The 142,868-nt window shown below is 42.3% G+C and overlaps 1 protein-coding gene and 1 gene segment (V, D, J or C); both read left to right on the top strand.

Moving 5' to 3' along the window:
• Window positions 1–56,000: 56,000 nt before the first annotated feature.
• LOC142429449 (uncharacterized) lies at window positions 56,001–110,408 on the top strand. Of its 5 annotated transcripts, XM_075534546.1 has the most exons (8): window positions 56,072–56,276; window positions 57,710–57,790; window positions 64,902–64,984; window positions 66,159–66,285; window positions 72,093–72,188; window positions 73,108–73,190; window positions 73,963–75,133; window positions 105,569–110,408. In XM_075534546.1, the coding sequence occupies exons 3-8, from the start codon at window positions 64,973–64,975 to the stop codon at window positions 106,516–106,518; spliced, it is 2,439 nt and encodes an 812-aa protein (XP_075390661.1). In that variant the 5' UTR covers window positions 56,072–56,276; window positions 57,710–57,790; window positions 64,902–64,972; the 3' UTR covers window positions 106,519–110,408. The 5 variants fall into 5 exon arrangements, with proteins under 5 accessions (XP_075390658.1, XP_075390657.1, XP_075390661.1 ...); XM_075534543.1 differs by lacking the exons at window positions 56,072–56,276; window positions 105,569–110,408 and adding an exon at window positions 56,001–56,057 and having other exon boundaries at window positions 73,966–77,846; XM_075534542.1 differs by lacking the exons at window positions 56,072–56,276; window positions 105,569–110,408 and adding an exon at window positions 56,001–56,057 and having other exon boundaries at window positions 73,963–77,844.
• Window positions 110,409–116,785: 6,377 nt separating this feature from the next.
• Window positions 116,786–117,284, top strand: LOC142428543 (immunoglobulin lambda variable 6-57-like). The segment is given in 2 exon segments: window positions 116,786–116,831; window positions 116,947–117,284. Coding segments are annotated over 2 exon segments (384 nt in total).
• Window positions 117,285–142,868: the final 25,584 nt, after the last annotated feature.

Below are 142,868 nucleotides of genomic sequence, written 5' to 3'. Positions count from 1 at the left end.
AACAAATGGAGCCAAGTGAAAGAAACAAAGGGGCTCAGAAATCAATTAGGAAGGAACTGAAGGTGATGATTCTTCATAGAAAAGATGTAGCTGGAGGCACAGGGAATCCAGGGTGGACGATACCTTCAGGACCAGGGGTGTGAGGGACGATGCTGGGAGAGTGGAGGGTGAGTGGGTTGAAAAGGGGGAACTGATTACAAGGATGCACATGTGACCTCCTCCCTGGGAGATGGACGGCAGAGAAGGGGGGGAAGGGAGACTCCGGATAGGGCAAGATATGACAAAATAACAATCTGTGAATTATCAAGGGCTCATGAGGGAGGAGGGAGTGGAGAGGGAGGGGGATAAAAAGAGGACCTGATGCAAAGGGCTTAAGTGGAGAGCAAATGCTTTGAAAATGATTAGGGCAAAGAATGTACGGATGAGCTTTATACAATTGATATATGTACATGTATGGATTGTGATAAGAGTTGTATAAGCCCCTAATAAAAATGTTAAAAAAAAAAGAGAGAAAATGATTAGGGCAAAGAATGGATTGCGATAAGAGTTGTATGAGCCCCTAATAAAATGTTTAAAAAAAAGAAAAGAAAAGATGAGATTCCTGAATGAGAAGCTATATCCCTTTGAAAATGAACTTAATTATGTATTTCCTGGATTTAAGGGACCAATAGTTTTCTGGAAAGGACAACCTAAAACGGACGATGGTGAGCTAAAGAGGGAAAGGAAATGACTATACCAGGACAGCCCAGCCCATGGGGTGTCTCTGTGTCTGAATGATACCCTATTGATAAACGAATGTTACCAGTGTCCCTATCCTGAATCCTGAGAGTAGGCCTAACCTAATCCCTAACCACATTACACATAAAACACGAGTCTTATCCATAACCCTAACTATAAAGAAAAGCATAATCCTCACTAACTCCAACCCTACCTCCACCCCTACCCCTAACCATAATTTTAAACCAACTCTAAAGGTAGTCCTAACCCTAAACTTATTCTATCCCTAATACAAACTTAACCCCAATTCTAACTATAATCCTACAGATATTAACCCTAACCTTAACACTATACCTCAAACTAACCATATCCTTATGGCTAACTTTAACAATCATGATATCCTTCAACTTTTACCTAACACTAATCATAACCCTATCCCTAACCATAACATTATCCTGACAGCTAAACATAACACTACCCTAATCGTCACCCTAACCCTAAACCTACACATACAACTAATTCTAATCCAAACGGTAATCATCATCATAACACAAGCTCCAATGCATAACTTAACCCATTCTAAGGCTAACCCTAAACCCTAACCTTCACCCTAACTATAACAATAATTATTAGTTTACTCATGTCACAAACACTACCTCTAACATGAACCCGAACCATAACTCTAACCCATCCTAATCACATCTCTGTCTCTAACTCGAACATTGTATGTATTCCTATCCTCAAACTAGTCCTAAACCTAATCCTAACCATAACTCTAATCCTGTCCTTGACCCTAACCCTAATTCTATCCTTAACCCTAACCATAAACCTAAACTTAATATCATATTGAACAAAAAATTTAAACCAAATACTATTCCAAATCTGAACCTTAACTTTAACCTTAACCTTAAACCCGACCATGGTGACTGAATGTAGGAGAGGAGCCTTCCAGGCCTTCATTTGCTGATGGGACACATTCAAGGTAAGAAGAGATTGCTGCAAAATCTACTAATAATCAGATAAGGAAACTCTGGTACACAGAGAGAATGGAATACTATGCATCCCCGAAAACAGTGATGAAACACTTCATGACATGGACGGACCTAGAAACCATTGTGCCAATAAAGTCTATCAATCACAAATGGACGAATATTATGAGTCCACTAGTATAAGAATAAACACCAAGACAAAGGCAGGCTTCTAACTCTCAAGTCACATAAACTTCTAATCCAGTTTCCCAAACATAGAGGCAGAGAGCCAATCTAGCTCCCATGAACCATACCCCACCCCTCTTATATGAACATCTTTTAAAAATAATTTGTATCCATCATTTTCAATGATAGAAGACCAACTATAATTCTAATTAGTGGTTCTAATTCTTTTTCCCAATAGTTTTATTGAGATATGATTATATACCATACACTTCCATATTTCAGTCATATTTTAAAGAATTATATATACACCTGCACAATCTGTTCTAGTGCATCCTCCCTCCTCCTATATTCATTATTCGCTCTCCAATCCCCCCTCAACCTTCCCCATATCCCCTATAGGCGATTTCATCAATTGTTGTCTCAAAACATCTGCTCTGACTGTGCTTCAGAAACAGGAAAGCATGCAAAGTTGACAACAGTCTATATAAATGCAGGAAATGACTACCAGCAATATTAAAATAAGCCAGAAAGAAAAATCCGTTTGGAAACAAGCCAAAAGTATTTAACCCTAGAATAAATCCAGAATGGGTCAGTAGGGAGATCAAATGACCAGGTATCATATTATGCCATAGTTCCATCCACCATAATCAAGTTCACCATAATCTCTGTCTCATAGCAAGGGTATTCACATCTCCCACCTGTGTTTGTGGGAGTATTGCCAGAACCCTAGTCCTCATTGGTACTTTGTAGATCTTCTGCAAATTGGGTGTTTAAGCTCTGATATCTTTCCCTCCATCTTATTTGGATTTTATTATTTATAATCCTTGGATCACACGGGTGACTGTGCTTCTTCCATGTGGATTTAGTTGATGCCTCACTTAGATGGTTGCTTATTCGAATACACGCCTTTAAGACCCCATACACTATTCTTTTTGATAGCACCCATATCTTCAGTGATACCTTAATGAAGGCCAGTATCTAGCAAGGCCATGTTATAAGGACTAAATGTTCTTGGATTAGTGCTAGATTCAAAGGGAGCCCAGAATCCATTCACTTGTCTACAGATTATGTACTATTGTGATTCACTTTAGAGTCTCGTCATTTTATGATAACCTTTTCAATCATACGCCCCCCCCCCCCCCCGGAGTATAAGACAATTCCATTGATAGGGTCATTAATTTATCCAGTGGCATAGACTTGAACATCCTACTGAGAAAAGGAGGAAAAGTAAGACTTTCGATCTACAGGTTGTTGATTTGTGCAGATTGAATTATTAAATGATTGTGCTCCATTTACCTTGACCATGGGGGTTGGTGCTCAGGAAAGAATTCAAGTAGCATTCATTTAGAAGGGCAGATCCTTGCCTATCAGATTAATTAATGCATGTGACATGAAAGCAAAGAGGGTATTAAAATAGTAACTATATGGTGGTTCCGAGCCACCTTTCATTGGGTGCCCACTAAGCCCGGGATGCTAACCAAGGTCCAAGCACTTCCAAATCCACGATCGCTGTATTTATCTCTTCGGGGCTACAGGTAATTTTGAGGGAGAACCCAGTTCACTTGGTAGAATTCCCATGACGAGTTCTTCTGGTGTGACGATGAGGGATGCTGGTTCCTTGGAAAATGAGAGTCGAAAGTCACCGTAGTACAGAGCACAGGGTGTGGCTCTCTGAGGGTTGGGTAGAAACCAATTCAAAGTGTTGAGCCAGGAACATATTACCAGGTTTGTACTCCCTTTTGGCTCTCTGTAATTGTTGAGCGTCCTTTCCTGATGTGAGGTTGCCCTTTACCATTTACCCACCAACAAAAATAAATGCCTCCTCTGAAATCTAGATGCGCCCCTTCCCTGATATCGACTTGACTTTTAAGTAAGGTTCTCAATCCTGTGGAGTGTCTATTGACCTTATCTCAATGTTGTATGGCTTTACGTGGATGGTCTTCTCCTTCTTCCCCCTTCTTGAAGGAGTGACCCCAGCAGATGTGAGGTCTCCTCTTCCCAGGTGGTTCTTCACATATGCATATTAGGGAGATGATGTTCATGGACAGTAGTCAGGCTCTTTACCCATTTATTTGCAAATTGGTCTCTAAGATTTCTTTAATTGATGTTTTACCTTGTAATAGTGGGCTGTACAGTGTTTGTCCTTTTGTGATTAACTGCACTCAGCATAATGGTTTCCAGGTCCCTCCATGTCATGCAGTATTTTGTGCTTCGTGGCTGCTTTTTTAGGGTCATATAGTATTCCATTGGTTGTATGTACCATAGTTCCTTTATCCATTTATTACTGGGCATTTGGGCTGCTTCCAGTTTCTTGCTAGTGTGAACTGTGCTGCAACAGACATGGAAGAGCATACCGTACATCCACTTAGGTTTTGTCGCGTGTCTTTGGGGAATATGCCCAATAGTGGTATTGCTGGATCATAGGGAATTCCCATTCTCATTTGTTTTAGGCAGAGCTGCATCCCAGTATTCCAGAGTGGTTGTATGTATTTACAAGTCCACAAACAATGTACACAAGTTCCATTCTCTCCTCATTCTCTCCAGCATTTGTTGTTTTCTGTTTGTTTTTAATTTGGTTAATATCGCAGGTGTAAGGTATCATCTCATTGTGGTTTTAACTTGCATTTTCCTGAAGGCTAGTTATCCTGAGCATTTTTTTGTTAGCCATTTGTGTGTCAATTTTAGTGAACTTTCTGTTCAGTTCTTTCCCATTTCTTAATGGGATTTTTTGCTTTCTTAAATTTGTTACTTTCTTATTGAGCTGTTGTAGAGTTTTGAAAATTTTGATAATTAGATCTTTGTCCATTGTGTCATTGGTAAAAAATTTTCTCAATCTGTGGGTTCTCATTTTACTCTCTTGATAAAGCCTTCTGATATGCATTAGTGAAGTATTTTCAACATGCCCCAGTCATCTATTTTGTCTTCTGTGTGTGCCTCCTCTATGATACTTGGTAGTCTGTGTGTGCTCTGCAATAGGGCCCTTAAGCTTGTTCCAATTTTCTCATCGGTGATCCTGATAGTTCTGCGGTTTGCATTTAGATCTTTAATCTATCTTGAGTTCATTTTTGTGCATGGGGAGAGATATGGGTCTTGTTTCATTCTTCTGCATATGGAGATCCAATTTAACCAACATCATTTGTTGAAGAGACTGTCCTTAGAAATAATTTGATCCTTTGTTGAAGATTAGTTGCCTGTATGTAGGCTGATGCATTTACTTCTGGGCTTTCTATTCTCTTCCGTTGGTTCATGGATCTCTTGTTGTACCAGCACCAGGCTGTTTTTACTAATATGGCTATGTAGTAGGTTTTCTAGGTCAGGTAGTGCAAGACCTCCTACTTGGCTCTTCTTTTCAAGAAGTCCTTTGCTCTTGCTGGGTCTTTTGCCTTTCCATATGAGGTTGGACATTCGTTTTTCTAGTTCTTTAAAGTATGTATTTGGGATTTGGATTGGAATTGCATTGTATCTATAAATTGCAATGACATTTGCACATTATTAGGTCTACTTATCCATGAACACGGGATATTCTCTCGTTCACGTAGGTCTTTTGTGGTTTCTTGTAGAAGTGTTCTACAGTTTTCTCTGTATAGGCCTTTTTTTTCGCTGGTTAGGTTTATGCCTAAGTATTTCATCTTATGTGTGGTGCTTATGCCTAAGTATTTCATCTTATGTGTGGTGCTTGTGATTGGTAGTGTTTTCTTAATGTCTTTTTCATAGATCTCTTTGCTGATATACAGAAATTCAATTGAGTTCTAGTTAATTTTCGATCCTACTACTTTGCAAAACCACTCAATTGTTTCCAGCAGGCTTTTTGTGGAGACGTTTGAGTTTTCTATACATAGAGTCATACCATCTGCAAAAAATAGAGGTTCCTTTCTTCTTGGTCTAATTCCCTTGATTTCTTTTGGGTGTCTGGAGGTTCTAGATAAGACTTCCAGTATGATGTTGAATAAGAGTGGTAATAGGGGGCATCCTTGTCTGGCCCTCTTTTTCAGGGAAAATGTTTCCAGGTTTTCCTCATTGCGCATGATCTTCACTGTTGGTTTTTTCATATATGGCTTTTATTATGTTGAGAAATTTTCCTTATGTTCCTATTTTGTTGAATATCTTTATCAGGAATGGGTGTTCAATGTTGTCAAATGCCTTTTCTGTAGCTATTGGATATGATCGTGTAGTTTTTGTTTCTTGTCTCATGTATGTGGTGGGTTACATTGATTTTTTAAAAAAATGTTGGCCTATCCCTGCATCCTAGAATGAATCTCACTTGGTCATGGTGATTTTTTTTTTCTTAATAGATGTTGCTGGGTTACATTAGCCAGAGCTTTGTTGGATATTTTTTGCGTCTATGTTCCTGAGGGATATTAGTCTATAATTTCCTATCTTTATTTGGTCTTTGCCTGGTTTGGGTATCAGGGTTTTTCTTGTTTCATAGAGTAAGTTTGAGAGTTTGTTAACTTTTTCTGTATTCTGGAATAGTCTGTGTAGCATTGGTGACAGGTCTTCTTTGGCTACTTAGTAGAATTCCCCTGTAATGGAATTTTCTTGCTTGGAGGTTTTTTAATGACCTGCTTTATTTCATCATTTGTTATGAGTATTTGAATTTTTCCACATCTGTCAGCATTAATTTGAGTGGATTATGTGTTTCTAGGTATCTGTTCATTTTTTCTAGATTGTCAAGTTTGTTGGATTAGTTTTTCATAATGGTGCATTATTCTTTTTATTTCATTTGGATCTGTTATAATTTCAATGTTTTCATGTTTTATTCTAGGTAACTGCATCTTTTGTTTTTTTTTCCCCTTTGTTAAGTTTGCCAGAGGCCTATTTTGTTAATTCTTTTTTTGGTTGGTAATCCCTTCAATGAACTAACTTCTTGTCTTGTTAATTCCACCCCACCCCTTTTTATGTTGTTTTGTTTTCCAGATTTTTTTCCTGCTCTGATAATTACGATTAATTTTCTTCTTTTATTGGAGGGTTGGTTATTTTTCTTGTAAAATTTTGAAAGGTGTGTGTTAGGGTATTGATTTTGGATTTTTCTTTTTATTTCCTATGTGTACTGATTGCTATAAATTGGCCTCTGATTGCTGCTTTGCTATGCCACAAAGGTTTTGATATGTGTGTTATCATTCTCCTATGTCGCAAGGAATTTTTAAAAAGTTCCTCCTCTATTTACTTTATTATCCAATCATTTTCTTAATATTGTGTGATTCAATCTTCATATACTTGTCTTTATGGTTCTGTTTATTTTATTATTGATTTCTAGTTTGTGGTCTAAGAAAATAGATTGTGGAATATAATTTTAAAAATTTTGTTAAGGCATGCTTGAGATCCACTATGTGTTCTATTCTTGAAAATGTCTCATGTACCTTGGAAAGAAGAATATATACTGTGTTTTTGTTACATGGAGCATTCTATATATGCCTTTGAGGTTGAGTTTCTTGGTTGTGGTGTTGAGCTCTTTTGTGTCTTTATTGATCTTCTTTCTTGATGGTCGGTCTTTCCTTGAGAGTGGTATGACGTCTCGTGTTATTATTGTGAAAGTGTATATATCCTTTTCCAGGACTTGATTTCCTTTTCCAGGTCTTGATTGGTATATTGTGAGGGTCTTTCACTGGGTGCATATATATGTTTATTATTATGTCTTCTTGGGTTATTGTTCCCTTGAACATTATGTAGTGACCTTTCTTGTCTCTTATTACATTATTTACCTTGAAGTCTATTTTCTCCGGGATTAATATTGCTATATCTACACTCTTTTGGTTGCCATTTTCTTGGTATGCTTTTGTCCAGCCTCTGATTTTTACACTATTTATGTCTGTTTCTGAGATATGTGTCTGTAGGCAGGATACTTATAGATTTGGTTTTCTTATCCATTCTGCGACTTTCTGTCTTTTTTGTGGTTCATTTAGCCCATTAACTTTTAGTGAGATTATTGACATGTTTGGATTTGTTGGTGTCATTTTGCTTTGTATTTGTGTGTGGTGCATGAGTGTGTGATTAGTCTATTTGTTCTTACTGTATTTCCTTTTTGTTTTGGATGTTACTCTGTATGTGATGGGTTTTGTGAGGAATTATCTTGTACGAGGGGGTATCAAAATATACCTGGAATTTTTTTCAAGCTATGTATTAAAAAATTTAACCAAACAACCATATCATCTTCAAAATACAGTTAATATGTTTTTCAAATCTGCAATTCCCTTCTTGGAAACATTTTTTCAAACTCATGTTTGGATGGCTGACAGCAGATCCATTTTTTTCTTCACCTCTTCTATGTCGTCAAATCTCTGCCCTTTCATGTTCGTCTGTATTAGCGGATACTAAAAGAAGTCTCACAGAGAAAGGTCATGTAAATAAGGTGTGTGGAGCAAGAGAGGCATGCTAATTTTTGCCAAAAACTGGTGCAAGATAGCTGCATGACCAGTTGCATTGTCGTGGTGGCAAAACCAATCCCCTGTCTGCCAAGGATCAGGCCTTTTTTGTCATACACTCTTTGTGCAATCTTCTCAGAACCTCTAAATAGCAAACTCAATTAACAGTCTGAGTTGGTGGAACAAACTCCAAATGCACGAGAAGTTGACATTTTTGTCTGTTTGGGAAGTTGACGGATGTTCAGAATGAGGTCTGCCATCAACTGACATTTCACCTTTTTTGAAAAAAGAAAACCACTCATACACTAGAGTTTTTCTCATAGCGCTGTCCTTGTAAGCTTTGTTCAACGTCACAACAATTTCTGCAGCATTTTTCCAGAGCAGGAAACAAAATTTCACAGATACATGCTGTTCTCTTAAATTGGCCATCACCAAAAATGAGATTTGAGCAAAGCTGCTTTTACAAAAAAAAATTCACTGTGACCAGAAAGAACCTTCTTAGGCAATGCTAGTGGGTGCACTAACTCAGAGCGAGTTGTTCAATGCTCCCGTAACAAAAGCGTACTACAAAAGCTCCACTCTGCCCTGCACAATTCTGTTTTGTTGTTGTATGTGTGAGAGGTACCTCCTCATATCTTGGTTTTAGGTTTCTGTACTGTTGTTGTTGATTTTTTGGCCATAGTACTTTATTGAGTATTTTTTGTAGTGGTGGTCTTGTTTTGTGAATTCCTTTAGTTTCTCCTTGTCTTGGAATGCTCTTATTTCTCCAACATATTTGAGTGATAATTTTGCTGGCTAAAGTCTCTTCTTCTCTGGCTGCGTTTAGAATTTGTTGTTGTTGATGGTAGACATCGTGACTACAATATGCCATGGAGTTTTCCTTTTGTGATCTATCCTGGTTGAGGTTCTTTCAACTTCCTGGATGGTCATCTTTTCATCTTTAAGCAATGAGGAATGTTTTCTTGTAGGAGTCTTGCACTATACGCTCTGTGGATTTTGTTTGTTTGTTTGTTTCTTCCTTTTCTGGAATCCTAATAAGATGTAGATTGTCCTTTTTGATTGTGTCCCACACTGTTTTCAAGCCTTTTACAATCGCTTTTGCATTTTTTTGTTGTCCTTTCTTCTCTTAGATTGGAATATAAAGCCTTTTCTTAAAGCCCATTAAGCAGAGCTTCTATTTCTTTAGTTATATTTTTCTGTTCTTTTATTGTGTTATATAACTCGGTTATTGTCATGTTCGAGTTTTGTGTTTCCAGTTGGGGTTTTACTGTGAGGTGTGTAGTGAGGTTTCTAGCCTTTGTATTCTTTTATATTTTCTCTCAGACGCTTTCTTCATCTGGTATATGAGGATATGTTCTTTTGAGTTCTCTTTCTGGCAATTCCATAGCTAGCTCACATTCAGGTTTTTTTTTAGTTTTTTTTTTTTAGGTCTGGGTATTGTTTAGTTGTATCTGTCTCTTTTTCCCCATCCCCTCCCCTCTCGTGTGAAGTTAGCAAGATAATAGAACATGTTTTATTATAGGGAAATTTTTCAATGATCCAAAATATTTTGTGGCCTTTGTTTGTGGGGCGGGGTATGAGGAAGGGCTTGCTAATGGGTAAAGAGGAGAAAGCTTTGTTTTCATATTTTTTTCTTCTCATGGAGTTTGTGCATGTGTGTGTGTGTGTATACGAATATTTTCTGTTATTTCCTTGACATCTTGGTGTGGCTATTAGGGGTTTTAGGGGCTAGTTAACTATTGGGTGCTGCAGTGTGGTAGATACTTTATTTAAATATTTTAAAACAGTTTATTGGGTGTCCTTACAATCCACAGTTTCATTAGATTCAGCATAGTTGTACAATTGCTTCCCTCATACATTTTCTTTTCTTCTTGAAATCCATGAGAGCAGCTCCTTTTGTCCCCTCCCTCACCCTACCACCCCCCCATATCCTAGGTATATTATACATCAATAATAATATTATTATTTTGCCTCAACTTACACCATCCTATGTATCCATTCTCCTTAAATGTTGATGTTTGTTCCCTCTGAATGGGGTTATACAGTCGACAAAGCTATCTGGTCCCCCTTCCCCCTTTCCATCCCCTCTCTTCCCATATTCTCAGGAAGTCAATCCTCCCCTTACTGTTTCTGAGGAGATAGATCAAGTATTGGGGGGAATGTATTAGGAAAAGTGTTTGGGGAGATCAAAGTGTGGAGGGAAAGTGTTAGAGTAAGGAGAGAGAAAAGATAAAGGAAACAAAAAGGGGGGATCAAGTAGTGTTAATTCATGGGTTATGAGAAAGGATATTGGACAAAAAATTCCTTATTTTTCCATGATGGTTGAAAGGCTAATAATAATTTAGGGTGGGACAAGAAAAAGGTGTGAGTGTAATATCAGCTTTTTGGCTTTATAAGGATGAGAAGGAAAGAGTAGGATTGATGAGAAGGAAGAAAAAGATAAAGAAAACTATGAAAGAAAAGTTTAGATATTACAATGAAAGGAAGAAAGAGCAAGAGATAAAAACAGAAAAAAAAAAACCAATAGTAGCGTAAGAAGAGGAAGCGCTGTTAATGTATGTTTGCTTGAGCTCTAAGCTTTGCCCATGAGCTTTGTCTCTGATATGAGAAAGCGATTTGTGTTTCCTGAAGACTGGGTGACTTCTAGGCCAGTGCTTGTAGCAAAATTTATGAAGACCTGCTGAGCAATTGTGTTCATTGTTTATGAGTGGGTGCCTGGAATATTTTTTATAGTCTTTGGTGTCCTGAAGATGAAGGAGTAAGGTAGAATGTCAGAATATGGAGAATTTACTCTGGGTGGTCTTTGGTGGAAAGTTTGTGAATGGGATGAGGCTCACACTATCCCAGGAGCAGAGGTTTCAAATAAGGATTAGAGGGTGTATCAGGGGTGTGCAGTTGGTCTTAGTGATGGTCTGGGAAGAGAAAGTGAGTGCTGAGTGGTCCCAGGGGTCAGGCTGTACCTCTGAAACACCTGAGGTGATCTCGCACGATCTAAATGAGATGTTAATTGAGAGATGGGTATTGTAGATTTATGATGTGTTGAGGGACTAAGGGGAAAAATATATTGACCCGTGGGACAGCTCCCAGTTGAAAGCTCAGTCCTTCTGGTCCCTTCTCTAGCCACACATCCATGCAGGTTATTCTTGTGCATCTTCAAATATGTCAGTTAGGACTACACACATTATCCTGCTGCACCCAGAGTCACAGCTATGAGAGCCTGGAGTCAAATTATTTCACAATAGGTTTTGTCTCCAGGAAAAATATCTTTTTATTTGCATCCTGGTAGATGTTTCCAGTCAGCATCTTCTGCACTTAGGGCAGAAAGTTAGGTTGTGTTCATGCTCTCTGATTGGTTGGACATTTCTTGGTGCTAAACAAGTGTACAACCAACAGAATCCCAGGAGAGTGGGTTGGAGTGAGGGACAATGAGCTCAGTGGTTAGCCATTCACGGAAAAGGAAGTTGCAGAGGATCTTTCCATTGCACTCACGTTGAAGACCTGTTTTTTCCTGTAGATCTCTGGAAATTAGAAACTCAGAGATTAATCACATTCCATGAAAATCTCAATTTTAAGAGTTTCCAGGCTCCCAGATTTTCAGATAATTTAAGTTGCTCCACATTTTGACTTGGCTTAATCACTTGCTCATATATATGATAACATCTTGCATTCACTAATTGGATTAGAATCTGGTTTGCATTTTATTTTTTCCTTTTGTTTGTTGTTTGTAATCTCAAGGGCCATGTATTCACCTCTATTGAATTAACCTGAAATCTTCGTATGTCTATGTAGCCAGTGACTCACCATCTTTGCTCTGTCACTTAAGGAAATAATATGTTTTGGTCAAATTCTTCTCAATAACGCCGTGCAACTTTGAGCATGGCAATGAGATTCTGGTTGCTGGAGATGGAGATTGTGTGCCAACCACTGAAGTATGTGAATGATCAGCTGTCATGACTCGCATGCACCATGTCACATGTGTACAATGAAACCAGGCAGCTCAAGAAGTGTAAGCTATGCGGTTTTTGGACACTTGGAATCCCTCCAGAGAGTAGTCAGTTCTTCTGGTCTCTTCTCTAGCTACCCTTCTCATGTCCTGCCTCTTATTCTGCTTCTTTTGTCAATTTGGGCTAAACCCATTACTGTGCTGCTCTCAAAGTCCCACCTATCAGAGTCTGGATGTCAATTTCTTCCAATTAAGTTATATATCCAGGTTTTGGTTCTTCTCATTTACCTGATATCATATACCACTTAACTTAGGTTCTTATAGCAGAAAACCATAATACTTTTACAAAGACCTTCCTAAAAGGTAGTGTTCGGTGTGTAATACTATGCATTCTTTAACGTCACCTTCCCTGGGCAAAGCTCCCAGCTGGGATGGCATTGGCTGGACTTACTCACCTGCCCATTGGACCCCACCTTGGCTGGCTTGCAGAGCCAAGCCTATCTGCTGCTTTGGCTCTGTCCAAGTAGAGCTATGGTCCCAAAGAGTAGGCTGTAGTACCAGAGAAGCAAGCATTGCCCAAATCCTGTGGGCAAAGGGCCTGGATAGACAAGTCAAACTGTTGTCCTCTGAGGTACCTGTGCACCCTGTAATCAGAGCCCCTGGGGATCACATGCCTGATTCATAGTGTTCCGGCAGCTATCCCAAACTCTACTCAGCTACCTGAGACACAGGCCTTTCAGCAGGGTGCTGCTCCGACACTGTGGCCAGGATGCAGGGGGCCAATGAGGAGGCCACCTGGTGGCAGGGTAGAGTGGGCAGCTAGGAGTGCTCTCGGTCAGGAAGCAGGGTGTTGTGGGAAGTGGAAAAGGAGCTGGCAGCTCCTTAGAGAACAGAGTGTGGGCCCCGTGACTGGAAGACAGGGGCCCCAGCCCAGCCAATCAAAGTGGTGGTGGTGGTGGTTGGGTGGGGCTCCCTCTCCAGCCATCCCAGGAACAAAGTGACCATGGAGGTGCCTGGAGACAGATCCCCTCCCAATCTCACCTGGAGGACGGAGGGGTCATCTTTTCCATTGTGCCCACTGTGATCCGTATCACAGTCCAGCAGCCCCAACTTCCATCCTCTTTTCTTCCTTCTGCCCAGCAGGGCTTCTACCCCAGCACCTAAGGGTTCACTCAATATGCAGGAAAGACAACGAGGTCACATTGCTACTATTGGTTGCTATGGAGTCCATCGTGACCTAGCAGCCTGAGTATCACCCTGGAGCTGCTCCATATGGGCTCCCAGGCTGTGACCATTTGGACACTGATTTCCAGAGTGGTATTGGAGGCATCACTGGGTGGGTCTGAATTTTCAACCATTAGACTACTAGCCAGGTGCTTGACCAAATGCACCATGCAGGTACTCCAGTCCCAATGAGCTATTACCAGGTACTACATGAAATGAGTCAGCAAAATAAAACAGCCAATGTCCAAGGCTCATAGGAATGTAGAATGAATGGTATAAGCCCTGATCATTTGGCAGGGTTTTTTTTTTGTTTTTGTTTTAGCAAAGTTAAAGGGAGGCTTCATACCACAGTCCCACTCATGGGTGTTCATGTAAGAAATAAACACACAGGGCCACACAAATGTCCGTAGATAAGCGCCCATGGGCTCCTTATTTATAATTGTCCTAAACAGGAAACAAACCTAACGTCCTTCCACAGCATGAGCAAAGAAGCCCAGTGAGCAATGGAATGGAAAGAACTGATACAGCATAGGACACACCATCGAGGTCTCAGCAGCTTGGTGACAAGCAACAGCAGCCAGCTGAAAATGCTCCCGTTGCAGGCTAGTTTGACGACATTGACTAACATTACTATAAAACCACAGTGATGCGCACTACACAAAAATGTCCAAATATGAAGCTATTGTTTCTCAAGCTATATATCCTCTGGGTCTGTCCACTTCTGAAGGTGGTGCTCTCCTCTTTCCATCCCTGAAGAGCCCTGGCTGTTCTCGTCAATATACAGCAAGACAAAAACAGCAATTTTGGCACTGTCAATGAACGCAAATCCAGTTCCTCTGAAATGTTCATTGATCTTTGGGAGCAAAAAGAAGTCTGAAGGGGCAATATCAGGGCAGTAGGGTCGGTTCTGTAAAGCTTTTCTTTTAAAAAATGTAATTTTATTGGGGCTTTTATCATAATCCATACATACATCAATTGTGTCAAGCATCTTTGTACATAAATTGCCATCATCATTTTCAAAACATTTTCTTTTGCCTTGAGCCTTGGTGTCAGCTCATTCCCCCCCTCCTTTCCTCTCTCCCACATCACCCCTTGATAATTTATAAATGATTATTTCTTTCATGTCTTACACAGACCACTGTCTCCCTTCACCAACTTTTCTGTTGTTTGTCCCCTGGGGTACTGGTGGTTACATATTGATCATTGCGATCTGTTTATCCTATCTTCCCCCACCTTCCCCCTACGCTTCTAGTACCACCACTCTCATTATTGGTCCTGAGGGTTCTATCTGTCCTGGATTCCCTGTGTTTCCTGCTCTTATCTGTACCAGTGTACATCCTCTGGTCTAGCCAGATTTGTACGTTAGAATTGGAATCATGATAGTGGGGGAGGAAGCATTAAAGAACTAGAGGAAAGTCATAAGTTTTGCTGGTGCTGTACTGCACCCTGACTGACACGTCTCTTCCTTGTGACCCTTTTGTAAGGGGATGCCCAGTTGCCTACAGATGGACTTTGGGTTTCCACTCCACACTCCACCTCATTCACATAGATAATGACTTTTTGTTCTGTAAGGCTTTTCAATGAAATTCTCTGTGCTACTCTCAGAGAACAATCAGGTGCATTCCCCAGGGAACAAAGTCCCCAGCACAACGTTCAGATTTTTTTCTCACCAATGACGGTTTCATTTTCTTAAAGCTTTTTTCAAAACAAGCCTCTCCGATTGTCCTGAATCCTTTAAGTGACTAAAAGAACTGTCACTGTGGCTTTCTGGACGGACTCTGGCTTCAGTTGACCTGGCTGAACAGATTCCCTCAGAAGCCCCTGTGTTATCGGACCTTTTGTTTGTGGTTTGGGTTTTGTGAAGACACCCTTTCCAAGACCAAAACAAGCGTGTTGCTGAGAAATAGTGTCCGTGTCACATACTGAACGTAGAGGCATGGTTGACCATGTTTTGTTTGGAATGCACCCACAGGTGCAGGAACTGAGGACCAAGTAGCAGTCCTGGTCATGAGACCCAAATCTTAGCAGTGGGTATCAGGGTCACTGACCACAAGGGGTCGCAGAGGAACTCTGCAGAGTGAGAAACAACAACATTGACAGCCATGCATGCAGGCGTGGTCACAGAACTGGCCACACCGATGTGAGTGGGCATCTGAATGTTTTATGGCATGTAGATTGACAAAGCACCTGTGTTCACGACAGCACCTGGCTCAAGCCCAGGGACCAATTGACTGCTGTCACTGCTGGTTGGTGGGGACAGGAACAGTAATAGCAGGTGCATGTCTGACGCGTGAATCGGAATGATGGCCATAGTGAGTCTGTAGGCAGCCTCTTCAGTGAGCAAAGGGCAGCAGGGTGGCTGGGTCACTACAGAGCCTGTGTCGCCAGCCCAGCCTGCCCTCAGCTGTCAGAGGAAGGTCTCAATTGACCCGTATGATCTCTAGAATCTCAACCTAGAACAGATGCTGTGGAGGGAAGTTTCAGGTCCCCTACTCACCCCTGTTTGCTAGATTTGGCTGCCTTTCTGTCTTTCAAATATGAATAGTAGCTACTGAGGTGGAGATGGGCTCTCTTGACTTATTAAGTAAAGGTTCCCAGACCCCACACCCCATAGCTTCTTCCAAGGCTTTTGAAAGATTTAAGTGGGCTGTTTCTTTTCAAGGTGAGCGCTGTGCTACAGAGAGATGATGCTGTGGGGCCGCTGACAGTCTATGTGTCATTTAGGCTGTGGCTAGTGTGTTGGGGTGTGGGTCTTACTCTTCTTGCCATGAATTTCAAATTGACAGCAGCCATGTTGGAAGGGATTTGAATCAGCTGTGGAAATGATGTGTTAGTCTGGGTATTTTAGAGAAACTCATGTATAAGAGAGAGTTTTCTATAAAGGGTAAATGCACATCAAGAAAACATCCCAACCCAGTGCTGCCCAAGCCCACAAGTCCAATATTAACCCATATGTATAACACCAATCCACAAAGTCATCCTCCGTCTCACAAAACACACGCAATGATGCCTATTGCAGGAGGAAAGCCAAATCAGTGAACCTGTAAGCATCTCAGCATTGGCAGGGGTCTCCACATGGCTCCTCCAGCACCCAGGGCAGCATTGGGGTAGGTCCATGTGGCTTTACCTCAGGGATGCCTTGCAGGACATGAGTCTTGCCAGCTGAAGCAGGAACTGGCTAAGGCAGTTTTGTGACCATCACAAAGCAAGAGACCTGAGAACTCGAAAGGCGAAGCTCATTGAGCCATTTATTCCTCTGCCCCTCAATTAACCCCACATGTGTTTATGTGCCAGGTTGGCATAATAAACGTTAACTACCTCAAATGATATTTCGGACTTCTTGGCCGTGTAGTGGGTTATACCTTGGGCGACAAACTGCAATTTCGGCAGCCACTCTGCATGAGAAAGAGGAGGCTTTCTACCCCTGCGGAGTGGAGTGCCTGCTCAGCACCGTTGCCTACAGGGAAGCCGTGTGGCTTTTCTTGACAAGGAGTAACAGTTGGGCCACAGCTGGGCCTGTTGAAAATCACAGGTGACTGTGGTGATTGAATCACCCTGCATGCCTGATAAAGACCACAAGCGTTTGCTGCACCCTGGTGGCCAAGTGGCTTACTCAGTCAGCTACAAATTGCAAAGACGGCGATTCAAATCCACTAGCTGACCGTGTCATGGTTATGAGTTGGGCAGCCACCCCAAAGGTCTGCAATTCAAAGGACAAGCTATTCTGAGGGAGAGAGGTGGGGCTTACCAGTCCCCTAAACAGCGGCAGTCTCAGAAACTCACGGGACATTTCTAGTCTGTTCTATGGGGTCACCAAGGGTTTTAGGAACTCGGGGAGCAGTCCTAGTCTGCTCTGTGGGGTTGCTAGTAGTCAGAATTCCCTGGATGATGGTTCAGGTGATGTCAGCTTGTTTGGCCTTCTGAGAAATTTAAGCATGACACGCAGCTGGGTCACTGCAGTCTGAGAGTCCAGGGGACGTGATTCTTTTCTGAAGAAGCAGGAACATCAGGAACAGACTGGCTGTAAAACAGAGAAGATACTGAGCCCGCTCATCCAGAAATGGTCCATCTGACAAAACAAGGATTATGATTCTGGAAGACAAATTCAAATAAATTAAATGGACTGCCATCAGGTGGACGCCGACTTATCGTGACCCTAGAGGACAGGGTAGCACTATCCCCTGTGATTTTTTGAGACTCACTCTTTATGGGTGAAGAAAGCTCAGTCTTTTGCCTGCTGAGCAGCTGATGGGTTCAAACTGCTGACCTTGCAGCGATCAACCAGGTGTAACCATTACACTTCCAGGATCAGCCTTCTGTTCTCTGCTCTGCAGCTCAGTGTCAGCACCATGCATTGGGGTCCTGCAAAAGGAAACTAGTAGAGAACACTTGTGTCTCCCCCCAAATTATCTACTAATATTTCCGTGGGTTTCCTTCCTATTTGTCAGTTAATAGGAGTCACGCTCTGCTTTTGCAATTGAACCGTGGTGCTAATGAAGAATATTGACGGCACTGTGACCAAAATAACAGCCCGATCTGTCTTTGAAGGAGTGCACCCAGAATGCTCCTTAAAAGCATGGATGGGGAGACTTCATCTCATGTGATGAGGCATGTGATCAGGAGAACCTGGTCTCTAGAAAAGGAAGTCCAGGAACAGTGAAGAGAGGAAGACCCTCAACAAGATAGATGGCCATAGTGCCTGCATGGATGGGCTCAAGCATAATAATTGTGAGGGTGGCGCAGCCCTGGGACGCGCTTCCTTCTACTCTACACAGGGTCACTCAGCAGCTGGAACTGATTCAATAGTAGCAAACAAGGAGAACAAGTCTCCCCTTGAAGGTGATGAGTCACTCACTGCCACCAGGTCGACCCTGACTCAAAGCAACTCTCTGTGGGTTTTTGAGACTGTAGCTGTTTACAGGAGTAGAAAGCCCAGTTGCTCTTCTCTGGAGCTGCTGGTATTTTTGAACTGTAAACCCCTGGGATTGAATCCCAGCACTTAACCACTGCGTGGTGCATACAGGTTAGACAGGTAACTGCAGGTCAGCAGTTCAATCCCACCAGAAACCAGATGAGGCTATCTGTTTGGGGGAAATATGTGCAGCTTCAGGAATCCAATACAGGATTGATATGTTAGAAGTGACTGAGGGGCAGCAGGTTTGAGCCACTTGAACATGTGGAGAACAAGGAAATACACAAACACCCCAAATCCCATTAAGAAGGAAATCTACACTCCCCAGAAACCAGAGAAACAACCAAAAAACTAAGAAAACAAAGGTATCTCAAAGGCAGAGTTTTGTGGAATGGCCAGAGAGAGAGGAGCAGACACCACTGCCTTCTTTCCTGTTCACCGCTGGCCAGTGACCTGAGTTACTTCTGTGCCTTCCCTTCCCCTGCACACTAGCACCTCTACAGCCTCTAGTGGCCCTGTGCACATAGAAGACCACGCTGGCTGCTTGGTGCAGAAGCCCTCACTGCCCAGCCTGAACCTCCACTACAAGCAGCACTTTCTCCATTTTTTTTACTTCTGTTTTCTTCTTTATTCCATATACCCTCACCCATGTGAACACATAAAGCATGTTCCCCCACTGAGCAAATATGCATGCACACTGGCAGACACAAAAATTCACATCACCTCCCAAGCCACCCTCAATATGTCCACCACCCTCAATGACACAGACCTCATATGCACCTTGCTCTAGCAACAGAATTTAGCTTCCCCACAAAAGCCAGCCTCCTGATTTTCTTCTTTTTCTTTTCTGTTCCTTTTTCTTTCTGTCTTCTCTTTATGTGTGTTAGTCTGGGTAGATGAGAGAAACAAATCCAAGGACACACTCATATGTGTATAAGAAAGAGCTTTACAGCTGGGGGTTTTCCCCTTTAAGTAGCTGGGGGAACTCCAGTCTAAACCCCAAGGCTCTACAAGTGACTGGGGGAAGCATCTGCCCAACCTCCAAGGTGATCTCTCTGACTAGATAATTCTGCCTGCCATCTACGGTGCTCTGCACCAAGGAGGGTATACTGACACACCCTCAGTGGCACTTCAGTTGCAGAGGGAAACACCACATGACACCCGAGGTGCTCCAAGCACCATGAGACAAACCACTATGGCTTACTTAGAGATCAGCCAGTGAAATGCCACCCTCGTGGGCCCACAACCACCCAATCAGCATCCATGAGGGGACTACCCAAATCACATTCCAAATAATGGATTATTGATCAGCTAAGGCAAGAATGAAACCACAGGAAGTGAGATAGTAAAAATTTATTGTGCCAACCTGGCACATAAACACATGTGGGGTTAATTGAAGGGCAGAGAAATAAATGGCTCAGTGAGCCTCGCCTTACGAGTTCTCGGGTCTCTTGCTTTCTGATGGTCAGACCAGGGTGCAGCTGCCTTAGCCAGTTCCCTGCTTCAGCTGGTAAGGCTCACGTCCTGCAAGAGATCCCCTCGGAGAAGCCACATGGACCTACCCCGATGCAGCCCTGGGTGCTGGAGCAGCCATGTGGAGACCCCTGCCAGTGCTGAGATGCTTACATGTTTGCTGACTCAGCTTTCCTCCTGAAGTCAGCATCATTGCATGTGTTTTATGAGACAGAGGAGGACTTTATAGATTGGTGTCGGACATATGGGCTAATGTTGGACTTGTGGGTTTGGGCAGCACTGGGTTGGGATGTTTTCTTGATGTGCATTTACCCTTTATATAAAACTCTCTCTTATACATATGAGTTTCTGTGGGTTTGTTTCTCTAATGTACCTAGACTAACATAGGAAGATAGAGTGGTAACCTGAACCACCAGTGCAGCTACCTGCAGGTAGTTCGTAGAAGCACTTATACGAGTTCCCCAAGAGAGAGCCAGTGCTCTTTAACTCTGGAAGATGGCTCCAGGCTCCTCTAAAACAACACATAAACAGCAACGAGCCCCAACAGTCTCAAGGAAAAAGCAGGAGAAACAGAAGACAATGCCAAAGAAGTCATAAACCTAACGATGCACATAGAAGAAGCAGATATTGACCTGCCACAGAAAGAAAATTTCAGAATGGTGCTTGGAGTCATACAGGATATGAGGGAAGTAATACAGAAAAAGGATTAAAAGACAGAGGAGATAAGGGCAACACACCAAAGGAAAATACACGACTTAAGGGATGAAATAACAAAATCCAGTGGCAAATTGACAGACTGCCAACAGAATTGATGAGGCAGAAAATCACACCAGTGACCTAGAGGATACACAAGCAGACCTCAAAAAAATGGGAAAAGCAGTCAAATAAGACAATCAGAGAAGCTAAAGAAAACCCGAGAGTCGTGTCTGATGCTATGAAGAGGAACAATATTAGAATAATTGGACTATCAGAACAAGAAACAACAAAGAAGTCAACAGTGAAAATAGCGAGGGACTTCTTAGAGGATAACTTCCCCAGTTTAATAAACGAAAATCACAACCATTCAGGAGGCTGAAAGAACACCAGCCAGACTGAATCCCAAGAAGATATCACCAAGACACATAATAGTTATATCATCCAACTATGAGGAAAAGGAGAAGGTCATAAGAACAGCTAGGGAAAAGCAAATAATCCGGTATAAAGGTACCCAAATAAATGTATGTCCAGACCTATCATCAGAAAAAATAAAGAAAAGGAGGGAATGGAGTAACATTCCCAAAAATTGAAGAAAAACAACGCAAACCCAAGAATACTATACTTGGCCAAATTATTTATTAAGATAGATGGAGAGGTAAGAATCTTCCTGGACTAGCAAAAAAATCAAAGAATACATGAAAAGAAACCCAGACTTATTAAAAAAAATCCTTGCTTATCTAGTATAGGTGGAAGATCAACATTCATCAAGTGCAAATCAGAGATCATCACAGAGAACAACTCCACCCATGGGCAACAAAGAGAAAACAGCCCCCAAGATAGCATTGACTCAATAGTGGAAAGAAGGCAAGAATGAATCACACACACACACACACACACACACACACACCACAAATGGATAAGATAGGTAGGTAGGAAAGCACTCAACACAAAAGGTACAAGATGACATCCCAGAGTCCACAGATGGATGTAGTAACACTGAATATCAACAGCATGAACGCAGACATTAAAAGACAGAGGTTAAAAGACTGGCTCAGAAAACGTAACCCATTGATCTGCTGCCTACAGGAGACACATCTCAAGCTTGCAGAAAAAAACAAGTTGAAAATTAAAGGCTGGAAAAAATATATTAAGCAAATGGCAATGCAAAAAAACACACCAAAAAACAAACAAACAGCAGTAGCAATCTTAATATCTGACAAAATTGATCTTAAGATCCAGACCATAACAAGAGACAAGGAGGGGCACTATATAATGCTCAAGTGGACAGTAGACCAAGATCCAGTGAGCATAATAAATATATACATACCCAAAGAGATACCTGAGAAATTCGTAAATAAAACATTCCAAAAGATGAAAAAAGAAACCACAGGCTCAACAATTATAGTAGGTGACTTTAATACATCACTCTCCGAGAAAGACACATCATTGGGAAAGAAACTCAACAAGTAGGCTGCAGATCTAAGCAAGTCAATTGGACAACTTGATCTGATAGATAATTTCAGAGCTTTCCATCCAAATGCAAAAAAAATTCACATTCTTTTCAAGCTTACATGGCGTGTAACTCGAAGATGGACCACATGCTGGGACACAAGTCGAACCTGAGTAAATTCAAGCACACAGAGATTATATAGACGTCTCTCTCAATAAACAGTGCTGGAAAAAATGGATACCTACCTGCAGAAAAATGAAGCAAGATCATCACCTCACTCTATGCACAAGAACAAACTCAAGGTGGATCACAGACCTTGAGGTAAAACTCCAAATGACTAGGGCCATTAATGACGGAATTGGGACGAACCTGAGAACCTTGGCACAGGGAATACATAGGCTATCGGAAATAGGGAAGGATACAAATACAGAGGAGTCACAAATAGACAAGCGGGATACACTGAAAGTAAACCACATGCGTACATCAAAATAATTCACCAAGAGAGTAATAAAAGAGCCCACCAACTGGGAAAACATCTTTAGCAATTACACATCAGACAAAGGCCTTATTTCTAAAATCTGCAATACTTTGCAAGCTAACAATAAGAGAAAAAACTAATTGCCCACTGAGGAGGTGGGCAAAGGACCTAAGTTTCACAAGGGCAGAAATCCAAATGGCCAATAAGCATATGAGAAAGCGTTCCTGATCATTCGCCATAAGAGAAATGCAAATGAAAACAACTATGAGATACCACCTAACACCCTCAAAGATAGCCCAATTTAAAAAATCAGGAAGCAACACGTGTTGGAGGGGCTGTGGTGAGATAGGAACATTCATCCACTGCTGGTTGACCTGTAGGTGTGTATAGCCACTACGGAAATCGATTTGGCAATATCCAGAACAGGTAGAAATTGAGCTACCGTATGATGCAGCAATTCCCCCTACTGGGCATATACCCAGAAAAGGCAAGAAACAAACTATGGCCAGACATCTGTGCTCTAATGTTCATTGCGACACAGTTCATGATTGCAAGGAGTTGGAAACTACCTAAATTTCCATCAACAGACGAATGGATTACTACATAGAATGAAGTACTAAGCATCGTTGAAAAGCAGTGATGAATGCATGAAGCATATCGCCGCATGGGCAGAACTGGAGCAAATTATGCTAAGTGAAGTAAGCACAAAAGGACAAGTGCAACATGAGTCCGCTGAGGTAAGCTTTAAAAAAATGCAAAAGGGGCATAGGGAAAAAGCTACTATATACAAACATTTCTGAGTGAGATCTAGGTAATATCGCAGGGGCCAGACCAAATCCAGGGGGCACATATGGTAGCCAACTAAAAAGGAGTGGGGGGGGGGGAGGAAAAAAAGAAATGTGTAGTCGGGGAACAGGGCACTAACCTACCCAATGGGAGAGCATTGTTTATATCTCCACAGGGAAACAGGGCCAGACTTCAACCCGGTGTTCTGTGATGTGAATGCAGCATGCCTGCATGGAACGGGAGCCAGTGAAGGGGTCTGAAGGCCTGACCCCAATCCCAATTACGTGGACAGCTGTCCTTCCCCCAGAAGAATTTACTTTAGAGGACACCACTGAAGCTGCAGCTCAGGGACAGAGACATGTCTGATCAGAGTACACGAGAGCAAATGAAGGGGGAGGAAGAGAGTGGAGCACATCCTGGCCCACTAAGCATTGAGGATGATATCCCCACTTAGAAGAGCCAATGCCCCACTGTGAGACATGATGTCCGTCACTGACCCATGGCCCTATGGGGAACAACACTGGAGACACAGTGTAGGAATTACACCTGGTCTGACCCCACCACACCGAGGCAAAATACTAAGGGCATGCGGCTGAGCAGCAGAGGGAGCAGAGCAGGGAGGTCCTGAGGGAGTGCCTAGGATAGACTTTGGGGCCAGGGCGTGGCACCCCATCGGACTCGACCGGAGGACACTCCTAGAGGTTAAAAAACAGACCTTGAACTATTTACAGGTCTTTAAAATTTTTTTAAATTATTGTCATTGTGTTTTGTTGTCGTTTTGTTTTCTTTTGTCACTTTGTTTAGCTATGTCTTGTTTTTTATATGTATACTACTATCTCTGCAGGTCTATAGAGATAAGATAGACTGGGTGAACAGTCTGGAGGAGAAAACAACGGGACTGATGGTTCTGGGGGAATGGGAGAGGAGGAGGTGGGGGAAAGGAGGTGGTATTGACCAACCCAGGGACAAGGGAACAAGAAGTGATCCAAAATCAGTGGCAAGGAGGGTGTAAGAGGCCTGGTAGGGACTGATCAAGGGCAATGTAACTAAGAGGCATTACTGAAACCTAAATAAAGGCTGAACATGATAGTGGGACAAGAGGAAAGAACTGGGAGGCAAAGGGCATTTATAGAGGTCTAAATACAAGCATGTACATATGTAAATATATTTATATAGGATGATGGGGAAATACATCTACGTGCATTTATTTTTAGGTTTAGTATTAAGGTAGTATATGGACATTGGACCTCCACTCTCAATGCAAGACACTTTGTCTATCAAATTGGTATTCCATGATGCTCCTCTTACTGACACGATTGCTAAAGACAAATATGTGCATAAGCAAATGTAGTGAAGAAAGCTGATGGTGCCTGGCTATCAAAAGATATAGTGAAAGTGGGTGAAGGGAGACATCGGACATAGTAAGATATTGCATAATAATGATTTATAAATTATCAAGGGTCATGAAGTGGGGAACAGGGAGGAAGGAGAAAAAGGAGGAGCTGATCCCAAGGGTTCAAGTAGAAAGCAAATATTTTGAGAATGATGAGGGCAACAAATGTACAAATGTGCTTGACATACAATGGATAGATGTATGGATTGTGATGAGTTGTATGAGCCCCCAATAAAATGATTTTTTTAAAAAAGAGCTTTATATCAAAGAGTAATTGTACATTAAGAAAACATCCCAGCTCTGTCCGGAGCCATGAGGCCCGGCCATTGCTTGGAATTTATTAGGACCTGCTTGGAGTCATGAGGCCTGGCCATTACTTGGAATTTATTAGCCTGAGCTCTGGGCATTCTTCTACCCCAGCCTGCCTCTGTTCTGTTATGACAGAGCACTGCAGTTGTAAAGCTTGAACAAACAAGGGGTGATGCTCTTTAGATAAGCACCCGTGCCCTGCATCCCCTTGATTGGACAAAAGATCGTCTTCCCCTATGCTTGATTTGTGTGTACATGCCACTCCTCTGTGTACCTAATTGAAGACTGTAAGCCCTTACTGACTCATGAGCAGGGCGCGCTCCCCTGAACTCCCTGATTGGCCCGTTGCCAAGGTAGCCTAATTTGCATGTGTGACTGAGGCTCCCCCCCCCTTTGCTGGCCGTTATAAACTGTGAATCTTTGTTCATTAAAACAGGACTTGATCAGGATACTGTCTTGTCCTCATTCTCCATGTCTCTTGTACCCCACCCCCTCAATTCCCTCTCTCCCCTCCAGGATCCACGTTGAATGTCCCGCGGAACGGGACACAGCCCAGTACAGATCAAGACCATAAGTCTGATATTACCCCATATGTCAATACTAGACCATAAATTCCTCTTTAGATACATGCAGCCATGAAATGATGCTGAATGCAGGAAGATCACCAGCCATTGGGTGGAAAGTCTTGTGGATCCAGTGGTGGTGGAAGCATCTCAGCATTGGTGTGAGTCTCCACCTGGCTCCTCCAGCTCCAGGCCTCTGGTTGCATCAGTGTAGTTCCATCAGGCTCGTAGTCAGTATTGTCTCGCAGGGAGTGAGCCTGTGTCCCACCTCCAGCAAGCTATTTATCTCCTTAGCACCTCCAAATGAGGTCATCAACCTGCGACCCGATTGACAGACTAAGTGTCCTCCCCCATTCACTCTTCAGTCTCAAATTGACAATAGGTTATGTAACTACCACATTATGTGTTTAAGTTTCAAAGAATAATTGAACAGAAAAACATCTTAGAGCAATGGTTCACACATGGATTATTTTAACTTCCTAGGATGCCAGAGACTGAGCAGATACACTAATATCAGGCTAAATGTTTGGAAAGAGAGCAATAAGTACCACAAGGTATATGTCTATATTCAAATACTAATAGCAGTTGTCTTCCGTAAAGCTTCCGCATGTGTATGAACAGGAATGTAGCCGGAAATTGTATTGTTATTCTATTTCACAACCTGTAGCTCTAACTTTATCAGTTCCCCCAACCATTATTTTATGAATTTATTAAATCTTCTAGTAAAGCTTTCAACCTGAAAGTTGTGATATTTTAAACCTACAAGTTAAACAATCAGAGAGAAGTGAGAAAAATAGTTACATACAGAGGATACCTTTAAAATGCCTACAATATTTCCACATATAGAATTTATAGAAACAGTCAGTCTGGCTAGTAGTTTATTTTTGTTCTTGGCAAATTTTGGATCAGGTATAGCTCACAATCCCTTCATCTTCCATAATTCTATGAAACTTGACTTAAGACTTGTGGGCTTCAACTCAGAATATGAGTCCCTTTAATAAGGTTAAGATAGTCTACTTCTCTACCAGGAATTTTGGAAAACTGGATCCACAAATCAAAAGTTTATCTCTAAGTGACAAAGCTTGTCACGGCCATGCCTAAGTCACAGTAAAAAAATACACACACACACACACACAAAGACATATATATATAAAGACATACATGGGTGGGTGGGGGAATCCAAAAACTAATGTGTACAAAACAAAGTCCATTAATAAATGGAAACATCTCAAAATACCACATTAAAAACTTCAGATCTAACCAAACTTCAGTTACCGACCTTTTCTGTCATTGTTTCTCAGTTGTATGATTATGACATTGTTGGAATGATCTATTTGTAATCTTTTCTCAACTTTACTTCTGCTGGCCAAACCCTCTTATTAGGATAATTTGCATTTACTATTAGAATGCATTTTCACCCATGTGATATTTCACGGTGACTCACAGCCTTTCTTTATTCTAAGAGTAATTTTTTTTAGTTCTTCCAAGAATAATTTAACTAAATACCACACACTGCTAACATCTATTTCTTGCCTCTTGTTCTCTACATCTCAGCAAAGTTTGCTATCACTCACTTTCTTCAATTTACCACACACCCTCGGGGCAGCTTTTTCTATCGTTCACATCCTAGCACAACCAGACATTCTGTTTTAAGATGAGACTACTTTCTTTTTCCTTCTCAAAACAAATAAAAACTTACCATCAGTTATTCTGTCTTCTCTCCAGCTCCTCAGCCCAGGTTATGTGTTCCCTCAGGGGGTTTATCACCTTAAAAGTCACACTTTACTAATTGAATGTGACACACCTATTTCAAACCAAGGAAGACAAACTCACCCGAAAACGAAAACGCACTGTGTTAAAAGGCAATCTCGGGGATCTATGTTTAACCTCCTCTCTGGGGGATGGGCAATGGGAAGGTGGTTGAGGGGAGACACCAGGCAGTGTAAGATAAGATAAAATAATAATTTATAAACTATTAAGGGTTCATGGGGGAGCGAGGAGGGAGGGAGAAGGAAAAAAAAGGAAAATGAGCTGATTCTAGGAACCCAAGTGGAAGGCAAATTTTGAGAATGACGAGGACAACGGATGTATAAGGGTGCCTGACTCAATTGATGTATGTATGGATTGTGATAGGAGTTGTATGAGCCCCAATAAAATGATTTATTAATTTTAAAAAAGGCAACTCCCAATCAAACCTATAGGCAAGCAGATCGGTCCAAAAGAAACAAGCCAACTATTAAAACCACACCTCATTATAGGAAACTCATAAGCTATGCTTATTACAGCATCCGGACAAAACAGCATGCCCAACATTCATAATGTTTTAACAGTTCTCCTGTACAACCCAATGACTCCATGGGTGGAATAGTCTAAAGTGGTCTTCCGGGCCAGACATTGGAAATGCTGGAGCATCAGCTCTTTCTGGGACTATGTGGTCTGGCAAATCGAATCCACCCTCCGCCTGGAAGCCAGATCATGCAAAGGATAAATTAGATTGCTAAATAATCATTATAAACATTTTCTTTATGTCCTAAAACTTAATTCTTTGTTAATGCTATCAATTAAACTTTCAGTCAGACAGGTAAAGTTTTAGTTACATTGAGCAATGCGTTCTTTGGCCATTGTTCCTGTATGCCCCTTTTAATAACTTTTTATAGTTAGAAAAAATGAGCACACTGTTTAGCAGATGTCTGCATGTATAACTGGATATTTATTCACCATATATTCGTAATTTGTTAAGGATTCTTTTGAAAGGTGAAATTTGCCAGCTATACTCATTAATAGAAGAAGCTATGTGGTGAGAATTAATAGAGCTGCTATTAGATAATCAAAGAAAAAGATTTTATATTTATACTTGTATCAAAGGATTGATTAAGTTAAAATAAGTTGATTAAACTAATTAATAAACTGTACATTATAATATTGATTCGTATATTATTTTTAGATAATCATGTTAGAGGAAGAAGTATATTGTAAAAACTATATAATTTTTAACATTGTAAAATATTTGTTTTGTACCTTATCTAAGCCATACATGTTAGATACTATTACTAGGAGAGAGGCCTAATGTAGCTTTGCATGCAGCAAAAAAAAGGGTAATATTGTAAGTAATGTAAAGTGTAAGTTTAGAGCTAGACTATTCTCAGAATGAATAGTGATTATAATACACATTCAAGACATGAAAGAGTTGTTAATAAGTATGAAAGGTAGATTCAAAGGCCTAATAATGATATAATGAGAGCTAAAAAGGTATTGATATAAGTGGGAGATGTGTTGGTAATGATGATTTATTCATAATCTAATAAAACAAAATCATTTATGTGATTAAACAAATTACTATATTAAACTAATTAACATCTGTTGTTGTTACATGCCATCAAGTCGTCTGCAACCCTATGCACAACAGAACAAAACACAACTAGTTTCTGCACCATCCTCATGATTGAGATCACTGAAGCAGCCACTGTGTCAATCCATCTCATTGAGGGGCTTTTTCACTGCCCCTCTACTTTACCAAGCCTGATGGCCTTCTCCAGGGACTGGTCTCTCCTAACAGAATGTCCAAATTATGTAAGATGAAATCTTACCATCCTTGCCACTAAGGGGCGCTCTGGCCGTATTACTTCCAAGACAGACTTGTCTTTGGGGCAGTCAATGGTATTTTCACTATTCCTCTTAGCACCACAATCAAATCATTATAACATAGCTTCTAGGCAGTGGCTTCAAAACCAAAAGGGGTTTTAGAAGTAAAATGATATATTAGTTGACATACAAGGCAAGTAATTAAAAAGATTGAGCCAATAATCACATGAAGACCATAAAATCCAGAAGTTTGAACCATACATTCTATCAGAGCTTGTGATGGCATTTCAAAGTATTAAGAGGCTTAGAGAAGTGTGAAGGCCCTAGTAAAATGTTCATGACTAGTGCTTGAATTATTTATGTGAGTACAGTCTTATGTAAGACTGCAGTGAGCTCAAGTAATTGTTATTCCTGAGACTAAAAGGACAGAAGCTTTTATTAGCTACTTCTAGGATTTTTAGCAGGCTAGTACTTTTTGGAGGTCAGCAGTTACCTAGTTGAGGGGTAGGTTCTAAGTTAGAGTGATAAAATACTCAGGAAAAGTCTGCAAAAATATTCCTGAAATATTAAATAAGATTATGCCATCACTTTAATATTTGGGGGTAAGATGTGGGAAACTGAAAACCTGGAAGGAAATGTATGTGGCCACATTCTCTATGCTCACAATCATGGGATCTGATAAGCCGACTCGGGTGTCAACTTGTGAAGGGGTGGAGTCTAGCTTATCAATCAGGCGCAGCTTGATGACCTCATTTGGAGGTGCCACAGAGAAAAATAGCTCTCTGGAAGCCAGATACAGTCATTCCCTACAAGATATTCCTGATGACAAGACACACGGAGCTACGCTCGAGCCCTGGAACAGGAGGAGCCACCCATAGAGATCCTAGAGGAAAGAATGGAGCTGCCCCTGTGAGTTCCTGAAATTGTAACTTTGCAGGAGCAGAAAGCCTCGTCTTTCTCCTGTGGAGCAGCCAGTGGCTTGGAACTACTGACCTTACAGTTAAGTAGCCCACCGCATAATAATTACATCACCAGGGCTCCTCCCGGCTAAATGCTGTATGTTGAAATAAAAGGCTAATAGTTTCAATAACAATTAGTATTTGCTTTAAGAGGATAGAGGTTCCTTTTGTGGAAGGAAATGGTCAGTGAAACTTTAGTGTGACAGAAGCCTAATATCCCTGTACCTGCTCCTCGTGGGATTGGTGTGGCTGGGTTTAATGGCAGTTGAAGAGGAGTGAATATGTGGGGTTAGGGTAATAAGTATGAGGGACCTTGTTCGACCTTTAAAGCTGTGTGTAGATATCATTTGCTTTACTCTGTTGTAAGGAGATATCAGGAGAAAGGAGGGGTTTCCTACTTTCACGGAGTTACAATCTAGGAAACTCACAAGGGCAGTTCTACCATGTGCTATAGGGTCACAATGAGTCAGCAATCAGTTGACAGCAGTAAGTTTGTTTGTTTGTTTGGGGTTGTTTGTTTCCCGTAAAGAGATGACCTTATTCTTTATGAATTGATTTGAAGAAGGGTGTACAATGCTTGGGAAAGCAATAAGAAGAATAGGCAATCCTATGAAGTTTGAAGTGGTAAATGGGGTAAATACATTTTCTGTCATTTTATTTCTCAAGGAGTGGTACGCTCAGATATCTTTTGGCTTCTAAGGAAAAATAATTGCGGTAGAATAATTTAAAATAAAAGTGTAACAATTATGAAAATAATGGTAATACATCATGGTACAATATCTCGGTGTGGCATGCTAATGAGGAGATATTTAAACTCTTTCTTTTTGTTTCTTCTTTAAATTTGTTTCATTGTCACAGAATCCACATGTCATACAATTCAATAGTTCAAAAATATAAAATGCCTAAATTATTGTACAATAGTCACAAATGATAGTGCACATTTCTCTCACTGAAGGCTGCCTTTGTCTCTCCTCAGTCTTTCATTAAACTTTCATTCTTTAACTTTAAAGGTTAATGCTAGTCTAGCTTCTCGGTGATTGAAAGAGGCTGATAAATTTTCAAAATATTGTAGTGGTCCTATTTGTAATACAATGGGTACAGAGTTAAGAAAAAAACCAATAGCCCACTTGAAAGGTGGGCAAAGGACTTGAACAGAAATTTTACAGGGACAGAAATCCGAATGGCCAACAAACATATGAGAAAATGTTCCCGATCTTTAGCTATAAGAGAAATGCAAATTAAAACAACAATGAGGTACCACCTGACACCCTCAAAGGTAGGCCAATTCAAAAAATCAGAAAGCAACAAGTGTTGGAGGGGCTGTGGGGAGACAGGAACTCTCATCCACTGCTGGTGGGACTGTAAGTATGTACAGCCACTATGGAAATCAATCTGGCGATACCTAAAACAGATGGAAATAGAGTTACCATATGACCCAGCAATCCCCCTACTGGGCATATACCCAGAAGAGGCAAGAAACAAACCAAGACCAGACATCTGTGCTCCAATGTTCATTGCGGCACAGTTAACAATTGCAAGGAGTTGGAAGCAACCCAAATTTCCATCAACTGACGATTGGATTAAAAAACTGTGGTATATACATACAATGGAGTACTACGCATCACTAAAAAGCAGTGATGAACGTATGAGGCACATAGCGGCATGGGAAGAACTGGAGGAAATCATGCTAAGCGAGCTAAGTCAGGCACAAAAGGACAAGTACAACATGAGCCCGCTGAGGTAAGAATTAAAAAAATTTTTAAAAAGCGAAAGTGGCATAGGGGAAAAAGCTACTGGATACAAACATTTTAGGGGTGAAGACGGTGTAGTATGGAAGAGACCAGACCAAAACCAGGGATGTACATGGTAGACAATGGTGGAGGAGGGGGGGGAAAGGAAAACAAAAGGATGAATATAAGGAAGAAAAGGGGAGTGGGGGCATGGGGCACTAACCCACCCAAGGGGAGGGTATTGTTTATATCTCCACAGGGAAAGTGGGACCAGACTTCAACCCAGTGCCGCAAGGTGTGAATGCAATATCCCGGCTTGGAGTAAGGAACCAGTGGAGAGGTCTGGGAGGCTGGCCCCAGCACCATAGATTAAGTGGATTCCTGCCCCTTCCCCGAAAAGAATTTGTTCTAAAGGACGACATTGACTCTGCAGCTCCGGGAGATGGACATATCTTATCAGGGAACACGGGAGCAGATGAAGGGGCAGGAGGAGAGAGTGGAACACAGCCTGGCCCACCAAGCCATGAGGATGATGTTCCTGAGTAGAGCAGCCTGTCCACAGAGGGAGCAACATGGCTGGCCCCACTATGAGAAATGATGCCAATCAGTGACTAAGGGCGATACAAGGGACAGCACCGGAGACACAGTGTGGGAATTGCACCTGATCTGATCCCACCACACCGAGGCAAATCACTGGGGGAGTGCAGTGGAACAGCAAGGGAATGGAGTGGCAAGGTCCCCAGGGAATGCTGAAAGTGGACTTTGGGGCCAGGGCATGGTGCCCCAACAGACTGGACTGGAAAACACTCCTAAGGGCCAGCAAACGATCCCTGAACTAACTACAAGCTTTTCTCTTGTGAACTGTTTTGTACTGTTCTTTGTCAGTGGTTTGTTTTTGTTGTTTTGTTGTCTGGTTGTATACTGTTGCTTTGTTTTCCTCTGTCTTGTTTTCGTGCATGTTAGTGTCTCCACAGGTCTGTCTGAATAGGACAGACTGGATGAACTATCTGGATGAAAAACAACGGGACTGACAGTTCCGGGGGGACTTGGGGTGGGGGGTAGGGTGGGTAAGGAAGTGGTGTTAACAAACACAGGGACAAGGGAAAAACATGGGACCCCAAATGGTAGAGAGGGGGGAGTGGCAGGCCTGGTGGGAAATGATCAAGGGTAAGGGTGCTTAGAGAAGAGGTATACTCTAGCCCAGGTGGCGACGAAGCATGGTAGTAGGGCAGGAGGAAAGTCAAGGGAGATGGAGGAAAGGGCTAGGAGTCAAAGGGCATTTATGGAGGTCTAGACAAAGACATGTACATGCAAATATATATAGGAGGATGGGGAAATAGATCTATGTGTCTATATTTATTAAGTATTAAGGTGGCAGAAGGACCTTGGGCCTCTACTCAAACACTCCCTCAATGCATGAATACTTTCTTTTATTAAATTGGAACTCTATGATGCTCACTCTCCTGACACAACTGCTGAAGCCAAAGTGGGTGAACAAGTAAATGTGGTGAAGAAAGCTGATGGTGCCCGGCTATCAAGAGAGATAGTGTCTGGGGTCTTAAAGGCTTGAAGGTGAACAAGCAGCCATCTAGCTCAGAAGCAAAAAAGCCCACATGGAAGAAGCACATTGGCCAGTGCGATCACGAGGTGCCAAGGGACCAGGTATAAGGCATCATGCAAAAAAGAGATATGTGTGTATGTATGTATGCATATGTGTGTATGTATGTGTATATGTATATATATATATATATATATATATATATATATATATATATATATATATATATATATATATATATACCATATTAAATGAAGGGGGAAGTGCAGAGTGGAGACCCAAGGCCCAAGTGTCGGCCACTGGAGATCCCCTCATAGAGGGGGGTTTAGGAGAAGAGATGGGTTAATTAGGGTGCAAGGTAGTACCGATGAAGAACACAGCTTTCCCCTAGATCCTGGATGCTTCCTCCCCCCAACTACCATGATCCGAATTCTACCTTGCAGGGCTGGATAGGGAAGAGGCTGTACACTGGTACATATGAGGGCTGGAGGCACAGGGAATCCAGGGTGGATGATACCTTCAGGACCAAGGGTGTGAGGGGCGATGCTGGGAGAGTGGAGGGTGAGTGGCTTGGAAAGGGGGAACTGGTTACAAGGATCTACATGTGACCTCCTCCCTGGGAGAGGGACAGCAGAGAAGGGGGGGGGGGAAGGGAGACTCCGGATAGGGCAAGATATGACAAAATAACGATGTATAAATTACAAAGGGCACAAGAGGGAGGGGGGAGCGGGGAGGGAGGGGGAAAAAAAAGAGGACCTGATGCAAAGGGCTTAAGTGGAGAGCAAATGCTTTGAGAATGATTGGGGCAGGGAATGTATGGATGTGCTTTATACAATTGATGTATGTATATGTATGGATTGTGATGAGTTGTATGAGTCCCTAATAAAATGTAAAAAAAGAAAAGAGGAGAAAAAAATGATTAGGGCAAAGAATGTACAGATATGCTTTGTACAATTGATGTATGTATATGTATGGATTGTGATAAGAGTTGTATGAGCCCCTAATAAAATGTTTAAAAAATTAAAAAAAAAACAATGGGTACAGAGTTATGATTAATCGGCAACTGTCAGAGCACTGGTCATAAAAGAAGCCTGGTCATGTGAATGTATGAGTTGCTTCATTTAGACAACCAGGAGTATCATGTGTGTGATAGGTTTATTGTGCCAACTAGGCCAATAGGCACATGTGGGCCGAGTGTAATCAGTTTGCAGCTTGACTCGAGGGTGACAGAGATAAAGATGGCCAGTCAGTGTCCCATCATCCTCCTCTTTCCTGGTGCTAGGACCCCATGCTGCTGCTTAAACTCGTGTGCTCCACTACCTGTAGGCCAAGCCACGTGGATCATGTCACTAGAGCTTGAGGCTCCGAGACCTGCTTTGCCACCCTGCTGGTGTGTACAACGCTTAAGGCTGGTGGATTCTGTCATTGTGCATTGCCTGAGTTCAAGATCGCATCGGGCCTGCTTTGCTAAGCTCTGTTCTACTGACTGTTGCTGATCCACTCTACTGCCTGCTTCCTTGACCTTGGACCTGGCAGCCCATGTGAACTGAAGGACTTCCAGTGTATTAACTGTTTCATGTGGTGTGGACTAATTAGCTAATATATTCCTTCTTGCTGGTTAAATCTATCCTCATATATATATAAAATCATAAGTGTCCTGGTTTTGTTTTTCTGAAGAACCCTGCCTAACACAATCTGTTTTTAATCCTAGTGATGGGATTGCTCATGAATACACCTTTTGATGAAATTAATATAGGAACAGGTAACTCTTTGGGAGTACAACTTCTAAGAGATGAAGTTCTCCAGGCTTTAGAAAGTCCGATGGAAAGATATAAGAATCAAAACTCAAATCAGTATAATTAGTACACTCAGTGTTCTTCTAGGGCCAGGGGCCAGGGGCAAGAACCAGGGTCAAGGCCAGGGTAAGTGCAAGGGCATGCATGGGTGTAGGGCCTAGGACCAGGTCAGGTATAGTGCTTTGGGAGGGGCCAGTGGCTAGGGCCAAAGCTAGGGCATATGTGGATCTACAGAAAGGGGCAGTCGCCAGGTCTAGGCCAAGACAAGTATGGGTATAGGGCCATGGAACAAGAGCCAGGGTCAGGGTCTAGGGTCAGTACCAGGGCAGGTGTGGGTCTAGGGCAGCGGTTCTCAACCTGTGGGCCGAGCCCCCTTTGGGGGTTGAACGACCCTTTCACAGGGGTCGCCTGATTCATAATAGCAAAATAACAGTTATGAAGTAGCAACAAAAATAATTTTATGGTTGAGGGCGTCACGACAACATGAACTGTATTAAAGGATCATGGCATTAGGAAGTTTGAGAACCACTGGCCTAGGAACAGTGACAAGGGGTCAGGGTCTGGGTCAAGACCAATGTAGGTGTGTGTCTAAAGCCAGGGGCCAGGGTCGGGACCAGATTCAAACCCAAGGAAAATACACGTCTAGGGCCAGGGTCCAGGGGATAGGAGCAGGATTGGTGTGTGTATAGGGCCAGGAGAAAATGTGCAGGCCATGGCCCAGGGCCAGGGTCAGGGTAAGGGTGGGTCTAAGACCAGGGATCTGTGGCTAGGGCCAAGTCCAGGGCCAGGGCAGCTGTGGTCAAGGAGAAGGCACTAGGGACATGGACAGGACAGGGGTGGGACTAAGGCCAGGGTATGTGTGGGTCTAGGGCCAGGGCAGGCGTGGGTTTAGGGCCAGGTGGCAGGGGCCAAAGCCATGGCATGGATAGGTTTAGGGAAAGGACCAGGGCCAGGGCATATGTTGGGGTGGGGGGGGATTTTAGAAAAACAATGAAAACACAAAGAAAAAAATCACATTACATTCCTATATATGAATCTAAATATGCATTTTCATATATTTCCCTCTTTGCATATTTCCCTGAGCTAGGGAATTTGTAGCATGTGCCACAACAGTCCTCAAAATCTACAATTTTAATTTTTTGATCCTGCTTGAATCTTCAGACATTGTTGTTTGTCTTCTTCTCTATTGAGTTCCACCAAGTGTTTAATTCAAGGTTCCCCTTTGAAATAAGTTTTTGAAAAGTAGTTTAACAAAGTTTTGTTTTCCTTTTTAATTACGTATTCTCCAGTGGTATTGCCTGGTAAAATAATTTTTCAGAATGTGATTCTCTACGCGAGTCTAAAGCCAGTCTTTCTCCAGATCTAGGTATTATGAAAACATAAGGTGCCGTATGTGGTACCCAGGGTGGAGATGGGTGAGCAACATCACTGTCAAGCTCCCTGCCAGCCTGTCCCTTCTAGAAGCCATCCAGGCACCCAGGGAGGATAGCCACTGTCCCCTCCCCTCACCCCAGCACAGCACAGACACAAGTCAAAGCCATTTCAGGAGTCAAAGGACATGTATTGAGGAACAGGAGACAAACTGGGTGGGAGCATGTGGTTATCATATAGGGTATGGGCTGCCATGACAACAGGAAAAGACTTGAGAAGAAATTCCTGAGTGATGTGGGCACAGGATTGGGGGATGGTAAAATGCTGAATGGTAAGGGCAGCCTGCAGCACCCCACATCCTTGACCCATGCTGGCAATGCCTGGCTGGGCACACAGGTCCCCTGAAAGGCAGTGCCCAATTAATGGCATTGAATCCCCACATAGTGCAGGGGGTTCTGCCTTCCTTGTTCCCCCTCAGGTCCTCAGGGGTGATATGGTGACAGCAGACAGAGTAGCACCTTTCACTCCTGTGCTCAAGGGAACAGGGAGTCATATATTTAGATGAACTCTCCCCAGCTGGATCCTGGTATTTCTGGCTTTTGTTCTTTTCTTCATTCAACTTTGCAGCATAAAGCTCTTGCAAACTCCGGTCAATAGCCAACATAATTGTCTTCATCTCAGAACTTTCTGTGTATTTGATGGAGCCAGGGCTCTGGGCAGAGGCTGAAGCAGGCTTTCCTTTCTGTGTCGGGTCATGTTGCCCTTTGTCTCTTTTATTCGAGCAAATTCTTTGGAAAAAACTCCTCATTTTCTTTCTAAAGGGGCCCTCGGAAAGAGCATTTCCCTTCTCCGTGGGAGTACGTGCCTTCACTATTGGGAGATGTTTGGGGGACTTGATACCTTGGGTCTTTGCTGATCCCTTCTCTTGGGCACGTTCACGCATCCCACGGGCTGGGGAAGAATCCAATCCTGCCAACTCTTCTTGAGTCTCTTTGACCCTGGAGCTCTGCTTACAATCTTTCTTCCTATCAGCAGGGGCAGGAACCTCCACCTGATTCCTATGAGGGTCATGAAGGATTGGACTCTTGGGGTCCTGCTGCTTGACATGGCTCTCTCCAGCCCCCATCACGTCACTTAGGAAATCCCAAACTGGCATGTGTTCATCGGACACACACTTGGGATGAGATTGGGAGGTCCGAGAAGCTAAGCCATCTGAGAAGCTAAGCACGCCAGAGGCACCGGCTTGAGGGAGCGCACTAGGATAGCCTTGAGACGGTCTTGCTGTCCCTACCTCCGTTTTCAATTCCCTCTCGCCAAACATCTGTGGGTCTAGTTTTGTATTTTCTAGATCTTGAGGATGCGTTCTAGGAGGTTCGGGGTTTTTCCATGGAGTCTCCAAGCCCCTGAGATTCGAACAACTCACACTGCCCCTCCTTGGTCCCTTCCACTTCGTCGGTGGACTTGCAGTTAGTTCAAGGCTGTCACTGTCAACTCCCTGGGCATTCCTGCTCTCTGAGGTTCTGCTAAGAACGTTGGCTGTGAGGGGCTGCCTGCCCTCCTGCCCACCCCGAGGGACCTCTGATAGCTTGGCGTCGTTATTGGGTAAGGTCAGGTTCAGGGACGCCTTGGCATCCTCACCAGAAGATAAGGGGCCACCTGCCGGATTCTTCTGGATGGGGATTGAAGTGTCTGGTGTCGCCTTTTTGCTACAATCTTCCTGGAACTTGGCAGCCTCTCGTGACCCAGCCCCAGATTCGTGCTGTGAAAGGGGCGGTGATTGAGTCTCCCTCGAATTGAAATGTGTAGGCTCTTCTCCCTGGCCTGGTAGATTCCAATTATGCCTCACACGAAATCTTATCATATGTGCTTCCAGTGTCTGCCGCATACCTGAATCAAGGAATGTAAACTTCTGGATGGTGTTTACATGGGGTCCCTGCCCCTCAGAGGACAACAGATTCCCACTTTCTCTCTTGTGATCAGACTTGGGCAAAGTGAGATTGGCAATAAGCCAGGAGCGACGGACACATATAGGAATCTGGCCCTCTACAATATTCCTGAACTTCCTGTCCAAATGGGCTGCCAGGGTGTTTCCTGGTGGTTCTTTACGGTTTCTTAAATCTCTTACAACCGTTTTCTCAGGGCCCTGGGATGCAGTTTGTTTGGGGACCTTTTCCAGACCATGGTCACAACCCTTGCCCAGATTCTTCATGATCCCAGTGCTGCTTTGGCTTGTAGAGACAGGCTGTGGCGGTCCAGGCTGGGCTTTTGTCTTGTCCACCCCCGGTAATTTCTCGGGAGGCTTTGTCAGTTTGAGAGATGTTTGGATCCTGCTGGGCGGATCCTTTCGTTCGTTTTGAGTAAGCCTTTTTTGAAGGAGTTGCTCCAAATGTTTTCGGATCTCCATTTTACTAACTCCATCCTTAGGAAGTGTGGCGTCCCCAGGAAGATTAGAAGCTAGCTTTGGGGGTTCACTGGCTGTCTTGTCCTGAGGAAGGCTGGGATGCTCAGAACTAATTTCCTCCTGAGACCTTTGGGCCTCCAAAGATTGGGTCTCATTTGCGACTTTGGGGCAAGATGTTCCATGGGCCTCCATCCGTGCTGTGGAATGGGGTGGTGGGATTCCAAAAGAGGACTGGAGATGGGGCTCGGTGAGGACTGGGGCCTGATGTGGTGGCGTGAATGCGACAGGAGGCTGGGTTGGGATCTCTGAGGCGGGCGAGGGCTGGGGCTCGGAAAGTGGTGTGGATTCTTGAACTGAGCGGGCATTAGGATTTCTGTTGACGGGAACAGAGGGCGGCTGTAGTGGGGAAGAGCTCCAGGAGACCCCGGCCTTAGCCACCAGGAACTCACGGTGCAGGGAAGCTTCAGAAGAGCTGGTGGAATTTCTGGTGTCGACATCCAGAAACTTCGGGCTGCCGGTGCTAAAGAAAGAGTGACACTCTGTTTCTGTGGAAAAGCTTGAGCCATCGCTGTCTGTGACTATGGTGACAGATGGAGTCAAATAATAGGAGCTCCCGGAAGAAGAACCCTCTGAGGTGGTCTTCCAGGAAGATGAGCTATCGATCTTCCAGTGAGAAAGGTCTTCCAGAGGTTTGTATAAAGCAGCGAAGGTCAGATGTTGAGGGGGCTGGGTCAGAGGAGCTGAGACAGTGGAAGGGGTCTCCCCACCTTGCGCCATTCCTAGCGGATGATTGACTTCAGCAGGTGATCTTTCCAACTCAGGATCAGAGGGTTCGCTATACTTCAACAGATGAACGTGACCTTTGTCAGGGGGCTCTCCCAGTTGGCTGCAGGAGACAGGACCGGAGGGAGTTATAGTCTCTGAAAAGAGCTTAAGAGCAAGTCCAGCAGGGGTGGGGCTGGGGGGGGGCACGTGCAGTGCATGGCCTCACCTCTGCCTTCACCTTGAGCTATACCCGCCTCTCCTAACATCCTGTCATTAACCCCTTTCTCCTACCCATACACCACCCATCCATTTCCCACAACCTGGGGTACCCAACCCCTCTCCACACTCTGACATCACAATACCCCTCTCAGACCCCAATTACCTTCCCCCCAACTCTTAAAGCCCTGCCATTAACCACTCCCCTGAGACTCTGACATGACCCATTGTTTCCCACAACCTGATTTACCCTGTTCCATACCCCAATCCTTGGCATCACGGAGCTCATGCCCCACCCCCTGCCCCCAAGACTCCCATCCCATTCCTTACCTGAGGGTGACCTCCAAGTCATCCCTAGCTGCCCTGTGGCCCTGGAGTCACTCCTTAGTAAAAGGATGGACACAGAAGAGAAGGGAAAGGTTACTCACGTTTGCAGAAACCCACACTGGCGCCCCTCCTCATCCTGTCCATGCTGGCCACTTCCTAAAGCTGGAAATCAAGACAGAAGGTTGAGGCGATGACAAGGGGCCTTAGGACCCTTGAGCCAGGAGACTGGTTGGCTCCCCCTGACGAATTCTGTTGGAACTTGAGACTGAGAGCTCCGCCTTTTCTTCGAAGGTCACATGTTCACTGGCCTTCGTAGCCAGTCAAATGTGTATGAGGCGCTTAGCCTCTGTGCCCTGTCAATGAGGAAGCCATGCCTTGGAGAAGTTCAACAGCCTGTTCTATTTGACCTTGGATGCTCCCCCTAAAGCTCCAGGTAGCCAATCTTATAACCCCACACATGCTCCTACTCCACGGAAGGCATCTCAGAGGATGTCAGAGGTACCTGGGCTCTAGCCCCTCCTTGGAGCTGTTTTCCCTCCAAGAATGTGCTACGACAACTAACATCCTTGGAAACCCAGTATCAATCCTAGTTCACGGGAAGGATGCTTGGGTTCATGCTTGGGATCCCCATTGAAAAGCACAGCTTTACCTTGCACCAGGTTGTGTTTATTCCGCTTTCTGCTCCTCCGTGTGTCCACTTGAGGCTGAGGTACAAGAAAAGAACGAGGGCCTGGATCCTAAACCCAAACTACATAGTTGAACAAGCTGCATACATTTAATATTTATAACTATCGTAACTTTCTACATTTGTTTCATGGCATCTGTTTTCCTTGTTGTAACCATTTTACTCTTACTCTCACAGATCAGTGGGTTGATTTCAACTCACGGTGACCCTCTAGGACAGAGTGGAGATAGCTGTTTCCAGGACTATAATGATTTATGTGACAAGAAAGCCTCATCTTTCTCTCATGGTGCAGCTAGTGGCTTTGATCTGTTCACCTACAGGTTAGCAGCCTAACACATAACCACTGCACAACCAGGGCTGCTTCTTATTCATTTTTCAGTGGATTCAATCATGTTGCTCTCCTTTGAAGAACTCATTGAGGGTTTTTAAAAAATCATTTTATTGGGGGCTTGTACAACTCTTATCACAATCCATACATCAATACATTGTGTCAAGCACATTTGTACATTTGTTGCCGTCATCATTCTCAAAACATTTTCTTTCTACTTGAGCCCTTGGTATCAGCTCCTCATTTTTCCCTTCCCTCCCCAGCCCCCTTACCTCATGAACCCTTGATAATTTATAAATTATTATTATTTTTTCATGTCTTACACTGTCCGATGTCTTCCTTCACCCACTTTTCTGTTGTCCATCCCTCAGGGAGGGGGTTATATGTAGATCATTGCGATCAGTTCCCCCCTTTCTCCCCCACCTTCCCCTTCCCCTCCTGGTATCACTACTCTCATTATTTGTCCTGAGGGGTCTATCTGTCCTGGATTCCCTGTGTTTCCAGTTCTTATCTGTACCAGTGTACATCCTCTGGTCTAGCCTGATTTGTATGGTAGAATTGAAATCATGATAGTGGTGGGGAGGAAGCATTAAAGAACTAGAGGTAAGTTGTTTCATCGGTGCTACACTGCACCCCATTGAAGGGTTTTTCACATGAGATCTAGCCTGGTTTCCTTCAGCTCACGAGTGAAATAGCCTCTTGGACCTCCAGATGCCTCTATGCACTGTGTGGTAGGATTTGGATTCTGGAAGGCAGAGTTAGGCTCCAACTTTTGACTGGGCTCTCAGGTATTCAGCATCACTCTTCTGATGAGTCTAACACAACAGGAGGACTTTACACGGAGATGTCTGCCTCAGGAAGGCTAAGGGTGAACCAGTGTGAGGTTTCTGTCTTCTCACAGGGATTCCAAACTCCCAGTCATCCAGGTCTTAGCCACCGAGTCACTTTATTTGGGATCCTTCCCCCCTTAAAATTCTTCCACACCCAGGCAGATGCTCTGAGATCTTCAAAGAGAAATCCTGATACCCATCTCCCATCTTGCCCTGTCCCACCTACCTCTAGAAGTCTGCTGCTCTATTCTTTCCTGAGATTTCCCATCTCAGAGCTTTCTAAACTTGATTTCGAAATGGGACCAGAAAAAGAGAATCCATTTCTGATGTGGTTGGGCCAAAGGGTACTTACTGTCCTGATCTTTCGTGGTTTCTTAGTTGATCCTGAGGGTGGAATAACAGGACAGTCGGAGAAGAGCAGGAAGGAGAGCCACACTCCACATCCAATGGCCAAGATGATTTCAGCGGTCCAGTACACGCAGCTGGAGTTCAGCAATGTAGCAGTGACGCTTTTCAAAGCACAAAGGTAGCTCTCCATGATGTGAAACGTACCGTGGCTCTCAGGACACTGAGCACTTGGAGCACAGCTGGCCTGTACATCGATGCCTGCATCACAGGGCTGTGATCTCATCACAAAGGGCTCCTGAGGGCGGGGGAGGGGACATCAAGAGGAGGCTGACCTACAGCCCTTCCCCCCCCACCGTCCAGTATATCCCTTCATGCTTTTTGGCCTTTTGCATCAGCCTACCTATATTTGGGCAGCTCCACCTTCTATTCCTATCATAGTACGCCATCAGTGCAATCTTCCACCCACTTTCCCTTTCTCCCACATGCAAGGGAGCTTCAAGTTCACAGAAAAATGGGATGAAAGCGAACGGACTTGTAAATATGGTGCATTCTTCTATTGATGTGTGTCTCTTCTGTAGGAACGTTTCACAGTTTCATTTGTACAAGACTTTGTTTCTCACGTTGATTTATTTCTATTTTAGGTAGCTTTTTGGTAGTTACATAATTTGTGTCAATTTTGGACTTGAGAGGATTCAGAGTGAAGGGGTGGAGTCTACTCTGTCAATCGGGCCATAGCCAATGAAGCCTCTGTGTGGTCATTTCTTTCCCCAAAGGATTCTGGGAATTCCGGTATTTCCTCCGTGGAAGTGGAAGACACTTTCTCTCTCAGATGACTCCCTGCGAGGCATCCCTGAGGAGAAGCCACATGGACCTACCCTGATGCAGCCCTGGGTGCTAGAGAAGCCACGTGGAGACACCTGCCAGCACTGAGATGCTCACAACGCTACTGTATCCAAAGATTTTCCACCCACTGGCCTGTGGTCATCCTGCATTCAGTGTCTTTGCATATGTTTCATGAGTCTGATGAGGACTTTATAGACTGGTATCGGACATATGGGCTAATATTGGACTTATGGGCTTGGACTGGGCTGGGTTGGAATGCTTCCTTAATGTACAATTACCCTTTATATAAAACTCTCTCTTATACACATATGCATTCCTATGGAGTTGTTTCTCTAGTCTACCTGGACTAACACAGTCTTGTAAATGCTAGTATTTTTCCCCAAAAGCATTTTATTGAGAGCTAATACAGATATATCATTCCATAGTTCTATCACATCAAGCAGTATTGTACAATTGCTACCACAATACATCAAAACATTCTATTCCCTCTTGAACCCTTGGTATCAGCTCCCTTTTACACACCCACACCCACAACACCCCCCCAGGAACCCTTATTCTATTTGCTGTCTCTATAGGGTCACCCATTCTGGGGTTCACTTACTGAAAAAACACAACAAAATTCAAGAGGGTTACCCCCAGTGACAAAATACATCTGAGAAAAATCCCAATATGAACATAAAACAAAACACAGAAAATGTTGAAAACAAGATCGAGCCCAACATACAGCAGAGGGGGAAATCAACTGACAAGGTTTTAGTCATTCAAGTTTATCATTTTGATCACCTAGAGCCATCCCTCCCATGCACTCTCTTTGGTAACCAGTTTCTTCCCATCCCTCTGCTGATTTCTTGATTTCCCTTTCAGAGTTGTCTTTCTTAGTATATAGGAATTCAACTTATTTTTAAAATTGTTTTATTGGTAGCTCTTACAGCTTTTATCACAATTCATCCATCCATCCATTGTGTCAAGCACTTTTGTACATATGTTGCCAACATCATCTTCAAAATGTTTTATTTCTACTTGAGCCCTCGATATCAGCTCATTTCCCCTTCTTCCCTCATGAACCCTTGATAAATTATAAATTATTTCACATCTTACATTGTCTACTGTCTCCCTTCACCACTTTTCTGTAGTTTGTCCCTCTGGGAAGAGGGTTATATGTTGATCATTGTGATGGGTTCCCTTTTCTCCCCCCACCTTCATGCAACCCTCCTGGTATCGCCACTCTCATTATTGGTCCTGAGGGGTTTATCTGTCCTGGATTCCCTGTGTTGCAAGCTCTAATCTTTACCCGTGAACATCCTCTGGTCTAGCCAGATTTGTAAGGTAGAATTGGGGTCATGATAGTGCAGAGGAGGAAGCATTAAAGAACTAGAGGAAAGTTGTATGTTTTGTTGGTGCTATACTGCACCCTGTTTGATTCATCTCTCCTTGTTACCTCTCTCTATGGGGATGTCCAATCGTCTACAGATGGGCTTGGAGTTTCCACTCTGCCCCCCCACCAATTCACATAGATAAGATTTTTTGTTCTGGATCTTTGATGCCTGATACCTGAACCCATTGAGACCTCATGATCACACAGGTTCTTGTTCTTCTTCCATGTGGGTTTTGTTGCTTCTCAACTAGCTGGCCACTTGTTTAACTTTAAGCCTTTAAAACCCCAGACACTATATGTTTTAATAGCTGGCACCATCTGCCATCTTCATCACATTTACTTATGACCCGTTTTGTCTTCAGTGATTGTGCTGGGAGGGTGAGCATCTCAGAATGCCAATTTGTTAGAACAAAGTGTTCTTGTATTGAGGGAGGGTATGAGCAGAGGCCTGAAGTCTGTCTACTACCACAGTGTATTGCCATAAAAATATATGTACATAGGCTAATACCTCTATTTTTGTGGGCTAATGCATTTACATCTGTACACACCCATGCTTATACCTCTATCCATTGCTTTGCTTCCTAGGTCATTCCTCTGTTTCCTTTTACCTTCCTCCTGCCCCCACCATCACTTTTCCCCTATTTCCACCTCATAGTACTTTCTCTTAGCTAGTATGCTGATGCTCTGGCACCCCCAGGATCTCTATCTTCTCCTTGTTGCTGACTCTAATTACCTAGTTGTTCCCCTGTCTATAGCCCTGCCTGCTCACCATGCCCTCCCCTGCCACCCTCACCTCCCAAGTCCCCCGGGACCATTGGTCCTGCTGCTTTCTCCTCAGGCTTGCTTCCCACGCCTGTCTTATATAAGTAGGCAAACTGACTCTGACATAGACCAAACAAAAAGAAAACAAAAGATTAGAAAGAAGAAAAGGAGAGAAAAATATACCTAATTCCACGTCTGTTTTTTGACCTTCATGACTATCTCCCCACTAGTCATGGGGGAACTCTGGGAGCTATCCCTCCAAGCATGAAGTCTATTTTGGGGGCTCTTCAAGGGCTTCTTAGCTTTGCTCCAGTTACTGATCTGTTATGTTCCCTTCTGTGTGGGGTTCAGATCATATGCCCCTCTCCAGGGGGAAGAACAACAGAAAACACGGGGGAAGGGACACAGCGGTTGGCATAAGATGAAAATAATAGTAATTTATAATATATCGAGGGGTTATGGGGGGAGGAGTTGATGCCAAGGGCTCCATAGAAAGTAAATGTCTATAAAAGAATGATGGCAGGGTTTAGGAGAGGAGATGGGTTAATTAGGGTGCGAGGTAGTACCGATGAAGAACACAGCTTTCCCCCAGATCCTGGATGCTTCCTCCCCCCAACTACCATGATCCGAATTCTACCTTGCAGGGCTGGATAGGACAGAGGTTGTACACTGGTACATATGAGGGCTGGAGGTACAGGGAATCCAGGGTGGATGATACCTTCAGGACCAAGGGTGTGAGGGACGATGCTGGGAGAGTGGAGGGTGAGTGGGTTGGAAAGGGGGAACTGATTACAAGGATCCACATGTGACCTCTTCCCTGGGAGAGGGACAGCAGAGAAGGGGGGAAGGGAGACTCCGGATAGGGCAAGATATGACAAAATAACGATGTATAAATTACCAAGGGCACATGAGGGAGGGGGGAAAGAGGAGGGAGGGGAAAAAAAAGAGGACCTGATGCAAGGGGCTTAAGTGGAGAGCAAATGCCTTGAGAATGATTGGGGCAGGGAATGTATGGATATGCTTTATACAACTGATGTATGTGTATGTATGGATGGTGATAAGAGTTGTATGAGTCCCTAATAAAATGTAAAAAAAGAAAAGAGGAGAAAAAAATGATTAGGGCAAAGACTGTACAGATGTGTTTTATACAATTGATGTATGTATATGTATGAACTGTGATAAGAATTGTATGAGCCCCAATAAATTGTTTTAAAAAAATAATTTTTTTTAAAAAAAGGAAAAAAAAGAATGATGGCAACATATGTACAAATATGCCTCATACAATCGATGTATGGATTGTAACAAGAGTTGTAAGAGTCCCCAATAAAATAATCTTTTAATTAAAAAAATAAGAATGGGAGACAAAGAGAGATACATTTAGAGATAAGCATCCTTTTAACAGTGTGTGTGAGAAGCCAAGCGTCTGTGGGACATAACTTATCCTTTTATAGAGAGTAAATGTGGAGAACCTGTTTCCTGGAGAAATATGTGCATCTGGTGCTTATTGATCTTCTGAAGACCAGTGGAAATCTTCCTCTCAACACTAGTGCTGGTTGTCCAAGCACTGTAGTCTGGAGAGTAGAGAACAAACCATTTACATCTTCTTCCAGATCCTCAGTGTCCCCACACTAGGGCATCCTTCTCTGGTGTCTCTCCACAGAGGGAATGCTTTGAGCGCCTCTCCATTGAGTAAGATGTAGGCCATTGTCTTTGCATATGTCCTCTTTATTATTTTGAGGAATTTCCCTTCTATTTTCTTGAGTGTGTTTTCTCAGGAGTAAATGGTTATATTTTGTCAAATGCTTCTTGAGCTTCCATTGATGTGATCTTATGATTCTTTTTCTTCAGTTTATTTATATGCTGGGTGTTTTTTCTAATGGTGAACCATCCTTGTTTACCTGGTGTGAATCCTACTTGCTCATGATGTATTATTTTATTTGTTTGTTGTTGAATTGTATTGGTTAGAATACACATTCAGAGTGTTAAAAATAAAGGGAAAAATCTGCAAGTGGGGGCGGCTCTGTGGCTTTTTAAATTTTGAGCAAGCAGTTTGGCTTTGTATGCATATAGGCTGAAAAAGTCTGTATCCATCAAAGAACACCCCCCACCCCCTTTCTGGTCTGTAAGTTAAAGGGATCCTGTGAGCAGCCTGGTATGTTTCTTGAAATGACTACCTGGCTTCATCTGTGTGGAAATGAAGGGAAAACACTAACGAAGAGAGTGTGTGTGGTGATGTTCCATTGTACCTGTTGATCTAACCCACAAAGACTAGAGATGAGTGAGGAGGAGGGAAAGGCTGGCTGGTGTGAAGTGCAGGCACGTGTGCATGAACCCATTTGACCTAGTTTGGCTAGGGATGAGTTGACCAAAATCCAACTCAAAGAAGACAAATATGCTGACCTTGTGAGCTGGTGTACATTACTGCAGTGTAATAGATGGCCTGCTCTAGGCTGGACTTTGCTTATGGGTAAAGATGTTCAAAATCCCAAATGAAACAGAAATTCTTCAGATCACAGAATATACTCTTCGGAGTATGATGGATATAAATGGCCAACTTAGAAATTGGATATACAAAATTGGGGTTAGGTAAGTGCATGAAGTGGCTGACTTACAAACATTCCTGGGTACCTTCAGTGCCAAATATTGCAACAAGGGAGGATCCCCGCTGAACAGTGTCCTCTTTTCCTGATGGGTTTTGGAAATAGAGGTTGGGTGAAAATGTTGATCCAATCATAAGAATCAGATGTGCTTGTCAGCAGAGTTTCTGGTGATTGCAGAAATGGTCAGTGTAGAAAGTGTAACTCAAAGAGAAGGGGGATTATTTCCTCAAGTAGGGATTAGTTAATGACTAGAAGAACCAGGGATGGCCTGAGATATAATCAATCAAGATGACCCTTCTAGCCATAATCCCTTTTGAGATTTACTGTAAAGTATAGCCTCTATCTCTGTGATTATAATCCCATTTTGGAGAGAATTCTCTTCTCTGCTAATGGCCAGAATTAAGGTGGAATGTATCAGGTCAAGATCAAATTCACCAGAGGCTTCAGTGAAGATAGAGCAAAGGAGCAGGCTGAGGCAAGAAGACCATGAAACAGAACAAAGAAGTAGAGCCAAGACTATGAGACTGTGATGCAGTAGTGAGCTGGCTTCCTGGCCCACAGGGGCATAGGCTAAGGAACTGCAACCTAAGAACTAAAGAGAAACATGGCTTCTGTTTAAAGAGAGCTGTTGCTGTGGACCAATGATTATATCCTTGTTTTCTGATCCTGGCTGTGGTAACCTGTTAACTTCCCTAATAAGCACCACCCCCCTTCCTTATTTTTAAGTATTGGCTGCGAGTTCTATGTAGCCATTACAATGCATTATTGAACCCATCTTAGAAGTAGAGAGTCATGGGGGGAATGATTGATATCAGAATAGGTCAAGAAGGGTGGAAGGTGAAAGGCATGCCTGACCTCTGCCACATGACAATACAGAAACCACAGGAGGTATACGATGGCCTTCTCAGAGTTTTATACACACAGACTTACACAGGCAGAGAGACACACAAACTTATGCACACAGATAAAGGCACAGACAGAAATACAGGCACACACAGAGATGTACACACACATACACAGACTTACACAGATACACAGAGACACACAAAGCAATACCTGTAGGCACACACAGACGCAGAGGCTTACATAGACACAGAAGCACACACAAAGATACACATTGGCACACTCTATAATACACACAGGTACATAAGGACACAACAAGATACACAGGCATATTGTGGTACAGACAGACATAGGCACACACTATAATACACACAAGCATAAAGGACACACAGACACATGCATGGACAATTCAGGCATACACATAGGCACATATGATGATACTCATAGGCACACCAGGATACACACAGATGTTGGCAGCTCCCTGTCAGTGTTCTGCTGTAACCATTTTGGGATGATCTTCAGCCAAATTTTACTTACATGTGATATCAATGATATTGTTCTATAATTTGTGTATTCTGTTGGGTCAGCTTTCTTTGAAATGAGTCCAAATGTAGATCTCTTACAGTCAGTTGGACAGGTAGCTGTCTTCCAAAAATCTTGGCATAGATGAATAAATGCTTTCAGTGCTTCATCAGCTTGTCAAAACATTTCAATTGGTATTCTGTCAATGCCTGGAGCCTTTTGTTAGCTAATGGCTTCAGTGCAGCTTGAATTTCTTCCTTCAGTACCATTAGCTTTTGATTGTATACTACCTCTTGAAATGGTTGAATGTCAACCAGCTCTTTTTGGTACAGTGACTCTGTGTTTTCTTCCCATCTTCTTCTGATGCTTCCTGCATCATTCAGTCTTTCAATCTTGCAACTCGAGGCTTGAATATTTTCTTCCGTTCGTTCAGTTTAAGATAATGCTGTGTGTTCTTCTTTTTGGCTTTTCTAATTCTTAGTCTTTGTGTATTTCATTATAATATTTTGCTTTGTCTTCTGGAGCTGCCTTTGGGGCTCTTTTGTTCAGTTCTTTGACATCATCATTTCTTCCATTTGCCTTAGGCACTGTAAGATGAAGAGCAAGTGTCAGTATTTTCTGACATCAACTGCGGTAGTTACACAATCTGGTGTCAATTTGGGACTTGAGAGGATTAAGAGTGAAGGCGTGGAGTCTAGTCTGTAAATTGGATCATAGCCAATGAGGCCTCGGTGTGGCCATGACCTTCTGAGAATTCTGGAAATTACTGAATTTCCTCCTTGGAGGAAGGAGACAGACTCTCTCTCAGCTTACTTCCTTGGAGATTCTCTTTGCTCACTCCCTGCGAGACATCCCTGAGGAGAAACCACATGGACCTACCCTGATGCACCCAGAACCCTGGACCTGGAGAAGCTAGTGCTGAGATGCTTACAATGCCACTAGATCAACAAGACTTCACACACACTGACCTGTGATCTTCCTGCATTTGGCATAATTGCATGTGTTTTGTGAGTCTGAAAAGGACTTTATGGATTGGTGTCAGACATATGGGCTAATGTCGGATTTAAGGACTTGAGCTGGTGTGGGATGGGATGTTTTCTCAATATTCAACTGCTCTTGTATATAAAACTCTTTCTTATACACATGAGTTTGTCTATGAATTTGTTTCTCTAATCTATCCAAACTAACACATCTACCTTGAGCTTTTCTTTCTTTCTTGTTTTTTCAAATAATGTTTTGCTTTCTTCGTGAATGACATCCTTGATGTCGTCCCAGAGCTCATCAGGCCGTCTGTCACTGGTGTTCAACACAGCGACTCTCTTCTTTAGATGTTCTAGAAATTCAGGTGGAATAAACTCAAAGTCATATCTTGGTTCTTGTGGACTTGTTTCCAGTTTCTTCAGCTTCAAGTTGAACTTACATGTGAGCTATTGGTGTTACATTCCAAAGTCAGCTCTTGGCCTAGTTTTAGCTGCTGATATTGAGTTCCTTCATTGCCTCTCCCCACGGATGTAGATAATTTGATTTCTGTGTATTCCACTGGGGAAGTCCACATGTATAGTCGCAATTAGTGTTGCTGAAAAGGTTTATGCCATGAACAAGTCAATGGTCTTGGAAAATTCCATCACATGATCTCTGGATTTTTTTTCTATCACTAAGATCATATTTTCCCACTATAGTTCTTTACTCTTTGTTTCCAATTTTTGCATTCCAATCACAGATAATTACCGATGTATCCTGACTACTTTATGATCAATTTCAATCTGACGACTGGTAGAATTCTTCAACTTTCTTCATCACTAGTTTTAGTGGTTGGTGCATACATTTAAATAATGTAGTTGTGTTGATTGGTTTTCCTTGAAGGCAGATGAATATAATCCTATAACAGACAGCATTGTAAATCAAGATAGATCTTGACATGAGGATGCCATTCCTCTTACTATATCACACACAACATAGTAGAGCATATGATTTTCTAATTCAAAATCACCAATACCAGTCCATTTCAGCTCACAGTTAGGATATGAATCTTTATGTATTCTATTTCATTTCTGACAACTTTTAATTTCCTAGAGAGATACTTTGTACATTCCAAATTCTGAATATTAGATTTTTTTGACACCTGAAATTTTTATCCAACGATATTTGGAATCTTAAAGGCTTGTAAAAAACAACCGGGCATCAATAATCCTAATGAAATTCTTAAGGAAGAAAATTTACTTCTTTGTGAGTTATCAGGATTCAGTAAGATGGATCTGAAAACCAAGTCTCCATAAAAAGCAAGGTAAAGATAAAATTCATGCAGGTGAGAAGTATGCTTTAATGCTATCACTGAATTCCCAAAGGAATTATTGATCAAATGGGTGGGGGTAATGACAAAGGGCATTTCAAAAATTTTAGGGACATGACAAGACTGGGGTTCCTGACTGGGCTATAAGACATATTTCAAAGTACGCCAACATTCTTTTTTCTTACTCTGAGATTTACTTTTTCTTCATCTGTGACAGGATGAAAAAATTTACCAACATGCGGTCAGGAAGGGCACTGGGCTAAATTTTTTTTACCAAAACATTATACAGGTTAGGATGTTTAATTGCAGGGGCAGCGAATTGTTTAATGTGGCTGTAAATTATCTGTAACTCCCATCAAACCACCTTTTCCTGCATGAGTCTCGGTAAGAAGGTGGGGAAAAGGCACTAATAGAATTCTCCTGGGAGAAACAGGGGTTTAACAGGGATCATTGTGATTGCCATCCTGTTGGCTACAAAATGATTCCTCTGAGAAGCAGGAATCAGGTGAGATATCACTACCAGCAGGAGCCTGGAATGGCATGCATCCTCTGGACCCTGGGATTCCTGTGCAGGGAAGCTCCTGCATACAGAAGACAACCGTGACATCAGAGAAGCAGCAACAGAACCAGGAGATGGAACATGAATCCGAGAGATGGCCTTCCCAACCCATAGAGCAAGTAAAGCTGAGAACTTTCAGGCCGGAGGCTGACGTGGAATAGCGTGCACCTGGCCACTTAATTGGGGAAGCTGGGCTTGCTGATCCAAGGAGTTTGACCTGAATACCTCCAGGTTGAGGCTCAAAGCACAGTGGCATGCCCTTTGGGCATTTATTAACAGCCTTGAGGAAACTCTGTAATATGTCCCTACTGAACAACTCTATCTGAAGCATTTCTCACCTGCATTGTAACCTGTTAACTTCCTTAATAAACTATTGAATCATGAATATTGTCTGTGAATTCTTGTGATCATGGAAATAAACTACAGAACCTAACCACAAGGTCAGCAGTTTGAAAACGCCAGTCACTCCTCAGAAGAAAAATGAGGCTTTCTGTAACAGTCTTGGAAACTCATAGGGGGCAGTTGTACCTTATAAGGTTGCTATGTGTCAAAATCGACTCCATAGCAGGGATTTTGTTTTTTTGTGGAGAGAAAAAAATAGATAATGTTGAGACAGAGGACATAAATGTGAACAATGTGATTTTTGTCACATGCCCAGTATGTACAGGTGTTAAACATGACTTATTTGTCATCCATTCTCTGTACATATCTCCTTTGCACCATCTTGTAGAAAAAAACACATTTTTTCCCTAACCTGTTCATGGGTCCTAACAAAACCCTGTATGTAATTTTCAATAACCTTGTTCTACTTTCACCACTACCCCCCCCAAGTTCTGTTAATGTCAATCAAAAAATGTTTTAGAAGTGCCCTTCTGGGGGAAGGCATTCCCAGGTTTGCCTGGCATGACCTCATTCCTTCTTGCAAAATGATCTTTCTGCCATTAATAACATTTTTAAAAAAATAAGAGTTGATGTCTATGGTAAGGACTTATCCATAATGGTTCAAGTTGAGTTTTCAACCCCCTTTCCCTCCAGTTCTTTCAAAGGACCCAGCTTCCCGGTCCAATGGCTGGACCCAATAGGGCAATGCTTATTGACCTCTTCCTAGGTCAATTACATGTTGCAAAAAGTCACCCGTTTCAGGGAGAGCTGTACTTATTTGGACTTAAAAGCGGGTCTCATACATAAATAGCAAAGGGACGAAGTCTTGTGCCCTTTTTAGGTGCTGCCCCTTTCGCTCATGACTGCGACTGGAAGGTTTTGTAGCCAGTCAGTTTGGATTTCTGACTTAACTTAGCTAAAGTCCAGTTTGAGGATTGCTTTGCTCTTTCTACCTTCCTCGATGCTTGAGGCCTCCAAGAGGTATATAAATGATAGCGATTTCCAAAGCAGCAGCTAAACCTTGTTGTGACCGTGGCGGTGAAAGCTGGACCATTATCACTTTGGATGCTCATGGGAAGCCCTAATTGGGAATGGTTTCTCTCAAGAATACCTTGTATATTTCCAATGCCTTCTCAGTACGAGTCAGGTAGGCCTCTGCCTAGCCTGAAAAGGTGTCCACTATTACTGGTAGATACTTGTAGCTTCTGCATCTATTCATTAGAGTGATATTTACTTGCCAGTCTTTGCCTGGAAATATTCCTATATGTCAAATTGGGGTCAAAAGGGGTGAAGGTGTAAGTCTCCTTTGGGGGCTATTCAGAGCACAGATGGTACAAGCTCTGGTCACTTGAATGACTCTCTTGTTCATGTCTTTGATGATAGCTGCTGCTTCTAATAACAAAATGGAAGCATGTTCTAGAATGGAAAGACTGGTGGAAGCTGGAGCTGAACTTCCAACTAGTGCTTTAGGAGTGTACATGTTCTCATTTGCTTCCCCCCATTCAATAGGGTTCAAAGGGTACCCATGTGACCAAACCCATTCTTCCTCTCTTTGAGTATAAGGAGGTTTCTCCTCTGTGCTAAAGTCTAATTTTGTCACTCGGGCTGATTCTGAGCCTGGGATTTCTATAGGAGAAATTCCAGCTCATACTACTCGTTAGGCATCTGAGCCAGTCATGTTATTACTGTCAGCTACCTGCCCCCCCCCCCCATTCCCCTTTCCCTTTGGTGCTATCTAGTGTATAACAGACATTTCCACAGGCCCAACAGGACTACTTCAAGTAGCCTGATAATTTCCTCTCCATGTTTAATGGTGGGCCATGGTGCAAAGAGTAAGGCTCCTTCTTTCCTAATAGTTCCATTATCTGTAAAAATGGGAATCCTTTTCCTTTTGGCCAGTTCTAAAGCTTGTGAGTTCTGTCTTCTGAGCCAAGGTTTTGGGAAGAAGAGTACTATCTATTACTTGTAAGAGGAAGACTATATCCGGCACATTGGCAGCTATCAGTCACCATACTAGTCCTACCAGGGTACCAGGTGTCCTCTGCATTCACCAGAAGAGTGTCTTCACATCTTGTCACCCAGAGAAGGCTTGAGTGATAGTTTCACTACAATCGTGCTCACAGGTAACACCCAGGCCCTCCTTTTCAACAGGCCTAAGAGTTGCTGGATTTAATTTCCTGCATACCTTTGACTTAACTTCCAGATGCTCCATTAGTAATGACTAGTATTTTTTAAAGTGGTTCTATGAATTGTTGGATGTAAAACTGATCATTTGCTCTATAAACTTCCACATCATTCACAATAAGGACAGATAAACCTCCTAGGAACAATAATGATGTATAACTCCCCTCCCACCACCCAAGGGGGACAGACAACAGAAATGTGGGTGAAGGGAGACAGCAGATGGTGTAAGATATAAAAATAATAATAATTCCTAATTTATCAAGGGGTCATGAGGGTGTGGGGGCAGGGGAGAGGGAAAAAGGTGATACCAAGGGCTCAAGTAGAAAGAAAATGTTTTGAAAATGATGATGGAAACATATGTAAAAGGATGCTTGATACAATTGATGTATGGATTGTTGTAAGAGTTCTAAGAGCCCAATAAAATTTATTTTTAAAAAGTGAAACAAGCCAAAAAAAAAGAGAGAAGAAAACCCTTTCCCAATTGACTGCGAATAAAGGCCAAGAAAAATTTGAAATCCCTAGTTACAAATCAATGATTTAAGCAAATTAAAATTTTCCATACGAGTTTATCTCAAAGAGATCTGAATTTATCATTGACTTCAACAACGTTGCATAGAACGACAAATTAAATGTAAAGGAGAAAGGAACACTGTATGTACACACAAATTGTTGTATTACTTTTGTGACCCAAAGCATCAGCTGCTTCTGCCTTCCACTCCACAAACCAGGTCCTGGCACCAGGCAAATTCCAGAACTGAGCTGAGATTTGTGCCCGTGCCTCTGGGTAAAGAGACACGGAAATTAAGTTCCATGGGAGTCGTTATGAAAATGCACAGGCTGGACGGCCGAGTTTTGCATTCTACTTTCCACAGGCGGCTCTAGACCTTGCTCCATGAAATACCTGTGTAATTTTGAGAGCCTCAGCTGTGTCCCAAACCACCCGCGGGCCCCCACACAAGCCCCTCACTCCCAGGCCGCAGTTTCCAACCTTCTTGGAAGGAACCCGTGGGCACTTGGCAGGAGGAAAGAATGGCAGCTTCCAATATATGTGAGGCCTTATCACTATAAATAGGCAGGAAGCAACGTTGGGTCTCAGGGTCGCGAAGCTCCGGGAAAGAAGTTCCATTGGGGAATACAAGGGAGGAGGGAAGGGACTCAGGAGTATGAGTGGGGGCGGAGGGAGGTTCAGGCCACGCCCATTTGGGGGCCAGGCCTGCTCCAGGCCCCGCCCCTCCAGGCATTGTCTATGGCGGCCCCGCCCCTTTCTCGAGGCCCGACGCCTCGTCGCGCTCAGCGCGTCACATCCGGTCTACCCGGAAGCGGCGCCACAGGGATGGAGAAGGCAAGTGGTGTGTCCCCTCCTCCCCTTGCCTTCCTTTCCGGGGACCGGCATCTCCGCGGACATCCGAGTCCCGGGCCCCGGATCCTGCCGCCGGGTCCTGGGCGCGCGTCCCTTACCTGAGGCAGCCGGGCTGGCCCGTGGGGTTCCCGCCCCCGACCTGTGGCCGCCATTTCCGGTCAGCCCAAAGGGCTGGCGCCGGCCGTTTGCAGTCGCGAATCCGTGAGTGCCTGCAGGATCGTGTCTCACGTAGCAGTCTAGGGCCTCCTCCCGTTTCCCATTCAGTGACCCCCTCCTGCCCATTACGATGCGACAGGTCTTCAGGATCCGCCGCTGGGGCCGCGTTTTCTTTGATTCTTCGCGGCAACCGGGACTCCAGATTGGTGGTGTAAGAACTATGGCGTGGGTCTAGAAAGCGTTTCCTCTGTCAGACTTAACGGATACAAACGTTGTTCTGATATCTTACATCTTTCTTTAGACGAGATCATAGTTTTGTTTTTTTAAGTAGTGTTTTACTGTGCTGTAGGAGGTTTACCCAGCACGTTAGGTTCCCAAACAGCCATTTTTGTTTGCATCTTTCACCACCCACAAACTTTCTTGTTATTTTCGTTCTGGTGGTTCCATCAGCCTGCTTTCCCTGTCCCCTTACAAGAAGACTCACCCTTGGTTTGAAAAGAGTTACTAAGAACCCAGGCGATTTTTTTTTTCTTTTTCAGCAGCACAGTACTTGAGGATTTTTTTGAGCCAGTTGATTTAGCTACAAGGTGACCTCTGGGCAGTCTAGCACGTCTTGGTTTTGTTAGTTTGTTGGCTTTGTTAGTCTCAACTAGTCCAAGGACGCCTTGACTTTGTTTCTAGAAAATTGAGGTTCTCATCCACATTTTTCTCCCAATCTATAAGGGTTCATCTATTGTGCCCCAGATTAGAGGTTATGGTAATGATAGTCAGGCACCATCCAATTCTTGTCCCAGGGAGATGAGTCTGTGTTTTATGTATTTGGCCCTGTATACCAGTTTCTTCCTTGAGTCTTTAATTTTCTTTCCTTTTGGGTCGACACAAGTAGAGATCAATAACTGATTGATGACCACTTGCAAGACCAAAAAATTACTCATCAAATTAGAACACGGAGCATAACTTTATGAATTCTATTAAGCCAATTGGGCTACATGGTTGTACAGCTATGGTCCTAATCCCTCTCACCCTGATGTCCAATCCATAGCTGCCCCTATGTGCTTACTTACATGCATGAATATATGTCCATACAGTTCACATAGGTTCTTGTACACGTGCTACATATATGTGTATACATATACCCATATGTATTACTTAACTACACATGGATGACTACATACACATATAACCACACATTTTTTTGGTTCTGCGGTTTCTAAATAGACTCTTGTTTTCTCCTGCACTTTGTAGTCACCTTGATTGTCTTCATCAGCTGTGTCCACTTCATCCTCGTTTGTGTGACTTTTCTCATCACCAAAAATTACAATTGTTTACTCTCCTCAAGAGATAGCCTCCCTCTTCCCACCACCCTTTGGTTACCACAAATGAAGTTAGTTTCTCTATCTTCATGCCATTTTATTAAAGTATTAGCATACAGTGTTTCTCTATGATTGACTTATTTCACTCAACGTAATATCCTTCAGGTTCATCCATGTTCCCAGATATATCACAGCTCTGTTTTTAATTGAAGGCAGCACAGTATCCAGTAATAAGTGTTAAATACGGTAAGTAAGATATTTACTTATTTTAAATTAGTGGACTTTTTTCCGTGACTCACAGCATGGTCATTTTTGATGACTTCTCAGTTGGCACATCCAAGTGTCTTCATAAAAGTTCAGTTGGTATTCACTAATTTAGATCAACTCAGCCCTCAGTGTGCTCGCCTACTGCTGCGTTATAAACATAATGATGCTTTCAAGGCGATATCGTTTTTCAATTTTTCTGTTTTAAGCTTTATAGTGTATCAGTTTCTCTTTGAATTTGTATCTAATTTGACATGTAAAGCCCTGATGGCTTAGTGCTTATGAGTTGGGCTGCTAAGCACAAGGTCAGCAATTTGAGAACACCAGCTTCTCCAAGGGAGAAAGACACGGCTGTCTACTCTCATCAAGAGTTACAGCTTTTTATGACATGTACACGAGACGGCATCTTGCCATCCTTGCCTCTAAGGAACATCTGGCTGTACTTCTTCCAAGACAGATCTGTGTGCTCTTTTGGAAGGCCATGGTACTTTCCACATTCTTTACCAGCACTATTATCATATCAAATTGTTTAGCGTAGGTCTGTGTATTTCCTTTCTTGTACAATATAAATCCCACAGTAGATCTCCGGGATGTTTCCCTTCCTTCAAATGCTCTGCTCTGAATTAATGGTAGTTTCAAAAAGTTGACCAAACATCCCTTTTCTTTGTGATTTCACTATGCTTTTGGTTCAGTAGTTTGTCCAGGGTGCTTTGATGTCTGTCCCTTTAAAATGATTCCTGAGGATTTATAAGGAAAAGGCAGTGATTCGTCTAAAATAGACATATTGCGGTAAAATGCATATTTTGTCATTTGTCATTTTTAAGTACAATTAAGTGTATTAACACTTGTTTTGTAAATACCACCACGATATAATTCAAGAACATTTTCATTCTAGTGCAGAAAAAGAATTTGTGCTCTAGCAGTTGTTCCTGGATCCTACTTCCCCTGAGTACCCGATAAACAGTGAAAACTCTGCTTTCTGAGTTTGTCTATTCTACATATTTATTATAAGTGAGATTATATATGTGTCCTTTTATGTCTAGCATGTTTTCAAGAGTCATCTCTGCCCTAGCATGACCAGAACTCCTTATGCATTTGTGAATGATTAATATTCCTCCGTATGTATATACCATATTTTGTTTATCTGTACATCTATTGATGGACGCCTGGGTTATTTCTGTCTTCTGACCATTGGGAATATGTTACAATGAACATCCATATATGAGTATCACCTAGGAATAGAATTTAATTCAATGCTTTCCTTTTTGAGGAATTATTAACTTTTCATAATGGGTGATGTAGTGAGTTAGGAGTTAAGCTGCTAACCGTAGGGTCAGCAGTTCAGAACTGCCAGCTGTTCCTCAGGAGAAAGATGAGACATTCTGCTTCCCATAAGGAGTTAGAGTTACAGTCTTGGACACTCTATACCAGAGGTATTTCTACCTTGTTTATAGGGTTGCTATGCATTGGAATTGGCTTAATGGCAGTGAGAGAGAGAAACCAACAGAGCAAAAGTGTTCCAATTGTTGCTCATAGGCTTTGCTATTTTTAATTTTTTTCTGATAATAGCTATCCTAGTGGGTGAGAAGTAGTTTTTCATGTGATATTGACTTGCATTTCCCTCTTAGCTACTGACATTGACCATGAAAAAACCTAAGAAGGAAAACATCTTTGACTCTTTCCCTTTGCACTTACTCCTTGTCATACAGTCACCAACTTGGCACCGTGAGAGCGTGCTCTGTATGGTGCTAGTGTTCAGATAAGCAGAGGGAGCCCACGCCACTGATTTCTCCTCAGAGTACCTGTCACATCCTGAACCACAGTCTCTGGACTTTCTGTGGCATAAGAAAGTAAACATTTACCTATTTCACTTCTCCCGCTCTTCTGCCACTAACAAACAAACATCTCCCATCTGATCCTTGACATTCTGGAAATTGATGTTAATATTTTGCCTTAGAAAAATGTCATGTCATGCTCACTAAAGACAAAGTGGATGCATAAGCAAATGTGGTGAAGAAAACTGATGGTGCCTGGCTATCAAAAGATGTAGTGTCTGGGGTCTTAAAGGCTTGAAGCGGCTATCTAACTGAGAAGCAACAAGTCCACATGGAAGAAGCACACCAGCCTGTGTAATCATGAGGTGTCGAAGGGATCAGCTATTAGGCATCAAAGGGAAAAAAATCACTATTGTGAATGAGGGGAAGTGCAGAGTGGAGACCCAAAGCCCATCTGTAGACAACTGGACATCCCCTTACAGAAGGCTCATGAGGAGATGAGCCAGTCGGGTGTAGTGTAGCACTGATGAAACATGCAACTGTCCTTTAGTTCTTTTATGCTTCCTTCCCTTCCCCTCTCCCCCATCATGATCCCAATTCTACCAAACAACTCCAGCAAAACCAGAGGATGTACACTGGTACAGATAAGAGCTGGAAACACAGGGAACCCAGGACAGATAGACCCATCAGGACCAATAATGAGAATAGTGATACCAGGAAGGGAAGGGAAAGGTGGTGGAGAAAGGGGGAACTGATCATAGTGATCTACATATAATCCTCTCCCTGGGGGACAGACAACAGAAAAAATGGGTGAAGGGGAGAGATAGGACAGTGTAGGACATGACAAAATAATAATTTATAAATTATCAAGGGTTCATGAGTGAGGGAAGGTGGGGGTGGGAGGGGGAAAAGTGAGCTGCTACCAAGGGTTCAAGTAGAAAGCAGATGTTTTGAGGATGATGGAAACAATGTACAAATGTGCTTAACACGATGGATGGCTGAATTGCGATAAGAGTTGTACGAGCCCCCCAATAAAATGATTTAAGAAAAAGAAAAACTTAATACCGTTCTTTGCTGATAGACAGAGAGAGAAAGGCAAGGAAGGTGTATACTACCGGGAGAAAATATGTAAAGTCATGTGACATTTGTCATTGGTTCTGAGAGAGAACCTGTGACGAACTGCCACTGGTTGATTGATTGATTGGTCACCTAGGCCTAAAGACTAGATGTGAGGATTGGACAAGTGATGACGGGAGGCCTGACTACAAAGACCGCCTCACTCTGAGTCTTGCCTGTGCAGTGAAGACTCAGACATGGGTGTGCATTAAGGCCCCTAATCATGACTGATGAAGCCTACATTAGGACGACGCATTGAAGCCCCAGGGAAGGAGCTGCTTATGGAAGTCCTCGGTGGCGAAGGACATCTTACTTGAGAGGGCCGCCTCTCCCTTCTGGAATGAGGGTACATCGTGTTGGGATCCCTCTTTGATCTTCGCCTGTGTGTGTTTCCCTTGGTAATCATCTGTGTACAATAACTTAAACTTTAAAGTACAGTGCATTCTCTGAGGCTTTTCTGTGTATTATTGAACCAACAGGCATAGCGAGAACCAATCAGGTTGGGGAGCCCAGAGCTGACTTGCAGTCATGTGGCTGAAATGAATTTCTCTGTTCTGATCATGAGGCAGTATTCGTCTGCGACGTGCCTCCCACCTCACCATTTTTTGAGTTATGAAAATAGTTTAGGCACAGAAGCAGTTAAACACCACTAGGTGAAGACAGATCCCACACTGAGGAACCAAGGATAGCTGAGCGAGACAAGGACATGCCCCCAGAGTCAGGGGAGAGAGAGCTGTCCCATAGAGCTGTTGTCCTGAATTCAGACTTCCAGGAGGAAATAAATTAACATTCTTTCACCTGTAGTAATTCTTTAATAATAGCACTAGCTAACTAAGATCCCAGAAGATGGTGTCTTTAACTTATGAGACCTGACCTAGCCCCAGGTGGCTACAGTCATAAAGAAGTGCTGCCTTGCATTGACATCGAGGATAAGGATCCCTTAACACAAAGCTGGTTCATATGAAGCAGGAGTCATACTCTTGAACTTCACTATTTCTGACCCCACTGATCCACCCCACGCCCCATTGATGTTATACTTCTCTACTGGTTTTGTTCATTCATTTCAGTGGCCTTGTGGGATTCATGAACTCTGTTTCCAGTTCAGTGATTCATTAAAGACAGGCTACAACTTGGGATTGGGATCAGGAAGCTCGTAGGCAAGGTCTGTAAACTGGAGAGCATATTCCTCCCATCATTTCCATGCAGTGAATCACTCTTAACCCTTCTTGACTGGGTAAGCAGGCCAGCCCTTCTACCTTCAGCCTCACTGCTGACTGGTCCAGCCATCACCGAGCAGTTTGCACAGCCAATGTCGATGTCCTCTGTCATGACCAGTAGGCCCCCTCCAGTTTTCTCCTCACTGCCTCTGCCCCAGACCCCTCCCTGCCCTCTAGCATCTTCAGGAGTGCAGCCTTTGACTTGTATTATAGCACTGGTTCCTCACTTCTCACTGCCGCTTTCTTAGAAAATCTCTGTGGTGATTGCTTATAGCAGCAAATGCCTTGTCAGTTTTGAAATAGGGCCCTTCCCACAGAAACGCAAACTGATCAGCCCTCTTGAGTGGACCACAAGTCACTCAGTTCCTATTGGGTGGATTTTCAAGTTGCTATTTGCATGGTAAATCAACCGAAATTGGTGCGTAAAACAGACCAGTCACAGGATAGGCTGTAGCCCAGGGCCAGATAAAAAGTACCAAGTAATCAAGTTATTTACTGCTTACTCAGAAAATGGCATCAAATCTGGATTGTCACCTGTAACAAACTTTAGGATCAAAAACAGCCTGGGACACCCCTCCCCCAACCCCCTAGGTGCCTTTTGGAAGTACTGAGGCAAAGGTAACTCAAGGTTTAGGGATAAAATCTCCCTGGCCCTTTTTCCAAAGAACCCAAGCAGAAGGCCACCACCACCACCAAAAATATACCTCATTTCATCACAACAGGTAGCTGGCATCTGAAGTGTCAGGCTGAAGCCTGATTTCCTTTTACCTTGTGAAATCTGACCCGGCAACAGTCAGAGAAGTGCTGCATAGACAACTGATCTGATGGCCTGTGTCGTTTTAGTTTGTGAAACACGGTCCAGCTCGGTCCTGGGGTCAGCGAGAAATAGTGCATGTTGCAACTGGTGCCTGTAGTTTCATAGTTCATTTGTTAGCCTTGTGGTTATTATCAATAATCAGTTTTGCTATAATGTCATAACATCAGTCTTGCCTTTTCTGAATAAATTTTTAATCAGACATCTATCTACTCTTTATTTTCTCAAGCTCTGTGGTTTTACTCAAAGTGGGTGCTTGGACAGCCTGTCGCAACTAAGTCACTTTAGGAGACAGGTCAGCAGGGAGAGTGAGAGTATTGAGTCTGAGTACCTAGGAAGACAGATTGTTGCCCGTGTCCATCAAGGTCTGCTTCCTTGAGAATGAGTTAGGGCGTGTGTTCTAGTCAGGGCACGGGAAGAGGTGTTCTGCAACAGTGGCCTGTAGGTAAGCCATTTAGTTCTCAGATTGTGCCTTCTGCATGGAGGCGTGATTTCCCTTCAGGCTGTGGCTCCTCTCAGCTGAGTCCCACTGTTCAAATGGAGGTAGATTAGTCTTCTAATGGTACACAACAACAGTTGTTAGTTCAACATGAATCCTACCAGATTGTAAGATTAGAACAAAAGGAAGTGGAGTGTAGGATGCCCGGGGTAAATGCCACTGGTTGTTGATAGTTGATGTCTTCAGTATGGAGATAGGTTAATCCTCATTTCTAAATGGAAACACAAAGGTAGGGCAGTTCATCTTGGATTTCAACAGGACGGCAAAATTGAAACAAGAGGGAAAACAATGTTTTTCTCAGCGGAGTCGGTGTGGCATCATCTTCAGCATTGGACTGAAGTGACTGCATTGTGGTGTCTGCGCTCATTCAGCCCGCGAAAGGCCTACATTACTGTTCTGATCAACCATTTGTGACACTGTTGACTCCTCTTGTTTATTTCATATGCCAAAACCACAGAAAGAGTAGGCTTTCTGCTCTCATAATGCGTACAGTCTTGGGAACCTTATATAGGTTGCTATGAGTTGGAATCAACTCAGTGGGTTTGTCTTAATCATTAGCCATAACCTAATGTGAAGTGTGAGTCTTAGTCATATGTGTGGGCACCAGCTTGGTCTGGCACTCAGGAATCCAGAACACAAGACAAAATTGCTATGTTGCTCAATGTCCTCATAAAATACGATTCTTAACGTTGCTAGACTAGAGCCTCAAACAAGTTAACATTGAGTTAGTAATCTGGAAACCTTATATGGAGAAGCCAGAAAGACAGAGACAAGGATGATGGAGAGTGTTGAGGGGTTCTGTGTTAGATCAGGTTAACTAGAAAAACAAATCCAGGGGCACTCCTATATGTAAGAGAGCTTTGTATCAAAGAGCAACTATATATTAAAACATCCCAGCCTAGTCAAGATCAAGTCCCATACGTCTGATATTGGCCCAGAAGGCCAATAGTAGTCCATAAATTCCTCTTCAGACTCACGTAGCACATGCAGTAATGCAAAATGCAGGAAGATCACATGCTGATGGGTGCAGTCTTGTGGATTCAATGGTGGCGGAAGCATCTCAAGGCTTGTGCCTGGTCTCTGTGTGGCTCCTGAGAGTCTGTAGCCTGTCTCCAAGGAGAAAGCGGATTTCCCAGAATCCTCATGAGAAGGCCACGTGCACTAGGAGGCATTATCAGGCTGTGGCCTGATTGACTGGCTAGACTTCACCCTGTACTTATTTATCAGGTTGACATGAAATCATATAACTGCCACCGGTTCTAGAGATCTGTGCTGGATATTGGAGAACCACTGCTGGTGCATAAGCTAAGAATAATAAAGTCTGACAAAGTTCTTCATAGTTTTATGTGGATGTAGAGAGCACAACCCATTGTATGGTATGTGTCTGGGATTCTCATGATTTGGAATTTGGGGAGGAATGAAAATTAACTCTTAAACTCACCAAGTTTTGTGTTCATATATGTAACATTTGTATTAGCGTGTTTTTATTAGTCACAGTGATGATAGCCTTCTTTCTTTTGGCCCAGGGAGGGACCCCTATCCCTCTGTTTCTTAGCGCACATTACGTGTTCCTGTTTTGGGGGCTAGCAGACCAAGGTCTAGGGTTTCAGCATGATAGGTCTAGTCACTGTGGACAAGGCTGGCGTCTCATGGCTTCTTTTTCTGTCCTCAGTTTTGCCTGCTGGTGATTGGACTGTGAGGAGAAAAGACCGCAGAAAGACTATTGGCAGCTAAGCTGTTACAATGCAACCACTGGTGAGTAGATTTCCCGTTTGACTAAACTTACACACCTGTTGCTAGCAGATGGACAGATTTCCCCTCTGGCCTGACAGATTTCTCCTCTGAATGTCCTCAGGAGCCATTCAAGTGTTTTAACTTTGATAAATGTTCTAAGCCCTCTCGACGTTCATATTGGATCAGGGACTCATGGACGTGATCTCGCCTCAACATTTACAGTAGTTTGTTCCAACTACCAGTAAATAACTGTTCAGCCATGAGAGATGACAGGCGTTTTCTTCTTCTCATCCATCCTAGACCACCTTGTTGGGAAAGAATTCACTCATTGGCCACAGTATTGGTTATGATGTATGTAGGATTATGGTGAATGTAGGTGGTGAAGATGCATGAGAGCAGAGCTCCAGTAGGGAGGCATTTCCAGCAGTGAGGTCAGTCAGTCCAGTGTAACAGGTGCTTGAGTTTGGGTTGTGTAGCGTTGACGGGAACACCGAGAAGCAATGAGGAATCATTGGTTTGCTTTTCTCACTTGCTTTGCTGGAATAGATTTGATTATTTTGTAAACTTTAAAAAGATAGCAAACATTTTTATCATCAATTTTGTTTCCAGTCATCCATTTTTCTTCTTTATAATTTTTTTTCCCAAATTTGATAGCTAAAAACAAACTCCAAAACAAAAATCTCACTGCTGTCATGTTAATTCTAACTCATGGCGAGCCTTTAAGATCGGGTGCGCCTGCTTGTGTGGGTTTCCAAGACTAACTCTTTATAGGAGAAAGCCTCCTCATTCTCCCAAGAAGTGGCTGGTGTTTGAAATGCTAAGGACCCTGAATACTGCTGCGTGATAATCTGTAGATGTACTTGGAATTGGTGGGAAAGAGTGTTAGTTATGAATTCCCAGTTACAAATATTAATAATTTTCTGTCCAGGTGCCATAATTACAGACTTAAAGGAGATTTTACGTTGCACCTTGTGTAATTTTCTTTATAATGGGATATCATGGATTCAGATGTTTCTCTTTTAGTTAATATATCTGAAGGCAGATGCCAAGGGAGATTACAGATGATCTGACTAGAGCCTCAAACATAAGAGCTTTCTTCAATACTCAGAGAGCCTACTTCTTCAGTACTCTCATCTTCAGTACTGACTGCTAGAAGGGATAGCTTAATCTAACCCAAACTATTTTGATGTTTTAGGAATCAGTAACTTTCAAAGATGTAGCTGTCGACTTCACTGAGGGAGAGTGGGCCCTGCTGGACACATCTCAGAGAATGCTATTTAGAGATGTGATGATGGAAAACATCGATCACTTGGTCTTTGTGGGTAAGTGTCTAAAAATGTATCTGTGTATTACCTGACCGTCTACAACAGGTCTCTAGAAGAGCTTCCCCATAGCTCACTGCAGTCTTTGCCCTGAATCATGCCCACCACTTAAAGCTTTAGGAAAGCTCTGTGTTTAGGTTTTTTATGTTGATAGCTGATTTCTCACTCTACTAAAAACAATCTTATTCATGCTCCCCAAATCCCAAAATTCAGCACAGTGCTGTTAACTTAGTGGTTATGTTTTGGATGAAAAAATGAATGGATTAAATAACTTAAAAATAATTATTGTCTTCTACCTCAAGCTTTAAGCCACATTATTTTTTTGATCGTATATAGAACTTGGGTTGTTTAGATGGGAGTATGTTTTTAAAATGATAATTAACTACAGTATACCCTAAAACTAAACCCACTGCCATCAAATTGATTCTGACTCAGAGCAACCCTATAGGACAGAGTCATATTACCCTCTACAGTTTCCAGGCCATTCATCTTTTCAAAAGTAGACAGCCATGTGTTTCGTCTGCAGAGCAGTGGTAGGTTCAAACTGTTGACCTTGAGTGCTATAACCACTGCTAAACAATTTCTCACTGGTTAAAAAGATGGGTGTTCTACAGTCTTTCCCTAAACTTTGGCATGGACATTCTATGAAAAGGGAAATTAGAAAAGCAATTTACAATAACTAAAGAAACTACTACCCTGTTTCCCCAAAAGTAAGACATCCCCCGAAAATAAGACCTACTTACAGTTTTGCCTCGCTGAAATATTTATAAGGCATACCCCTGAAAATAAGACCTCCCCGAAATTAAGCACCCTCCCCCAAGCTACCATAACTCTGGACTCTGGACCGTAGCAGCCAGAAAAATAAGACATCCCCTGAAAATAAGAACCTAGTGCATCTTTGGGAGCAAAAATTAATATAAGACACTGTCTTATTTTCTGGGAAACGGTAGGAATAGACAACTAGGATGTAGAGGATTTATATAATGAGAACTCTAAAACATGAATGCAAAAGATTAAAGCAAATCATCTACCGTATCTACTCATACAGTATATACTTATACTTAAGCTGAGTTTTTCAGCACATTTTTAATTCAGTGTGGTAGCATTAGGTGCCTCAGCTGATACTCAGGTTGGCTTTTACTTGAGTATTGCAGTAAATAAAAATATATCCCGTATTTACAGATTGGAAGACATTGTAAAAATGTCAGAACTGCTAAAAGCAATTTACAGGTACAGTGCAATCCTGATAAAAATTTCAATAGCATATTTTATAGAAGTAATCCTCAACTTGTATGTGGAAAGGCAAGACACACTAATAAGGGGCTAAAGTAAAAAATACTTAGAAAACATCTATAAATGTACTACAGAGAAAATGTGTCTAGCCTCCACTGAACACAGAGACATGTTGAAACGTTCTTTTTTGGGCATAAACTCGTGTATGTGTGAGCTAGAACCTTGGTCACAATACTTGTTTACTTACCTTTCTAAGATTTCAATAAAATGCTAAGACGAGATACAGGGCAATGACTATTTGTAATTTCCACGAGCGGGGGTAAGGGGGGTGAAATGCAGTCACTTTCTGGGAAGTAGTGAATTTTTTGGTTGTGGTGATGGGTGTAGAGAGCTGTAATCGTTACACAGCTTGTTATGTTACTGTTAGCACTAGCTTGTTATAGGTTGAATTGTGTCCCCCATGTCCATTTGGCTGTGCTGTGATTATCAGTGGTTTGGCAGTTATGTAATGCTGTACTCATCCCCTATGATGTGATTGGATGTGATCAGCCTGGGCCTGATGTCAGAGGATTCAGTTGAGATGCAATACCATTACTAGTCACAGAAAAGGACCTTTCCTTGGGGTGTTGCCTGCACCACATTTTTCCCCACAAGAGATAAAAGGATTGTGAAGCAAGCAGAGAGAGGGACCTTTTACTACCAAGAATAAAGAGCTGGGAGTAGAATACATTCTCTGCACCCAGACTCTGCTCTGGGAATCTCCTAGATCCGGGGGAACAAACAATAGTAAGACATATGGAAATCTCCAAGGAAGGCCAAGCCTACAGATGCTGAAAGAGAACAAGGGTGTCTTTTCTAAGCTGTGAGCCAATAAAATGGAAAAGCCTTTCTTAGAGCTGATGCCCTGAATTCAGACTTAGGAAGAGGATAAATTTCTGTTTGTTACAGCTATTCACTCATTTTTTTTTCTAAATAGCAGTGTTAGATAACAAATGTATGCAAGATGCAGCACAAAATGTTAATTAGGGCATTAGGTATAATTTTATAACAAACAGCAATAATAATAAATAATAATGGCAACAGTTGATGATACTCGTATTGTTTGCCATCATCAAGGTGATTCTGACTCCTAGAGCAACAGAATTGAGTGATGCCCAGTGCTGTGCCATCCTCGTCGTCATCACTGTGTTTGAGCCCATTGCTGAAGCTACTATGTCATTCTGTTTTGCTTAGGGTCTACCACGCATGATGGCTTTTGTTAGGTACGTGGTTTCGTGGGTATTTCCTATCATTATGCTGATAGTGTTTTTTTTTAAATCTGTATGACTTCCTGGGAGAAAGACAGGGTTTTTTACTCCCATAAACAGTGACAGTCTTGGAAACTCACGGGGGTGGTTCTACCCTGCCCTTTAGGGTCGCTGTGAGTTGGCATCTATTCAATGGCAGTGAGTATGATGACTTAGTTTGGTGAGTAACGCCTGGGGCCTTAAAACCATGCATGTAGCCATCCAGTGTACAAAATTATTCTTAATTCTCCTGGAGCAGTAAAAGAAGAGGACCATGGGGTAGAGAAAAGCAAACTACAAGGCTATTTGCCCCCATAAGCTTCTGTGTTCATTACCATGAGACTAGAACAGTGTGGTGCAATATTGTTTATCCAGGGCCCAATGTGCAACAATTTTAAGTTCTTACAGAAATGAGATTACGATATCCATTGAGATTAGGCAAGGCCAAAATCTGTTGTCCTTAGATAATCCTTTAAGCACTGGTTCTTAACGTAATCTATGGATTTTATTTAAACAACATTAATACACATTTTTTTAAAAGATCACTTTTGCATTCAACAATTTATAATTTATTTCTAAATGTTTTATCTTTTAGGTGGTTCTTTTATTGTGTTTTTGATTTGTTTTGCTGGCATACACTTCATATAGCATACAGTTTAATCGCTCAGTCATATTAACATTTGTGCAACCACCACAATCAGTTTCACAACATTGTCTTCTCAAACTCGTTACCTCCCCATAATCCCTTATCCTTCTCCCTTCCCATATCCCCTCATTTCCTAGGCAATTATTAATTCAGTTACTATCTATAGCTCGACCTAGTCTTGGATTTCATATACAGAAAATCATACAAGACACAAACAAAGCAAACGAACAAAAAACAATGTCAAGACAAAACAGAAAAACCTCAAAAAGAAAGCCAGAAAATATTAAAAAGTGGTACAACTTTAAAAATGGGAGATCAAATGATAAGCTATTAAATTTTAATTAAATACATCTGTGATAATTGGCTTACATTGCTCTCCGTCTGATGCACGGCTCACATTTCTTGACTGGCCAGAGGGATTGCTGGTGGCTGTTTTACATGGTTTTGTTTTCCTCGTTTCCTTTTTAGAGTTCACGTTGTTAGCATAAAGGAGACCAACCATTTTTGTGTGTGGATCTTGTACCATGGCACTTTGTTGAATCTTTGATTTAGTTTCAACAATTTTCTTTTCAAGTCTTTGGTATATTTGATATATAAGATGATATCAAGGTGCAAACAAGAGTGTTTTAGTTCTTTGCCACTTTGGATGATTTTATTTCCCCTTTCTTGGCTAATAGCTCTGTCCAAGACTTCCAGGACAATTTTGAATTAGGATTAATAGGGGTTTAGGAATGATTGTAGTTTCTCTCCGATGAGAGTAATGTTGATTGTTGGTTTTGTGTATATGCTCTTTCTTATGTTGAGGAATTTCCCTTCTATTCCTATATTGTTGACAAAAAACCCCAATTTTATTGGTATGTAATCCACAATTGTATAATTCAGTAGTTCAGCCATATCAAGAAGAGTTGTACACTTAAAACCACAATTTTAGAACATTTTTTGTACTCGTTATTAGCTCTTCAATTTTCCCCAACCTCCCCTACTTTACCCCCAAGAAACCATTAATCTAGTTATTATCTCTCTAGATTTACCTGTTCTGGATTTCATATACAGAAAATCCTCAACAAATGTACAGATGTGCTTGACACAATGGATGGATGTATGGATTGTGATAAGAACTGTACGTGCCCCCAATAAAATGAAAAGAAGTAGAGTGTACTGAAGGACTATTTTGTTGAACGTTTTTATGAAAACTGGATGTGGGGTTTTCTCAAATGCTTTTCTGCATCAGTTGATTTGTGTTGTACCTTTTTCCCTGAGCTGCCCAAAAATGATAACTTTGAGTGGTGTGTTCACTTAAAGATTTATCTCTAGGACATCAAGTTTATACCAGGAGTTCCGAAACACAGACAACTATACTTGTTTAAGGGGCAGAGACTCTAACTTAGTGGTGATTGAACTATAGATATCCAAAATGTTGAATATTTTAAACAAATAGAGCTTCTTAATATATTTGGGTGCAAGGTCTTTGCTGGTAAGGGATTATTAATGTTTTGTGTTTGTGGTAATCTCCAAATTGACCTTCAATAGTTAACTGTAGGAGGTGCAGAAGGAACTTTTCTTTCACTTTTGTTCGAGCATGCAAACGAATTATTCTCACCCGAGTCCCACTTGCCTAGGATCCAGGCTATCCCTAACTAAATCCCATAAACTAAACGTGTCAATGGGAACCTTACAAGGTCCATTAGCAGTATAGTGATATTTTAACCGTTTCCCTACTTTTTGCCAAGTTTCAATATTTACAGTCCCGTCCTCAGGAAACCAAGGACATACTTTAACCACAAAATCTAAAAACTTCTCTACTCTTTGGTAGCTTACTTTTGCTCCTCTGACTTTTAACATATTTTGAAGCATATTTGCATACATACATTTACTAGAAATCTGTCCCATCATTTATTACTCCCAACTTTTCACCACTTACCCTTAATTTTCTCTGTAAAGATTCACGGCCGTGCTACTCAGTGGTGTCCGTCACAGGATCCTCCGTTTTCAGAGGTCCAACATTGGGCGCCAATAATGCGGGTGATTAGACCAGCTACCCTGCATCAAGCTGGGTCTGAAATGAGGCGTGCGGATGAAAGGAAAGGAAAGAGATATGTACAAAGTATGGGATTGGGAGGACTTCAATCTGATAGACTGAAGTACTGAGTATATTCAAAGCTTGGTTTTTATACTCTTGTTACACAAGGGAATGGTTACAGAATAAACATCAAAGAATTTGCTTTTATAAAACATTCTGAACCTCTTATCTATGCAGGTGTTACTTAACTAGGCACACTTTCTAAACACTTGAATAATAACAGCACTATATTCTAAGATAAACACAAGGACATGCAAGGTTCAAGAGTATCTTAAAGAGGTCTTAAAGAACTGAATTATCTCACACTGCTTTCAGCTGCAAGGTCATAAAGAACTGAATTACTTTGCAATGCTTTTAGCTACAAGGTAAACAGGCACAGGAGAGTAATTAGTCACCCACCAAGAAACACCTTGACCAGCAGACCTCCTACAGTTAACTTTTTTCAACTTTTTATTGTAAATTGTGTGGTTAACTTATTCTTCTAGGTATACTCTTGGACATGCTCGCTGTATGGTTTGGTCAGGATACAGCATAAAACCCATATGTCTTTCTGTCACAACAGGGAATCAGCTCTGCAAATCAGATGTGATTTCCCAACTGGAGCAAGGACAAGAACATTGGAGAGGAAGAGTAGGATTTCTTCAAGATCAGAGTCCTGGTGAGCTCCAGGCCCTTGTGTTTCAATATGAGGAGGAACCTGTTCCGTGAGTGAGTAGGTGCTTGGAAATATCAACTGCATATTTCCATATGCGAGTGACATGTAGGTAAGGACATTGAGGGGAAATTCTTCAGAATGTATTGTTATTCTTTGCAAATATTTTATCTATTCAGATGTCCTTTTGTCATTGTCTGACTTAAGGAAGGAATCTCTGTGTACATAGGGGAATTAATTGTGCTTTTATGGCCCTTGTCCTGGAAAATCGTTTTCCTTTTCAGCTCTCCTTTATTTCATGTTAATTTTGTTTTTCTATGGACAGTCTTTTAAAATTATCAATGCTCTGTCATATATTTCTACTGCCTAGCAAAACAAGCCCACTGTCCTTGAACAGGGCAGAATTGTTCCATAGGGTTTTCAAGGTTGTAAATCTTTATGGAAGCAGTGAGCCTCATCAATCTGTGGAACCCATAGGGGTTCGAACCACTGACCTTCCTATTAGCAACCTAATACTTAATTCATCGCACTACTAAAGCTCTTTCAACTACCTAGAATATTTCATAATTTGATCATGGTTTTCCATGTGATCATGAATATTTAAACTACACATATGGACCAATGCTTTTCAATATTTTAATTCATCTGGGCCATTGTAATTGCCCAGATGGCACAATGGGTTAAGCATTGGGCTGCATGCTGGAAGGTGAGTAATTTGAACCCTGTAGACATTTCACATGAGAGATATCTGACATTCTGTTTTCATGGCGATTTACAGCCTCAGAAGCCACATGAACAGTTCAACGCTGTCCTATAAAAGGGTCCTTGTGTGTTGGGATTGACTCGATAACAATGGGTTTGGGGGGCTAGGGGGAAGTGGTTTTATGCTTCTGTAGCAAATTATCCTTTATTTAAATTATTTCAGACAGGGAATTTGGCCTTAACAATGCAGAAATTATGTCCTTGACACATAGCTACAAGAAGGACACACCTACCAACATGACAGTGGTAAGTTTTACTGTTATCATAGACTTGTCTATGGATTTAAGTTATAAATTTAACACAATCACCTTATAATTAAAGTTGGAAATTTTAAAATGTGGGTTTATTTGAATTTTGGGAAGAAATTACTCTGCTGAAAACTAATTTTCAGAGGAAACAAAAGCAAGCTCACTGTCATCAAATCAATTCTGACTTGATAGCAACTCTATAGTATAGCTTAGGACTGTTCTCTAGAGTTTCTGAGACTCTTAATCATGTTTTCATACTTACTTGGCCTACCACTTCCTTTTCAGAAAAAAAGTCCACACCCTCCTGGTAATTAAAAACTATTATTCTATATTCATCTTCCAGGATAAAGTATAGATATCTGCCTTTGTAGCCTTCTGAATCATTCCAGTGCCTCTCTCCAGAGAACAATATCTCATACTTTGGAAAACTAAATTTTTTATGAGAAAAGCCTCATAACCTAAGGTCTCATAAACATTAGGATTGTCTCATGTATAATTTTGCATAAATATTAGCATGTCTTGTATAATTGCAAAGGAATGACTTCTTCAGATAGAGTCTGTTAAGTCGTGCAGTTGGCCTTCTGTAACAGAGTAATACATTTCTATGAGTGCAGAACAGTAACATACCATATATGTGTTAGATTTGTAATTTATGTTAGATTTTAACTGAAGTTTTTTCACTGAATGACTAGATGATAACTCTAGAATCATGCATAAGAAATGAGTATATGTGGATAAGTCTTTAACAATCTTTCATGTCTTTCCCAAAGCAGAGCTCTCTCACTGGAAAGGACTCCTTTGAATGTAATGATTTCGGAGAAGATTTCAGTCCCAGCTTTACAATGGCTCAACATGTGTTAAATCACATAGGAAAGAAACAAAGTGTCAGCAAAGAATTTGGAAAATCTCATACTGATCCATCATCCTTTAATCAACATAAACAAAGTAACTCTAAAAGTAAATCATATGAGTGTCATTTGTGCGGGAAAGCCTTTCTTCAAAGCTCTGGCCTTAAACAACATATTAGAATTCATACTGGAGAGAAACCATATGAATGTCATGTATGTGGAAAAGCTTTCAGTAATTTTTCTGGCCTTACTCAACACTATAGAACACATACTGGAGAAAAACCGTATGAATGTCATGTATGTGGTAAAGCCTTCAGTACAAATTCTAACCTTAGACAACATGGGAGAATTCATACTGGAGAGAAACCATATGTATGCCATCTGTGTGGGAAAGCCTTCACTAATTGTGCAGACCTTATACAACACAATAGAATTCATACAGGAGAAAAACCATATGTATGTCATCTCTGTGGGAAAGCCTTTATTCAAAGTTCTGGCCTTAAACAACACAGTAGGACTCACACTGGAGAGAAACCGTATGAATGTCATATATGTGGGAAAGCCTTCAGTAATTTCTCTGACCTGATACAACACAATAGAACTCACACTGGAGAGAAGCCATATGAGTGCCATCTGTGTGGGAAAGCTTTCAGTAATTGTTCTCACTTTAGACGACATGAAAGAAGTCATACTGGAGAGAAACCATATGAATGTCATGTATGTGGAAAAGCCTTTAGTAGAAGTTCTAACCTGAGACTACATGAGAGAATTCACACTGGGGAGAAACCTTATGCTTGCCAACTATGTGGGAAAGCTTTTAGTCAGTGCTCTGACCTTAGAAATCATGAGAAAATCCACACTGGTGAAAAACCATTTGAGTGTCATCTATGTGGTAAAGCCTTCAGTAGAAGTTCTAACCTGAGACTGCATGAAAGAGTTCACACTGGAGACAAGCCACATGTTTGTCAAGTATGTGGAAAAGCTTTTAGTCAGTGTTCTGATCTAAGAAATCATGAAAAAACACACACTGGAGAGAAACCATATGAATGCAATGTATGTGGAGAAGCCTTCTCTTATTGTTCTGACCTCAGACATCATGAAAGAAATCATACTATATATGTGATAAATGTAGAAGAGAGTTCACCCTTAGCTTTAGCATTTCAGCGCCCAGAAGAATCTCCTCTGAAAGAAGCACTATGTCTGTAACCAATATTCATTTTTTAAAACCCAGACTCATTGCCATTGAGCCATTTGAACTCTTTAACAACCCTGTAGGAGAGAGAACAACTGCCCCTTTGGGTTTCTAATACTGTTGCTCTTAACATGAGTAGAAAACCTCATCTTTGTCCCAAGGAGTGGCTGGTGATTTCAAACTGCTAACTTCATGGTTAGCAGCCCAATGTGTAATGGCAGCCATTAGTCAATTTTCTAACCATATATTACAAGATAGATGTCACAATAGGAATACAATAAATGTGTTGTCGGTCACAGTTAAATCAGGGAAGTCACAAGTTTGGGAAAAATCTGTAATCAGTGTAGAAATGTCTTCATTTTTATATTTATCTCTTAAAATAAATGAGTTCATAGAAACTAAACCAGAGGTCTGTATTTGCTGTAATATCATGTAGTGTACCAGCTTTGGTGTGCATGATAAAACTTGTGGGGAATAATTGTTATGGATTGCATTGTGACCTTTAAAACATGTTGAAGTTCTAATCTGTTACCTGTGTGTGTGAATTTGAAAATGATTTTTGTTGTTTTCAGTTTATGAAGTGATACTGAATTAGGGTGGGCCTTAATCCCTAGTGTCTTATAAAGGATCAGGCAGGCATTAGGAGAAGATAGCTCAAATGTTTATCATAACTATAAGTCAAGAAAACAGTACCTAGGAATACATAGGCCTATCAAAAGATGGGAGAGACAACGAAGTACCTTTTCTGACAGCAGGAAGTGAAAATGGTGTTGGTAGAGCCCTGGATTTGGACTGTAGGTTCTAGAGTTAAGAAAATTATCTCAAATTCTACCCTTTCCTAGTATTTTGTTACAGCACTTAAACTAAGCTACCGCTAAAACATGGAGAGAAAAGTGCTACAAACAAACCTTTTAAGGAATACCAACTCATGTGGATGTTAATGAATGAAAAACCACTTATTCATAGAATAACATTTTAGAACATAGGCATCAATACTGTATTTAAACACTGTTAAGTATCCTAACTGAAGGAGAGGCTTCAATGATCATTCCTTAGCATTAATGTTCTCCAGTAAGGAGACAATGTCAATGTGAAGGAAGAAAATAATCTTCTGTATTTAATATCAGAAAATGACTGGAGTGACTAAAAACAACTTTTGAATAACACTTGAGAATAGATTTAGCAAAGGAATCAGAATTTTGAGAAAAGATCTCTTACTGAAAATATATAGATTAATAGCTTGTGCTTATGGTGTGAATGGGGAATATTTGTAGAGTTTTTCTAAAAAGAAAAGATATTAAACAACAGATTAGTGTTTGGATTTATATAAGAAGTAAATGTTTGAAAATATAATATGTTGGTCAAATTCTTTTCTATTTACAGTAAACTGATCTGAATTAAAATCATTTGAATATAAACACATTTAGAGCTTGAAATTGTTTTAATGATTAGGTTACATGTACATATTGAGGATGAAGGCAAAGATAGATATACTTTTTAATGACTATTTTGGTTTATAAACTTTCAACATGTCATACAATTCTTCAGTGTTTAAAAAGAATTGCACTGGATCTACTTTAAAACGTAGGTGATTATAAGTACATTGAGTAGAAAATTCCCCAGGATGAAGGCATGGAAGAGTAGAGAATACATCACTGTCCCATTTTCCTAAAATTTTTGTAACGAAACACTGGCTTTCCTAGCAACATACAGAACATTGTTAAAGTAGCAGAATTAATGAGTGAGAAATGGACTTTGTTCCACCGTCCCAGATAAATCAACAGTGAATCCTCAAATCCTCAACTTGGAGTAACTCCTGGCCCCTTGTGTACTCATGCGGAAGGCTGGGAGAGGTAATGACAGAGCTCTTACTTTACCTCAGCTGTGATAGGATTACAGATGAAAGGCTATTGCTTGTTCACCACTTAGAAGGTGATTGGCATCCTTGTTTCACACATGGGAAGACAGTTCACATGATTATAATGGCTTTGTCTGTGTTTCTGGAAATAATGTAATGCCTGCCTACTTCCCCAAATTTATTTCTGTGCTTGCTTTTATTGTTTTATGTTTGCTTCTCTTGCTTTTGTAAAGTCTGTATACTTAAATTCACCCATAAATTGTACTTTGTTAAATCCTGCACAATTGTACATTTTCATCTATTCATTTGTTTCTTATGGTCTCTTTCATTGAAACTACAGGTATAGAGTAGAGCTATTGCTTGTTTTGTTCTAGACTACCGCAACAAAGTGTCAACTGCAGTAAAGTAAGTCACAACATGAAAATGAAAAAGTTTGAAGTGTGAGAATTACCGAAATACAGGAAGACAGGAAGTGACCATATGGAGTTTGAAAAGTACTCATAGATTTCTTGCCAGATTTCTTCAAGCTTTCTATTTGGAAAGATGTCGCAGTATTTGTGAGACCTAGTAAAGTAAGGTACAATATTAAGAAATATGCCTGTACTTAGCAATAATTCTAAATCCCTCTGCTTAACAACTCCAGCCTCAAGATATGTGGATCTATTTGTTGTATCCCATTAAATGGTTTTTTTTAAATAAAACATTCTCACCTATTTTATACAGATCCTATTTTGTATACTACAGCTTGAGACTGAAGCTGATATTTTCCCCAGAGAGACCAGCTGTTCCCTCGTGTAATAAAATAGAGGGTAGATGTGACTTTTTTCCCAGTCTGGTTGAATTTTCATATACCAAAAATAGCGTCTTGTGCAAGCACTAAAATTGTACCCTGCCTCTACAACTAACAAAACCTGAATTTTTCAAAGCTATGTATGTAATTTTTTATTTTTTTACAAAAACAACCTTATCACCTTCAAAATAGTCTCCATTATACTTAATAGCATTTGTCAAATCTGCGATTCCATTCTTGGAAATTTTTTTCAAACTGTTTGGATGGCTGACAGGACCTCCCTTGTTTTTTTCTTCACTTGTCAAATCGCTGCCCTTTCATCTCCCTCTTCATTTGAAGAAGCAAAAAGGTTGCATGAAGTGAGTAAGGTGCATGGGGCAAAAGAGACATGCTGGGTTTTTTGTTTTTACCAAAGGCTGGCACACAGATGGCTGCATGAGCAGGTGCATTGTTGTGGATAAACCAGTCCCCCAACTGCCACAAATCAGCCCTTTTTTGCACACTGTTAACGCTATCTTTTTTAGAACCACTAAAAAGAAAGCTTGGTTAACACTGACGTGGTGGAATGAACTCCAAATGTACTATTCCCATCATATCAGAAAAACAAATGAGCATAATCTTGATATTTGATTTCACTTGACAAGTTTTGGGGGTGAGGTGACGATGGCGTCTTCTACTGGCTTGACTGATGTTAGGTTTTAGAGTTAGAAGAATTGCGCAATGTCCCAGTAATGACCTTTGGTGGGGGACGGGGGGGGGGGGGGAGTCTAGGTTGCTTCAGAGCTGTTCTTTCAAAACATGGCATGTTTCCTAGACCATGCTGTTTTTCCTGGTCAGTCAGAATCAGGCACACATTTCCCAGTGACCCTTCTCATTTCCAAATCTTCCATTAAAATTCACTGAACAGAGCTCCAAGATAATCCAGATAACTTCCCCATCTTTTCAAATGTTTGTCATTTCAGCACACGGGTGCACACATTTTGTCAACATTTTTGTCCGAGAAGTTGACGTCCAGAATGAGGTTTGTCATCAATTGCTATTTCACCTTTTTTGAAATGAGAAAACTACTTGCACATTTGAGCTTTTCCCATAGTGCTGCCCTTGGAAGTTATTTCAACATCACAACAGTTCCTGTGGCAATTTTCCCTGAGCAGGAAACAAATTTTCACAGCTGCATGCTGTTCTGTTAAGTCAGCCATCACAGAAAATGAGGTTCCAGTGAAATGGCTTTTAGGAAAATACTGACCAGAGACCTTCCTAGGAAATGCCAGTGAGTACTTTCACTCAGAGCTTAATGGGAAAATTGCAAACTATGAAAGTTCTGCCCAGTGGAGGTTTAAAAAATTTGGGGGGGGACTATTGCCTAATATATAACTCAACCATAATAACAAAAAACACAAGTCTAGTTTTTTAAAAAAACGTTTTATTAGGGCTCCTACAACTCATCACAATCCATACATACATCAATTGTGTAAAGCACATCTGTACATTCATTGACCTCATCATTTTCAAAGCATTTGCTCTCCACTTAAGCCCTTTGCATCAAGTCCTCTTTTTCCCCTCTTCCCACTCCCCCCTCCCTCATGAGCCCTTGATAATTTATAAATTATTATTTTGTCATATCTTGCCCTGTCCAATATCTCCCTTCACCCCCTTTTCGGTTGTCCACCCCCCAGGGAGGAGGTCACATGTAGATCCTTGTAATTGGTTCCCTCTTTCCAGCCCACTCTCCCTCTACCCTCCCAGTATCGCCACTCACATCACTGGTCCTGAAGGTATCATCCACCCTGGATTCTCTGTGCCTCTAACTCCTATCTGCATCAGTGTACATCCCCTGGTCTAGCCAGACTTGCAAAGTAGAATTCGGATCATGATAGTGGGGGTGGGGAAGCATTTATGAACTAGAGGAAAGCTGTATTCTTCATCTACATAGCACCCTGGCTAATTCATCTCCCCTAGACCTCTGCAAGGGGATCTCCTGTGGGCGACAAATGGGCTTTGGTTCTCCACTCTGCACTTCCCCCTTCATTCACTATGGTAAGATTTTTTTGTTCTGATGATGCCTTATACCTGACCCCTTCGACACCTTGTGATCACACAGGCTGGTGTGCTTCTTCCATGAGAGCTGTGTTACTTCTGAGCTAGATGGCCGCTTGTTTACCTTCAAGCTCTTAAGACCCCAGACGCTATACCTTTTGATAACTGGGCACCATCAGCTTCCTTGGCCACATTTGCTTATGCACCCGTTTGTCCTCAGCGATTGTATCATGGAGGTGTGCACCCAATGATATGACTTTTGTTCTTTGATGGCTGATAACTGATCTCTTCAGAACCTCGTGATCACACAGGCTGGTGTGTTCTTCCATGTGGGCTTTGTTGCTTCTGAGCTAGATGGCCGCTTGTTTATCTTTAAGCCTTTAAGATCCAAGACACTATATCTTTTGATAGCCGGACACCATCAGCTTTCTTCACCACATTTGCTTATTCACCCACTTTGCCTTCAGTGGTTCTGTCTGGAGGGTGAGCATCATAAAATGCCAGTTTAATAGAAGAAAGTATTCTTGAATTGAGGGAGTACTTGAGTGGAGGCCCAATGTCCTTCTGCCACCTTAATACTAAACCTATAAACATAGGCACATAGATCTATTTCCCCATCCTCACATATATATTTGCATATGTACATGTCTTTGCCTAGACCTGTATAAATGCCCTTTGCCTCCCAGCTCTTTCCTCTATTTCCCTTGGCTTTCCTCCTGTCCCACTATCATGCTCTGTCCCCACCTGGGTTTTAGCAGTACCTTTCCATTACATTACCCTTGATCATGCCCTACCAGGCAAGCTAGTTTCTTAACACATATAACTATATGAAAATGACACCTTCCTTTGGATTGATTTCACTGATTAAAAATTGATTCAGTATGTTTTTCAATTTTTTATCATTCTACACTCAGTAGGACCAAATCATACTGCCTGCTGCCCCATAGAGTCTAAAATATAAAAATATAGTCTTACACGTGGCATTGGGCACAAGCCATCTGTAGTCTGTGCTGGCAGTGTGCTTTCCATGGGCGTGCATTTTGCCACCCCTGGAGGTGGTAAGCACATGTATTCCCATCTGCAGGAGATTCACCAGACACCTGGGAAACGGGGTTAATGTTAGGGACCCCATGCAAAGAAGAGACGGATAGGCTGCTTTTTTGATGGTGGCAAGAGGGGCTACATAACTGATTGCCATATGAGAGGGTGTGAGGAAAGCATGAGCTGGTCTTTGGTCTCCAGCATGAGTGCCCTTGTACTCCTGTGCAAATGCAGTCACTAAGCTGGTTCCTGGCTTTACTGAACACGGGGGGTGGGGAGCAGGGTGGAGTTATCTGGAGTCCAGTATTTCTAGCCACCATTCCAAAGAATTTCCCTTTTTGGGGAGTCTTACAAAAATAACCAGCGACCCCCTCTGGTAATTGGTTCTCTAGCCCTGCTGTTTCCCTGTATCTATTGTCCACTTTCCTTCCTTAGGTCTACATCATGTTCTGTTTATCTTGCTTCACTCTGCACTGATCTGTAGCTTATTGTGGAATCCTTAATAGTGGTACCTTTCTGTTCCTGGCCCAGAAGCACTGCAGTGTCCCAAACTGGCCACAGTGTGCTAGATGAACGGTGAAGCATCTCCACTCTGTGTCCTTGTTTATGGCTCACATTCACTTTCTTCTTGCATTTGGTTAAATCTATATCCTTGTATTTTATGCTCAGAGTTCCAGAATTACCATCTGTATTTGTCTTACTTGGTTTCCCATGTCTTTGTGGTACAGAGACCCTCAGAGTGTCTAACTAGATGGCCATCTTAATTCCTTGTCATACACTGAAGTTTTACATATGCCACACTGTGGATATGTGGATTATGTTGAGTTTAGAGATTAGGGTTGTATACACAAAACTCAAAACTGTGGCATTGGCCAAGACGAGGAGGACTAGATGGTGCTGGCTACCACTACCAACTTTTCTGAAAGGGATAGCATTACAGGTTCTGTGTAGAGTGGGGAAAAAAGTGGGGAGCCAGGTGGGGGATCAAATAACAAAAGACTAGGCTTACTGGTCAAATAGAGCCTGGGAGAATCCCTGAGACTATGACCCTTGGGTATCCTTGAGGTCTGTGACTGAGTTCACACTCTTGGCTCAGTTTTCAGCCAAACAATCCCAACCATAACTCTGCCATTGAGTTGATTTTGACTCAGCAGCCCTTTTGGACAGAGTAGAACTGCCTTTGTGTTTTCTGAGACTGTAAATCTTGACAAAAGTAGAAAGCCTCGTTTTTCTCCATGGAGCCTGGGCTTGAAGTTAGCATCCTAATGCATAACCCACTAGTGTAACGACTCCTCCACCAGATGGTAGATCTATAAAAAGAGCCTCAATGGTGAGGTGTGCTTTAGAATAATCAACCATTGGAGATCAAAAGGGGAGATATACTCAAGGACAAAATTTAGAAAGATAAAATGGAAACAGGAAACTGAAGAAATGGGATAAGTAATATTACATTGAAAGGGTTGTAATGAGTGAGCTGGAACAAAATGAATTAAATTGTTGAATATAAAACAGCTGATAAGCTCTTTTAAACTGTAATTCAATTCACAGTAAAAAGCAACAAAATCCTAAGGTGTTGGCATACATGTACTACACAAATTAAAACTCCATTTTGGATCAAACTGCATTTTTGAGCCAGAGCCTTTGCTTCAATTTTTCTGAGGAGAGGTCTTAGACACCAACAAACGTTTTACAATTTCTAACTCAGAAAGGAGCAAGGATCAAGATTTTAGCTTGTACTGCCACGAAGTCAGTTCCAACTCAGAGATTCCTACATATGGTTTGTGAGGTGGTAAATATTTATGGAAGCAGCTAGTCTCAATCTTTTCCCACAGAGCAGCTGATGGGTTTGAACCACTGTGGTAGTTGGGTTTTGTGTCAATTTGGCTTGGCAAGGATTTTCTGCTTCGACACTGAAAGCCTAGAAATCCACCATAATGTAAACTAACAGTATAATCAACTCCCTAAAGGGACCAGCTGCCAGCAGCCAATCGGTTGTAAGCACAATAGGGTGGCATGCAATCCCTTATGAAGTTCCTTGGGGAGTTTGGCTTACGTCCTACATAAGTCAATCCTATAGAGAGCTTATATACTTGTGCATATTTTTGCACAATGTTTCTTCAAAAATTTGAAGAGTAAGGGTGTCATTTTGCGTGTGTCTGACCCAAGTCATGGTATTTTTGATCACAGCACATGCACGTGACTGATGGATATTGCATAAGAAAGACCAGTGAAGAAGAATCAATGCTTTTGATTTGTGGTGGTGCTGAAGAACAGTGTCAGTACATTGGACTGCCAGAAGAAAAAACTACTCCATCTTGGAAGAAGTACAGTCAGAATGCTCACAGGAGGATGATGGGAAAACATCCCCTCCTGTACTTTAGACATGCCCATGTACTTTAAAAGAGCCCAGCCCCTGAAAAAAGCCATCATACTGGGGAAAATAAAAGGGTATTAAAAAAAGGAAGATTGTGAATGAGATGGGTTGACACAGTGACTGCAACCATGGGCTTCAACCATAAGGCATTGTGAAGATGGAATAGGGATGGGCTGCATTTTTCTGTGTACACAGGACTCCTATGTCTTGGGACCAATTAGAGGACATGTAGCAACAATCCAAGTTGATTCCTACCGATAGCTACCATCTAGGGCAGAACAGGACTCTAAATGTTAATGGGAGCAGCCAGTTTAAATTTTTTTTTTTCAATTTTCTTCTGGAAAGGTTTGAGCCACCTTCTTCTCAGCACCTCCATGTCTAGCTCTCAGGACCACCAGGGATTCTTACTGATAAACTCAAAACCAACTGGCATCAAGTTCATTCATAGTGACCTATAGGCCACATAGAACTGACCTTATGGGTTTCTGAGGCCGTACATCCTTACGGGAGCAGAAATCCTCATCTTTCCCCTGAAGAGCAGCTAGTAGTTTTGAATTGCTTATCTTGTGGCTAGCAGCCCGCCATGCTACTAGGACTCCTACCTTCCTTGACAAATAGATATAAAGGATAGTTACTGGAGGGATACAAGGGACCCAATAAGAAATATGTATGTTTTAGTGTTGATTGTAGCCAGATCAGCAGCCAGAGTAGTGTGTCCACATCAGTCTCCTAGAGGTCACGCCATGAGAACCCTTGGGGGAAAAATATCAGGTGAGTGGCAGTTTTCATTGCATAGACAAAAGACAGAGAACAATATGTTTTCTAGACTTAGAGACCCTTTCCCCCCTCTGGGCATGCAAAGGTAAGGATAAAAATTTCATCCCTTGGCACTTAGGGTCCCAAACCATAAATCAAACGATGTATGAATCAGCTCTGTCCAGTCTGACAGGTCTGCTAACTTTGACCAAAGCAGCAGACTAGAAACTTGAAATGCCAAGAGGAATTTTCATATGCTAATAAACCTTTGGCCACCTGAACCTTTTGAGGTATGAACAGTTTGGAGGTAGCCTTTGATAAGCAGAGGCAAGTGCGGCAGCCTATTATATATTTCTCCTTAATTTCCTTCTGATGTTCATGTGAATTTCCACCTGAATGTCACCATCTGTAAGACAACAGCCTAGTAGAAAAACTTTGTAATGCTTGCACACCCAGTACTAAGATATCGATTATTGAGATAGTGTTTTCCTGAGAAGGATGTAATAAAGTCAGTTTTCTGTGTTTCTGCTTAACTTGGAGTGGTTAGTGATTGGGCCAATTGCTCCAAGACAGAACTCCACACTTTGGAGCTAACAATATCAGCATGGAAACAATCTAGTTTTCTTATCTAATCTTAATATACCCACATTTCAATAATTGACATAGTTAGATCCCAAAGATATCCTTATGCTCAAATTGGCATTATGTGAAATTGGTGTTTTAATGGTCTTTTTCAGGCCATCTACTTATCAGATTTTTTCCCACCTTAGAAAATATGATTATAGAAATCACAGTTAAGATCTAATTATATACTCTTTACTGCCAAGTTTCATGATAGATTATTCTTCTGTGGAGAAGGTGACTTGGAGGAGACAATCTGCATAAAGTAGAGCTGTGTGGAGTCATAGCGACCTTACATGAGAAGCCTGCATCGAGAAGCCCCTATGGGTTTACTTTCTCCCAGGGAGTGGCTGGTGGTTTCAAACTGCTGACCTAGAGGTTAGCGATCCAGAATGTAACCCACGACGCTAGCAAGTGGGCCCTGGATGGGTCATGGTTACTTGTTGGCCTTCTAACCTCAAGATCAGCTGTTTAAAACCAACAGCCGCTCCACAAGAGAGAGAAGGCTTAGTGTTCCCATAAAGAGTTACAGTCTCAGAAACCCACAGAGGGCAGTTCTACCTTGCCCTCTAGGGTTGCTATGAGTTGGAATCAACTTGGTGGCAGTTGAGTTTGGTTTGGTATGATGAGGGCCCAAGGCGTAACCACCTCATCTGCTGGGTTAGGCCAGGTTGACTAGAGGAACAAATCTAGTGACACTCATATACGTATGAGAAAGAGCGTTATATCAAGAAGTAGTTATATATTGAGAAAATATCCACGCTCAGTCCAACTCAAGTCCTAAAATCCGAAACTACTCCACAAGTCCTTCTTCAGACTGAGGCAGTCACATGCGATGATCAAGAATGTAGGGAGATCACAGGCCAGTGGGTGCAGGTGCAAAGTGTTGTGGATCCAATGGTGGATACATTTCCAGGGCTCTGGCAGGGCTCTGCATGGTTCACCAGCAGAAAGGTGAAGGCATAGAGAGAGGGGGAGGATCACAGGATCTTCTTTAAGAGAAGGCCCCACCTACAAGGAGTCACTGTCAGGCTGTGATCTGATTGACAGGCTAACCTTCACCCCTATACTTTTATATATCTTCAAGTTGACATGAAATTATGTAACTACTACATCTGTCTACTGGGCTGGGTCAGTTCCCTTAGAACTGCCTTCATGGCTCCATGGCTACATCTTCACCCCTCTAACCTACGTTCAATATCCTAGAACCAGCTCTGTCCTACTGGCCTGGCAAGTCACCATGACTCAGGGATTCTTGCAGGGACAATGAAGTCTGGCCACACCCTCAGCCCCGTGGTGGTGGAGACTTAAGACCCACTTTGGCTCACTTTGGGATGCTACTAAAATTGTCTGCATCTCTTCTCATGCTTCTGTTCTTCCTCCCTCCCCCCACAGAAATGTTGAGCTAGAGGGTGTTATGCCCCATAGGAGCTGGGAACCCCATTGCCTCAGTATTGTCTGTGTACTCACCCGGAGGCCATGGCCACAGAGGAGGCCAGCCCCTTGAGGCAGCTGGATGGCTATATTTGGTACCCCTATTGACCAAAGGATGTGTCTTCAGCTTCTCAGAGGCTGCTGGGAGAATATCTGCAAGGGAGGAGACACCTACAGCCATTGCTAACATGTCTACAATCTGGTTAATGCCCCCAAAAGAGTTGGATTTTGTACTTTTATTGTAAATGCTAGATGTTGGAGAATAAAATAGCGAGGAATTGAACGGTGGTGCTGGAGAAGAATATGGAAAGTTCCCTGGACGCCAAAGGAATAAACAAATCGGCCTTGGAAGAAGCACGGCCAGAGTGCTCCTTCGGGGCAAGGGGGTAAGACTTCATCTTACATACTTTGGAGACTGGTCCCTGGAGAAGTACATCATGCTTGGTAAAGCAGAGAGGCAGCAAAAAGTATGAAGGCCCTCAATGAGATGGATGATGGATCGATACAGTGGCTGCAACAATGGGCTGAAGCATAGGAATAGTTCTGAGGATGACAAAAAGGACCGGTGCTTCATTCTGTTTTACATCGGGTCACTATGAGTCTGAAGTGACTCAACAGCACCTAAAAACAATGACATCTGATGTCAACTTTGACCTTTTCTGTCTCTAAAATCACCTTTTCATTTTGTTCACATATTATGTCTTTGATGTCATCCATAGTCTGTGTGGTCTTTGGTCATTAGTGTTCAGTGCATCTAATCGACTCTTGAGATGCTTTCGAATTCCAGTCGGCTAGAGTCAAGGCTCTACGCTGGCTCTCATATATAGTAACCCACCACAATGAACTCCAATGTGGCCAGGATGTAGTAGTCAATTTAGATGTAGCCATGTTAGCAATGTAACCATATTGTGTTAATTAGCCTGATTATAGTCATTTTTGACTGACAGCCATGTTAGCAATGTAACCATATTGTGGTTAATTAGCCTGATTATAGTCATTTTTGACTGACCCAAGTATGGCAAATTTGAAAATCCTGTCATTCCTCTTGTAAATGCTGTTTCCTTTAACCGCTGAACTGTGTCATTTGTTTTGGAAATTGCTGATAAGTGTCTAAACCTCATCTCTTAGCTCCCCCTTTTTCGCCATACATTGCATTGCCACCTGCCCCCTATGTCTCTGTATCCAAGGTCTCCTTTTCTCCATACAATGTAAAGCCACCTTACCCCTATATCTTGTTTACTCCCTAGTATAAAAAACCTCCCACTTGGAGCATTGTGTGTCTTGCGAGGGTTAGGCTCTAGTTGCCCTTAGACCACTAACTAGCTAATAAAGGCTCACTAACTTTGATCTTATTCTGGCGCAACACATAGACTTAGTGTCGTTTACCTTCATCTTGATGGTGTATATGAGCAGTTGATGGTCTCTTTGGTCAGCCTTTGGCTTGGTTCTGACTTGTGATATTGAGTTTCTCTATCATCTCTTTCAAACAATGTGGTTGATTTGATTTCTGTGTATTCTCTCTGGAGAGGTCCACGGGTATGTTGTAGCCACTGTACCAAATTGACCAAGCATAATGTCCTCCAGGAACTGGTCTTTCCTGAGTCCAAAGTATGTAAAATGAAGTCTTGGCATCCTTGTCTCTGAGGAGCACTCTGACCATACTTCTTTCTGGACAGATTTGTTTATTCTTTTGGCAGTCTATAGTACTTTCAATATTGTTTGAGAGTACCGCAGTTCAAATACATTGATTCTTCTTCAGTCTCCTTATTTAATGCCCAACTTTCACATGCATATGAGGCAACCCTCGGAAATGGTAGTTCTTTTTGGTAGAGTGACTGTGCATTCATTTCATCTTCTTTTGATGCCTCCCGTATCATTTAATATCTTGTCCATAGAGCCTTTCACTACTACAACTCGAGACTTTAATTTTGTTCTTGAGTTCTTAAGATATGCTGAATGTGTTCTTCCTTTTTGGTTTTCTAACTCTACGTCTTTTCACATTCAGTATAATATTTGACTGTCTTTTTGAGCTTCTCTTTGAAATACTCTGTTCAGCTCTTTGACTTTATCATTTCTTCCATATGCCTTAGCTATGGAATCAAACTTAGAGCAAATTTCAAAGTTTCTTCTGACATCCATTTTTTTTATTTTAACAATTTATTGGGGCTCATACAATTCTTTTCACAGTTCATACATATACATACATCAATTGAATAAAGCACATCTGTACAGTCTTTGCCCTAATCATTTTTTTCTCTTTTCTTCTTTTACATTTTATTAGGGACTCATACAACTCTTACCACAATCCATACATATACATACATCAATTGTATAAAGCACATCCATACATTCCCTGCCCCAATCATTCTCAAGGCATTTGCTCTCCACTTAAGCCCCTTGCATCAGGTCCTCTTTTTTTTTCCCACCTCCCTCCCCATTCCCCCCTCCCTCATATGCCCTTGGTAATTTATACATCGTGGTTTTGTCATATCTTGCCCTATCCGGAGTCTCCCTTCCCCCCTTCTCTGCTGTCCCTCTCCCAGGGAAGAGGTCACATGTGGATCCTTGTAATCAGTTCTCCCTTTCCAACCCACTCACCCTCCACTCTCCCAGCATCGTCGCTCACACCCTTGGTCCTGAAGGTATCATCCACCCTGGATTCCCTGTACCTCCAACCCTCATATGCACCAGTGTACAGGCTCTGTCCTATCCAGCCCTGCAAGGTAGAATTCGGATCATGGTAGTTGGGGGGAGGAAGCATCCAGGATCTGGGGGAAAGCTGTGTTCTTCATCGATACTACCTCACACCCTAATTAACCCATCTCCTCTCCTAAACCCCTCTATGAGGGGATCTCCATTGGTCGACACTTTGGCCTTGGGTCTCCACTCTGCACTTCCCCCTTCATTTAATATGATATATATATATAAATATATATATACATACATATATACATATACACATATATACACATACATACACACACTTATATCTTTTTTTTTTTGCATGATGCCTTATACCTGGTCCCTTGGGCACCTCGTGATCGCACTGGCCGGTGTGCTTCTTCCATGTGGGCTTATTTGCTTCTGAGCTAGATGGCCGCTTGTTCACCTTCAAGCCTTTAAGACCCCAGACACTATCTCTTTTGATAGCCGGGCACCATCAGCTTTCTTCACCACATTTGCTTATGCACCCATTTGTCTTCAGCGATCCTATCGTGGAGGTGTGCAGTCAATGATATGATTTTTTGTTCTTTGATGCCTGGTAACTGATCCCTTTGGGACCACTCGCTCACTCAGGCTGGTGTGTTCTTCCATGTGGACTTTGTTGCTTCTGAGCTAGATGGCCGCTTGTTATCTTCAAGCCTTTAAGACCCCAGACACTATCTCTTTTGATAGCTGGGCACCATCAGCTTTCTTCACCACATTTACTTGTTCACCCACTTTGGCTCCAGCCATTGTGTCGGGAGAGTGAGCATCATAGAGTTCCAATTTAATAAAAGAAGGTATTCATGCATTGAGGGAGTGTTTGAGTAGAGGCCCAAGGTCCTTCCGCCACCTTAATACTTAACCTATAAATATAGACACATAGATCTATTTCCCCATCCTCCTATATATATTTGCATGTACATGTCTTTGTCTAGACCTCCATGAATGCCCTTTGACTCCTAGCGCTTTCCTCCATCTCCCTTGACTTTCCTCCTGCCCTACTACCATGCTTCATCGCCACCTGGGCTAGAGTATACCTCTTCTCTAAGCAACCTTACCCTTGATCATTTCCCACCAGGCCAGCCACTCCCCCTTCTCTACCATTTGGGGTCCCATGGTTTTCCCTTGTCCCTGGGTTTGTTAACACCACTTCCTTACCTCACTATCCCCCCACCCCAAGTCCCCCCGGAACTGTCGGTCCCGTTGTTTTTCCTCCAGATAGTTCATCCAGCCTGTCCTATTCAGACAGACCTGTGGAGTCACTAACATGCACGAAAACTAGACAGAGGAAAACAAAGCAACAGTATACAACCAGACAACAAAACAACAAAAACAAACCACTGACAAAGAACAGAACAAAACAGTTCACAAGAGAAAAGCTTGTAGTTAGTTCAGGGATCGTTTGCTGGCCCTTAGGAGCGTTTTCCAGTCCAGTCTGTTGGGGCACCACGCCCTGGCCCCAAAGTCCACTTTCAGCATTCCCTGGGGACCTTGCCACTCCATTCCCTTGCTGTTCCGCTGCACTCCCCCAGTGATTTGCCTCGGTGTGGTGGGATCAGCTGACATCCATTTTTATCTTTTTATTCTTTCCTGTCTTTTTAATGATCTTTCTTCATGAATGATGTTCTTGATATCTTCCCACAGCTCATCAGGCCTTCTGTCATTAGTGTTCAATGCATCAAGTCTGTACTTAAAAATTGGAAGGAATGCACTCAATGTCATATTTTGGGTCTTGCAAATCTGTTTTAATTTTCTTCAGTTTCACCTGAACTTCCATATGAACAATTGATGGTCTGTGCATGTGTATAGTTGTCATTTATGTTGTTAAAAGGTATTTCCAATGAATAAGTCATTGATCTTGCAAAATTCTATCAAACTATATCTTTTGTTTTTTCATCAAGTCAACATTCCAACTACAGATGCTTCTTTGTTTCCAACTTTCCAGTTCCATTTACTGGTAATTATTAATGCATTTTATTGCATGCATGGTCAACTTCAGGTTGCAGAGGTTGACAAAAATCTTCAATTTCTTTATCTTGGTGTTATTGGTTATTGTGCTAATTTCAATTATAGTCATATTAACTGGTCTGTGTAAATGGATACACACTGTTCTATTACTGAAGGCATTATACTTCAGGAGAGATCTTGAAATGGTTTTCTTGACAATAAATGTGATGCCATTCCTTGTCATTTCCAGGATAGTACGATTCAAAATGGCCAGTGTATACCTATGTTAGCTCATTAAATGCCTAAGAAATAATCATCCTCAAATGTTCTATTTCATTTTCTATGACCTCCAGTTTTCCTAGATTCATGTTCTGTACATTCTCATTTCTGATTATTAATGGATGCTTGCAGCTGTTTCTTCTCATTTTGAGTTGTGCTACATTAGCAAATGAAGGTCCCAAAAGCATCCCAGGAAAGTGCAAGCCACCATGTAGTACAACGAAGAGCCAAAAGGTGGGGTAAAGTAGAGCGTTAACCATAAAGGAAAAAGAGAAAGAAAAAAAAACAAAAACAGGAACACTCTCAATGATATCGATGGTTTAAAAACTGGTCCCAAGAGCACATAACTATGATGATGGTGCAGAACCAGCAAGGGTCTTGTTCTGTTGGACTAGTTCCATATGAGTCTGAACTGAGGAGTTGACGCCTAAGAACAGCACTACTTTGATTAGCAGCTTTTCTCCCATTCGTATTTTGAGTGCCTTCCAATCGGAGGAGCTTATTGTCTGGCACTCTATCTGGCAATACTCCACTGGTACTCATGAGGTTTTCACTAGTCAGAAGCAGATTGCAGGTCTTCTCATCAGTATAACTGTTAGGTGCTGGCGAGTTGGTCCTGACTCATCATGACCCCATGTAAAATGGAAGGAAACAGTGCTTAGATCTGCACTATCCTCAAATCATTATGTTTGAGCCCATTGTTGCAGCCACTATGTCAATCCACCTCATTAAAGAGCCTACTTCTTATTAATGGATCTTCTACTTTACCAAACAGTAGGACAGCAAAAATGGAGACTCAATTCGGGTTGGGAGATTAGAAGAGGCCCTTGTCCAGGTGGAGTTCTGGAGACACAGTTCTTACATGTTGGGTTGCTGATTGTAGGCCAGCAGTTTGGAACTACCAACTGCTCTCTGGGAGACAGATGAGGCTTCCTACTCTTATAAAGAGTTACAGTCTCATGTGGATCCTTGTAACCAGTTCGCCCTTTCCAACCCACTCACCCTCCACTCTCCCAGCATCGCCCCTCACACCCTTGGTCCTGAAAGTATCATCCACCCTGGATTCTCTGTGCCTCCAGCCCTCATATGTACCAGTGTACAACCTCTGCCCTATCCAGCCCTGCAAGGTAGAATTCGGATCATGGTAGTTGGGGGGAGGAAGCATCCAGGATCTGGGGGAAAGTGGTTGGCAGAGAAGTGGGGGGAAGGGAGACTCTGGATAGGGCACAATATGACAAAATAACGATGTATAAATTACCAAGGGCACATGAGGGAGGGGGGAGAGGGGAGGGAGGGGGAAAAAAGAGGACCTGATGCAAAGGGCTTAAGTGGAGAGCAAATGCTTTGAGAATGATTGGGGCAGGGAATGTATGGATGTGCTTTATACAATTGATGTATGTATATGTATGGATTGTGATAAGATTTGTATGAGTCCCTAATAAAATGTAAAAAAAGAAAAGAGGAGAAAAAAAAAAGAAAATGATTAGGGCAAAGAATGTACAGATGTGCTTTATTCAATTGATGTATGTATATGTATGAACTGTGATAAGAGTTGTATGAGCCCCTAATAAATTGTTTAAGAAAAAAAGAGTTACAGTCTCAGAAAGCTAGAGTGGCTGTTTTACCCTGTCTTATAGGGTCTCTGAGTCCATTCAATGGCAGGAAATTTGTCTTTAAAAATATTTTTGTTAGCATATACTTCACATAGCATACAATTTAATTGCTCAGTAATCCTAAATGAATTTCAGAACATTTCCCCCCAATATTTGTTATTAGCTTCCCATTCCCAACAACAATAGCTAGAGAAAGCAGTGAAAAATCTCAATCAAAAAGAAAGAACATAGTAAGAACTGATTTTACAAGCTCTCTGTCTGATAGCAAATTTATTGAAATCCCTTCAATATGGTCAGAGGGGGTTTACCAGAGGCTTAGTCCATATGGGGACACAGCAAATGGATTTTGGACTTCCATTGCCTTCTGTGAACCAAGTGTTCACAATTCAAGCTCCAATACCATTTCCTCCTTTGAATTTATATTCAATTACTTACAATCCTTGGATCACATAGGCTGGTGTGCTTCTTCCATGTGGATTTAGTTGATTTCTCTCTTAGAGGGTTGCTTGTTTCAAGGCAAGCCTTTAAGACCACAGATGTTGTTGATTCTGATTTTGGAACAGCACCTAGTTTCTTCACTACACTTGGCCATGGCACCCATATTTTCAGTGATCTCTTCATGAGGGTGAGCATCAAGCTAGGCCATGTCGTAAGAGCAAATTGTTCTGAGATTGGGGCTAGAAATTAAGTATGAGCCAGAAATCTATTCAAATATATATGGCTTATCAACGTCTCTGGTTCACTTTAGAGACATTATTACCATTTTAGGAAGAGAACATTATCAATCATTGCCTCGGGGCATAAAGTAATTCTATCGATAGTGTCATTAATTTAGCCAGTGGTATAGAATGTAAAACACTGTTGACAAAAAAGAAGGCTTGTTGACTTGTACAGATGAAACTCTTAAGTGACTAGACATTATTTATTTACACAAACAATGGGGGTTCATAATAGGGCAAAACTTTCAACAACACTCATTCTACCAAGGAAGCGAAACCCAAACAAACTCACTGCCCTGAGCAAGTCAGTGCCAACTCATAGTGACACGCTAGGGCAGGGTTTAGGACAAGGGCCAGGAGGCATAACCGCCCTCTTTGAATTTCGGGGAGCTCCCAAAGAGTAACTGGTGGTTTTCAATTTTTTAAACTCCAGAGTTAACCGTTAGCAGCCCAACACGGAACCAGGCTCCCTCCCAAAGACAGGGGTGGGGGGTGGGGTGGGGTGGGGTGGGGTGTGTGTGTGTGTGTGTGTGTGTGTTGGCTTCAGAGGGGCGCACAGTCCCCGCCCCCTCGCCCGTCACGCCCCTCAGCTCCGCCCACGCCCAGGTTCCACGGCTTGTAAGCTCCGCCCCCAGACCAGCCTAGGCCACGCCCCCAGCCGTCATTTCCGGTCGTTCCGGAAGGGGATGGTCTGCCGCAACGGTGCCTGAGGAGGTGGAGCGTTTCTCCCACCTCCGCCCCCCGCACCCCGTTCCTGTCCGGTCTGGCCGCGGTCGCAGCGGGCGTCTGAGCCCCGGGTCCGCCGCCGTCTCCGGAGACGCCCGCGCCCAGGCGGCGGTCCCCTGCCGGCCCCCCTCTCCAACCAGCGCCCCTTCCGCCCAGGGCAGGCGGGCGGCCGCCGAGGGCCGGGGCTGGCCGTTGTCGGCCTGAGAGACCCGTGAGTTCCGGCAAGAACCTCCCGCCCGTGTGGCCTTCCGGGGTCCTCGTCCCGCGGCGCATTCGTGCCTCGGACCGCCAGCTCGTTCGTTTCCAACCCGGCGGATCCTTTAAAATACGGGGTTAGACGTCACGGTTGCTGCTTAGGCCAACCCCCCCCCCCCCCCCGCTACCTCTTCTGGTATTCATAACGACAGTGGCTCCAGATCGATCGATCGATCGGGACGCAGGCTACAGGAAACTTTTCCTTCCATTCAGCGGACAGATGAGAGCGTGCTTGCATTTTCCGCCTCTGACTCATTTCTTTTTATTTCACTGTAGAAAAGCCTGAAGTGGCTTTGATACCTCCTTTGTTTGTATATCCTTTCTAATTTTAATTTCAAGTTGGAGACGACACCCTATGCAGTGACTAGTGGATTGTTAAATACGGTAAGCTATCACCTTATTTGAAATTAACTGACACAGTCCTTTTTACTCGACATAGACATGTTTGATGCATGCGCTGCTGGGGCATCCAAGTCGTCTTGGATGAAGATTTAGTTGGTGTTCACTAATTTAGACAAATTAACTCCTCAGTGTGCTTACGTTTTATTGCGTGGGAGATGTGATGATTTCAAAGGGAATTGTTTTGACTTTTTCCATTCAAGATTGATAGGTTATCAGTTGTTCTGTAGTTATAGCCTTAACACAGTTTAGGTACATAACATCTATGAATATAAAATTTGTACGCCCAGTATTCCCTAGGAATATTAACAAGATGGATTGACACAGTCGCTGCAACAATGGGCTCAAGCACAGGAAGAGTTGTGAGGTTGGCACAGTACCGGGTAGGGTGTCCTTCTGGGGTACATTGGGTGGGTTGCTGTGGGTTGGAACTGATTCGACAGCACCTATCAATAACAGAAATATAAATAAAAATCATACCTGTCTCCAAAACCAAACTCACTGCCATGGAGTTATTTCAGACTCAGAGTGACCCTATAGGACAGGGTAGAACTGCCACTGTAGATTTCAAAGACTGTAACTCTTTACAGGTATAGACAGCCTCATATTTCTCCCATGGAGCAGCTAGAGGTTTTGAACTGCTAACCTGTGGTTAGCAGCCCAACACATAACCACTCCGCCACCAGGGGTCTTACAGCTGACTCTAACTCATGGTGACAAGATGTGTTTCAGAGTAGAATTTTCAGTGGCTGCTTTTGTGGGAAGCAGGTCCCTGGGTGAATATTTCCAGTAGTTGGTGGGTGACTTGAACTTGCAACATTTTGATTAGCAGCTGAGCATGTTAAAATGTGTGCCACCCTGGTGCTCAGAAATATTAAAAACAAACAAGACTGTGGAAAAACTTTAAAAGAGTAAAAGAGGAAAAAAGATCTTAAAGTAGATACTTTAACCATACTGGACCTTCAGCCATAGAATGAAAATAGCAATACTAGCTTCATAGGAGTTTTAGTTAAGAGAGATGAATTATGAAATGCTTACTACATTTTCTGAGACATCGTGGAAGAGCAACGGTCATTATAATCCTAATCAGATCTCCAAGTTTGTGCTCATGAAGACCAAACTCAGTGCCATCAAGTCATTTTTGACATAGGGCAACCCTATATGACAGAGTTAAACTGCCTCTGTGGGCTTCAGAGGCTGGATTTTTATAGGCGTGCAAGCCTCCTTTTTCCCATACAGAGTCAGTCTCTGCTGGTTTGGGACTGCTGATTTGGTGGTTAGCCGCCCAGGACATAACCCCCTACTACGTCATCAGGGCTCCTGATGTTCAATGGTGATGGAGAAATGACCAGACAACATAAACACCCTCGTTAGAAACATGCATTTAAACATGCATTGAGGGCAGAGATTCCCAAATTTATTTGTCCTGCATCGTCTTTTTCTCTTCTTTTTTTTTAAATGTGTGTGGTTTTATGTATGCATGCTTTGTGCTTTCACTCATGGCCACTGAGCCGATTCTGTCTCATAGAGCCCCTGCAGTATTGCTGTGGAAATGCCCTGTGGTCTCAGTGACTGTAACTTTGCAGGAGTAGACAGCCACAGTTTCCTTTTGCGGAGCATTTGGTTTCCAACTGCCAACCATGTTTCCTGGCAGTGCCACCCGAGCTCCTCTGCGTCCACAGCCTCCCCAGCTGCACCTGAGGCTACTGATGCGCCTCGGTTGTTCCAGCGCTCCAGGAAGTGGTCTGGCCCACTTTGGAAAGTACTGATTTCAAACAGAAAACATTCACTTTCATTGAACCCCTAGTTTCTTTCACACTAGATGCAGGATTTGTGGAAGCTATTAAGTTTAATAAAAAGAATTTGGTTTAATGTACTTTTATTTATTGCATAAGGGTTAGGTTAGGAATGCTTAGATCCCTGTCAGTGGGCTTTGTAAAGTGATCTAATGCTGGGGAACTACAGAAATCTGGTCAGTTGGGTGGGGTACTAAGTTAGGGTCTGCCTTGGGTATCTTGGCACTTTCTATTATAAGTCGCTTACCAGCTTCTGCCTTCCTTGATGGAATTTTAGTGTTTTTTTTAATGTACTATATCTTATTTATTTATTTATTTACTTACTTATGTTTTGTTTTTAATCATTGGGGGCTCATAGAGCTCTTTATCATAATACCTACATACATTGTGTCAAGCACATTTGTGCATTTGTTGCCATCATCATTTTCAAAACATTTTCTTTCTACTTGAGCCCTTGGTATCAGCTCCTCATTTTCCCCCTTCCCCACCCTGCCTCCCTCACAAATCTTTGATAACTTATTTTTTTTATGTCTTACACTGACTAATGTCTCCCTTCACCCACTTTTCTGTTGTCCATCTCCCAGGGAGGGGGTTATATGTAGATCATTGTGATCAGTTCTCCCTATCATCCCCCACCTTCCCTTTCCCCTCCTGGTATCGCTACTCTCATTATTGGTCCTGAGAGGTTTATCTGTCCTGGATTCCCTGTGTTTCAGCTCTTATCTGTACCCATGTACATGGTCTGATCTAGCTGGACTTGGAAGGTAGACTTGGGATCATGATCGTGGGGGGAGGAAGCATTAAAGAACTAGGGGAAAGTTGTATGTTGCATCAGTGTTTCATCGGTGCTATACTGCACCCTGTCAGTCCTCTTTTTTGATGGAATTATTGAGGCTTTGCTGGTTCAAAACTGAGTTGCTTCATAAAGTGGCAGCTGCACGTTATCTTCTCTTTTCTTCAAATGGTTTGTAATGAATGAATGGTTTCAGAACTTGAATGTGCCTACAATCTATGGTCAGGATTTCAAATAAACAGTTTCCTGGTTACTTTCTTGGGGTTTGTTGTTACTCATTAGATGACAAAAGGAGCTCTGGCAGTGTGGTGAGTTATGCGTGGCCTGCAAGCCACAGGCTGGCGGTGCCAACCCAGCTGCTGCTTCGTGCGTGAAAAATGAACTTCCTGTTCCTGTAAAGATGTACAGCCTTGGACACCCACACGGGCAGTTCTGTGTCTTTTAAGGTCAGTATGAGTTGGAATTGACTAGACGGCAGTGAGTGAGTGGCATCATAGAAGAGGATTTTGGTGTGTACTCCTTTAAAATGTTAGCATTCATAAGGACAGGGCCAGTGACTCATTCCAACTCTTTGCAATTACAATGGAATATATAAAATTGGTATCTATTACTATCCATTTGGATAACATCTGACTGCAAATATATCTTTGGGCTCCTATGTATCTGAATGCCAACACACCAGACCCTTGTCTTGCTCTTAGAGCCCTACTTCTGCCTAGCTGCTGTGCAGAGCCCAGAAGCCTCCTAATCTATAGCAGTGGAGGCCCAGCCCTATGATCCCACAACTTGGGTGTGTCCCTTGATTTCGCCCGATGTGGCCCCATAAGGTGATGATGGGAAGGTATGCTCTCCAGGCATGCCAGCCTTGACTTGGGGGACTTTGATCCCTGTGGTCTGACTGTCCCCTCCCTGGGCATGTTCTCACATACAGGCTGCCCTTTCCTGGTGCTGACCTAGCAGAAAGGTGATGTCAATTGGTTGGGACCCAGCTGGCTGAACACTCGTCTGAGTAATCCGGAAGGTTAACTGCCTGGGTCAGCTGGGCCAGACCTGTCTGCGCATTCAGCTGAGGCATCAGTGGTGAGGGTTGTTTGGGATGTCGGGAGTTATTAAGGAGTACAGAAACTTGTACTCCTTAAACATTAACTCATGGAGCTCAGGTGGGGTAGTGGGTCAACGTAACCACCAAATGCTCCTTGGGAGAAAGATGAGGCTGTCTACTCCTCGCCAAGATTTACAATCTCAGAAACCCTAAGGAGCAGTCCTACTCTAGGATCGCTGAGTCAGATCTACTCAATAGGATTGCTGCGAGTCAGTTGATGGCAGTGTTTGGTTTTTGGGAAGTAATGACTCACTATGCCTTCTACTAAGCTCTTGGTAACCACTGGCAAACTTTTTTCTCTACTTTTGCCTTTTCTACATATTTCATGAGTAGTCACATATAAGTCAAATAGTATGGCTATAAAATCATGCAAAGGCTTATTGAATAATAAATATCCAACCACAAGCTGTTTTTTCTTGGCATATCTTCCATCCAGCTCTATACATTTCTGGAGCAGTATTTCTATCTCTCTAAATAATTTTGGCTTCTTCAGTTTTCACTGTGTCCTGGATTAGTTGCACTGAATTCATTATACACCTGTAGGTTTAGTGAAGCTGATTTATTTCAAGTCCCTTGGTTAAGTGAAGTTTCACCAGGAAGGTCTTCTGGGGCTGTGCAGTTACGTTTTGACTTTGGTCTCTAGTTTGCATTATGAGGAGCATGTTCTTTCTCAAAAGGAGTCTGTGGGACTGACTGTTGGAAAGTGTGTCACTTGTTCTTTGCTGAGAACAAGGAGTCAAATTAGTACACGCAGTTTGGACTGCCCAAACGAGACAAGTCATTTCCTACTGAGGAAAGGATTAAACATCGATCGCACAGTCTAGATATCAGATCGATACAAATTCTAACTATAATATACATCATGATAATCAAGCAAGACATAATCTAATAATCCCCCCCATAGTTTATAAATCATGATTGAATATGAGAATAAGATCTGTCCATAGAGAAGATTGGGCATGTCCAATCTAATGAATTACTGGCTGTTGTTGCAGTAGGCTGCACATTGATTTGCAAACCTTTCAAGGTCCACAGTTTGAACCCATCAGTTGTTCCGTGGGAGAAAGTTACAGCTGTTTTTGTAAAGATTTTAAGCTCCAGAAACCCAAAAGGGCTTTGGGTCTTTTGTTTGGTTAAGGTGTTGATTACTTGTTTAGATTCGGTTACATAAAAACATTCATAAGTTGTAACTCATGCTCAGCACAATTGAGCTGTGAGAGTATCTATGACTTTACAAGATCACAGAAGCTACATCATCTTATTGTGTGCTGAAGAATGTTAATAGCTTTGAAATTAGAATCAAAATGTTCATAGCCATAGATATGTTTATAGTGATTTTTTCTAAATCATAGATTTCTAATTATAAGATAATGCTCATGACAGAATGAGAGTTAGCACAATAGACCAAAAGGTTTTCTACTGTGTGTCTCTGTTCTTGTTAATTTGATGTAAAGAAGAATTATGGTTCGTGTCTTGACTAACATTGAGTGTAGGTTGTATGGCTGTATGGCCAAGGAAGTTATAGAGTAGACAAGAATGGCAACTTTATAAAATTCATCATCACATTGAAAAAATAATTTAGCTCTGACTAAAAATACACTGTTCCTCACGTAACCTTTATCTTAGTATCTGACATTTCCTCTTTTGACAATTGTAAAAATAAAATCTGTCCTGCTATTCTATGTTTAACAGTGTTTGGCAGTGGTGAGCACTGAGGTATGAAGGCAAAAGTAGTACTGGCTGTGGGGGCTAAGGTTGTATATCCACATGGTTGGGCCATGATTCTCAGGGAATGGCAGTTATGTAATAATGTCGCCATCTTCCAATTTGTGATCTGATGTGGTTATTCTCCATTTTCATTTAACATTGGTTTTACATCATGACTTGCTTTTTGAACCCTAACCATCTCTAGTTAGATTTTTGTCAGATCCACGGTCGGTGGACAAGAGAAAAGAATTAAGTCTAAAACAAAAAGAAAGAAAGAAAGAAAGAAAGAAAGAAAAAAGAATTAAGTCTCTGTTCTTTTTTCTCACTTTTAAAAGAACGTACCTTTTGATTTACCTTTCTAGATATGAAAAACCAAAATTAAATTCAGTGCCCCCAAGTTGATTCTGACTCATAACAGCACTATAGGAAAGAGTTGATCTGCCTCTGTATTTCTAAGACTGTTAACTTAAAAAAAACCAAGAAACTTTTATTGGCATATGAGGGGGTACCTCCACCGAAACCAGAAAATGGCTCTGCTGGGCAGAGCTATCATAGTACACGTTTTTCCTGCTAGGTGAGCATTGAGCAACTTGCTCTGAGTTAGTACATCTAGCGGTGTCACCAGGGAAAGTTCTTTTTGGTCACAATGAAATTTTTAGTAAAAGCCGTTTCGCTCAAACCTCATTTTTGTGATGGCTGATTTAAGATAAAACAGTGTGCAGGTGTGACATTTATGTCTGCTTGGATAAAGTACCATAGAAAGTGTTGTGATGTTACAGCTTACAAGGACAGCACTATGGGAAAAATTCAAGTGTACGAGTGGTTTTCTCATTTCAAAACAGGTGAAATGTTGATTGATGACAAACCTCATTCAAGATGTCCATCAACTTCCCGAGAGGAAGAAAACGTTGACTCAGTGCATTTGGAGTTCTTTCCACCAGGTCAAATTGTTCATCAAACTTTCTCTTTAGAGGTTCTGAACAGATTGTGTAACAGTGTGCAACAAAAAAAAGGCCTGATTTGTGGCAGAGGGGGGACTGGATTTGCCACCACGACAATGTACCTGCTCACGCAGCCATCTCAGTGCGCCAGTTTTTGTCCAAAAAACCAGCATGCGTCTCTTGCCTACACATCTGACTCACCTTGCCTCATTCCGTGTGCCTTCTTTTTTTCTGCGGATGCAGAGGGGCACGAAAGGACAGTGATTTGACAACATCAGAGAGGTGAAGAAAAAAATGAGGGAGGTGCTGTCAGCCATCCAAGCAGATGAGTTTGAAAAATGTTTCCAAGAATGGAATTGCAAATTTGACAATGTGTTAAATGTAAGGGAGAGTACTTTGAAGGTGATAAGGTTGTTTTGTAAAAAATTTAAATACATAGTTTTGAAAAAGAAATAACTTTTTGGGGGTGCCCCCTCATAATTCTCATAGAGACTGTAATTCCTTATGGAAATTGAAAACCCCGTCTTTCTCCCTCAGAGCTGCTGGTAGTTTCCATGTACTGACCTTGTGGTTAGCAGCCCAGCGCGTAACCACTGCATACTGTGTCTGTGTGAGATAGGGGACTTCAAAACTCATGAGAAAACTCATTTATGTTGTCAATGAGCTTTTTGAACCCCCTTCATATATGTGTGTGTATGTTTATATGTAATGAATTGCAGGGATTTTGCAGCTAATAGTGATTAATATTGGAAAGGAATATTGCAAGTTTCAGCCCATGGCAAAAAACAAATTTGGTGCCCTACCAGTGTCTAGGCTCTTCCCTCGAGAGCAGCGGTTCTCAACCTGTGGGCCATGACCCCTTTGGGGTTGACCGACCCTTTCAGAGGGGTCTCCAGATTCATAACAATAGCAAAATTACAGTTATGAAGTAGCAACAAAAATAATTTTGTGGTTAGGGGTCACCACAACCTGAGGCAATGTATTAAAGGGTTGTAGCACTGGGAAGGTTGGAAACCACTGCTCTAGAGGTTCTGATGCATTAACTTGCAAAGGGAGCCCAGGTATTTGTATTTTTATCAGATCTCCAGGCGGTTCCTATAAGCAGCCAAGTTTGGGGACCTTGGTTCTACTGTGATCCTTTTTGGCGCGGTTAGTATTGGTAGCTTGGCACCATCTAGTTCTTGTGTTCTCAGGGCCATAGATAACTACTGAACTGCCACCCTTTTAGTGAGCTTCTGAGGCTTCTTCAGTGAGTGAGGGGACACTTGGAAAAATAAACTACAGATAGACTTAAAGTGTGTGTTTTAAAAAAAATGTAGGAAAAAACAACAACAACAACAACAAAATGTAGGTGAGGACTTTGAGGCCTAATTGCTCACGTGTTCTTCTGTTATTGCCTTAGGCTACATAGGAAAAATATTTATGTACTATTGGAGCTAAAATTTCACTTAATAGCTGTTTTTCTATAGCTCTCCTCTTTGAAGATTATTCTTTGTATGTTTAATCATTATTCATTTTATTTTTGTTATATTGCAGCCCAAGAATCTTTTAAATTGCGGCATAGTAGATTACATACTGGGCTCTAGATCAGCAGTTTGAATTCATTAGTTGCTGTGTGGGGTAAAGATGTGGTTCTTTTAGAGATTTACAGCTTCAGAAACTTTAGGGAGCATTCTACTTTGTCCTATAAGCTCGCTGTGAGCTGGAATCGACTCAGTGGCAATGAGTGTGTCCTATAATGAATGTATTTCTGCCTAGAGTATTCCTTATCTTGATATACTTTTCCCATCAAAGTGTCAGTATTAGACATAATACTTATGTGAACATTTATGATTTTTCAGGATTTTAATTTCTGAATTGCCACTCTCAAAAATTATTCTCTTTTCAGTTATTTTACTCAGGGAAAGTGGACTTAGAAAAGAAGAAATGATATCCTGCAAGAAGGCTACCCCCACCATCATAGTAATGGTAAGTTTCTCATGTGTGACACCTGGTCTTTCAGAAAGAGTCCAGGGGTTGGATTAAGTTGGGATTTCAGCACAGTCACCTTTGTATAATTAAAGTTGGGACAAATTGTGTATTGGAATTAGTGGAAGAAATTAGCCTGTGCTTAGAGAAGATGATAGGGTTGGTCCCACCCTGAGACATGACGTTCCTCACTGACCCATAGCACTATGAGCAAGGGACAGCACTGGAGGCACAGTGTGGGAATTGTGCCCGATCTGAGCCCACCACACTGGGATGAAATGCTAAGGGCATGCAACAGCAGCAGGGGAGCAAAGCAATGAAAGTCCCCAGGGAATATAAAAAATACACTTTGGGGCCAGGGTGTGGCACCCCATCAGAAAACACTCCTCAAGGTCAACAAACAAACCTGGAACTATTTATAGGCTTTCCTTTTCTTTTTGTTGTTGCGAGTTTTTTTTGTTTTGTTTTCTTTTGTTGTTTTGCTCTGTCTTGTTTTTGTGATTATTGTCTCTTCATGTCTGTTTAGTTAAGATAGGCAGAATAAACAGTCCGGAGGAGAAAACAATGAACCGATAGTTCCGGGGGGGACAAGGGAGAGGAGAAGGTCGGGGGAAAGAAGTGGTATTAACAAACCTAGGGACAAGGGAACAAGTGATCTAAAGTCGATGGCGAGGAGGGCGTAGTAGGATGCCTGGTGTGGCTTGATCAAGAGCAATGTAACAGAAGAATTTCTGAAACCTGAATGAAGACTAAACATGATAGTTGGACAAAAGGAAAGTAAAAGGAAATAGAGGAAAGAACTGGGAGGAAAAGGACATTTATAGAGGTCCAAAAACAGGCATGTACATATTTAAATATATATAAAACTTTAGGGAAAATATGTACATTTATTTATATGTTAAGTATTAAGATAGCAGATGGTCATTGGACCTTTACTGAAGTATGCCTTCACAGCAAGAACACTTTGTCCTAATAACCCAGCATTCTGTGATGCTCACCTTCACTGAAGAAACAATCACTGAAGAAAAAATGGGTGCATAAGCAAATGTGGTGAAGAAAACTGATGGTGCCCAGCTATCAAAAGATATAGCGTCTGGGGTCTTAAAGTCTTGAAGATAAACAAGCGGCCATCTAGCTGAGAAGCAACAAAGTCCACATGGAAAAAGCACACCAGATTGTGTGATCATGAGGTGTTGATGGGATCAGGTATGGGGCATCAAAGATCCAGAACAAAAAATCATATCATTGTGAATGAGGGGGAGTATTGTGTGGAGACCCAAAAACCCATCTGTAGACAATTGGACATCCTCTTACAGAAGGGTCACAAGGAAGAGATGAGCCAGTCAGTGTGCAATATAGCACCAATGAAACATACAACTTTTCTCTGGTCTTTAATCCTCCCCCCCGCCCAACCCCCAACTATCATGACCCCAATTCTACCTTACAAATCTGGCTAGACCAGAGCATGTACACTGGTATAGATAAAAGCTGGAAACAGGGGATACAGGACAGATAAACCCCTGAGGATAAATAATGAGAGTAGTGATACCAGTTGGGGGAGTAAAGGAACTGATCACAATGATCTACATATAACCCCCTCCCAGAAGGACAGACAACAGAAAAGTAGTAAGTGTAAGACATGAAAAAAAAAAAAGTTTAAATTAGTAAGGATTCATGGGCGAGGTAGGATGGAGAGAGATGGAGGGGAAAAAGTGAACTGATATCAAGGGCTCAAGTAGAAAGAAAATGTTTTGAAAATGATAATGCCAACAAATGTACAAATGTGCTTACACAATGGATGTATGTGATAAGAGCTGTATGAGCCCCCAATAAAAAGATTAAAAAACCCAAAACAATTAGCCCATGATCAAAACTAATCTAAGGTTGTATAAAGAGACAATTAGTTATTTGCATGCTTCTTATATGTAATGGGCCTCCAAATAGTTTTTGAAGAAATGGAATGAGAAGAATATGGGAAAATTTCACTAACTTTTTGAGGTGTAACAGATTCTTCAGAATTAATAGACAATCATGCAGTTTGGATGCTTCAGAAGCATAAATATCTGCATTCATGAGAGGAATAGATAATGTATATATGTACCTTACATAAAAATTATAATAAGAGTACTTTAATGAAGATTGATTATTTTAGAATTCATATGTAGAAAAGTATGTGAGTGAATATGTATGGATAAACATTTAACAGTCGTTCATGTTCTTCTCAAAACAGAGATCTGTCGGTGAAGAAGATCCCTTTAAATATAATGATTTGGGACAAGATTTTGCTGACAACGACACATTGACTCACCACATCCTAACTCACACAGGAAAGAAAGAAGATACTGGTGAAGAATTTGGAAAATCTCATAGTGAGCAGACATTCTTTAATGAGCAGAAGCAGATTCAACCTAGAAGTAAACCATATGAGTGTCACCTATGTGGGAAAGCTTTCATCCAAAGCTCTGACCTAATACAACATATTAGAACTCACACAGGAGAGAAACCGTATGACTGCCATATGTGTGGGAAAACCTTCAGTACACGCTCTAACCTTAAAAAACACGAGAGAATTCACACTGGAGAGAAACCATATGCTTGTCAACTATGTGGGAAAGCCTTTAGTCAATGTTACGAACTTAGAAGTCATGAGAAAACACACACCGGAGAGAAACCATATGAATGCAGTGTATGTGGGAAGGCCTTTATTCAAAAGTCTTGCCTTACACAGCATAATAGAACTCATACTGGAGAGAAACCATATGATTGCCAAATATGTGGAAAAACGTTCAGTACAAGGTCTAATCTTAGGAAACATGAGAGACTTCACACTGGGGAGAAACCATATATTTGTCAAGTATGTGAGAAAGCCTTTAGTCAGAGTTATGAACTTAGAAGTCATGAGAAAACACACACTGGAGAGAAACCATATGAATGTCATATATGTGGGAAAGTGTTCATTCAAAAATCGTGCCTTACGCAACACAACAGAACCCACACTGGAGAGAAGCCATATAAATGTCATCTCTGTGGGAAAGCTTTCATGAATTGTTCTAATTTGAGACGACACGAGAGAAGTCACACTGGAGAGAAACCATATGGATGTCAACTATGTGGGAAGGCTTTTAGTCAGTGCTCTGAACTTCGAGATCATGAGAAAACTCACACTGGAGAGAAACCATTTCAATGTAATGTATGTGGGAAAAACTTCAGTAGAAGTTCTAACCTGAGACTTCATGAGAGAATTCACACCGGAGAAAAACCGTATGAATGCCATGTATGTGGAAAAGCCTTTACTAGGTGTTCTAACATGAGATTACATGAGAATTTACACTTAAGAGAAAATAAGCTTGTCAAGTATGTGGAAAATCTTAGTCAGTGTTCTGACCTTAGAAATAATGAGAACAAAACCTACAGTAGGGAGTAAACGTATACGCTATATATGTGCTTCTTTTATTGCTTTATTCTTAGATAATTTGAAACCACATGCTACATATGGAATAATGGTGAAAGATACTTCCACCTTCCTTGTAACATTCAAGCACCCCAGGAGGGGTCTTCAGTTATAGGTCTTAATGTTAAGCCAAAGAAATCACAAATGAGAAGAATTCTGTTTACATTCAGTGTGGGAATGTGCCCTTTTATACAATGATCCTTTCAACAAGATGAAAAAGAGTCACAGGTGACTCAAGGTCTGTAAATCACTGTGCAGTATTATTTAGCCCTGTGCTAGCCTTTGTGTGCCCAAGGAAACTCCGCAGAGGTAAACCTCTTTATGGTTTCAGTTGAAGAGATATGCTGATGTCCTAATTTATGTCCCTGTGAATGTGACTTTAAAAATAGGGGCTTTCTTTTTTTTATTATTAGTTGGTATAACACTAGAGTGGCTGTATCCTATCACAGGAAGAACAGATACGGAGAGTGTCACCACGGTAAGACAGATGCCTTGTTAAGATACCTAAAAGCCAACATACATCACCACAAAACATCAGAATTTGGAGATGAGGAAATGTCTTTTATAGTAGAGAGCATAGTTCCTCCCAAATCCTGATTTTGGGTTTCTAGCTTTCAGAGCTATTAGAAAATGATTTTATTTTAAGAGCACCCATTTTGTGGCATTTTGCTACACAGCTGCTTTTGAAAACTAAGACACCACTAAAACAGAAAGGAGAATCTTTATTAGGACAAAGTCTTTTTAAGAAATACTAGGTAAAGTTCATGGAAAATCATGAGAAGTCATTTGTTTACATAGAGGTATGTTTTAAAATGTGAGGATTCGTGCTATCTAAAACAGAGTTGAAAGAAAGCCTTTAGCGATGACTCAGTGTTTAGCTATCATGCTCTCACAGGGAGAAAATGCAAAAGTCAAAATGAAAAATAATGACGGATTTTACACCAGGGAAGTCAGACTGGATAGAAAATTGTAAATGATTTTTTTTAATTTAGCAAAGGAATCAGAATTTTTATAAAAGATCTATTACGTAAAATATCTAGAGTTACAGATTGTTAAGTAATCTGAGCATATCAGATGCAGAGCATGGTAAGAAGTACTATGAAATGATATTGGTGCTTCAATATGTGTGAACAAGTTGTTGGAGCAACACCAAGATCAAAGTTCAATAACAAGCATTTAGAAGTTAAAATTGTATTAACTTAGTTTAGAGCTATATACTATGTAAGAAGAAAGCAAATGGTGATACACGTTTTCTAAGTAAATTCTGATTGTAAATAAGTTCTATGCTCAATGTATTTTTTACCATTTAATATTATCTTCCAAGTTTTAAAATGAATTAAAAGAATCTGTTTAATCTTTATTTTTCTTTTTCAAGAACAGGATAAATGGGTTGATTGACTGAAAATTACCCAGGATAAGGACATGAAAAACTGTAAAGATGTGATCAGTGTCCTGTTTAAAGACTGCCTTACACAGTAAAACCTGCTAAAACTAGAACCTGCCAGAGTAGAGAAACTCAGGGCACTTATTTGTGCAGTAGGATTCTTAGTGGAGAGTAATAGAGAAGTGATAAAATTACACCTTGTCAGAGACAAAGCTTTTGAGACCAGAGGAACAAGGAAGTTCTGCCAAGTTGTAGTTCTCACAAATTTCCCTGTACATCTTTTGTTAATATATGTAGCTACAAAGCACTCTCCTTCCAGACAACATAGAAGAACATTTCTTGTCACTTGAAGGTAAAGAATCCATGAGAATTTGATCTTGTTTATGTTTCTCAGAATATGAGTTGAAAACACCAATCTGGAGTCACTCCTTGCCCCTTCTACGCACACAGAGAAAATGGTGGTGCTCAGACATTTGTCAGGATAAGTCTTGTGAATTTTCACTCATTCAGAAGTGATTGATACTTGTGTTTCACATGTGAGAAAACAAGTCTAGATGGTTAACTTATTTAATGATCAACCAGTGTAACTCATTTTGTTCTGAGGGATTAAGCAATGCATGTCTCCACCCCAACTTTATTTTTCAGCTTTTGTTTGTAATACTTTCTATTGATATATTTTCTTGTTCATGAATCTTGCCTTTTATGTGTAAACTCTGTTAAACTTATCTGTTAGGTTCATTCATGTACTAGTATTTCTTCTCCACTTCTGCCTATTCATATGTTGCTTATAATTTCCTCTGTTAAATAATCATAATATTCTAAACTCCTTCTAATTCAAACCTCAAGATATATGAGGGGTACTCCGCCCCAAAACAACAACAACAAACAACCGGAATTGCACTGGGCAGAGTGGAGCGGAGCTTTTGTAGTGCACATTTTTCCTGCTAGGCAAGCATTGAGCAACTTTCTTTGAGTTGGTGCATCCAGTGGCGTCGCCTGGGAAAGTTCTTGCTGGTTACAGTGAATTTTTTCGTGAAAGCAGTTTCACTTGAACCTTGTTTTTTGTGATGTCTGATTTAAGAGAACAGCATGTGGCTGTGAAATTTTGTCTCTGGCTAGGGAAAAATGCCATAGAAACGTGACGGTGAATACAGCTTACAAAGACAGCCCTAAGGGAAAAACTCAAATATCTCATTTGATATCATCTCAAAGGTGAAATGTCGGTTGATGACAATTTTGTTTTGGATGCCCATCAACTTCCAAAATGGACGAAAATGTTGAATTGGTAGTGCAATTGGAGTTCCACCAGGTCAGACTTTTAATCAAGCTTTCTATGTAGAGGTTCTGAAAAGATTGCATACCTGTACAACAAAAAGTTCCTGATTTATGGCAGATGGACTGGATTTGCCACCACAATACACCTGCAATGCAGCCATCTCAGTGCGCCAGTGTTTGTCAAAAAACAGCATGCCTCCCTTGCCCCATGCACCTGACTCACCTGACCTCATTCTGTGTTTTTTGTTTCTGCAAATGAAGAACATGAAAGGACCGAACTTTGACAAATTAGAAGTGAAGAAAAAAAGAGGGAGGTGCAGTCAACCTTCCAAACATGAGTTTGAAAAAACTTTTCCAAGAATGGAATTGCAGATTTGACAAATGTACTAAGTGTAATGGAGAATACTTTGAATGTGATAAGGTTTTGTAAAAGAAATTAAATACATAGCTTTGGAAAAAAATTCTGATTTTTTTGTTGGGGTACCTCCTAATACAAGTAGGTCTACTTGTTTTATATCTTCTTTCTAGTATAACATTCCTGCTATTTTGTATATAATCTATATTTTATTGTATGACAGACATTGTCTAATAAACAGATTGAAGCTGCCATGTTCTCCAAGGATGTTGGCTATTTCCTCTCTAAGGAAGATAGAGGATGGGATCATCACTTATTCTCAGTCAAGGATTGAACTGTATTCTAGCTGGGTTGCAGTTTAATCATTTAACCATGACTTTAAGATCAGTTTTCTGAATTTATTTGAGGCATCTTTCTGCAGTTGGACAGTGTCTCAAAAAAATTTGCAGAAATCTTACAGTCTTTTTTCTTTTCTAACTTTCAGGTAGTGCCCTGTGGGGGAAAGCAGCCCATGTGTTTGGGGATTCTGTCGATTTTTACCTTCACACACTCACTCTACATGCCAGATGCTTTTTTTCTTCTTAATAGCTCTCTACCTCCTGATTCTGATTCTTTTCTAGTAATGGCTCTTCATTATCTTCTTCAGGACACTAGTACATGTAGTTTTATATTTAAAAGCACCTTCCCCCCCCTGTGAAATGGAGTGAATTTCCTTGTAATTCATTGCAAATAATACAGAAAATAATCTACAAAGAAAGCTTTGACTATATTCTTTGTTTTCCCACCATCCTGTTTTAATAAACTCTTTTTAGACCCGAGGAAGTACTTAAGGGATTTACTGGAAAGTATTTTTGCATATTAACATTCGAAGTAATTTCAAATGTTAATAAAAAATGGGAAAACAAAACATTTTCCATTTCAGTATTTACATGTACAATATTTTGACATTGATTTCATTCTCCATGTTATGTAAATATCTCTGCTATCTGTTTTCAAAGTTAGTAAAAACTTGTAGGGTGGAATAAATGGTTAATGCACTAAATTGCTGAGGTTGGAGACAACACCCAATGGCTTTGAAGAAGGCCTGGTGTTCTGATTTTGAAAGTTCTTCAAGACCCTCTGGGGACCCTCAAATATTTGTGTGTATGCATGAATAGTTATATATGCACACATGTCTATAGACTATTCACAATAGCAAAGACACAAACCTAAGTGTTCATTAGTGGAGGAATGGATAAATGAGTGGTGCATACAATGTAATATACGCATTGTAATGATGGAACTTCAAAGGACTTCATAACACGAATGAGCCCGGACGACATTATGCTGAACAAAATGAATCCGAAAAAGACATTGTTTCAGATTACTGTTGTAAGAGGTCAAGAAACGGTTTTGACATTAAGAGAGATTCTCTGATGGTCACCAGGAGCTGGAAGGGAAGGAAAGGAGAGGTCACTTGCTAAAGGGTAGACAGTTAAAAGAACAAAACTATTGATAGAACAACAATGGATGCGTCTTCAAAAAGCTTGTGAAGTGTGGGCAGCAGAGGAAAGCCATCACAAAAGGTTACAGTTTGTGTACAATTTTCTGTATTTTCATCGTAAAATTAGAGAACAGACTAGTAGAAATAAGATAGAGGAAAGAAAAGAAATTGTTGCAAAGGATGACAAGGATCTTTGTGGTGATGGAAGATATCCCATCTTGATGTAGTGATAGTTACATTAATGCACAATGTAGTAAAATTGCATACAACTATGTACAAGTTCACATAAAACTGGTGAAATAAAAACAACCCTGGTGAAATCAAGGTATGCAAGAAACAGTGATGAGTACTTGGCACTAACGATGTCCTAATATCTGTTGAATTCATACAGTGTCATCTTTTCGAATGATACCTTTTGGCTTTCAAACATTCCTGTATTGTTGGCATTCCTTCCCCTGGTGTTTTTAAGAATTTTATATTGTTTAGAATATACATAACAAAACATACCAGTTCAACTCTTTGCATACATACAATTTAGTGACATTTTTTTTGAGTTTTCCAACCATTCTAATCTTCCTTTTGAATTCTTCCTTGATTAATGGAAACTTACTGCCACCTGGAGATTCCTGTATTATTTTTCAAGTTACTGTGGTCATTTAGATACAAGATAATTCTTGAAAGAGCATAATACTCAAGGCAGATTCCCCGCCCCCCCCCCCACTAGTTTACTTGGTTTTAGAAAATTTCCAGGGATTGTTTTGGTTTAAGGTTTAAAGATCTCAGGAAAATAGTGTCGGAGTTTATCCAGTTCCTGTGACTCCAGAAAATATGGCGTCCATGGGAATTTGAAGTTCTGTTCTACATTTTCCCCCTTATGAAAATATTTTATACAGCCTTTGACCAAATTGTAGGGAGACAACATCTAGTCCTTTAGGTCTCACGATAAGGAGGTAGATGTTCATGGAAGCCGTCAGCCACATATCCCATATCCTCTTTTTGTTCTTGACTCCTGTTGCTACAGGCAAATAAAGACCACTAATAAAAGTTGATTTCTATGCATGTGCCTTGTCATTTTCTGTAAATGCCACCTGAAATGCAGGTATTTTACCTTAAAGTTATGCAGCCAGTTTACTCCCAAGAGGAAGGAAGTTTGTGTTTAGAATGTAGACTATTGAGAACACACCTATTTGGAATCAATACAACTCACAGCCACTGAGTCATAATTCATAGCCAACTTGTACAACAGGAGAACTGCCCTTGGTGGGTTTCTGAGGCTAACTTTACAGGGGTAGAAAGAATCATCTTTCTCTCTCAGAGCTGTTAGTGGTTCCAAATTGCTTAATGGCAGTTAGCAGCCCAACATGTAACCCACTGCACTACTAGGGGACCATCAGAATATGTAGAAAATACGTACTTTAGGCTTTGGAATTTATCCTTTAAGGAGTAACATGTTTTACGTGAACTCAGATTTCAGGGTAACTGTGGGAAACAACTATTAACGAAGAGCAAGCAAGTCTTAGGTGAGTTGAGGTGTCTTGTTTAGACAGAAGGGCCTACCTTTTATTAACAGATAAATAAAACACAATTATCTGGCCCTTTTCAGGTGACTTCTGCAGCTAACTAAGATTGTGTTTAGTAAATCACCTTTGGCTTACTGCGTTTTACTTAACTATACGGGGGGGGGGGGGTACTAAAACAACAAAACCCCCAAAACAAAACAAAAAAAGACGGATTTCTCCCCCCTCACAGCTATGTATTAAAAATTTTTTTTTTACAAAACAACCTTATCCTCTTCATGGTACTCTCCATTACACTTAATACATTTGTAAATCTGTAATTCCATTCTTGGAGACATTTTTCAAACTCATCTGGATGGTTGACAGCGCATCCCTTGTTTTTTCCTTCACCTCTTCTACATTGTCAAATCGCTGTCCTTTCATGTCCCTCTTCATTTGTGGAAACAAAAAGATGTCACACAGAACGAGGTCAGTTGAGTCAGGATGGTGATTTTTGCCAAAAGCTGGTACACTGAGGTGGCTGCATTAGCAGGTGCATTGTCATGGTGGCAAATCCAGTTCCCCATCTGCCACAAATCAGGCCTTTTTTTTTAAAATGTTGCACACTGTTATGCAATCTTTTCAGAACCTCTAAATAGAAAGCTTATTAACAGTCTGACCTGATGGCATGAACTCCACATGCACTTTGAGTCGACATTTTCATCGGTCAGGAAGTCCAGAATGAGATTTGTCATCAATTAGCATTGCACCTTTTTTTGAAACAAAAAAACAAAACAAACAACCACTCATACACTTGAGCTTTTCCCATAGCGCTGTCGTTGAAGCTGTGTTCAGAAACAACAGTTTCTGCAGCATTTTTCCCGAGCAGGAAATAACATTTCAGAGCTGCACGCTGTTCTCTTAAATCGGTCAACACAAAAAACAAAGTTTGAGTGAAACTGCTTTCATGAAAAAAATTCACTGTGACCAGAGAGAACCTTCCCAGGCAACTCCACTGGATGCACTAACTCAGAGCAAGCGGCTCGATGTTCACCTAGCGGGGAAAATGCACACCACAAAAGCTCTACTCCGCCCAACACAGATTTGTTGAGAGCTAAAGTTAGAAGCCTATTGTGCTTTTTAACCATTTGTCCCCTTCTAGGATGACGTGTTTGGTATCCGTTTGTGTCATGGCAATTGTCTAGACAAAGGACTATAGGTATTCTCGTCTTCCTTTTACCCCATTCTTTGCATTTACAAGCAATTCTTTGTTCTGTTTCCATTTTTCCGTTTGCATGGTGACTCATTTCTCATGATGGAGGAGGAGAGGAAATGGGCCCAAGAGAGAGATGCGCTGGAGGAGGGGAGAAACAGAAGGAGGTAGGAGTACAGTCACAATGGGGATGACGGGGTCAAGTAGGGCAGAGACAGAGCCACTGGCGGTGACCTGAACAGTGAAGGCGCTGAGCGCTGGGAAGAAACTCAGGATCCTAGAACCACACACACACAGATGTCCTCCAAAGAGGGTTAGTGAAATGTGAGGGCAGGGCACAGGAAGGTGGGTGGCCACATGCAGAGGGAGGGGTAAAGGTGATTAGAAGTTTGAGGAGAAAGAGTCACCCAACAGAGTGACATGTATGTGATGGTGTAATTGTCTTGGGATTGTCTGTCTAGGATGCCATATTCACAGGGTCCTTGAATCCAAGAAGCCCCAAAGCAAGCGAGTTCATTATGCTGGTTGTAGAATCACTGGTCTGAACATACATTTGAGGGTGGTGTGCTTTCCTGGCTTGTCAGCGAGGGACCACATAGATGGTCCACTACCACCCAAGTTATCATTAACTCTGTTCCAACTCTCGGAGCTCGCTGTCAGAGTAGAACTGTGCTCCACTGGGGTTTTAATAGCTGATTTTACAGAAGGAGATCAACAGACCTTTCTCCAGGACACCTGGTTGGGCTTGAATCGCCAACTTTTGGTTATTAGCCAAACATGTCAGTCATTTGCACTATCCAGGGATTCCAAGCTGATAATAAACCACGAAAACCAAACACATTGCCACCGTGTTGATTCTGACTCAAAATGGCCCTACAGGGCAGAACAGGACTGCCTCGTAGGTTCCCCAAGATTGTCATCTGTATAGGAGCAGACTCCACATTTTTCTCCCAGGGAGTGGCTGGTGGTTTCAAGCCATCAACCTTTTGGTTACCAATCAACTTCTTTAGCCACTGTGCCACCAGGATCCCTAAGCAGATAACCAAACACAAAACTCAAACGCACTGCCATAGAGTTGATTCTGACCTCTCAAAGCAGCCCCATAGGGCAGAATAGAACTGCCCCTTCAGGTTTCAGAGATTGTGACTCTATTGGAGTAGAAAGGCTCATCTTTCTCCCTTGGAAAGGCTGGTGGTTTTGAACTATTGACTTTGCAGTTAGTAGCCCAATATGTATCCCACTGCACCACCAGGGTTTCTGTGGTAGTTACATAATCTGGTGTCAATTTGAGGATGCAGAGTGAAGGGGTGGAGTCTAGCCTATCAGGATTTAGCCAATGAGGCATCTGTGTGGGCATGACCTTCTCCCAAGGATTCTGGGAACTACTGTATTCCTCCTTAGAGGTGGGAGACACTCTCTTCTCCCTGTGAGACATCCCTGTGGAGAAGACACATGGAGAGAGGCTGATAGAGGCAGACCTCTGGAGCTGGAGAAGCCACTTGGAGACCCCTGCCAATGCTGAGATGTTTATGATGCCACTGGATCCACACGACTTCCCACCCACTGGCCTGTGATCTTCCTGTATCCGGCATCATTGCATGTGTTCCGTGACTCTGAAGAGGAATTTATAGATTGGTATTGGAATATGGGCTAATATCAGACTTATGGACTTCATCTGGACTGAACTGGGATGTTTTTGAAATATTCAATTGGTCTTGTATATAAAGTTCTTTTCCATACACATATGAATGTTTATGAATATGTTTCTCTAGTCTACCCGGACTAACACAGCTTCTCAAAACAGATAATAGTAGCTGCTTAATAAAGATATGATTATGTAATTGAATGCATTCTTGAATAAGTAAATGGGGACTTTCCCTCAAATTTACAAAAGGGTTTTGTGCTACTTCTATTTGACCCCATAAGCAGTGAAATATTCTCATGGCTCCATGGGTACACAGTCCAGCATTTGTTGTGATAGCTCATTGCTAACCGAACTTAGCTTTCATATTTCCATTGGTTTCACTACCTGGTACCTACATTTCCAAAGCAGAAAACAAGCAAACAACCAAAAAACTTCTCTTATTTAGTCACTGACACCGTTTCTGTCTGAAATCCCTAAGAAACACAAGTTCAGAGGGATCGCATCCAACTGATTCACATGAGGAGAAACCTCAGATTTACAGTGGCCCCCTCTGCCTCCCAGAGATTCAACTGATAACCATCGGTGTAAGCTGTCTCTCCAAAGCGTACTTCAAATTCATCTTCTCTTCTTGGCTTTCCATTCGAGTGCCTTATTTCAAACTTTCATAACATTGATTAATTATGGGCTCTCATGAAATTGTTCCCTAATTAAAATCTGGGCCCACCTCTCCTTGTCTCCTCAGAGTTCCTCCTGAAGATCTGGGCGTCCTGTGTATGAAGGGCCCACAAACCTGCCCCACGTGGTCCCTCTTAGAGGACCTTGGCTACCCTTCCCCCTCCCCCCTGTTTTCTCTCAGAGTGCATTCTCCCAGAGGCACTCATCCCCTCCCTAAAGTGCAAAGTCACCCAATAGGTCTTGACCAGAATAGTCCTTGAGCCACCCAGACAAACACCAAGGGTTAAATGTAGAGTGTGTGTCATTTGCTAAGCTGGGAACACTGGACATTTGGCTAGAAGGATGAGGGATGAGAGCTGAGGAGGACTCAGTTGCTCCAGCATGTTCCATAATTAATGCTCCTCCTACATCCACCAGAGGGTGCTGTGGTCACACACAGGCTCAGTGTTCTCCAGCTCCTCGGCTGTGAAACCCTGCACAGGACCCCACCCTAGCCCAGAGCTGTTCTACTGACTCAGCCTGAAGCACCACTTTCGTCTGGCTCGCCTCAGTTGGAAGACAGCCTGAGGCTGAAGGTGGGTCTTGGACAACCTCAGGAAAGAAGATTTGCATGGGGCCCTCCCACTCTGAAGGCCTTGGTGCCAGATAAGAAGAGTTGTTGGCCTCAGAAGTGGGCTGAGGGCTCAGGAAGCAGAACCAGGGGGCATCACCATCATGGCCTGGACTCCTTTCATCCTCATCCTCCTGGCTCACTACACAGGTGAATGCTGGCAGGGAATTCTGGGAGGGTGCCTAGGATGATGGGTTTTTCCTCTTTCTTGGGAACGGGGCCCTGGTCTGTACTCACTGAGCTCTGTATCCTTTCCATGTTACAGGATCTTGGGCTGAGGTCGTGTTCACCCAGCCCCACTCTGTGAAGGGGACTCTGGGGCAGGAGGTCAGGATCTCATGCATCCGAAGCAGCGGCAGCATTGAGAAAAATTATGTCTACTGGTACCAGCAGCACCCAGGCGGTACTCCCATTAATATGATCTACAAGTATAACCAAAGACCCTCGGGGATTCCAGCTCGCTTCTCTGGCTCCATGGACAGCTCTTCCAATACCGCCTGGCTGACCATCTCGGCCCTGCAGTCAGAGGATGAGGCAGATTACTACTGTCTCTCTGGGTATGACAACTATTACACACAGTGCTCCAGGCCCATGAGGAAGTGAGCTCAAATGTCCCCCTGAGCTTCCTTGCCCTGTGTCTGGGCCTCACTCTGTCCGTGGAAGCAAGGGTGGCTCTCTTGTCTTCCACTGGGTGCGAGAGCTGGAGTGAGTTGTCTATTCACAGCTGCCTCTTTTTGCTTCCAAAGTGTAAATTCCTCCTGTCACATCACATCTTGAAAGCTACTTTTCTTGAGGGAGGAAAGGGGGGTTGGGGGCGGGGAATGAGCTGATACCAAGGGCTCAAGTAGAAAAGAAAATGTTTTGCAAACGATGATGGCAACATTTGTACAAATGTGTTTGACACAACAGGTGTTTGTATGGACTGTGATAAAAGCTGTAAGAGTCCCCAATAAAATGATTTTTTTAGAGTAAAAAAAAAAAAAAGAAAATTAAAAAAAAAAAAAAGAAAGCTACTTTTCTGACCACTTGTGTGGCCTCTTCTTGGGAGAGGCAGTTTAAAAAGGAGAAAGAAAAGAAACCACTCAAGAAGGTGGGCGTGGAAGGGAAGGAGGGAAATTCTGCTGGAAAAGGAATGTTTTAGGGTACAAAAGCGACCCCACTCCAAATATCATTTACAGAGAATATTTGTTAAGCCCAAAAAGAGGCAAAGACAAAACTAAGATACAGACACAGCACCCGGATGAGGGAGGCTACCAACACAAGGTTGAAATGGTGCCCACGGGTTTGTGGAGATACCAAGTTTTATAGAGGAAACTGTCACACAAGCATGACTGGTAACATCAAAACATCATAGTTACAGGTGGGACTACAGAGGCAGGGATAGGCCCATGATTGGGACACATACATTGCTAGATAGAAGAGCTTACAAGGTTGGTCCAGGGCCTTCTGACCAGACGGGGCCAAATTGATAGGACCTGATTCATGACTATGTGACCCCCTGTACCATTTCCAGTACTGTGACCTCCATGAAGGACACATCTAGGCAAACCCCTAAGAGAGAGACTGCCCCTCCCTGGGCTGGCCAGAGAGGAGTGGAGTCAGTGCAGTCTCCAAGGCATTCTGTCTGAAGGTAAGATGTTCTACATCTTTGTCTAAGATCAGAGAGCATTCAATGGAGGTTTAATTTCGGTGGGGACTCTGCAAATGGACTGTGGGTTGTCACTGCCATTCACACCCTATTGCAAACCAGGGCACTCAGAACTGAAGCTCCAACACAGTAGCTAACATGTCCCTTAATGCAGGAAGAAGACAGACAAGGATGGTACCCAGTCTCTACTGCTAGACCCCATCGTCTGGAAGTGCTAGCCAGAACTATTGGGCTAGTTAGGGGGCAGGGAAGAGATGAAGGACTAGGTAGAAGTAGGTAGGTAGGTGGGTAAGTTGGTAGGACGGAAGGGCATGAAAAAAGAAAATATAGTTAATATATTATAGGAGGTAAAATGCTCCTTTTTTGGTAGACAACATGGTCCTGTGAAAAGAATGATGCAAGAGGCAACGGGGGTTAAGAAAACAAGTCCACTGCTCAGAGTATGCCCCAGAAGAAAGTAGCAAGCAAGAAATGTCAGCAGGAAGATGAAAGACCTGTGTGCTGTAACTCTAGACCTTGAAAGGAGGCAATGAGAGGAAGATGGCCCAAATCCTTTGGAAAGCAGGCCATGCCACAGATGGATGTCCTGAGGATCCCACCATGCAAAGAATTCGGCCAATGGATTGAGGCCACCAGTCATCGATGGTTATCAGGGCTGGGCTGGGAGGGAGGACAGAAGGAAGGGAGAGAGTCTTCATTTCCAATTGGAATTTGGTCATCTGTACCCAGAGGCAAAGTCCAACCCAGAGAGGAAGCCATCATATTTCCATCACATTTCAGCAGTTTCCAACAGTTCACCATGTCAAGCATCCTCCTTTCCCCCGCACCGTCAATGGCCAAATGTTTTCTGAGCTGAGTTGTGCATTAGAGCTTAGATTCTGGGCGCTGAGTGTGTGGAAGGCTATGGTTCACAGTGGAAGTCTCAATCTGTGGAGGAGCCTGCATATAAATTCAGCCTCCATTGAATTCCTTCGGACCATTAACCATGAAGAGCTTTGTTCTCAGGGAGACAGGATATCTGGAAGTGGATGGCTCTGACTCTCCTCACCAGTCCAGGAAGAAGTGGCATCGTCCTTAGGGGGTTTGCCTGGTTGTGCCCTTAATGGAACTCAGAGTGCTATGGGGGCGTGGTCATGAGTTACATCCTGACTGCCTTGGTTGGAAGGCTTAGTCCAATCTTGTGTTTCTGTGGAGCATTATGTATGTGCCTGAGCCATGAGCCTGTGCCTGTTTCTGCAGTCCCACCGGTAACTGATGTATTGATCTGCCACCAATCATGCCTTTCTGACCGTTTCCTCAGTACTAACAAGTCCTGCTTATGTGTCTGCAAGCCTTCGATGCCCTTACAACCTGGCTTCCCACGAATGATCTCCCTTGGCTGGATGATCTTAGTCTTAACAAATGGTTTCCTGCATTGGAAAACAAAGAACTAGTTTCTCAGCCTGGATGCTATTGACATTTTGGGCCAGGTAATATTTTTCTCTGTGCATTGCAGGGTGTTTACCAGCCCCCCGCGCCCCCCCCCACCTCTACCCACAAGTTACTGGTGACCCCCAGTTGTGAGAACAAAAAGGTATGCAGCTATTGCCAGATGCACCCTGGGCGGGAGAGGTTTTTCCCAGATGAGAACCACTCCGTTAAAAGGCAATATTCTCAACTAGTAAGAAATCCTTGGGTTTGAATCCTTTTTCAGCCATTTATTGGACATGGGGCTATTTCTCTGTGTTTGTGATTTCATCCAATAGATAAAACAAATAAACAGAATTCAAATGTTTGTTTGTCTGGTGAAATAATATCTTAAGTACCATAATGTCAGACTGTGTTCCCTAGGCCTAGGGCATCCCTTCCAAGCTAGGGTATGAAGCATAGTGTTTAGTAATTGTACTTGTTAGATGCTGTCAAGCTGGTTTTGACTCATGGTTGCAACAGAATGAAACACTGCCCATCGTGTAACGTCTTCACAATTCTTGTCATACTCACGCCCGTTGTTTCAGCCTTGGTGTCAATCCAGCACCTGGACAGTCTTCCTCTTTTTTGCGGACCTTCTCCTTTTTCAAGTGTGATGTCCTTTTCAAGAGACTTGTCTCTCCTGACAACATGTCGAGAGCATGTGAGACAACGTCTTGCCACTCTCACTTCTAAAAAGCATTTTGGTTGTACTCCTTCCAAGACAGATGTGTTTTTTGCTTCTAGCAGTCTAAGGGATGCTCAAGATTCTTCACCCACACCACCATTCAGATGTATCAATTCTTCCATGCCATTCTTTATTTATCATTCAACTTTCACATGCATTTGAAACTATTGAAATTACATTGCTGTGTTAGTCTGGGTTGACTAGAGAAACAAATTCAGAGACACTCATGTGTATAAGAAAGAGTTTTATATAAAAGAGCAATTGTACATTAAGAAAACATCCCTGCCCCGACCAGGTTAAGTGCATAAATCTGATCACACAGCACATGCGATGATGCCAAATGCCGGAAGAAAGATCACAGGCCAGTGGGTGGAAAGTCTTGTGGATCCAGTGGTGGTGGAAGCACTCCAGTGCTGGCAGGGGTCTCCAAGTAGCTCTTCCAGCTCCAGGGTGTTGGCTCAATCAGCTTAGCTCCAAGTGGCTTGTCAAGAGGAATGTCTCGCAAGGAGAGTGTATCTGGCCTCCAGCGAGCTATTTATCTCCTTTGTGCCTCCAAATGAGATCATCAGGCTGCAACCTGGTTGACAGGCTAGACATCACCCTTTTGTGCATTGACAAGAGATTATGTAGCTGCTACAGTTGGCTTGGACTAAGCACACCTTGTCTGCCAGATTGTCATTTGGTGGTGGCTTGCATGGCACTATGGTACTTGAAGCTATGCCACCAATATTTTAATTACCAGCAGGGTTGCTCGTGGTGAATAAGTTTTAGTGGCGCTTCTAGATGGAGAACTGATTGTGAAGAAGAAACAAGCTATCTATGTCAGAGGGATTATACAAGGCTTAGTTAGAGAAGTGTAGTTAATGTGTTGAATTTTTACACAATCAACCCAAACCAAACCCACTACCATTGAGAGGATCCAGAATCATAATGATACCATATGGCAGAATATAATTGCTCCATTGGGGTTTTGATACTGTACATCTTGATGAGAGCCTCATCTTTCTCTTGCAGAGTGACTAGTGGGTTGAAGTACTGACCCTGTGGTTCGCAACCACAGAACACCAAGCACATAGATCATTTTCATTTATTTGCTCCAGGTGTATTTTTCAAGCACAGAGTAAAAAGATGATTAAAATTATGACAAGGTCCTGTACTGTTGGAATTTACATTTTAGGATGAGTATAAGAGAACTCACAAGAGCATCAGTATGTGTTCAGACAGTAATATTTCTTTTGCCATCATGTGTTGGTTCAAAATTTAGCTGTCTCTCTATTGGTTCTTAGAACTGGGTAGCAAAATCTCCATTAGGCACAGGTTGCTATCTAGGTTGTGTTAGTCTGGGTACATTAGAGAAACAAATCCACGGAAACTCATGTATAAGGAAAAGTTTTATGTAAAGGTTAAGTGCACATCAAGAAAACATCCCAACCCAGTGCTTCCCAAGCCAAGTCCAACATTAATCCGTAGTCCGACACCAATCCACAAAGTCCTTGTCCATCTCACAAAACACACACTATGACACTGAATGCAGGAGGAGAACCAAATTGGTGAAGGTGTCAGCATCTGAGCACTGGCAGGGGTCTCCACGTGGCTGCGCCAGAACCCAGGGCTGCATTGTGGTAGATCCATGAGGCTTCTCCTGGGGATGTCTTGCAGGAAGTGAGCCTTGCCAGCGGAAGCAGGGAACTGGCTAAGGCAGCTGGTCCAACCATCACAAAGCAAGAGACCCGAGAACTCGAAAGGCAAGGCTCATCGAGCCATTTATCCCTCCACCCTTCAATTAATCCCCCACGTGTTTATCATCCATGTTGGCACAATAAACTAACTACCTCATATGTTTAAGCCTAAAATAATAATAATAATATGATAATAATACAGAACTAGTTGCAATTGATCAATGGACACTTCTGTCTCTTGGTTACTATGTTAGACAAGGTTCTCTAGAGAAACAAAACCAGGACACTTATGATTATATAGATATATATATTTATATAGCTAAATATATACATCATAAAAACAAGCAGCTAATTTGTCTATAGAGCAGTAAAAATCTCTTAGTGCAACTTACTTTCGTAAGACAGCTAATAACATTGGCAACCCTTCAAGTCCCGAGGGCCTCTGGGTGCATGTGAAGGAAGCAGACAGATGAGTCCCCTGTAGGGAAAATCAGGTAATCTGACCACAGGCAGTAAACAGCAATCAGGTCACCAACAGTCAGCCAGATGGCAGGGTTGGACAGTCCCCAGATCAAGCGATGTATGCCCCAGTAGCGTGGTGAAGTCGATCTTGAAGGAACCTCAAACTACAGCGACACAGTCCACGGGGTGGGTGTCCCACATGTAGTGAAGCTCGCAAGTTGAGACATAGAACCAGCTAATGCAGTCACACACTGGTCTGGCCATCAAAGAGAAAGAGACCAGAAAGGCGAGGCTCACTGAGCCAAGCCATTTATCTCTCCACTTTTCAGTTAATCCCACATGTGTTGATTGGCCATGTTGGCACAATAAACTGAACTATCACATTTACCATATTTGACAATTCAGCTACAAGGTACTCTTGTCCATGCAGAAGGTTTTATTGGGTGGTGCTGACTTAGACAATTCACATAGCATTTCAAAACCTCTGTTTCTCCATCTCTAAAGTGGGGATAAAACCGAAGAGTAATATTTCTCATAATATGCAATATTTGTCTCTCTTGGAAATTGTACACTATTTCCCCCCTTCCTAGAACTCAGACATGGTCAAGTGATCTCCTTTGGTTCATGAAATGAGCAGGAGATGTGAGCACCAGCATGCGCCTTTTCGCTTTCATATGTTTCTCCTATGAAATCTGCAATATTCCCAGGAGAATCTTCTCTGCTGGCCTGTGTTCTGGAATAGTGAGAGCCACAATCCGCCACTGGAAATTTATAGTAGAAGTGAGAAGAAACTTAATACATATAAGTATATAACACTTTATATATCTATATAAATAGTTTGAGAGATGAAAACTTTTTTGTGGTAAAATTTTGATGTCATTTGTTACTGATATTTACACAAATCTATGTTGACTGTTCTAGAAATTGAGAACAAGTTATGGTGTAATTAAGTAACAAAAACTGGCATATATCACATTGGCTTTTATGGCAGTCAGTGAATATTGAACAACTTACGAATAGATGTTATAAAAATGGTGTTACATTATATTAATTGGTAAATGTGAAGGAGAGAAAATGATTCTACCTGAGTTATAGCTATTGATAAAGAAGTTGGAAAATTGATGAAAAGCATAGGTTAGTTCATAGGGGTGGAATTTTACAACTTACTTTGTTCTAGGAGATTAACTTAACAAATAATTTTCTATTTTTATGTGAAAAAAAGAATACAAAACACAGAGATATGTAGTATTTTTGTTGTCAAGTGCCATCAAGTCAATTCTGACTCACAGTGACCTATATACAACAGAACAAAACACTGCCTGTACCATCCTTACAATTGTTCTTATGCCTGATACCATTGTTGTAATCCCTGTGTCAATACATTTAGTTGGGGGTTGCTTTCTTCACTGACACTTTATGTAGCTTGCTGTTCCAGAGCTTTGTTTTTCTTGACAACATGCACAAAATATATAGATGAAGTCTCACCACTCTCACTTTTTAAAAATAAATCATTTTATTGGGGGCACTTATAACAATCCATACCTCAATTGTCTCAAGCACATTTGTACATATGTAGCCATCATAATTTTCAAAACATTTTTTACTTGAGCCCTTGGTATCAGCTTCTCTCCCCCCCTTCTCCCCCACCTTCATGAACCCTGATAACTTATAAGTTATTATTATTTTCATGTCTTACACGGTCCACTGTCTCTCTTCACCAACATTTCTGTTGTTTTTACCCCTGGGGGAGGGGATTATAGGTCAATCATTGCTATTGGTTCTCCCTTTCTCCCTCAAGCTTCCTCCAACCCTTGTGGTATCATTACTCCCATTACTGTTCCTGAGGGGTTTATCTGTTCTGGATTCCATGTGTCAAGAGCTCTTATCTATACCAATGCACTGGGGTCTTAAAGGCTTGAAAGTAAACAAGTGGCCATTTAGCCCAGAAGCAACAAATCCCACATGGAAGAAGCACACTAGCATGCGCAATCACGAAGGGTCAAGGGGACCAGATATCAAGCACCAAAGGCGGGGGAGTCATAAAATCGTGAATGAGGGGAGCGTGTTTTGGGGACCCAATGCCCATCTGTAGACAACAGGACATCCCTTGCATAGGGGTAGTGGGGAGGAGCTGAGTCACTCAGGGTGCAGTGTAACATTAATGAAATTCACAACCTTCCTCTAATTCTTAAACATTTACTCCTCCCCCCCCTCCGCCCACTATCATGATCCCCATTCCACCTTGCAAACCTGGTTAGACCAGAGGATGCACAGCAGTGGAGATGGGAAGTGGAAACACAGGGAATCCACGACAGATGAACCCCTCAGCACCAGTGGTGAGAGGGGCAATACCGGGAGGGAAGTGGGGGTAAAAAAGGGGAACTGATTACAAGGATCTACATATAACCTCCTCCCTGGGGGATGGGCAACATAAAAGTGGGTGAAGGGAGATGCCAGGCAGTGTAAGATATGATAAAATAATAATTTATAAATTATCAAGGGTTTATTAGGGAGGGGGGAGGGGGAGGGAGGGGGAGGGGGAAAAGGAAAATGAGGAGCTGATGATTCCAGGAGCCCAAGCGGAAAGCGAGAGTTTTGAGAATGATGAGGGCAACGAAGGTATAAGCATGCTTTACACAATTGATGTATGTGTGGATTGTGCTAAGAGTTGTATGAGTTTCAATAGGTTGATAAAATAAATAGCCGGGCATTGTCAGCTTTCTTCACCACATTTGTCTATGCTCCCATTTTGTCTTCAGGCCACTCTGACTTCTAAGGAGAATTCTGGCCATACTTCCAAGGCAGATTTATTTCTTTTTCTGGAAGCCAATGATTCTTTCAAATATTCTTCACCAAACACCATCCTTCAAATGCTCCAGGTGTAAGTTATTCCTAACCCCAACCACTTAGAGATGAAAGAGTTTTACGTGGAGCATGTTTCCTATTTACAGCAAGTCACAGAGATATAGCAGAGTCCAATAGAACAGGAAGGTGTCCTCCCAACGCCCTTCAAATCCATTCTTTTGGCACCTTGCCTATCTTTACAAACTTTATTCTTTTTACTTCCTCACTCCAGAAATTCATTTGAGGTTGTGTCTCTGAAGCATCTTTTACATTTATCTTTGGTGCCTTTGCTATTCTGATTTCTTCCTTCAAGCCCTCAAAATCTTCTAGGTCTCTCTTTGGTTCTCCACCCCCCATCTGCAACCTCCCCTTGTCAGCCCTGCTGGCTCAGGAACCCTCTAGCCTTCTCCCTAGTTGGAGATTGCTTTCTTCTTCTCTTAAAATGCCACCGCGTCTCTTTCCACCGTCAGGAGCTACAGTCCCACTGTTCCCTCAAGAGCCACATGGAAGGAGATCCCCTCTGAGAAGATTTTCCTAAAGACCCTACATAGTGAGAGTGTTTAGGACCACCCGTTTGTTTTGCGGTATATTAGATCTTAACTATTACTGATTCCTTGTGAATTTTCACTTTGAAATCCCCAGACCATACTACTGAATAGGTCTCTCCCCACATGCTGCCACCTCCTCTAAGAAACCCTGCAGCTACTCTGCAGAAGGATGCTCTATTCTCTAGTCCAAGTCCACACCACAGTTCCCACCTCAGACAGATGCTTAGATCTCTGCTCTCAGAGGAGTTTATAATCTCCTCAAATTGCAGCTCAGTCATTCTGCTCTATGGCCATATTTCCCCTTCAATGTTCCCTAGTAATGCAGGAAGTCTTGGATGGGAAAGGTTCTTTATGGATATCTGTTCACTTAGGGCACCTCATGGAGCGTGACCCATGGATGTTGTGGAATGAAAGTGACTTGGCTTCAGAACTTACTGCCATCTAGTTGATTCCAACCTTATAGGACAGTGCAGAAATGCCCCCTGTGGATTTCTGAGACTGTAATTCTTAACAGGGGTGGAAAGTCTCATCCTTCTCCCACAGAGGGGCTGTTGGCTACCATCACAGTGCATAACACACTACGCTACCAGGTCTTCTGCTATTGGGCTTCCAACAAACAAAACCAAATTCACTGCCATTGGGTCGATGCTGACTCATAGTGATTCTATAAGGCAGGGTAGAATTACCTCTGTAATTTTTGGAGACTGTAACTCTACACAGGAGTAGGAAGCCTCAGCTTTCCACTGGTGGTTTCAAACTGCTGCCCTTATGATTAGGAGCCCAATGCATAACTCATTATATCACCAGGACTCATACAATAAGTGTTTTAAAAATGTTTAATTAGTATATAATTAATATACCATATAATTCAATAGTTCAATACTATTAAAAGAGTTTGTACAATCATAACCACAATCAATTTTAGAACGTTGCCTTCATTCTTGTACTCTTTGCTCTTAGCTCCTCAATTCCCCTGCAACCTCCCTTGCCATACCTGCAAGAAACCATTCATCCAGTTACTGTCTCTATAGAGAAAAACATACAAAACAGCAACAGTGATCTAACAAGAGAAAAGGAAAACAGAGAAAAACCTCAATAGAAAAGAAATCAGAAAATATTAAAAACTAGAGCACATTTAAAATGAGTGAACGAAAATAAAACGAATCACAAGAGAGGTCATATGATAAAGTATTCATTTTTAAACAGCGGGGTCTGCAATAATCCGCTTTCCAATGCACTCTGCATGGGGGAGAGGCTAGTCACGTCCCTGGTCTATGGTCAGTGGGGATTCACAGGAGGCTTAATGGGTATCAGTCTTGACACCCCTTAATTATTTCTTATGAGAAACCGAAGTTTGACCAGTGATCAGCAGGGGGCGCTGTGGGTCTGCTCCAGAGAGTGTCCCAAAACCAGAGCCAAATTCAATCACTGTCAGCGAGTTGATGCCAACTCATAGTAACCCTGCAGGAAAGGGTAGCATTGCCCCGGAGTTTCTGAGACTGTAAGTATTTATAGGAGTAGAAATACCCATCTTTCTCCCAAGGAATAATTGGTGGTTTCAAACTGCTGACCTTGCAGTTAGCAGTTCAACGCATATCCAAACTCTCTGGTGGTTATTGATGGAGACTCATCATCCACGTCCCTTCTGAGCTAGGCAGATTATCCTGCTCACAGATCTCTTTAGGGTCCCAGCAGCTGCTTCCTCCCTGACCTCCCTGGGGGCAACCCATGAGTCTTACCCACCAACTCCCCCTGTCTGAAGTACAAGTTGAGACCTCATCTCTGGTTCAGGGTCGAGTAGAGGTGGCTCAAAGAGGAAACCAATTTGCATGAAGTCTTTCCTTTTCAGGGCAGTTGAGAAGATATAACAGGCCTAAGGCAGCCTATCCCCAGCTTGGAGTCCTCAGGAGCGCTCTGTCCACCATGGTCTGGAATTCCCTCCTCCTGCTGCTCCTCTCAGCATGCACAGGTACTAACTGTCCTCAAGGGTCCAAAGTCAGCCCCAAGTCTGAGTCAGGTTCCTCTGGCTCCAATGCACCAGCACGCTAACTCTGTTCCTGTCCCATGATATACGGGTATTTATTTTCAGGTTCCTTCTCTCAGCCTGTACTGACTCAGCCACCCTCCCTCTCTGCTTCCCTGGGGACATCGGCGAGATTCACCTGCACCCTGAGCAGTGGCTTCAAAGTGGGTGACTTTTGGATACGTTGGTACCAGCAGAATCCAGGGAGTCCTCCCAGATACCTCCTGACATTCCACTCTGACTCAGACAAGCACCAGGGATCTGGGGTCCCCAGCCGATTCTCTGGATCCAGTGATGCCTCCACGAATGCTGGGCTCTTGCTCATTGCTGGGCTGCAGCCTGAAGATGAGGCTCAGTATTACTGCAGTGCTTATCATGGCAGCTCTAAAAGTTACACAGTGCTCCAGATTGTTAGGGAAGTGAGACAAAAACGTCTCCACTGATGTATTCTGCACACTGCGAACTACTCTCCTGGCACTGGGTGGCCCTCAGAGCTGGCAAGGCACTCACTGACCTTTCTTAGGCCTGGGTCAGAACACTATCAAGACAATAGTGTTATTGGGGGCTTGTACAACTCTTATCACAACCCATACAGACATATATTGTGCCAAAGAGGTTTTAACATTTGTTGCCCTCATCATTCTCAAAGCATTTATTTTCTACTTGAGCCCTTGGTATCAGCTTCTCATTTTTACCCCTCCCTACCCCTCCTCTCTCCCTCCTGAACCCTTGATAATTTATAAATTATGATTATTTTTTCATGTCTTACACTGTTCAGTATCTCCCTTCACTCACTTTTCTGTTGTCTGTCCCCCAGGGAGGGGGTTATATGTAGATCCTTGAGATCAGTTCCGCTCCCCCCCCACCCCCTCCTTCCCCTACTTGTCTGGCTACGCACATTATTGGTCCTGAGAGGTCCTGGATTCCCTGTGTTTCCAGTTCTTATCTGTAACCATGTAAAACTCTTCTTGATGTGACTGAACTATTGTATTGTATGATATGTAAGTTATATGCCAATAAAACTACTGTATTATTTACAATCATTGAATCACACAGACTGGTGTGCTTCCTCCACGTGGACTTCATTGACATTTCACTTAGATGGCTGCATGCATCCCATTCTTCATTCCTTTGGCCATTCCCTCTAGTTGATGAGGTGAGTATTCTATATCGATCCTACACAGTCACATAAAGCAATTCAGTAGCATATCCATGATGCATGTATGAGAAAGAACTCTGGGTTGAAACCCTTATTTTCAACCTGTCTGAAGAACTTATTTTCCAAATAAAGGTGTCTTTCAAGTCTCCTCTATTGATAGAAGAGGCTGATAGAGATGCATGGGGGAGGAGTGGAGGAGACAGGCTAGATGATTTAACTGCTGGTTTCTTTTCATGAAGGAACTATAGAAAAGTAATGATAGAACTAGCTAAAGGACTCTGTACTTACCCAACTTATTCCTGAAAAATCTTTTAATTGTGCAGAATCCTTACTTGCTGCATTTTGTCAATAACCCACCATTACAGAATAGATTGGTCATATTTTATCAGTGCTAACAATGGACTAGCTACTCCCGGGAAAAACCACTCTGAACCTGGATCTTCAGCCTCAGTGTTCTGGATGGAGTCTACTCAGTTGTGATTCTAGAGCCCACACTCCACTTATTTTGACCAGTTCCTGCGTGGAGCTGTGTAAGGAGAATACAGGAGTACAAAGGGCACCGCTACCCAGCAACACGCACGAAGTGTGTGCTGGCCAAGATTTGTGTCGGCGACCCGTTTACCATGTAATCCGATACCTCTGGGACTACTAGAAAGTATTTAGATATTATTATTTAGACGATATTTCTCACAAGTAAAATTTTGCTGAAGACCATCCAACGATAATTGCAAAGCAAAACAAAACAAAAAACCCAATGACTTCAGCATTGCATTGACAGGGAATGGCCAGAAATTCAGGCCCGATTCAGAAGAGGATGTGGAACAAGGGATATCACTGCGGATGTCAGATGGAATTTGGCGAAAAGCAGAGTACCAGAAAGATGTTTATTTGTGTTTTGCTGACTCTACAAAGGCATTTGACTGTGTGAACCAGTTATCTATGGCAGACTATAGATAACCTCGAGGGGCATGGGGGTTCCAGAAAATGTCATCGGGCCCCTAAGGACCTTGTATATGGATCAAGGTGCAGTTGTGCAAATAGAACTAGGGAGTACTGGATGGCTTGAAATCGGGAAAGGTGTGCATCAGGGTTGTATCTTCTCACCGTATTTATTCAATTTGTATGCTGAGCAAATGCTCAGAGAAGCTGGCTTCTATAAAGCAGAACGTGGCATCAAGATCGGAGGAAGGCTTATTAGTCACCTGCAATATGCAGGTGCTATAACCTTGCTTGCTCTACGTGAGGAGGACTTGAAGCATTTACAGATAAAAATCAAAGATTCCAATCTTCAGTAAGGATTACAACTCAATGTAGACTAAAATTCTCACAACTGGACTAATAGCTAATATCATGATGAAATAATAAAAAGTTGAAGTTGTCAAGGATTTTGTTTTGCTTGGATCCACAATGCTCATGGAGTCAGTAGTCATGCCATATCGCATTGGGTAAATCTGCTCCACAAGATCTCTTAAGAGCAGCAGTTCTTAACCTGTGGGTCGTGACTCCTTTGGGGGTCAGACGACGCTTTCACAGGGCTGGCCTAAGACCACTGGAAAACACATATTTCTGATGCTCTTAGGAACCGAGAGCTCCTCTATCTGTCGCCAGATGGTTCTGTCCACATGCAGATATGTCCACATATGAGTACCCAGTGTGAAGACTTTTACCCATGCTATGCCATGCTTCAAGACAAAATTTCATTCATTTGTAATGAGAAATCAATATTCAACAATATATAACTGCATATTGTTTTGTGGTTCATCGCTATGCTTTAATTATGTTCAATTTGTAATAATGGAAATACATTCTGTCTGTCAGATATTTACATGATGATTCATAACAGTAGCAAAATTACAGTTATGAAGCAGCAACAAAAATAATTTTATGGTCGGGGGTCACCACAACATGAGGAACTGTATTAAAGGGTCACAGCATGAGGAAGTTTGAGAACCAATGCTTCAGAGTGTTGAAGAGCCAAGATGTTGCTTTGAAGACTAAGGTGCTCCTGACCCAAGCCATGGTATTTTCCATTGCATCATCTGCATGTGACAATTGGGCATTCAACAGAGACTTGATGCATTTGAAAGATGATGCTGGAGGAGTATTGGGAGTGCCATGGACCTCTGAAAGGATAAAGCAATTTGTCTCTGAAGAAGTACCGCCAGCGTGCTCCTTAGAGGCAAGGATGGAAAGTCTTCATCTTACATACTTTGGACATATTGTCAGGAGAGACCAGTCCCTGGAGAAGACATTATCCTTGGTAAAATGGAAGGGGGTGGGTGAAGGAGAGGAAGGCCCCGATCAGATGAATTGACACCGTGACTGCAATAATGGGCTCAGGCATAAGATTTTTAAGGATAAAGTATGGAAAAGCAATGTTTTGCTCTATTGTGCATAGGCTCATTATGAGTTTGAACCGCCTGGATGGCACCTAACAACAGCATTTAGATAGGATAAGAGGTCAAATGTACCAGGCTGCTATCACTGCAGAAAAGAAAGAAACCTTGGCTCTTTGTTCATCTCAGTAAAAGGGAGATCTTGCATGTGGTTTAAATACAGCAAGTTGGAATGGAGCTGGAGGCAGGAAAACAATCCAAATGGGTCTGTATTTGATGAGTGAAGGCTGCTGATAGGTCACTAACTGTAATACTCTTGGTACCTTAGAGACACAAATCCACAGAAACTCATGAATAAGAGAACGTTTTATATAAAGGTTAAGTGTGCATCAAGAAAACATCCCAACACAGTGCTGCCCAAATCCACAAGTCCGATATTAACCCATTAACCCATATGTCCGACACCAATCCACAAAATCCTCCTCCATCTAAAAAAACACACACAATGATGCCGACTGCAGGAGGAAAGCTGAGTCAGTGAATGTGTAAACATCTCAGCGCTGGCAGGGGTCTCCACACAGCTGCTCCAGCACTCAGGGCTGCATCGGGGTAGGTCCATGTGGCTTCTTCTCAGGGATGTCTTGCAGGAATTGAGCCTTGTCAGCTAAAGCAGTCAACTGGCTAAGGCAGCTGCACCCTGGTCTGACCATCAGAAAGCAATAAACCCGAGAACTAGAAAGGCAAGGCTCACTGAGCCATTTATACCTCCACCCTTCAATTAACCCCACATGTGTTTATCGGCCCAGTTGGCACAATAAACTCACTACCTCACTAACAGAACACAAGCTTCATGGATTGGAAGAGAATATACCTCAGCTGTCAGTACTACCCAAGGCACTCTATCAATTCAGTGCAATCTCCATCAAAATTCCAACAACTTTGTTTTGAAGAAGTGGAAAAGCCAATCCTCAAATTCAAGTGGAAGGACAAGGGACCTCAATTTGATAAAGCAATCTTAAAGGAGAAGGATATAAGGCTGGCAGATGCACACTGTCTGGGTGCTAAATATACTTTAAAGCCACAGTAACTAAACAAGCCAGATGATGGCATAATAATCGACAGAGAGACCAATGGGATTGAAAGGGAAATTCATTCATATGACCACCACAACATGCCTTAGGGGATACAGTACATGTATGCATGATGGTCTTATGTGATAGAATAACTGGAACCTTATCATAGCCCCAGGGGCTTTGCACTTCCAAATCAGAAAGTGAGCAAGCAGACTGCTCTCCAGCGGATGCTCTCTGGATGTCTCCTCACTCGCCCAATCCGACATTAATCTCCACCTCCTCACATGGCCCTCAAGAGTTCCTCCGGAGCTTACATTCTTCATCATTTGCAGCTCGCTGGTTGGTATAGAGTGCTCCTTTAACCTGTCCTGAGATAAGTCCATGAGCTTACTCCTCTCAAGGCCTAATTACTTTCTGCTGTGAATTTGTTGTTGTTGTTGTTGCCACGTGTTTTCAGTAATGGAATCATGCGGAATCATTGACTGTGTCTGAATTGTTGCTAGGTAGTAGGGTCCCATCCCCTCTGCTGGCCTTGTTCCACAAGCCTGACCTCATAACCTTGAGAGACACATGCTGGTCTATGAATTCAACCACCGGAGTCCACCCAGAACTCACAGGGACATATAGGTCCCAAAGTTACATTTTCAACATTTCTGGGTTTTCCACCCAGCATTCACACACCTAGTACATACTCTGTGATACCAACAGTGTGTGGCACTGCCCTCGTCCTTCAGTTTCAAACAGCTCTTCAGATGCCTCTTCAGGACTCCGCCGAGTGTCAGTGGCAAAGGCAACTTCCCCCAAAATGTGAGAGGTAGAAAATGTGGGTGAAGACCACATAGCCCAATGATTATGAAAGGAAAACACACGTGGAACCTCCTGCTCTTTCCAGAAGAGAAATACCACGATGAGAAAGATAAAATATGTAAGAACTTTGTCTTCAAGTTCTAGGCCCTGGCATGTTGTCAGGAATGTACTAGCACTGTTGCTTTGTGTGTGTGGACCGGTGGTGGCCAGGGTACCAGAAAGATGACTCTCTCTGAGACTGAAGCTTGATCACTTGAGCAGCAGGAGATACTGTGAGTCTGTCCTAGTGCTCAGTCCGCTGCTCGACGTGTAGTAACTGGTTACCATGGGGTAGATTCTGACCGATGAAAGACAGGTTCTGACTCATGAGTGGCCAATCAGGATACAACATTTTGTCTCTCGCTGGAGCATCAAAGATTGTATAAACTTGCATTTTGCTCTTCTTTTAAATGAAAAAATATATATATACCGCAGAATCCTGAAAAAATGAATTTGTGAAGTTTTCAATTCTCATTGAAGCTAGATTTATTATATATATCAATATTGAAGTGACCCATCCAAAATGATCTGAGGTAATCTTTACCTTTAACTTTAAGCTAGGATTTTAGGACAATATGGCATCCAGGTAGAGTTACCCACCTAGCACTCCTGCTGCCAGAGCAGAAAATTAAGTGGTAAGTTGGCTGAGACCTGGAGGCTGAGTGCTAAAAGCAGCTGAAGTGTGATAGGTTCCATCCCAGACCCTGCTTTTTTGATTTTCACTCACAAGGAGAATTGCGAACACACTGAAACACACTTGGTTCATTGTGTCTCCCTGTGGCCTCCGTAGGCCCTGTGTCAGGTCTGCAAGGATAATATCAGGGACCCCTTCCTGAGGCCCAGCTCAGCAGTGAGGAGTGATTGCCCCAGACTTCTGTCTAAAAGTAGTCATAATCCCAGGGCTCGAAGAGAGATTCCGAGAGCTAGTCACTAGATCCCGTCCCAGAGATCCCCATGCTGCTAGCCACTGTGGGCTTTCAGTCTAGGGGTGGGTGGCTTCTCCCCACCCTCCAACCAGGAATGGACGTGTACATTAGCTACTCCCTGACACCTACCCCCAGCTCCATGCCTGCCAGTGTGGGTATCGATAGATAGTTGCATAACAGTTTTCAGCCATGGAAAAGTTGCTGGGATATTTACTTGTGCCAGATCTCAGAGCACAAATGGATAGCCAATAGCTAATAGCCAGGGGCGTGAATTCAGATCCAGTCAGCTGGGGGCTGGGGGTGTCTCTCTGTGATAATCCAGTCCTCTTCCCCCAGAGGTCAGCATGACAGCCTCCAAATCAGGGCCCCCCACAAGCCCGATATAAAAAGGGGAAACATATTTTCTTGGTAGTAGGAGTGTCCTACCTGTTGGGACTTGATCGAGGGCATTTATAGAGGTCTAAATACAGGCATGTACATATGTAAATATATTTTTATATAATGATAGGAAATAGATCTATGTGCATATATTTATATGTTAAGTATTAAGGTAGCAGATGGACATTTGGCTTCAACTCAAGTACTCCCTCAATGCAAGAACACTTTGTTTCAATAGCCCGGCATTCTGTGAGGCTCACCTTCCCAACATGATTGCTGAAGACAAAATGGGAGCATAAGTAAATGTGGTAAAGAAAGCTGATGGTGCCCGGCTATCAAAAGATATAGCATCTGGGGTCTTAAAGGCTTGAAGATAAACAAGTGGCCATCTAGCTGAGATGCAACCAGCCTGTGTGATAGTGAAGTGTCGATGGGATCAGGTATCATGCATTAAAGACTAGAACAAAAAGTACATCAATGTGAATGAGAGGGAACATGGAGTGGAGGCCAAAAGCCCATCTGTAGCAATTGGACATTTCCTTACAGAAGGGTCAAAAGGAAGAGACGATCCAGCCAGGGTGCAGTATAGCACTGATGAAACATACAAGTTTCCTGTAGTTTTTCTTTCCTGTAGTTTTTTAATGCTTCCTCCCCCTCCACTATCATGACCTCAATTCTACCTTACAAATCTGGCTAGTCCAGAGCATGTTCACAGGGATAAGATAAGCACTTGCAACACAGGGAATCCAGGACAGATAACCCCCCAAGGACAAATAATGAGAATAGAGATACCAGAAGGGTAAGGGAAAGGTGTGGGGAGAGAAGGGGGACCGATCACAGTGATTGACATATTACCCCTTCCGAGGGAGACAGACAACAGAAAAGTGGGTAAAGGGAGATTGCAGTCAGTGTAAGACATGGCGCGGGGGGGGGGGGATTATAAATTATCAAGGGTTCATGAGGGAGGGAGGCGGGCTGCAATGAGACACTGATATAAAGGGCTCAAGTAGAAAGAAAAGGTTTTGAAAATGATGATGGCAACATATGTACAAATATGCTGGATGCCATGGATGAATGTATGGATTGTGATAAGAGTGTAAGAGCCCTTAATACAATGACTTATTAAAATAAATTAAATAAAAAACCCTTTAAGCTGAAATTGAAGTCCAGAAGGCCATCTTTAAATTCAATAATCTCACTGCCGTTGAGTTGATACTGACTCTTTGGGACCCTACAGGACAGGATAGACTTGCACCAGTGAGTTTCTGAGACTGCAACTGTTTACAGAAATACAAAGCCACATCTTTCAGCAGAGGAGCTGCTGGTGGTTCAGAACTGCTGACCCTTGAGATGGAAGATCAACTTGTACCCACTATGGCACCAGGGCTCCTGGTCCAACAGCAGTTTATGACAATTAGCGAATAACATTGTAGTCTTCGAATGAGTGATTTGTGTGCAGTCAGGTTTAAAGGAGCAATCAGTAATTATCGAACTATTCTTCAAGAAACTGTACAGGAACCTGCATGTGCACAAAGTATTACGTGTTCTCTATTATGGCCTTGCTTATAATGGTAAGAGGGAGCATAAAATCTGTGGAAGATATTTTAGAGGGTGATGTTTTTTTAAATGTTTTAATTCAAAGTGTCTCAATTTTCAAACTGTGTATTAACAATTCCATCCATTACTATTATTGGCTTGATATTGTTGTCGTCAGAACTCCAAGATAAGGCTCCAATAGAACGAAGAATGGAGAACCTCTATTTAAGAGAGATGCTGGTATGTGAATTGGAGCTAATTTTTTTTTTAAAAGAGGGAAACGGTGATGCATTCATGTCTTCCCTTCCCAGAATGCTGCTCCTAGGTTTCCTTCCTAAGGCATTCTGGGTCCTGCCTTTGATCTGGGAAGTGAGGGGGAAAAGGCAGGAAGAGCTGCAGCATGGAGCCTCCATCAGTGGAAGGTTCTCCAAGTGGACACTAGGAGGCGGTGTGGCACGGGGAACACAGGCTCAGCTGTAGGGGCTCCTGTAGACCCAGTGACTCATGGCCACTGATGGGAGACAGCTCAGGAATTGTGACCAGACCACTGTCAGATGAGAGTTCATTTGCATGAAGACTCCCTCCCCTCAAAGGGTGTTCGGGCTTATAATGAGAGCAGGGAAGCTGACTGTGAAGAGCAGGCCTGTAAAGTACAGCCCTTGGGTGTCTACACCATGGCCAGGATTTCTCTACTGCTTACCCTTCTGACTCACTGCATAGGTCAGGGTGGGGAGGGGGCTTTGGGACAGGGAGTGGAGAAAGACGACACTGAGCCTGCATGCCTCTCTGTCCCCTCTCTTATTAATTTGTCTTTCCCCTTTTTCAGGTGCCATGTCCCAGGCTGTGGTGACTCAGGAGCTTTCACTAACCACAACTCCAGGAGGGACAGTCACGCTCACCTGTGGCTCCAGTGCAGGGGCTGTCACCAGCAGCAACTATCCTGTTTGGGTCCAACAGAATCCCTACCAGGTTCCAAGGGGTCTAATAGGTGGTAACGGCATTCGAGTCCCAGGAGTCCCTGCCAGGTTCTCTGGTGCCCTGCAGGGAGACACAGCCATCCTCACCATCACCGGGGCCCAGATTGAGGATGAGGCTGACTATTACTGTGCTCTGTGGTTCAGCAGCCATTTCCACAGTGACAGACGCTAGAGAGGAAGTGAGACAAAAACACTCTGGGGAAGAGACTCTGGCAGTGACTTCAGTATGGCTTGGTGGGAACTGCACCTCTCTCACCTGAGTGTTCCAGGTTTGAGCCACGCCCCTTTCTCCACTGTCTCCATGGGACAGAGGAGTAAGGAGGCCAAAGAACACCTGGATTCTTCCCTTTCACCATAAAGTTTTGCCATCCTACATGTCCTTGGACTGTCTGCCAAGTGCCAATAACAATGACTGATGCCTTTGTTATAGAAAGTTTGAATGAATATTATCTAAAAACAAAAGGGGGCCCTTTTCACGAAGATGTCGCCGAAGGCAAAGAAGGAAGCTCCTGCCCCTCCCAAAACGGAAGCCAAAGCAAAGGCTTTAAAAGCCAAGAAGGCCGTGCTGAAAGGCGTCCACAGCCACACACAAAAAAGATGATCCGCACGTCACCCACCTTCCGGCGGCCCAAGACCTTGAGACTAAGAAGGCAGCCCAAATACCCTCGGAAGAGCACCCCCAGGAGAAATAAGCTGGACCATTATGCCATCATCAAGTTCCCCTTGACCACAGAGTCTGCCATGAAGAAGATCGAGATAATAACACACTGTGTTCATTGTGGATGTCAAAGCCAACAAACACCACATCAGACAAGCTGTGAAGAAGCTCTATGACATTGACGGAGCCAAGGTCAACACCTTGATCAGGCCTGATGGGGAGAAGAAGGCATATGTTCGACTGGCTCCTGACTATGACGCTTTAGATGTTGCCAACAAAATTGGAATCATCTAAAGTGAGCCCAGCTGGCTAATGCTAAATATAAACTTTTTCAATATATACTCTTCTTGTCTTTGTCTTGTGTTCCGAGTGGGCTCCAGAGGAGCCTTGTAACAGCACACCTAGCTGCAGGGCTTGGGGGTGACTGTCATCCTTATTGCAGGGGTTGGCAAACTGTAGTGCATGAGCCATGTGGCTCTGAGGGAAAATGGAAAAAATAAAATTGAAAGTTTTCAATTAAAGTTATTGACATAATGATTAAAAGAAATAAAAACAAAAGGGGAAAACCCAACACTCTTGGACCGGTTCCGACCCTCACTTCTGAGTCTTCCATTTATTATCCCAGAGGCTGGATCTTTTCTGGTGTTGTCTCAGGGAACTTGTTCTCCATGGATCCAGAGTCCATATTTCCTTTATCCCAGGAATCTGTTTTGTTTTAGCCCATCATTTATGAAACCAGATAAGCAGCATCCCAGTTTCTTCTTTTTAAAAAATGTTTTCCTTTAAATTACATGTGAGTTTTCATTTGAGGTACTCCGTTTTGTATTTAGGAACATATACGACATCACAAACCACTCAATGTAAAAACAAACAAACAAAAAACTCACTCAATAGCTTGCCCTGTTCCCCTTTGACTTCCCTTCTCCTTGTAGAATACTATCTTCCCTTTCACCCCAATTAATGCCTATCTACCTTCTAGCCTATGACTTCACCACCTCTACCTAGAAACCATCAAAATTATTTCCTTTGGAATGAAAACCTTCCCTCCTCCCCCGCCTTATAACAGTGGCCTCATACAATACTTGTCTTTTTGTGATTGACTAATTTCACTCAGCATAATGTTCTCCAAGTCCATCTATGCCATGAGGTGCTTCACAGTTTCATCACTGTTCCTTAGCAATGCCTAGCATTCTTTTGGGGGGAGAAATGTGCCACTGTTTCTGTATCCGTTCTTCATGAATAGGAATCTAGGGGCTTCCCTCCTCTTGCCTTTGTGGCCAGTGCTGTGACGAACATGCACACGCACGTGTCTGTCCATATTCTGGCTCTACTGCTTTAGTGCAGCAATTGGACTTCTGAATCCTATGCCATGTCTATGCCCCGTGTTTGAGGACATGCCATATTTCTTTCCACGGTGACTGCGCATTCTTACAGTCCCCCCGGCAGGATATGACGGCCCCGATCTCTCCACACTCTCTTCTCCATTTGTTGCCATGTAGAAGAAAACTGTAACAATGCTGGTGTGAGGTGATATGCCATTGTTCTTTTGATCCACATTTTTCGGATGACTGAAGTGATTCTTCATGCATTTGTTGACCGCTTGTATGCCTTCTTTGGTAAAATGTCTGATCATGACCTCTGCCCATTTTTCAATTGGGTTATTCATTGTGTCCCTCGTTCTTTTGTTGCAGTTTTCTATAGGTTTTAGGGATTAGTCCCTTGCTCCATGTAGCAGTGCCGTTTCTGGTAGTTACGTTCTCTCATGTCAACTTGCAGATATAGGAAAGTGCAGGGTGGTGTTCGACTTGTCAATCAGGTCCAGCCTGATGGTGTCTCCTTTGGGGCTTGGCCTTCTCAGAAGGAGGGTCCTAAGAACCTCCCAGTCTTTCTCTGCCTTTACCTGTCCCTGATAGCTGCCAGAGCCCCGGGATGCATCCACTGCCGTTGGTTCCACATGACTCTGCGCTCACCAACTTGTGGTACTCCTGCATTCTGCATCATTGCTTGTGAATGCATGAGTCTAAAGAGGGACTTATGGACTGGTATTGGACTTAGGGATTTCATTTGGACTGGGCTGGGATATTTTCTTGATATATAATTACTTCTTGATATAAAGCTCTTTCTTACACATGTGAGTGTCACTGAATTTGTCTCTCTATTCAAATTGGCCTAATACACTGATTTTTACACCCAAACCTGTGGGTTCTCTTTTTATTCTTTTAATGAAGATTTTTAGTTTCTAATAATATTTTTATTACCATATCTTACTCATTCTAATATATCTCTTCCCTTCCCATAGAGTTCTGTCGTTCAATACAATCAATAGTATCAAACATCCCTCCCTCTCCCAAACCTCCTTTAACCCTCTCACTTCCCATACTCTCAGGGACTCTTACTCCTGTCAGTGTCCCTTAGGGCTCATCTATCTTTACTCGCATGTACCGAGTGATCTTAAATGTACAAATGAACCTATGCAAGTCTAACGACCAGTGAGGTATAACACGTACAGAGCATACTAGTAAAGGGGGAAAATCTTAAAGAACTAGAGGATAGTTATGTGGTTCATCAGTGCCACACCACACCCTGGATTCATTCTCTGTTCTGTGAGGCCCTTCTAAGAGGGACTGTCCAGTTTTCCTACTGGTGGACTTTACGATTCCACTACATTCAGCCCCCTTCATATCAATTTGGATGCGTGTTTCTTGAACTTCTGATACCTCTTCCCATCGACACCTCATGATCACAGAGCCTGGTGTCCTGCTTCCATGTGGGATTTGTTGCTTCCAAGATAGAGGGCTGCTTATTTAACTCCAAGCATCTAAGATCACAGATGCACTAACTTTTGATATTTGGGCACCATCAGCTTCCTTCACCACATTTGCTTATGCACCCATTTTTTCTTTAGCAATCATGTCAGAGATGTGGGTACCATACAAAGCCACATTATAAGAATTAACCATTCTTGTATATAGGTAAGATTTAAGTAGAGGCCCCGAGTCCTTCTGCTTCCTTGTTGCATTTACATCTGTATACATACATAAACAAATATACACCTATTCAAACACACACACACACACACACACACGTGTGTGTGTGTGTGTGTGTGTACTGGGTTTTGTTTTTTCCTCATACTTCACTACTATGCTTGTCTCTCATTCACCTCTCAGTAATTCCTCCCTGATACAATTCGATTGATCAAGCATGTCCAGAAAAGCTACACCCTCTTTCGGTCCATTTCTGAACTTCTGAGGAAGTCTTTTAATGCACACAGGTATCTTATTTTTAGAAAGACCGAGGTACCTGTTTTTGTCTTCTGCTGAGTGTGTGTTCTTCATTAGGCTTGGTAGTAGGCTTATGCTTTGCATTAGGGTCCTCAAATGTGTCCCTGCTTTCTCATTGATGATCATTATTGCTGTAGGATTTATTTGGGTCTTTAATTTCTCTTGGATTTGCTTCTGTATATAGAATGAGGTCTGGGTAATCATTCATTCTTCTGCAAGGGGAAACTTAATTTTGCAAGGGCCATTTGGTGAAGAGAGCACCTCTACCCCATTGAATGTATTTTGGCTCTTTGTTGAAGATCAGTTGTCCATAGGTGGATAGTTTTGTTCCTGGGTTCTTTATTCGACTCCATTGGTCTAAATAACTGTTGATGTACAGTATCCAGATGTCTTGACTACTGTGTCTGTATAAGAGATTTTGAGATTGGGATATGTGGCAGTTACATAATCTCCTGTCAACTTGTGAAGAGATACAATCTAGCCTATCAATTAGCTTGATGACCTCATTTGGATGTGCAAAGGAGACAAATAGCTCACTAGAGGCCAGATTCACTCTTTGCTTCATCTTCCTGTTGACAAGACACATGGAGCCAAGCTGGTGTTACCAGAGCCCTGGAACTGAAGAAATCACCTGGAGACCCATGCCAGCACTGAGATGCTTCCACCGCGACTGGATCCACAAGACTTTCCACCCATTGGCCTGTGATCTTCCTGCACTCAGCATCATTGCATGTGTTGCATGAGTCTGAAAAGGAAATTATACACCGGTATTGGACATATGGGCTATTATCGGTCTTATGGAGTTGATCTGGACTGGGCAAAAAATGCTTTCTTATTATACAATTACTCTTTGATATAAAATTCTCTATTACACATACATGAGTGTCTCTGGATTTGTTTCTCCAGTCAACTCGGACTAACACAGGACATGAGAGGCCTCCTACTGTGCTCACACTGTGATGCTGTGCTATCCTTGAAAAAGAAACTTTCTTGCCTTTATGTAGCGCTCCTTCTTTGTTTCTTATAGGAGAGGCTGTAATTATATACATACACACAGGTCTTTTGTTTCTCTGGTCGCATTTGTTCCTTCAACACAGCCTGTCCCCCATCTCCTGGATGTTGAGGATGTCAAAGAACTTCCTGTCATGGCTGATGATCATGATGGAGGCTAGAGAGAAACAAAGGTGGTGCTAGCTTAGCAGGAGCCTGGAGCACAGAGTGAGTGTTATGCAGCCAGAGCTGCAGTCCAGGGGTAAGTGTAACTTATAGGTGTGGAAAGGCTCATCTTACTCCCTTGGAGCAGCTGGTGGCTTAGAATTGCCGACTTTGTGGATTGTAGCCCAACGCATAACCTCTACTCCACCCAGGCTTGCAATATTTCAAAAAGTGTATTAATTAAAGTGTGTGATATAAAAAATTTGACCCCGGATAAATCCCTTGCTCTGCTCTAGCATCTCTGCCTGTGTCATTGGGCTCACAGTTGTGACCTCACAGCACCCTGTGAACTACAACTCTACCCTCATCCCACACAAGAAAGAGTCAGGGCCTAGACTGGCCTTCAATATCTCAGAGGAGGAAGCTTCCTCTCTCCCCTTGACTACTTCAGAGAATAAAAAAACTGGAGTGTCCTGAGAGACTGTTGTGGAGTCTCTGGGTATCCACCATCGCCTGAGCTCCTT

This window comes from Tenrec ecaudatus, chromosome 16 (assembly GCF_050624435.1).
Source record: "Tenrec ecaudatus isolate mTenEca1 chromosome 16, mTenEca1.hap1, whole genome shotgun sequence".
NCBI classification, from domain to species: Eukaryota; Metazoa; Chordata; class Mammalia; order Afrosoricida; family Tenrecidae; genus Tenrec; species Tenrec ecaudatus.
The sequence above is the reverse complement of the archived record's forward strand: the minus strand, read 5'-3'. Positions and strand labels throughout refer to the sequence as shown.

Excerpts from the sequence above, each read along its gene's own strand:
- LOC142429449 (XM_075534546.1), top strand. Across the intron at positions 73,191-73,962 it reads CACCTACCAACATGACAGTG|CAGAGCTCTCTCACTGGAAA; the intron begins GTAAGTTTTACT and ends TCTTTCCCAAAG. Across the intron at positions 75,134-105,568 it reads TTATTGTTCTGACCTCAGAC|AACATATTAGAACTCACACA; the intron begins ATCATGAAAGAA and ends CTGACCTAATAC.